The sequence below is a fragment of the Salvelinus fontinalis genome, chromosome 7, assembly GCF_029448725.1.
Source record: "Salvelinus fontinalis isolate EN_2023a chromosome 7, ASM2944872v1, whole genome shotgun sequence".
Lineage (NCBI taxonomy): Eukaryota > Metazoa > Chordata > Actinopteri > Salmoniformes > Salmonidae > Salvelinus > Salvelinus fontinalis.
The window spans coordinates 57,728,099-57,857,049 of record NC_074671.1 but is presented as its reverse complement, the minus strand read 5'-3'; the positions used below and the strand labels follow the sequence as shown (position 1 = coordinate 57,857,049).

The 128,951-nt window shown below is 44.2% G+C and overlaps 4 protein-coding genes across 4 annotated transcripts; 3 read left to right on the top strand and 1 right to left on the bottom strand.

Moving 5' to 3' along the window:
- Nucleotides 1–40,867: 40,867 nt before the first annotated feature.
- LOC129859845 (uncharacterized) lies at nt 40,868–45,966 on the bottom strand. Its single transcript, XM_055930017.1, has 5 exons — nt 45,658–45,966; nt 44,278–44,574; nt 43,343–43,594; nt 43,043–43,147; nt 40,868–42,796 (listed from the first exon to the last, which is right to left on the bottom strand). Exons 1-5 carry the CDS (start codon nt 45,740–45,742, stop codon nt 41,676–41,678), a joined length of 1,860 nt encoding a protein of 619 aa, XP_055785992.1. The 5' UTR covers nt 45,743–45,966; the 3' UTR covers nt 40,868–41,675.
- Nucleotides 45,967–46,731: 765 nt separating this feature from the next.
- LOC129859846 (T-cell surface antigen CD2-like) lies at nt 46,732–50,210 on the top strand. Its single transcript, XM_055930018.1, has 5 exons — nt 46,732–46,914; nt 48,169–48,447; nt 48,532–48,777; nt 48,999–49,157; nt 49,282–50,210. Exons 1-5 carry the CDS (start codon nt 46,851–46,853, stop codon nt 49,578–49,580), a joined length of 1,047 nt encoding a protein of 348 aa, XP_055785993.1. The 5' UTR covers nt 46,732–46,850; the 3' UTR covers nt 49,581–50,210.
- A 5,226-nt stretch (nt 50,211–55,436) lies between these two features.
- LOC129859844 (prostaglandin F2 receptor negative regulator-like) lies at nt 55,437–107,607 on the top strand. Its single transcript, XM_055930016.1, has 11 exons — nt 55,437–55,814; nt 63,260–63,628; nt 66,258–66,668; nt 67,898–68,257; nt 76,139–76,458; nt 76,555–76,675; nt 79,404–79,623; nt 79,739–79,923; nt 81,535–81,642; nt 104,648–104,953; nt 105,052–107,607. Exons 1-11 carry the CDS (start codon nt 55,775–55,777, stop codon nt 105,213–105,215), a joined length of 2,604 nt encoding a protein of 867 aa, XP_055785991.1. The 5' UTR covers nt 55,437–55,774; the 3' UTR covers nt 105,216–107,607.
- A 12,314-nt stretch (nt 107,608–119,921) lies between these two features.
- Nucleotides 119,922–123,918, top strand: LOC129859843 (sodium/myo-inositol cotransporter-like). Its single transcript, XM_055930015.1, has one exon. The coding sequence runs from the start codon at nt 120,149–120,151 to the stop codon at nt 122,264–122,266; it is 2,118 nt and encodes a 705-aa protein (XP_055785990.1). The 5' UTR covers nt 119,922–120,148; the 3' UTR covers nt 122,267–123,918.
- Nucleotides 123,919–128,951: the final 5,033 nt, after the last annotated feature.

The following is a 128,951-nucleotide window of genomic DNA, read 5'->3' as shown; positions in this document are numbered from 1 at the left end:
CACAAGATAAAATATTTTCCTAAAAACATAAAATACATGTTTGCCATCTTACTGTATGGATCAATATTTCATTATAATTCACAATATATATTGAACAAAAATATAAACTTACATGCAACTATTTCAGCGATTTTACAGAGTTACAGTTCATATATGTAAGCGGTGCTTAACTGGCTGCAGGGAAGTCAGGCGCAGGAGAGCAGAAATGGGTAACAGCCGAAGCCCTTTAATGATGCAAAACAAACTGCACCCCGAACAGCAAAATAGCCAACCAGTCCGAAATGCACAAAACACTTACAACAAACAATTCCACACACAGACATGGGGGGGAACAGAGGGTTATATACACATCAAATAATGAGGGAATGTAAACCAGGTGTGCGGGAAAACAAGACAAAACAAATGGAAAATGAAAGGTGGATCGGCGATGGCTAGAAGACCGGTGACGTCGACCGCCGAACGAACAAGGAGAGGAACTGACTTTGGCGGAAGCATTGACGCGCGGCTCCTCCATGGAACGAGGGGTTAATACGTTAATCGGGTGGAGCTGTAACCTGTAACACACCTCGTTCAGTCTCCTCAGGACTTTGAACGGCCCCATAAACCGCGGACCCAGCTTCCGGTAGGGCAGGCGGAGGGGCAGGTTTCGGGTCGCGAGCCAGACCCGGTCTCCCGGTGCGAACACCGGGGCCTCACTGCGGTGACGGTCTGCGCTGGCTTTCTGGCGCAGCACGGTGCGCTGAAGGTGAACATGGGCGGCCTCCCATGTCTCCTCCGCGCGCCGGAACCAGTCGTCCACCGCAGGAGCCTCGGTCTGACTCTGATGCCAAGAAGCCAGAACCGGCTGATACCCCAGTACGCACTGGAAGGGGGAGAGGTTAGTGGAGGAGTGGCGATGCGAGTTCTGGGCCATCTCTGCCCAGGGCACGAACGCCGGCCACTCCCCCGGCCGGTCCTGGCAATAAGACCGCAGAAACCTACCCACATCCTGGTTCACTCTCTCCACCTGCCCGTTACTCTCGGGGTGAAAACCTGAGGTAAGGCTGATCGAGACCCCCAGACACTCCATGAACGCTCTCCAGACCTTCGACCTGAACTGGGGACCTCGGTCAGACACTATATCCTCAGGCACCCCGTATTGCTGGAAGACGTGAATGAACAAGGCCTCCGCAGTCTGTAGGGCCGTTGGGAGACCGGGCAGAGGAAGGAGACGGCAGGACTTGGAGAAACGGTACACAACGACCAGGATCATGGTGTTACCCTGTGAGGGGGGAGATCTGTGAGAAAATCTATCGACAGGTGAGACCATGGCCGTTGTGGAACGGGTAAGGGGTGTAACTTACCTCTGGGCAGGTGCCTAGGAGCCTTACACTGGGCGTACACCGAGCAGGAGGAAACATAAACCCTCACATCCTTGGCCAAGGTGTGCCACCAGTACCTCCCACTCAAACAGCGCACTGTCCGACCGATACCTGGATTACCAGAGGAGGGTGACGTATGAGCCCAATAGATCAGCCGGTCATGGACAGCAGACGGAACGTACAGACGCCTAGCGGGACACTGGAGGGGAGCGGGCTCTGCGCGTAACGCCTGCTCAATGTCCGCGTCCAGCTCCCATACTACCGGCGCCACCAGGCAGGAGGCCGGGAGTATGGGAGTGTGATCCATGGGCCGCTCCTCTGTGTCATACAGCCGGGACAGTGCGCCTGCCTGACATTCTGGGAACCTGTTCTGTACGAAAGGGTGAAAACAAAACGTGTGAAAAACATGGCCCACCTTGCCTGGCGAGGATTCAGTCTCCTCGCTGCCCGGATGTACTCCAGATTGCGTTGGTCAGTCCAGATGAGAAAAGGGTGTTTAGCCCCCTCAAGCCAATGTCTCCATGCCTTCAAAGTCTTGACGACAGCCAACAGCTCCCGGTCCCCCAGTTCTGGAGGACTGCTAGCTTTCCAAGGTTAAGGTACGTAGGGTAACCTGGGAAAGAAGCCTGGTTGCCCCCTGGGAATGGGCCTGGGTGGCTCCATGGGCTGCTGCAGACCTGAAAAACTGGACGTGAGTTAGGATCGTGGATTGGAGGGAAGAGGTCCCTGAAGTAATACCAGTTGGTTGTAGTCACTAATGTCATATTGGGTGGAAGCTACTGAAGTTTTAAGGAAGTATTTTTAATGTAAAGTACATTTAAATTTATAGAAAAAATAGCCGGTGTCAAAATTTAAGGAATTGCCGTAGATCGTACAGACATGGCCTCTCAATCAATAGCAGTTGATTATATTCATGCAAGTGATATGGGGTGGACGCTATTGAAGTTTTAAGCAAGTATTTTTTTTACATATAATAAAATTCATTTAAAATAGCCAAAGTAAAAACATTTTTAAAAAGTAATTGCAGTAGTTGGGAGGGAAGAGGTCCCTAAACCAATAACAATTGGTTGTTTTCATGCGAGTGATATGGCGTGGAAGCTATTAAAGTTGAAAGCAAGTATGTTTGACACGTAATTAAATAAATGTCATTTAAAATAGCCAAAGTCTAAACACACAAAAGTAATTGTCGTAGATTGTACAGACGAGGTCCCTGAACCAATAACAGTTGGTTGTTTTCATGCAAGTGATGTACGGTGGAAGCTATTGCTGTTTTAAGGAAGTATATTTGGCATATTATGATATTAAATTAATTGAAAATAGCCAAAGTTCAAAAATACAAATGTAATTTCCATAGATTGTACAGACCAGGTCCCTGAATCGATAACAGTTGGTTGTATTCATGCAAGTGATATGGGGTTGAAGCTATTTATGTTTTAAGGAAGTATTTTTTATACATATTAAAACATTTTATTAATTGGAAACAGCCAAAGTAAAAAAATAAGATAAGTATTTGTAATATTTCTAAATCATGTGGTTAGAAATCTATTGAAGTTATTATCCCGATAATCGGGATAAGTGTCATCAACAACCGCTGAATAGCATAGCGCTACATTCAATAAATATTACTACAAATATTTATATTCATGAAATCACAAGTGCATAATAGGAAAACACAGCTTAGCCTTTTGTTAATCCACCTGTCGTGTCAGATTTTGAAATTATACTTTTCAGCGAAAGCAATCCAAGCGTTTGTGTAAGTTTATCGATCGCACGACAAAACATTAAGTACACTTAGCATCAGGAAGCTTGGTCACGAAAATCAGAAAAGCAATCAAATTAATCATTTACCTTTGATGATATAAACAATATTATTATTATTAAAATATATATATTTTTTACGTATAATGATATTAAATTAATTGGATGGGAGAGTAGAGGTCCCTGAATGTATTTCAGTTGGGTTGAGTTTTCTTTCATGTGGTTACAAAGCTATTTAAGTTTCAGTTAACACTACATTTTAATTGCACTTTAAGCAGTGGCGTGTATTCATGGGGGAGCCAGGCTTCCCCAAAAACTTGACCAAACATTTTCTTTTTTCTTTTACAATGGCAATAACATCTGCTAAATATGTGTATGTGACCAACGTTTTTTGATTTGATTTACATACAATATGCTTTGTGGACTTCACTGGACAGAGGTTGCTATCTGGTTTTGTGAATGAAAAAAAAAGTGTGGTTGAATTTATTCTGTCACTCTCTTATTCTCTCGGCCTTTAGATCACGGTCGCAAGGAAGATCAATTAACAGGTTATAGAGAAAACAAGCAATTATCACAACACAGGTTGTGCTTTTTTTGCGGGGAGGGGGGTTTATCCACGCACTACTACTGCTGTAACAGTCCTGACCTATTTATGTTAGTTTTTATGTGTTTATGGTCAGGGCATGTGTTTTGGGTGGGCAGTCTATGTTATCTGTTTCTATGTTGGTTTCGGTTTGCCTGGTATGGCTCTTGATTAGAGGCAGGTGGTTTGCATTTTCCTCTAATCAAGAGTCATATTTAGGTAGGGCATTTCTCACTGTTTGTTTGTGGGTGATTGTCTCCTGTGATGTCTTCGTTTGTGTTCGATATATTCACTTTTGGAGCTGTTTGGCTGTTCGTATGTTTCGATGTCCGTTCCTGTTCGTGAGTTTACGTTTGTCTATGTAAGTTTATGTTCAGGTTCCGTTGTACGTCGTTTTGTTATTTTGTAGTTTTGAAAGTGTTTTGTTTTGTTACGTGACCATCGTATTTATAATAAAGATGGCATATTTCCCTGACTCCGCATTTTGGTCCGAAGATCCTTCTCTCCTCACCTCATCTGAGGATGAGGAAAGCGACAGCTATTACAGAATCACCCACCAAAATACAGAGACCAAGCGGTATGGGAATGCTCGACGGAGCAACAAGGACTTTTGGACTTGGGAGGAGATTTTGGACGGTAGAGGACCTTGGGCTCAACCAGGGGAATATCGCCGTCCAAAAGAGGAATTGGAAGCAGCGAAGGCGGAGCGGCGCTGGTATGAGGAGGCAGCTAGGAGACGTGGATGGAAGCCGGAGATTCAAGCTCGTAACCGGAATTATGAGGGGACACGTCTTGCACGGAAGCCCGAAAAGCCCGTGAGTAACTCCCAAAAATTTCTTGGGGGGGGGCTAAAGGGTAGTGGGCCAAGGGCAGGTAGGAGACCTGCGCCCACTTCCCAGGCTAACCGTGGAGAGCGGGAGTACGGGCAGACACCGTGTTACGCAGTAGAGCGCACGGTGTCTCCTGTACGTGTGCATAGGCCGGTGCGGGTTATTCCACCTCCCCGCACTGGTAGGGCGAGATTGGGCATTGAGCCAGGTGTCATGAGGCCGGCTCAACGCGTCTGGTCTCCAGTGCGTCTCCTCGGGCCGGCATACATGGCACCTGCCTTACGCAGGGTTTCCCCGGTTCGCCTACACAGCCCGGTGCGGGTTATTCCACCTCCCCGTACTGGGCGGGCGACCGGGAGCATTCAACCAGGTAAGGTTGGGCAGGCTCAATGCTCAAGAGAGCCAGTACGCCTGCACGGTCCGGTATTTCCGGTGCCACCTCCCCGCCCCAGCCTAGTACCTACAGTGCCTATATTACGCACTAGGCTACCAGTGCATTTCCAGAGCCCTGTTCCTCCTCCACGCACTCTCCCTATAGTGCGTGTATCCAGTTCGGTGCCTCCAGTTCCGGCCCCACGCACTAAGCCACCTGTGCGTCTCCCAAGTCCTGTACACACTGTCACTTCTCCCCGTACTAGTCCTGAGGTGCGTGCCCTCAGCCAGGTGCCACCAGTGCCGGTACCACGCACCAGGTATAGAGTACGCTTTGAGAGTTCAGTGTGCCCTGTCTCTGCTCCACGCACTAGTAGGAAGGTGCTTATCATTAGCACGGTGCCTCCAGTTCCGGCACCACGCACCAGGTCTACAGTGCGCCATATCCGGCCAGAGCCATCCGTCTCCCCAGCGCCATCTGAGCCATCCGTCTCCCCAGCGCCATCTGAGCCATCCGTCTCCCCAGCGCCATCTGAGCCATCCGTCTCCCCAGCGCCATCTGAGCCATCCGTCTCCCCAGCGCCATCTGAGCCATCCGTCTGCCAGGAGCCTGCAAAGCCGCCCGTCTGCCATGAGCCTGCAAAGCCGCCCGTCTGCCATGAGCCTACAGAGCCGTCAGCCAGACAGGAGCCGCTAGAGCCGTCAGCCAGACAGGAGCCGCTAGAGCCGTCAGCCAGACAGGAGCCGCTAGAGCCGTCAGCCAGACAGGATCCGCCAGAGCCGCCAACCAGACAGGATCTGCCAGAGCCGCCAACCAGACAGGATCTGCCAGAGCCGCCAACCAGACAGGATCTGCCAGAGCCCCCAACCAGACAGGATCTGCCAGAGCCGCCAGAGAGCCATGAGCAGCCAGAGCCGTCAGAGAGCCATGAGCAGCCAGGGCCGTCAGCGAGCCATGAGCAGCCAGGGCCGTCAGAGCTCCATGAGCAGCCAGAGCCGTCAGAGCGCCATGAGCGTCGAGAGCCGTCAGAGCGCCATGAGCGTCGAGAGCCGTCAGCCTGCCATGAGCGTCGAGAGCCGTCAGCCTGCCATGAGCGTCGAGAGCCGTCAGCCTGCCATGAGCGTCGAGAGCCGTCAGCCTGCCATGAGCGTCGAGAGCCGTCAGCCTGCCATGAGCGTCGAGAGCCGTCAGCCTGCCATGAGCGTCGAGAGCCGTCAGCCTGCCATGAGCGTCGAGAGCCGTCAGCCTGCCATGAGCGTCGAGAGCCGTCAGCCTGCCATGAGCGTCGAGAGCCGTCAGCCTGCCATGAGCATCGAGAGCCGTCAGCCAGCCATGAGCATCGAGAGTCGTCAGTCAGCCATGAGCTGCCCTTCAGCCTGAAAAGGCTGGATACCCAGAACTGCCCATCAGTCCAGAGCTGTCTCTCTGTCCGGAGCTGCCTTTCAGTCCGGAGTTGCCCCTCTATCCTAATCTCCCTCTCTATCTTCATCTATCTCTATAGTCTTATCTATCCCTCTATCTTGATTTCTCTCTCTGTCCCGGTGTTATCCTTATTAAATATATTATTAAGAGAATTGTGTGGGGGAAAAAAGAGGGTGGACATTCTTTGTGGGAGGAAGTTAGGATGGATTATGGTGGGGTGGGAACCGCGCCCGGAGCCTGAGCCACCACCGTGGTCAACTGCCCACCCGGACCCTCCCCTGGACTTTGTGCTGGTGCGCCCGGCGTTCGCACCTTGGGGGGGGGGTACTGTAACAGTCCTGACCTATTTATGTTAGTTTTTATGTGTTTATGGTCAGGGCATGTGTTTTGGGTGGGCAGTCTATGTTATCTGTTTCTATGTTGGTTTCGGTTTGCCTGGTATGGCTCTTGATTAGAGGCAGGTGGTTTGCATTTTCCTCTAATCAAGAGTCATATTTAGGTAGGGCATTTCTCACTGTTTGTTTGTGGGTGATTGTCTCCTGTGATGTCTTCGTTTGTGTTCGATATATTCACTTTTGGAGCTGTTTGGCTGTTCGTATGTTTCGATGTCCGTTCCTGTTCGTGAGTTTACGTTTGTCTATGTAAGTTTATGTTCAGGTTCCGTTGTACGTCGTTTTGTTATTTTGTAGTTTTGAAAGTGTTTTGTTTTGTTACGTGACCATCGTATTTATAATAAAGATGGCATATTTCCCTGACTCCGCATTTTGGTCCGAAGATCCTTCTCTCCTCACCTCATCTGAGGATGAGGAAAGCGACAGCTATTACAGAATCACCCACCAAAATACAGAGACCAAGCGGTATGGGAATGCTCGACGGAGCAACAAGGACTTTTGGACTTGGGAGGAGATTTTGGACGGTAGAGGACCTTGGGCTCAACCAGGGGAATATCGCCGTCCAAAAGAGGAATTGGAAGCAGCGAAGGCGGAGCGGCGCTGGTATGAGGAGGCAGCTAGGAGACGTGGATGGAAGCCGGAGATTCAAGCTCGTAACCGGAATTATGAGGGGACACGTCTTGCACGGAAGCCCGAAAAGCCCGTGAGTAACTCCCAAAAATTTCTTGGGGGGGGGCTAAAGGGTAGTGGGCCAAGGGCAGGTAGGAGACCTGCGCCCACTTCCCAGGCTAACCGTGGAGAGCGGGAGTACGGGCAGACACCGTGTTACGCAGTAGAGCGCACGGTGTCTCCTGTACGTGTGCATAGGCCGGTGCGGGTTATTCCACCTCCCCGCACTGGTAGGGCGAGATTGGGCATTGAGCCAGGTGTCATGAGGCCGGCTCAACGCGTCTGGTCTCCAGTGCGTCTCCTCGGGCCGGCATACATGGCACCTGCCTTACGCAGGGTTTCCCCGGTTCGCCTACACAGCCCGGTGCGGGTTATTCCACCTCCCCGTACTGGGCGGGCGACCGGGAGCATTCAACCAGGTAAGGTTGGGCAGGCTCAATGCTCAAGAGAGCCAGTACGCCTGCACGGTCCGGTATTTCCGGTGCCACCTCCCCGCCCCAGCCTAGTACCTACAGTGCCTATATTACGCACTAGGCTACCAGTGCATTTCCAGAGCCCTGTTCCTCCTCCACGCACTCTCCCTATAGTGCGTGTATCCAGTTCGGTGCCTCCAGTTCCGGCCCCACGCACTAAGCCACCTGTGCGTCTCCCAAGTCCTGTACACACTGTCACTTCTCCCCGTACTAGTCCTGAGGTGCGTGCCCTCAGCCAGGTGCCACCAGTGCCGGTACCACGCACCAGGTATAGAGTACGCTTTGAGAGTTCAGTGTGCCCTGTCTCTGCTCCACGCACTAGTAGGAAGGTGCTTATCATTAGCACGGTGCCTCCAGTTCCGGCACCACGCACCAGGTCTACAGTGCGCCATATCCGGCCAGAGCCATCCGTCTCCCCAGCGCCATCTGAGCCATCCGTCTCCCCAGCGCCATCTGAGCCATCCGTCTCCCCAGCGCCATCTGAGCCATCCGTCTCCCCAGCGCCATCTGAGCCATCCGTCTCCCCAGCGCCATCTGAGCCATCCGTCTGCCAGGAGCCTGCAAAGCCGCCCGTCTGCCATGAGCCTGCAAAGCCGCCCGTCTGCCATGAGCCTACAGAGCCGTCAGCCAGACAGGAGCCGCTAGAGCCGTCAGCCAGACAGGAGCCGCTAGAGCCGTCAGCCAGACAGGAGCCGCTAGAGCCGTCAGCCAGACAGGATCCGCCAGAGCCGCCAACCAGACAGGATCTGCCAGAGCCGCCAACCAGACAGGATCTGCCAGAGCCGCCAACCAGACAGGATCTGCCAGAGCCCCCAACCAGACAGGATCTGCCAGAGCCGCCAGAGAGCCATGAGCAGCCAGAGCCGTCAGAGAGCCATGAGCAGCCAGGGCCGTCAGCGAGCCATGAGCAGCCAGGGCCGTCAGAGCTCCATGAGCAGCCAGAGCCGTCAGAGCGCCATGAGCGTCGAGAGCCGTCAGAGCGCCATGAGCGTCGAGAGCCGTCAGCCTGCCATGAGCGTCGAGAGCCGTCAGCCTGCCATGAGCGTCGAGAGCCGTCAGCCTGCCATGAGCGTCGAGAGCCGTCAGCCTGCCATGAGCGTCGAGAGCCGTCAGCCTGCCATGAGCGTCGAGAGCCGTCAGCCTGCCATGAGCGTCGAGAGCCGTCAGCCTGCCATGAGCGTCGAGAGCCGTCAGCCTGCCATGAGCGTCGAGAGCCGTCAGCCTGCCATGAGCGTCGAGAGCCGTCAGCCTGCCATGAGCATCGAGAGCCGTCAGCCAGCCATGAGCATCGAGAGTCGTCAGTCAGCCATGAGCTGCCCTTCAGCCTGAAAAGGCTGGATACCCAGAACTGCCCATCAGTCCAGAGCTGTCTCTCTGTCCGGAGCTGCCTTTCAGTCCGGAGTTGCCCCTCTATCCTAATCTCCCTCTCTATCTTCATCTATCTCTATAGTCTTATCTATCCCTCTATCTTGATTTCTCTCTCTGTCCCGGTGTTATCCTTATTAAATATATTATTAAGAGAATTGTGTGGGGGAAAAAAGAGGGTGGACATTCTTTGTGGGAGGAAGTTAGGATGGATTATGGTGGGGTGGGAACCGCGCCCGGAGCCTGAGCCACCACCGTGGTCAACTGCCCACCCGGACCCTCCCCTGGACTTTGTGCTGGTGCGCCCGGCGTTCGCACCTTGGGGGGGGGGTACTGTAACAGTCCTGACCTATTTATGTTAGTTTTTATGTGTTTATGGTCAGGGCATGTGTTTTGGGTGGGCAGTCTATGTTATCTGTTTCTATGTTGGTTTCGGTTTGCCTGGTATGGCTCTTGATTAGAGGCAGGTGGTTTGCATTTTCCTCTAATCAAGAGTCATATTTAGGTAGGGCATTTCTCACTGTTTGTTTGTGGGTGATTGTCTCCTGTGATGTCTTCGTTTGTGTTCGATATATTCACTTTTGGAGCTGTTTGGCTGTTCGTATGTTTCGATGTCCGTTCCTGTTCGTGAGTTTACGTTTGTCTATGTAAGTTTATGTTCAGGTTCCGTTGTACGTCGTTTTGTTATTTTGTAGTTTTGAAAGTGTTTTGTTTTGTTACGTGACCATCGTATTTATAATAAAGATGGCATATTTCCCTGACTCCGCATTTTGGTCCGAAGATCCTTCTCTCCTCACCTCATCTGAGGATGAGGAAAGCGACAGCTATTACAACTGCTTTTAAGACGGTCCCTTAGCTGCGACTACATGGATAATCAGCCATAGAAATGTACGTAAAATATTTTTGGGGAAACAGAACGGAACAGCGAAAACAAGGTGTGCAACTTGTTCGCCATCGTCAGCTGATATGACATTTATATCCTGCCATGTTCTGTTGAGCTTTTGAGGAGAAGTCGGAATCTAAAGCTAAATTCACCGCATTCTAGTAGTGATCCTAAATTCAGTTGGAGAATACTAAATCAATTTTTATAAAAAAAAAACAAATGGAATAGTAAGCAAAAGTTCCGGAGTGTAGAATTAGGCTAACAGTAACCAATGCCACATTATATTGCAAGGACAAACCGATTTTTCTAGGACAGGAGATCAGCGGTCAGCCATCGAACGCAAGTGCGATCTATTTGAAAGTGAAATTATTATTTTTTATTTTGAGGACTATTATGGGTGTGTCGTGTGTTTGTTCATGCTCACATCCAATGTAGTCGACCACGATTACCTTCTTACGGTTTGAAGTCATCCGAATACCGGTGTGATAACTCGATCTGGCAGAATAAGACGATACGAGCGCTTATTTCAGAGAGCGCTCCGTAAGCCACGCCCCAGTGGGCAGAGCTAGGCATGTTGGACCGGGACATGTTTTAATACGTGAAAAGCCTCTCATTTTACTGTGGGTCCGCCATGGTTCTGTGTAGCCTAATTATGCTAATATGTTTGAGATCAGTGTATTGCAGTTAATTTCGTCTTTGACTTAATAAGCAAAATATCTTTGAGTAGTAAACAGGGAAACAACAACGATCAAGTCCCAGACATTTCGCAATATAACATACAATCGTTTACTACCTTAATTATTGGGATCATCTAGTTACCACCAGTGTTTGGAATATGATGAGCTCTTTGACAAAACAAACCATGGGAGATTTATTTTGAGAAATGTCCGCGGTTGGTCTGTGTAAACTATGCGGTTATATTGGAGAAGGGTTTATAGCAGCGAATGTCATCTATTCATTTACTGTTATGGTATTTATAAGTAGCAGCCATGTAACAGCCAGGGGAACTAATTGTACTCACTTTATGATAGAACATGTCGATTTTTCTGCCTGTGGCGTTCTTTACCTGAATTATTAGGATGTCCTGGTGATCACAACTACTACTTATTTTGCTCAAATAGATTAAATGGTGTTTTCTTTGAAGAGATGAGTCTGGCCAGAACATTCAGTTCTGCCTTCTAGGTATTCACTCTGCATTGCTTTATTTGACTGGTTTTAAGGCAAGGTACAGTATCTTGAAAGTATTTTGTGACAACTGCTGATGTAAAAAAGTATTTTAAAACATACATTTGAATAGAAAGGATTGACTTAGCGATTTGGCCTCCATATCCACCAGAGACATGTCCACCTGTACATTAAATGCTGTAAGTGTTATTTTCACCCAGTTAAACGCCATTTTTGTTTAAGTGATTAGCAAATGTAATGCCATATAAAAGGTGTTGAATCAATGGCTCATTCGTTTTGGGAAAAAAACAAACAGTAAAAGTGTCAGAACCAGTCAGTTGGGGACCACTTGGCAGCTGGGGTGCTTTTAATTTGAAGCATAGGAAACATAGCAAAGTCCCCCTCTGACCTGACCGTTCAAGTACATGACATTGCTAAGTGAGACTTACTGGTATAGGAGTGTTTAAAAATACGTATTTTCCCCTGGCAGTAAGGACATTGAGGTACCTTAAGAGAAGATGCATACAAGACGTGAGAAAATGTTAATGTGACATTAGTCAAGCCTCCACATTCTCTGTAAGGGCACATTAAATGTAAAAAATGCACTTCATATTCCATGAATAACAATTAAAAAGCAGAGTTTCAGTGGTCATAGTAGTGGGAGTAACACCAGTCTGCAGACATCCCTGGACAGTAAATTCTGTCCCCAATGGCCATTTAGGTCCACAAATATACAATTCACCTCCACAGGTATTCTGATCACTTTGGCTAGGTGTGGAGAGTCTTAGACCCAGGTGAACTTATAATGCAGTTCACCATCTGTTGAAATTAGACATTTCATAAGTTCCCTTAACACCCGAGGGTAATTTTCACACAAAGTATGTTTATGGATATTATTGAGCATAGGGATGCAATTAATCTTACCCTTCATCTCAAAGGTTTAATTTCTCTGTGTAATGACAAACCGTTCCGTTTTAGTTGCATTGTCCGGGTATCTGCCGTGGACTTTAAAGTCCATAATTAACCTATACAGCTCTGGATCCATTGCCTTACCTACTATTGCAACAGCTTGTGTCAATTATTTGCCCTTTTATAGAATACCCTTTTTTTAATTTTAACTAATGACTCAAAGGTGTGTGACCATTAACATCGGCTGCATATCGATTGTCCTTCTACCAAAGTGTGGACTTGCACATTTCTTCTGGTCTCAGGGTTTTAACAATGTTGTAAAGTAGCTCAAGCCAATGCTTACACCTATCTAATGCTTGGATATCCACGAGGAGAGGGATGGATAATTGGTATGCAGCCATTGATTTCAGGTGGCTTCATCAATTTTATTTTATTGAACCTTTAACTAGGCAAGTCAGTTAAGAACAAATTCTTATTTACAATGACGGAAGACCCCGGCAAAACCCAATCAACAGAGGCAATGTGTTCTAAATTTTGACCAGGGCCCATAGGTTCTGTGACTATAATTAATGTAGTAAATTCATTTTCCTGTCAATAACTTTATTTGATAAACTCCCTTTATTATGTAGGTGTGTGTCGCTTTTGAAGTTTAATAAAACATTAATTCAGCCAAGAAATCGATATTTTCATTGATGGAATATTCAATAGACTGAACATTCATGTGCTAATGAGATTAATTAGTTGCATTGCAGTTATGTATGGTGTTGTTACCATTCAGCCTTGGTATGGAATAACTGATAACTGACAAAATACCTCAGCCTTAGGAAATTATTAGGGAAAGAAGACACCTTTCCAGTTTTCACTAATCTTTATTTAACTTGCTGTAATAGATATCAATCAATCAAATGTATTTATAAAGCCCTTTTTAAATCAGCCGATGTTAAAGTACTATACAAAAACCCAGGCTAAAACACTAAAAACTCCCAAGAAAGGCAGGAACCTAGGAAGAAACCTAAAGAGGAACCAGGCTCTGGGGGGTGGCCAGTCCTCTTCTGGCTGTGCTGGGTGGAGATTATAAGAGTACATGGCCATTAAGGCCAGATTCTTCTTCAAGATGTTCAAACGTTCATAGATGACCAGCAGGGTCAAATAATAATCACAGTGGTTGTAGACGGTACAACAGGTCAGTACCTCAGTAGTAAATGTCAGTCGAGACAGCAGGCGTGGTAGAGAGAGAGTCGAAAACAGCAGGTCCGGGACATGGTACCGCGTCTGAACAGGTCAGGGTTCCATAGCCGCAGGAGAATTACACCAGATATAACAGACTTACCCTAGCCCCCCTGCACATAGACTATTGCAGCATAGATACTGGAGGCTGAGACGGGGGGATCGGGGGATACTGTGGCCCCGTCCAACGATACCTCCGGGCAGGATATAACCCCACCCACTTTGCCAAAGCACAGCCCCCACACCACTAGTGGGATATCAACAGACCACCAACTTACTACTACTACTAAGGCTGAGTATAGCCCACAAAGATCTCCTCCACCGCACGAGCCTGAAATACAGACCGTATTAAATAATATCATCTCTAACCATGTCTTCATTTTGTCTTAATTGAAAATGAAAGCATTGTCTTCCTTTATTCACCATTTCAATAAGAAAATGGCAATAGCAGTTTTCATAGCCAGCAGGCTCTGACAAGATCCAGAAACTTTTAAACAAGACAAGACCCTGTGGTCAGATGGCTTTTCATAAAGAAGTCATGGTAAATAATGGAATCCAAGTATCTGGGTTTGTGGGGAGGGGCCAGTGACTTGACGAGAAGACAAAAACAGTGGAGGCAGTTAGAGGGGTCCAGGTGGCATTGGGTCAGGCAGGTCCAGGTGTCAGGTAGGTGTCCTCAGTCGCGGTCCTAGAGCCTCAGGTCCTCCCGAAGGGGAGACAAAGACAAAAGTTGAGGGTTAGTGAGAGCATGGCTAAAACCATAGTACACCGCATGCACTGGGGGTAGAGAACAATCAATAGTGTTTCTGTGGACACTGGATAATCTGACTAACACACACACACGTTTGACCTTGCTGTGATACTGTAGGATATTTATGTTACTTTTCTGAGTCAATTCGGGTAGCATTCAATATCCTGCATGCCTTTTTGTTAACCATGGCAACCAGCATTGCACATAAAGAGATGTGCAGAAATACAATCATCCTCTGTGTCTGTAGATCATTTCCCCTTAATGTATTTGTCATGTCAGCCAGGCCAATCTTTTCAAAGTAATAATATCTAGTTGAGTAAAATAAGGAGTCTATGGCTTCATTCCTTGTTTTTCGTTTTTACTTGTTACCTGGTAAATAACCAACAACCATCATGAGGAAACCGTCCATGTAAGGTGAGGAAACAGTCCACCATGTCAGCCTAGTGCATCTTTTTAAATAAACACCATTTATTTAAATCTCTAGTTGAGTAAAAAAATACGTTTTGTTCTGGTTAAAAGACAATACAGAAAATTGCAGTTAACAGCACCACGCTCAGGCAGAAAACTCAATGTTCCATTCTATTGTCACGTTCTGACCATAGTTCCTTTGTTATTTTCTTTGTTATAGTGTGGTCAGGGTGTGAGCTGGGTGGGTAATCTATGTTTTCTATTTCTGTGTTGGTTTTCTGTGTTTGGCCTGATATGGTTCTCAATCAGAGGCAGCTGTCAATTGTTGTCCCTGATTGGGAACCATATTTAGGTAGCCTGTTTTGTCTTTTGGTTTGTGGGTGTTTGTCGCCACACGGTACTGGTTTGTTCTCGTCATTTATTGTTTTGTTTAGTGTTCTGAGTTTAATTAAACATCATCATGAACACTTACCACGCTGCGCTTTGGTCCTCCTCTCTTTCTCCCGAAGACGATCGTTACATCTATATCTGTTTGAGCCCAATAAGTAGTTTTGTTGTGATCACCAGGAAATTCTAATAATTCAGGCAAACAACGCCACAATGAGGCAGAAAAAACAGCATGTTCTATCAAAGTGAGTACAATTAGTTTCCCTGGCTGTTATATGGATGATACTTTGAAATACTATAACAGTAAATTAATAGGTGACATTCAACGCTATAAGCATTTCTCCAATAGAATCGCATAGTTTACACAGACCCACCACGGGCCTTTGACAAATACATCTTCGTGTAAAAAGTCCCCCCCATGTCTGTTTTGTCAACGAGCTCATCGTATAACCAGGTAACTAGACGACCCCAATAATTAAGGTAATAAACAATGACATGTTCTATTGCGAACTGTCTGGGACTCATTGTTGTTTCCCTGTTTACTACTGAAATATATTTTACTTATTAAGTCAAACGAAATTAACTAAGATACATGGGTCTAAAATATATTAGCAACACAGAACCATGGCGGACCGACTGTAAAATTATAGGCTTTTTTTGTAGTAAAATTCGTACCAGTCCAACATGCCTGGCTCTGCCCACTGGGGCGTGGTTTACGAAGCGCTCGCTGAAATAAGCGTTCGTATCGTCGTATTCCACCGGATCGAGTTCTCATCACACCCGCAAGGTGTAAATTCTCTTAGCTTATTTTAAGATATGACATCTCTGCACTGCTGAGGGAGTAGATACATACAGGACCTGCTGGTTGGATAATTTCCTCTTCTGAGACAAACACAGGAAAGAGTCTGACTACTAAACTGAAACCTGTACATTTTTCTCACAGTACATGTAGTAACTACACAATGGCCTGTACATTATCACTGGCATTCCTTGTCCTTCATGGATTTCTCTCTCTTTCAGCAGCAGGTAAGACTCTCTCCCTCTAACCCCCCCCTCCCTCTAACCCCCCCACATGTTGAGGATGTTTTGTTTAGTCTGTGCTTTTTTTTACAGTAAAAAAGATGAGTAATTGTTGGATCGGTTATTTGAGAAGAGGACGTCTATTGATTTTAAATAGCATGCTTTTCATTTAAATGATCATCAAATAGGGTCAATCTGGTAAATAAATAACTCTTACCTATTGATGGTCACATTCATGGATTGCTATTGAACCTTTACATTTGATCTCAATTGATTTGAGCAATGTTAGGGAGAAAATGAACAACGACGTGGGCATGAAAAATGACATTAAATGTCTCTTCTGTGGTGCCTCTATTACGTGTTATCTTGTAAATGTAACAATGTCCATTTTTTATTTTACATTTATTTAACTAGGCAAGTCAGTTAAGAACAACTTCTTATTTTCAATGACGGCCTAGGAACAGTGGGTTAACTGCCTTGTTCAGGGGCAGAAAGACAGATTTTTACCTTGTCAGCTTGGGGATTCGATCTTTGATATCGCAATTTTATCTCATTATTAGAGTGATTTGTATGGATGTTGTAAATACAATTTAGATATTTTAAGATCATTATGTGGTACAATACTTATTTCCTTACTTAAGTGTTTTTTTCCATGCCAATGTAATTTATTTGATTTCAATTACCATTGATATATAAATGTATAAGATATCGGTCATTTGACCAAGATTAACATCCTATTTACTCAAGGAGAAGGCTTAATCTGACCATCTGTCTATGAGATTGTCCCCAGATAGACCATTTGATTTGAAGAGGTCCTGTTGTTTTAGTATCTGTGGCCTTTCAGAAAGTTGTGGCTTTAGACATGTTCTGTTTCAAACACCCAGTACACAAGAACAGGAAGCTGTAATAGAATCATCTGGGTTAATGTGGCTGACCCAACCAGTTGAACATGTCTTTTCATACAGTAGCATTATTTGAATTTGATCCAAGTTAGAAACACTTGGTTTTTTGTGACACTTTATTTTACAGGCCTGTTTTAGAGCATATTTTCCTGGTAGTTGGCCTAACTGACAAATGATGAGGAATTAACAATGAACAATTGTACTTGAAAATAACTTATTTTACTTTGAAATGTAGCATACATAAATGGTCATTTATACTGTAGATAAATGCTTGACCAAAAATGTCAATAATAAGATTTGAATTAGATCACATTTTCTAACTCTTTATTGACCCCAAAATGTAATAAAAGTATGCTACCGTCAGCAACAACAGAGAATTATTCTGATCTCTTTTCTTCTCTTCTATCACAGATCAATGCGATTATTATCTCCAACCTGGAACTGACTTCTCCATCCCTCTGAAATACAATGACTTGAGTTCGAAAGAAATAACCTGGAAACACAATGGCAACGTTATATTTAAAAGAAAGAATGGAAAGTTCAAACCAGGCAAGGCTGAGGACATCTTAGATGATGGGTCTCTCCAGCTCAAAGGCCTGGCGTTGGCAAATGAAGGTACTTACAAAGCAGAGGTGTTCAACAGCAACGGGCGACGCATCAAAGAACAGTCCTTCAGGGCGCACGTGATGCCGCGGAGCTGAGCAGACGTTGACAAACCGGGCTCTTCAAAGTTATTCTATTATTACCTAAATAACAACGTTGAAACAATATTCTAACATCGGCTGATAAATTGTCAAGTACTTACCTTCCCAAATAGCCATGGACCGCCGAAAGAGAGGCAAGAAGGACGACCAAAACGTCGTTGACTCCCAAGATAACGATAACGCTAGCAAGATTAGCATTAGCCCTCATAACTCAAACGACAGTTCCAGACTGTTGCTCTCGGCCTCTTGCGAGCCTGCCGACATGCTGGCTACTCTCCTCCGGGAAATTCAGGATGGTAACAAAGGTCTTTCTATGAAAATCGATAAGAGAACGGCCGAACTCCATTCTTCCATTGACGACCTGAAATCCTCCATGAATGATCTCCTTTTGAGAACGACTGAGGCAGAGTTGCGCATTAGCACAGTTGAAGACACCATCGCTCGACATGACCAGGTCTTGATACAACTGCAAAAGGACAATGCCTACCTCAAAAACAAGGTAGATCAGATGGAGAACCAGAGCAGACGTAGTAATATCCGTGTCGTGGGATTGAAAGAGGACAGCGAGGGCCGTGACCCGGTCCGTTTCTTCACTCAATGGATCCCGGATGTCCTAGGCACAATCAACTTCACCAAGCCACTGGAAATCGAACGCGCCCACAGAACATCAGCGCCGAAACCCCGGCCAGATGAGCCCCCACGGGCCGTCCTGGTCAGGTTTCTCCGTTTCCAAGACAGAGAGAAGGTACTGCAACTCGCAAGAGCCAAAGGGGACATAGCCATTGATGGCAAGAGGGTCAGCCTTTTCCCGGATATGAGCGCGGATCTCGCAAGACGTCGCAAGCAGTTCAGACCTGCCGCCAAGGCACTGAAGGAGAAGAACATCATCGGCTACCTCATCCACCCTGCGCGGATGAAAGTTCAGTACAACGGTCGAAGCCATCTCTTCAACACGCCGGGAGAAGTGTACACTTTTCTCAAAGAACTGAGCAACGTCTGAGCCAGAACGGTCTCTTTGGGGGATAAGATGCAGTTTGTTTGTTTTCTCTTTTCCGGACTGAACCGCTGATATCCTCCTGGTCGCTATAATTGGTTTGTACATTTTCAACTAACCGTATCTTTCCGGGGTGAGTTCTATTACATTTACAGGAGAGTATATTTTGGTTTAGTACATATCACTGGGCGAAGCAAATAAGTGGGTTTTGGCCCACTGCTTTCCCCCTCATTTATGTTAATCTTTCGAAAAGAGACTCAAGCAGCCCTTACCGTGGGCAGTAAATATTCAGCCATAAATGTCTATTCACAACGTTTGTTTTCAATTTAGAGAGCTCGCAGGTTTTAGTTTACGCCAAGGTTTAGCTAGTAAGAGCAAGATGGAAAGCGAGCAGCAATGTTTCTCTACAAGTGTATTCATGTTTGATTGTTGGGATTGTGGTTTTAGCCTAACAATCGGGGTGGGTGGGATTCTTTATTTTTTTCCCCTTTTTTCTATGTTTATTGTTTCCTTCCTAAAGAGACACATAGGTCACTTCTGTGTTCAAACCAATGTTGAAACATTTCCTAACTATCTACATATGATAGATTTCCATTCAGTTACATATTTGAAACCCTACTATGCTTAATCCACTAAAATATGTCACATTCAATGTAAAAGGTCTTAACAGCCCGATTAAAAGGAAGAGAGTCTATACATACCTTAAGAAATTAAAGGCTGACATCGTGTTTTTACAAGAAACACATCTTACAGCCAGTGAACACAAGAAATTGAAGAGGGAATGGGTAGGACAAGTTTTTGCGTCCTCTTTTAACTCCAAAGCAAGAGGAACTGCAATTTTGATAAGTAGACACATCCCCTTCTGCGTTAGCAACACCATCTCTGATCCCTCTGGCAGGTTTGTTTTGGTGCAGGGGCATATGTTTTCAGAGTCTTGGACCCTATTGAATATTTATGCTCCTAACTTCGATGACCATATGTTTATTTAGAATGTCTTTCTTCAGGTCGCTCAAGCACCACCAGGATGGTTACTGGTTGGAGGAGATTTTAATTTTTGTTTAGATACAGTTCTTGATAGGTCCTCTGATAAACCCTCACTTCTTACCAAAGCAAGCAAGCTCACCATGTCATTCATGAAAGATCTCAATTTACTAGACATCTGGAGACAGTTGCACCCACAGGATAGGGACTACTCTTTTTACTCACACAAGACACACACACGCATAGATAACTTTTTACTGTCGACACAACTGTTTCATAGAGTGTTAGATGTCGAGTATCTCCCCAGATTGCTTAGTGACCATTCTCCCCTGGTATTATCAATCTCCATTCCTACCAAGGTAAATGGAGCATATAGATGGAGACTAAATTCTACACTCCTAAAGCAACCTGAATTTTGTGCATTCATCAAAGAGCAGATCAATATTTTCACATTGACAAACAAACCCTCTGCTCCTGACAGTTTCATTCTTTGGGACACATTGAAGGCCTATCTGAGGGGACAGATCATTTCCTATACTAAAGGGCTGAAGAGAAAACACTGTGCGGAAATGAGTGCCCTTGAATCTGAAATCTCAGAGCTAGAGAAAACCTACCAAAGAGGCCCAACTAAAGATCTATACAGGCTTTTGGTAAATAAAAAACTGAAATATAATATTCTGAACACATATCAAGCTGAGAGGGCCATCACTAAATCAAAACAGCGTTATTACGAGCTTGGAGAGAAAGCACACAAAGTATTGGCATGGCAACTGAAAGCAGAGGAAAGCAAGAGGACAATTAATGCTATAGAAACTCTCACTAATGAGATATCTTTCGACCCTACTGAAATTAATAATACTTTTAAGAAATACTATGAAGACCTCTACACTTCCCAATCAAGCGATGATCTATCAGAGATCGACTCCTTTCTCTCCTCTCTCAACCTCCCATGCCTGTCAGGGGAAGACAGCGAGCGCCTGAGTGAACACTTCTCAGTTCCTGAATTGTTGGAGGCCATTAAATCCTTACCTTCTAATAAATCTCCTGGGGAGGATGGCTTCCCTCCAGAGTTCTATAAAGAATTTAGGGAGCTGTTGGTCCCCTACCTTATGGAGGTACTTAAAAAAGCCAGGGAAGACAACTGCTTTCCAGAGTCTTTCTCTCAAGCAGTGATTACTGTAATCCACAAGAAAGGGAAAAATCCACTGAAGTGCGCCTCATATAGACCAATCTCTCTCCTTAACACAGATTGTAAACTGGTCACCAGGATGCTATCTAAGAGACTGGAGTTATGTCTTCCCCTGTTGGTCAACCCAGACCAGACTGGCTTCATAATTAATAGATTGTCCTCCAACAATCTCAGAAGGTTCTTTGATATAATTCACCTTGCTAACAAAAACAAAATACCTAGTGTCGCAGTCTCCCTCGACGCTGAAAAGGCCTTTGATAGGGTTGAATGGCCATACCTCTTTCGCGTCTTGGAAAAGTTTGGTTTAGGTACCGGGTTTGTAAATTTGATAAAATCACTCTACAAATCTCCTAAAGCTAGGATTGCTACCAACGGGATTACTTCCTCCTCTTTCCCTCTCTATAGGGGGAACAGACAAGGTTGCCCAATTAGCCCCCACCTCTTTGCCCTCGCCATCGAACCGTTGGCTGAGGCTATTAGAACGTGCCCTGACATACATGGCTTTGAGGTGGGCCCCCATACCCATAAATTATCACTCTTTGCGGACGACCTTATCTTATTTCTAACAAACCCAGAACACTCCCTCTCTCACTTGCAGATCCTACTACAGTGTTATAGTTCTTTCTCTGGATATAAGGTCAATTTAGATAAAAGCGAAATCTTACCGTTGTCTGTCTTTGACCATCATACCATCAAGCACAAGTTTCCTTTTAGATGGTCGCCTATGGGCTTCACTTATTTGGGCATAATGGTGGATGGTAACCTGAACAACCTCTATAAACTCAATCTGGCCAATTTGTTGCAAAAGGTGGAGGGTGACCTTTGTAAATGGATGGACTTACCTCTCACTCTACTGGGTAGAATCAATGTAATTAAAATGAATGTCCTGCCCAGATTTCTATATATGTTTCAATCTCTCCCTATCCCTGTTCCCGCAGCATTCTTTTCCTCTCTCGACAAGATGACCAGACGGTTTATCTGGCACGGCAAAACCCCTAGGGTTGGCCTGGATAAACTGACCCTTGATTACAGTCAAGGGGGCTTAAACCTCCCCAACTTTAGAATGTACTACTGGGCAGCACAGTCTAGGTTTCTGGCTCAGAGGTTTGACAAGGGTCCCTCTCCCTCATGGTTGAACATTGAAAAGCTTGAGGTAAATGATGACACTGGGGCAGAATTGTTTTACAAATGGGACAGAAAATCTATAAAAACCATCACAGACAACCCTTTAATCATACATTCTGTCCTGGCATGGGGCAAACTACATGAGCTGTTCGGACGAGGGGGATTCCTTTCCCCTAAAACCCCTTTATGGAACAATAGATTGATTCCTATGTTTTTCCAGAATAGTAACTTTAGACCATGGTCTGATAGGGGGATCACCCTTCTGGAGCATTGTTACGAGGAGGGAGTTCTTATGTCTTTTGATCAGCTGAAACAGAAATACCACTTGCCTACAAGGGACTTCTTTAGCTACCTACAACTACGAAACTTTATTAGGGTGTCTCTCAAGGGACAATGGAACCTACCTAAGATGTCACCTATTGAACAACTCTGCCACGCAGACCAACCACTGTTCAAGACCATTTCCCGTGTTTACGATGCTCTTATGTCAGGACTAACACTGCCTGGGCTAGATAAACCCCGACTTAGATGGGAAAAAGATCTGGGTATTGATCTCGATGAGGGTCTATGGAGTGACCTATGCAGGGATGGTGTTACATCCACATTGAACTCCAGATACAGACTGATTCAGTTTAATTTCCTCCATCAGCTTTATATCACCCCATCTAGACTGCACAAGTTCAACCCTGATATCTCCTCCCTATGTTTTAGATGTGGCTCAGATGAAGGAACATTCCTCCATTCCACTTGGCAGTGTTCAAAACTACACAGTTTCTGGCAGGGGGTATGCGATACCATATCCTCAATTCATGGGGTTGCATTCCCTCTAGACCCGGAGGTCTGTCTACTGGGCAACTTTACTAACACCAATCTTAGGCAAAGCCATACTATAAAGCTAACAGAAATATTGTTAGCGATTGCCAAGAAATGTATCGCCTTGAAATGGAAATTGGATTCCCCCCTGCCAGTTGCAATGTGGCTATCAGAAGTTAATAGTTGTATCCCACTGGAGAAAATTACTTACCGCTTGAGGAATAAGTTAAATACATTTTACAGAACTTGGCAACCTTTTATTGACTATATGGAGAATCTCCCCCCACATCACATTGAATGAACCTCTAGATTATCCTTATATAATGTTTCACACGTAACGTATAATATGTAGCCTACGGCAGGTGACCTTATGATCCAATGTCTCATTATTATTTTTATTTTTTATTGTATGTCTGTATATATAATTATAATTTGTTTTATTTTTTCTTTCTTTGTTACGCTCATCTGTTATTGTCACTTTGTCCTATTGTTGTCTAATATCTTGTCATGTTTGTCTTGAATGTTGTTAATTGGAAAATGCAAAAATAAAATACTTAAAAAAATAAAAAAAATAAAAGAACAGTCCTTCAGGCTGTGTATGAAGGGTAAGCCTCTTTCTCTTTTTCTTTCCAACCATACAAGTACCGTATCCTCTCCTTTAGAGACACTGACATTTTGTTTCTCTCCAGAAAAGGTCTCCAAGCCCTCAGTGAAATTCACCTGTTCTGCTAAGGACGTCACCTTAACCTGTACCTTGACCAACACTGAGGGAGTGACTTTCAAGTGGAGCCGGAACAAACTGCCTTTAAATGGGGAAACAAAAACAACCTTTATCATCGATCTGAAAGACCTGAAAGAGCGGGACACCTTCACCTGCTCTGCAGTCAATGAGGTCAGCATGGAGAAAAGTGACACCATCAAACCAACATGCAAAGGTACAGTATGTTTTGAAGGGCTCAATTGCAATTCTCTTTGTGTATCTCTCTGTCTTTCTCTTTCTCTCTCTTCTTCTGTCTCTCTCTTTTTCTTCTGTTTTCAGGAAAAAAGTGACCAATATTTAAGATTGGAGGAGCACCTCATAAAAAAGACAAAAAGACAGTAAAACAACTAATTTGTCTCTCCTCTGCTCCACCCCTCACCCCCACCATCCTCTCAGCTGTCTCAAAATCGGGTGATCCTCAGTTACTGTTTGGTTTTGATTTCTGGACCATGGTGGGCATCCTGGCCGGGGGAGGGGGCTTGGTACTCCTCCTCATCATCATCACCTTAGTGTGCTGTTGCCTCAGCCGACGTAAGAGCTAGATGCGCTTTGAAGGTAATCGCTTCAGACCAAAGCTCAAATGTCAATGGCTATTGTCTTGGTGTTCTGTGCACAGAAACATTTATGGTATCTACAGTATCTTTCTTTTGTTCCCTCCCTCATTTAATCTGTTCATTCTCCTTCACAGAGGAAAGAGTTGAGACTAGCCCCCCTGACCAAGACCCAGCATCCTTGTTTATTTTTTTATTTAAGGGGTGGATCAGCTTAACCCTTTCATGCGTGAGTTCCAAATATTTCTAACGGTCGCCCCAGCGTGAGTTTTTTTATGCACGTGATGTTAGAACGTTCTCTCCATTCCAGAATGTGATTGTTATGTAACAGTACATTTAACCTGCGCTGCCCTCAAACCAAAGCACGCAGCCTGTTTTATTTGTCAATTTTAAATTATTTTCTAACAAGTTTTTTATTTTCTAATAACAGTTTGAAATGATGTGTGTTCCGCTTTATTCATTCACATAAAAGTAGTAATTTATACTTTTGCGGACCAATTAATTTTTGGGACATTTCTGACCCGGACAAAATTCCCCAAACACTTCTCAATTGTTTGTGCAGGACATTTACTCATCTGCCGTCCTGCATACACGTGTTCATATTTTCCACCTGTCGCCTGCATCGAAATCAAAGTTGTTTTCGTTACCAATAATACCTTTGGTAATGTGTGCGTTTCTATCAAAGTGCCTTAATACGTTATAATAGTTTCTGCATGTCGTGTTATGTCGTTTCTACTGTAACGTTGTTGATAATTCGTTTTACTTGAGACAGGAGACCAAGTGGAGACATAGGACGAGGTGGATAATTTTATAATAAGGCAGGTTTATTCAAGTGTAAAAATATTATGCAAAGCGTGCAGCACGGCTCTTTCTATCTGATCCGTATGGGGTCGTCAGGAAAAGAGAGAGTTTCCAGAATTGTTCAGTACTATACAGACAACAAGCAAAGTAGGTAGATCTGCGAGTCCGGCCTTCCGATTGGTCGATCTGGGTCTTGGGTAGTCCTGATCAGGCCTGGTGTCCACGTTCCATTGGTTCCTGAGAGTTCTTTGTCCTGAGGTCCAACCATGGGTTGGGTGTGACTGTGGTTATTATGGGGGAGGGGAATTATGTGTGTCTATAGTTGGTGTCTTAAGTCCAGCATATGTCCAAGAGAAATGAGGAGTATGTGTGTTTTTGTATAATATATGGCTTATGTTGAAGTGTAGTTATTGCTAGTTTCCAGTCTCTATTTCAATTTCTTACAACGTCATGTTTTTTTGTACATTCCTTATAACCGCGGACACGCGATGTAACGTTACTCATTTCATAACATTTATGGTGTTATACTCAACGCTTAGGTATCTAGCTACATTCTCCTATTAGCTCTGGAAAACAATGCTAATTTCGTCAGGGAAGTATTAGCATGTGTTGTATTTCGAAGCTACCCTGGCCTTATGACTCCCAAGTGGCACAGCGTCTCAGCGCTAGAAGCGTCACTACAGAGACCCATCTTCAAATCAAGACTGCGTTTCTATCAAAGTAAGTGCCTAATTACGTTATAATAGTTTCTGTGTCGTGTTATACCGTTTCTACCGTAGCTCACTGTGTGTATGGAGCATAATATATTTGTGTATATTCCTTATAACCGCGGACACGCTAGGTAACGTTACTCATGTTACTCACCTTTTATGGTGTTATATTCAATCGTGCTTATGTAGCTAGTTACATTATTCTATTAGTTCTGTAAAACAATGCTAAATGCGTCAGAAGTATTGGCATGTTGTATTTTGACGCTACCCTGGAGAAATATCTTATACCACTTGGTCGTTTTCTGAGTGCATTCCACAAAGCTGTTTATCATGTCAGCCTTATCCACTGCCCCCATTTTGAGGTAATAGTCAAGCACGCAGTCTGGTTTGATGGTTCTCTGTCTGGTTTGTTTCTCTCTCCCGTCAGGTGGTCCACCTTCCCTGTGGCCGACATGGTTGCTGTATGGACAGTGGAGAGGACATGGACGTCTCGTTTGTCATGCCACTTTACTGCCAGCTGTTAACATTTCTTATTTTGTATAACGGGTCATTTAGGATGGTAGTAGCGTTGATGAAATGCAGTCATAGCAGCAGAACTAGAAAGCAGTCTTTACTGTCACCAGGAATGTATACATTTCACAAATTGTGGTTGTCCCCCACTCCTGGCTCTCTCTTATCCTGTAGCTCCAAGGCATAGTGATTGGTCTCTACTATGTCTCCCACCAGCTCCTCTGTCAGAAACAACTTGAAGCACTCTGCCTCAGATGGAAATGGCAAGGGGCGTTGCACTCCAGACTGGGACTCATCAACACAATCAGCAGGGCCAGGAGGGGTGAAATGGCTGGTGGCCTTCCAGCTACCACAGAACTCCTGTACTTCATCCACTGTCAGTCTGCCTCCATCACCACCAGCATCTTCAAAGGGACCTGGGACTTCGTCAGTGGACAAGGGAAATTCAGATTCAGGGTTCTCAGTGGCTACAAGGTTGGGGGGCAGCTCCTCACTCAGTCAGAATCTGATTCCTGACTTTCATACTCTGACTCATTGTCAGAATTTAAAATAAATCTCCAGAATTTCCACATTTGTTTGTCTCCTTTTGAAAGACATTGCTAATGCTTCAGCTTAGCTCACTAGCTACATACATAAACAACAACACTGAATGGTTTACAGTGAGAGGGTACGTGTTTGACTGCCGGCACGCGCCACTTGTATCAATAAATCACTATCAGAAAATGTTTTGTGTGGCAATTATTTGTGTATTTACGGTTTTATTCACATGTTTTCAAATCTAGGTGACAAATCATGCATTCCGATTCTTGCACAGATTGTAATGGGCACATATTATGTGTGTAAAAAACTTTTTTGAAGGTTATACTGATTATGATGAGCTAAGCTAATTCCTGCTGTGTAGTCATGTTTGTTGACATACAATGCATTCTGGGTTCACGTAATCGTCTGTTTGACCAAAGATGTTATTACAAAATGAGGTGAGTAAGAGTTCACTCATTTTTTGAGGACTTCCGGAAATGAATGGTGGGATGTGAACGATGGTAGATGACACACCCCTTCAACATGCATACTATAAACAGACCAATCTCGTCTTCTCTTATTGTCTTCGATTTCTGTGAGGAAAAAATGCATGGGTGCGTGCTGAAACTAATCGTCGGATTACTTTCGATTTCTAAAAAGTGCTTTACCTAATTATTTCGATCAATGGTGAGCTCACCCGTGATGTGATTAATTATACATAGTAATTGCTATTAGCTAATTCATATTGTAGTTTGTCAGCCGAGAGTTAGAAAATATGACTGCGTGTGTTGGGTCAATCTTTCCTCAGTTAGCGCTAGGACAAATGTAGCCTACATTTTTCAGGTTAGGGTGATTGTGTTATGCTATATATACTTCTGTGAATATCTGAACATTGAATCCAAAAATAAACTGCTCACATGCTGGACATAACTTTGTAAGGACTGTGTTTGTGTAAATAATTTCTGAAAAAAGTGTGGCCAACTCAAACGCTGATTGTTGCGTCATTCGAAACTGGCCGTTCTAAATGAGTGTTCTAATCACACGGGTGTGATCGTACGCTTCAGGGACCACTGTAGAACGATCACACCCGTGTGATGGTACGTGTGAAAGGGTTAATATTGCGGAAAGAATGTTGCTTCCAATGTAATTGTCTGCATCATTTCCAATCCCCCATATTTTTGGGGTAAATATATATATATCCATACATGCATGCATACATATACACATATATACATACACATACCTATATAGACATACATACTTTTTTAAAGAATATACCTTTATTATTATTCCCCGCAAACCCTACCACCGATCCCCCAATTGGAGTAAACTAATAAACACTTCTGCTTTTACCTTCAATTTATACATCTTATACACATTTTACAGACACAGTCTACTTTATAATAGTTCTCTCTTGTTTGTTCTTAGTCCTTCCTCTATTTGTAACTATGCTATTTCACAAGTTCCGAACCTATACACATTTTACAGATCCCATATGCTTTACATTGTTTATCTTGTTATTAGTCCAACCCTTCAGCTCCATTCAACCCCTCCCATCTATCTCAACATCATCCATTTCGGATTTTTATTTGCCATATATTTTTCAACTGTGCTGTGATGCTTCACAAAATAATTGAACCTTCCTATTCTCATAGCTTCTACAGATCGTAAATTAAAAATAAACATTTTTGCTAAAATAATTATTATATTATTGATTGACTATGGCTTTTCACATCACCCAGTATTGCTATCTGTAGTGTTAATTCTAGGCAAATGTTGCAATTCTTCAGCCATTCCTGGACCTGTGACCAAAAACAAGCTACATATGGACAATACTAAAATAAATGATCTAATGACTCTGCCTCCTCACAGCAGAATCTGCAGAGCTGGGAAGATCGCATCCCCCATATAAATAACATTCTATTGGTTGCAATAATTTTGTATAGTAATTTAAATTGAAAAATTTGAAGTTGAATCCGGCATTGTTTTGCGTATCAATTCATAAACCATGTGCCATGGAATGGGTACATCGCAAATCTCTTCCCAACTATTTTGCAATTTATATGGCACAGCTGTCTGTTTTTTGGTCCTTAAATTAAATTGGTATATGTTTTTATTTATCACACTTCTTTAACCATTTATGTTCTTTAATACAGGGCCGACATACAAGTTCCTTACTTTTTCCCCTTCTACTTGCCTCTTCCATTTTTGTGGTAATGCTGCAATTAATTGGTTGTAATTTTGGGTAGAGCAGACATTTCCATATGTCTGTTAGCTGCATGTGTGACATAACTCCACCAGTCCTATTTATGATATCATTCACAAATTATACCTTTTCTAAACATTTCTTTGATAAATACAGTTTTATTTATCAATTAGTATATTTGAATTTAACCACAATATTTGTTGTACTATTTGTTCCGTCCTTTCAGGTGGATTAAACTGAAATGGCAACCAACATTCTAAGGCTTGTTTAAAAAATAAAGATATTTTGGAGATTATTTCCTTTTCAAACAACTGAAAGTGAGCAGGTGTCATCTGAATAAAGGGGAAAAGGCCCTTCTTGAATATAGGATGAGACATTTATACCAATTGACTAGAGAACCAGTTTGGATTTAAGTATGACTGATGCCTTTAGTGAGAGGTCTAATGCTTTAATATTTAATATTTTCTGCCCTCCGAATTCATATTCGTTATATAAATAGGCCCTTTTAATTTTATCTGGCTTGCCGTTCCAAATAAAATTGAATATTTTTTGTTCATATAATTTAAAAAGCAGGTCATTAGGTGTAAGCAAAACCATAAGCAAATAGGTAAACTGTGATATAATTAAAGAGTTAATCAGGGTCATTTTTCCACAAATAGACAGGTATTTTCCTTTCCATGGTAGCAAGATTTTATCTATTTTTGCTAACTTTCTATAAACATTTATTGGAGTGAGAATTTCTTTCTTTTGGGATTTGTATACCGAGTATGTCCACATATCCGTCAGACCATTTAATTGGTAAACTACATGGTAATGTAAAATGATAATTTTTTTTGTGATCCAATACGTAATATGGTACATTTATCATAATTTGGTTTTAATCCAGAGAGGATAGCAAAAGTATCTAGATCCTCTAAGAGGCCGTGGAGAGACTCTAATTGTGGTTTAAAAAAAAACATGAATCATCAGCGTACAATGACACCTTAGTTTTTAAGCCAGGGATTTCTAATCCCTTAATATTATTGTTTGATCTAATCTGAACAGCTAACATTTCGATGGCAATAATAAATAGATATGCCGATAGTGGACAACCTTGTTTTACTCCTCTAGATAGTTTAACAATTTCTGAGATGTAGCCATTATTTACTATTTTACACCTAGGGTTACTATACATAACTTAAACCCATTTTATAAGAGATTCCCCAAAATTGAAATATTCTAGGCATTTATATATAAACTCCAGTCGTACTTTATCAAAAGCCTTTTCAAAATCAGCTATGAAAACCAGGCCTGGTGTCACCGATATTTCATTGCGTTCTATTGTTTCCAGTACTTGTCTTAAATTATCTCCAATGTATCGTCCATGTAAAAAAATCCTGTCTGATTAGGATGAATAATATCTGACAATAGTTTTTTAATTCTATGCGCCAAGCATTTTGCTAGGATTTTTGCATCACAACTGTCACGTTCCTGACCTTATTTCCCTTGTTTTGTATTTATTTAGTATGGTCAGGGTGTGTTGGGTGGGCAGTCTATGTTATTTGTTTCTATGTTTAGGTTTATTCGTTTGGCCTAATATGGTTCTCAATCAGAGACAGGTGTTTGTCATTGTCTCTGATTGGGAGACATATTAAGGTAGGCTGTTCTCACTCTTTGTTTGTGGGTGATTGTTGCTGTGTCTGTGTTTGTTCGCCACGCGGTACTGTTTCGTGCGTTCATGTTTTTTGTTCTCAAGTTCAGGTCTGTTCACGTTATTTTGTCAGTGTTCTGTTTTGTTGGATATCATTAAAATTTGACATCATGAACATTCACCACGCTGCGTCTTGGTCCTCCTCTCTTCCACCTAAAGACGAGCGTTACAACAACACTGAAGTGTAAGAGGTCTCCAATTGTTTAAATGGACTGGGTCTTTATATATACCACTTGGGTCCTGTTTCAGTAATGATATCAGACCTTGTTGCATGTCTGATAATCTACCATTTATATAGGAGTGGTTAAAACAAGCTAATAATGGTCCTTTGAGTATATAAAAAAATGTTTTGTATACTTCCACTGGTATGCCATCCAGCCCTGGAGTTTTCCCATCCTTAAAGGCCCCAATTGCATCAAGCAGTTCCTCCTCTCTAATTTGGCCTTCACACGAGTCTTTCTGTACAAATGTTAATTTTACATTATTATTAGGGAATAAATCCATACAATAAGTTTCAGTTAGTGGAGATGGAGGAGCCTGAAACGAAAACATATTCTTAAAGTACTTTACTTCCTCTTTAAAAATATAATTTGGTCAATCATGCGTGACTCCATCTGTCACGCCCTGGCCTTAGTATTCTTTGTTTAATTTATTATTTTAGTTAGGTCAGGGTGTGACATGGGGAAGGTATGTGTTTTTTGTATTGTCTAGGGTGGTTGTATGGTTTAGGGGGTTAAGTAGAGTAGATGGGTTAATGTTCAGTGTAGGTGTCTAGGAAAGTCTATGGTTGCCTGAATTGGTTCTCAATCAGAGACAGCTGGTTATTGTTGTCTCTGATTGGGAGCCATATTTAAGGCAGCCATGGGCTTTAGCTGTTTGTGGGTAATTGTCTATGTTGAACGTTTGTTGCTTGTCTGTGCACTTACGTTATTTAGCTTCACGGTTGTTTGTTGTTTTGTTAGTTTGTGTATAGTGTTCGTTTCGTGTTTCGTCATCTTTAAAGAAAGATGTATTTCTCACACGCTGCGCCTTGGTCCTCTCTCTCTCCCATAGACGGTCGTGACACCATCATTTGTAACAAGTTATAATAAAAAAAAATTGGTAGCATTTCTATATTGAGGATTGAAAAAGAATTTGGTGCATTTTTTCTCCATATTCCATCCAGTTCGCTTTATTTTTATAATATATTACACTGGATCTTTCTTGAATAAGTTCCTCCATTTCTTTTTGTTTTTCGTCTAACTTATTCTGTGCCTCTATGGTACCGTTTTTATTGCTATCTAACTGTACTGTTAGTCCTTCAATTTCCTTTGTTAATATGGGCTCTTATCTAAATTGAGTAGTGAATTGCATTGCCTCTAAAGGCACATCCCATACAATAAGGGGATCTGCTGTACCTATGTTATGTTGTAAACTCTTCTGTCCTAGTTCTAAACAATTTATCATCTAGTAGGCTCTGATGAAATTTCCAATATCCTCGCCCACGTGGAAATTCTGTAAGAGTAATATATATGCTAATTATGTGATGATCCGGCCGCATTCTGTCCACTATCAACACTTTTTAAACTTTTGGTGCCAGAGCGAATGACATAAGAAAGTAATCAAGATGACTAGCTTGATTAAGCCTCCGCCATGTATATCTCACTAGGTCAGGGTATTTAAGTCTCCATATATCCACTAATTGCAATATATCCATGACATTCATGATTTGCTTAAGTGCCTGAGGGTGATAGTTTGTAGTGTGATTTCTTTTCCGGTCTATAGAGGTATTTAAGACCGTATTAAAATATCCCACCATAATCTTAGAGTCTAGTGTTGCTTGTAGAGTTGATACATTCTTATATATATATTCAAAGAAGCTTGGATCATCATTATTCGGACCGTATGGGTTAATAAGCCATATATGTCTATTGTCCAATAACATATTTAAAATAATCCATCTAACTTGAGGATCTGTTTGGACAATTTGCACATTTGGATCAAAATTATTGTTAATTAAAACCATCACCCCTTTTGAATTTCTTTGCCCATGGGAGAAATATATTTGGCCCCCCCCAGTTCTTTTTCCACAAAACTTCATTTAAAACTGTTGAATGGGTTTCCTGTAAACAATAGATATTATATTCCTTCTCTTTTAGCCAGGTAAATACTGATTGTCTTTTTTTTTACCATTGTCACATCCTAGATGATGGAGGTCAAATGTACACCTTTTCCCTGAAACACCCACAATACGGTCACCCGTATTGACCATATTCCCAAGCATCTCCATGCAGTCCGACTTTGATTTTGTGCCACTAGGGTCACAATAATATACCCCCTCTCTGAATGTCCGAGTTCTCATTAGCAGCTTGGAGAATTTCTTTGTGTAGTATGCTCTCCCTTTAGGGGGCTTTGGCTTTGCATGACCAACCCTGCCAAGCAGGTTCAGAATCTTGAGGGGGCAGTGCTGCTCTTGGTCTCTGACCTCATTTGGCTGCATACAGACCGCTGACAGCAAGCACATAAAACAGTTAGGGACTTCTCCTTAGTATCTGGGTCATTCAGGTGGGTGACTAGGGTATAGGGTCATGGACTGTACCATTAAAATAGGATCATAAATAATTAGATAATTTGTTTTAAAAATGTAGTTCCCCATGGTAGGACAATAATAAATCAAATGTATCATTTATTTTAAAACTGTTCCACCATGATAGGGCAATAAATAAATAAGACGTATAATTCATTATAAAAGTATATCCATCATCTGAACAACATTGAAAGCCCTCTCATACCCCGGCTCACAACAATACATTGGCTCTGGGATATGCAACCATTTCATTACTCACTCACTCAACTTTCCAAACATAACAAATAAAATAAAAAATAAACACACACCACACCATCCACACATACTGTGCCTTCTGTTTACTTAGTTTTTATCTTCACTATGTTGAATTAGTGCTTGTGTGTTCAATTAGTTATATGTTAAGATATATAGAAAATGTTTATTTTTAATTTACAATCCGTGGAAGCTATGAGAATAGGAAGATTCAAATCTTTTGTGAAGCATCACAGCACAGTTGAAAAATATATGGCAAATAAAAATCCGAAATGGATGATGTTGGAAAATAGATGGGAAAGGTTGAGTGGAGCTGAAGGGTGGGACTAATAACAAGATAAACAATGTAGGGCATACGGGATCTGTGAAATGTGTATAGGTGTGGAGCTATTGTGAAATAGCACAGTTACAAGTGGAAATCAAACTGGATGGACAACAGAAATAAAGGAAGGACTAAGAACAAACAAGTGAAAACTATTATAAAGTAGACTGTGTCTGTAAAATGTGTATAAGATGTATAAATTGAAGGTAAAAACAGAAATGTTTATCAGTTTACTCCAATTGGGGGATCGGTGGTAGGGTTTGCAGGGAATTATAATAAAGGTATACTCTTTAAAAAAGTATGTATGTCTATGTAGGTATGTGTATGTATATATGTGTATATGTATGCATACGTGAATGGATATATATATTTACCCCAAAAAATATGGGGGATTGGAAATGATGCAGACAATTACATTGGAAGCAACATTCTTTCCGCAATATTAAGCTGATCCACCCCCCAAGAAAAAAAATTTAAAAAAAAGAAAGAAAAAAAAGATATATAGAAAATCTATATTTTTTATTGTATTGTTACAATCCATAGCCGGGATTGACCCAGCATCCTTACCACCCAGAGGGCCAGACAAAGCATCCTTCTCAGAGGGCCAGAAGCAAAGGCAGAGACCCCCCGATGGGGCCCCACCTGGTTCCACTGGCCCCAGGCCTACGGCCAGAGCCTCCAGCCAGGCTGCGCCCCAACCCAGAGCCCAGGCTCGAGGGAGGCCTCCACAGACACCAATGGATGATGATGAGGAGCAGCCCCCACCACTACCCCAGCCCAGGAAGAAAGGCCCTCACCCCCCCAGGCAATGAGTCTGGAAACAGGTTTAGCCTATATACTTTCTGATCCAAGGAAAGGAGTTCCAGCAGCTCACATGTTGAAAATGTTGTTATCTAAAGAATAGAAAAGGAAGGAAAAAACACCCACACAGTGTTCTATTGTACAAATGAATGTAGATTATTTTTACACTTGTTTTTATATAAATTAAATGTTTTTCTTCCAATGCCTTTTCAAAATTCTGTTTCATTGTTTTTATGTTGAGTTGAGTGTTTATCAAAATCATCCATAGGTTGTAGCCTACCTATCTATCCACCTCCTCTTGAAGTAGTGATCTTAACTTGATGTCTGTGTGGTTGTCAATAAAAAGTAAAGAATTACAGGCACATACTGTAGTCATTAATAGAATTATATTATTGCAGACCACAAAGGTAATGATGTGTTTTGAGGCAATGTATGGCATCTTTTGATGATTAATAGCTGACAGACCTGGGTTCACTTGAAATACTATTTAGGGTAATTCAATTACTTCCAAATACATTTTGAAGTTAGTGTATGGATAATTTTATTTGAAAAGTAGTTGAATATTGGAATGCATTTGGAAATACACTTAAATTACTGGTATGTATTGGAACATACTCAAATACACAGACACATGTATTTTCAAATACAAATATTGAAATACTCCCATGCATTTGAACCCGGGTCTGCTTGGTATTTGAATTAATGTTTTATGAAATAAATATTTGAAAAGTTTAAAATAGTATTCTATTCAAAGAAATAATTTCAAATACTTCCAATGGAAGTAGTTGATTCGGTCAACATTATTTGAAAATACTCAAATACATAGGAAATAGGTATTTGAAATACAAATTATTAAAATACACATATATTTGAACCAAGATCTGATAGCTAACAATTGCAACATGATAACAATAGTTCTGAAAATGTTTCTGTTCTGTTTCAATTCTGCATTCTGCTCTTTTTCTTCCCTCGGTCTCTTTCCGGACTCCCAACACCAAACCTGATTCTGGTTGTTCAGTTTGTGAAGGAGAACACCTCACTAAATAGCATCTGTATCAGTGGATCCTGCATTCCTGCCTTGTCCAGTAATGGCTTCTTCTCTCCCTCACCCTCTCCAGTTTTGCTGGTCTGGTTGATCCGATTGGAAAGTATCAGCTGTGGTGTCACCAAGGGAGATGACATTAGAGGTCGACCGATTATGATTTTTCAACGCCGACACTGATTATTGGAGGACTAAAAAAAGCCGATACCGATTAAACTTGGCCGATTTTTATATATTTGCAATAATGACAATTACAACAATGCTGAATTAACACTTATTTTAACTTTATATAATACATCAATAAAATCAATTTAGTCTCAAATAAATAATGAAACATGTTCAATTTGGTTTAAATAATGCAAAAACAAAGTGTTGGAGAAAGTAAAAATGCAATATGTGCCATGTAAAAAAGCTAACGTTTAAGTTCCTTGCTCAGAACATATGAAAGCTGGCGGTTCCTTTAAACATGAGTGCTCAATATTCCCAGTTAAGAAGTTTTATGTTGTAGTTATAGGAATTATAGGACTATTTCATATACCTTTGACTATTGGATGTTCTTATAGGCACTATAGTATTGCCAGTGTAACAGTATAGCTTCCGTCCCTCTCCTCGCCCCTACCTGGGCTCGAATCAGGGATACATCGACAACAGCCACCCTCGAAGCATCGTTACCTATCGCTCCACAAAAGCCGCGGCCCTTGCAGAGCAAGAGGAACAACTACTTCAATGTCTCAGAGTGAGTGACGTCACCAATTGAAACGCTATTATCGCGCACCCCACTAACTAGCTAGCCATTTCACATCGGTTACACCAGCCTAATCTCGGGAGTTGATAGGCTTGAAGTCATAAACAGCACAATGCTTGAAGCACAGTGAAAAGCTGCTGGCAAAACGCATGAAAGTGCTGTTTGAATGAATGCTTACAAGCCTGCTGCTGCTTACCACCGCTCAGTCAGGCTGCTCTATCAAATATCAAATCATAGACTTAACTATAACATAACAACACACAGAAATACGAGCCGTAGGTCATTAATATGGTTAATTCTGGAAACTATCATTTCGAAAACAAAACGTTTATTCCTTCAGTGAAATACGGAACCGTTCCGTATTTTATCTAACGGGTGGCATTCCTAAGTCTAAATATTGCTGTTACATTGCACAATCTTTAATGTTATGTCATAATTATGTACAATTCTGTCAAATTAATTACGGTCTTTGTTAGGAATAAATGGTCTTCACACAGTTCGCAACGTTCCAGGCGGCCCAAACTGCTGCATATAGCCTGACTCTGCTTACACTGAACGCAAGAGAAGTAACACAATTTCTCTAGTTAAAATAAATTAATGTTAGCAGGCAATATTAACTAAATATGCAGGTTTAAAAATATATATTTGTGTATTGATTTTAAGATAGGCATTGATGTTTATGGTTAGGTACACATTGGTGCAACGGCAGTGCTTTTTTCACAAATGCGCTTGTTATAAATCATCACTCGTTTGGCGAAGTAGGCTGTGATTCGATAAGAAATGAACAGGCACCGCATCGATTATATGCAACGCAAGACAAGCTAGATAAACTAGTAATATCATCAACCATGTGTAGTTAACTAGTGGTTATGTTAAGATTGATTGTTTTTTATAAGATAAGTTTAATGCTAGCTAGCAACTTACCTTGGCTTCTTGTGCACTCGAGTAACAGGTAGTCAGCCTGCCACGCAGTCTCCTCGTAGAGTGCAATGTAATCGGCCACATTATGTGTCCAAAAATGTTGATTATCGATTGTAATGAAAACTTGAAATCGGCCCTAATTAATCTGCCATTCCGATTAATCGGTCGACCTCTAGCTGACAGATCTTGATTGATCCACGGAATTTGCATGGCCTTGGTTACAAAAACAAGGGAGAGAAAAGAAGGGAAGTCAGTGGGTATGCAGGTATGGAGCGACTAGAGGGATTAGAAAGAAAGGGAAATGCAAGTTCAGACAAAGTGACAGACTTTCTTCAGATGATTATGAGTCTAAACCGAACACAATGAATCAACACATTGTCAATACAACTTCAAGGAGATTCATAATAAAGAACCCTGTTATTTGATATTACTGTCCTTAATTAAAGATATGGACTTACCTTTGGAACGCTTCTTGATGAGCCAGACCACAACAGCAACCAACAAGACACCTGCACCAATACCAGTGTAGATGTAGATCTCAGGATTACCTGACACACACACATACAGACAGATGCACACAGGTCAGGTCACATGGTCAGTGGAAACTGAACAAAGGAATTTCTATTTCTTTATCAACAGCATTAAAATACTTGGACATGAATAAACCTTGACTGAGTACACCAACAGAATGGTATTTGCTTTTCAAAATCCAAGCCCTCTATATCTCGCCTATCTCTCTTTACCTGTGGCCAGGCAGTCGTTGCTGTTGTATGTCTGTGTCTTCTCACTGACTGGGTTCCCGGCCTCTAGGAGAGAGCTGAACAAAGGTTGTTTATAAGAAAAGTAAAAAGATATCTGGGGATTTTTTTTTTTTAAGTGTGTTCTAACCAAGGTTCTTTTTCAGCACTTCAAAAGCACATGACATAGTCGTTGGGAACCTTTTTGTGTTTGAACCTTTTACATTTTTAACCTTTACAAAATGTGTTACATCCCCGTCTTTAGCTGGTACCTAAAAATAGGTCCCGATCCATCATTGGATCACAAGTCCCGACCTTCCATTTAAGAAACAATGACTTCCACTCTCTGCTGAAAGGTCTGTATTTCTCCACCAATCATACCCTCTGCCTCATACACCCGCTGAGCTGCTTGGTCCGCTGTCTGATTGTGATTTCTCCTGTTGTGGTGTTCAAGGATGTCCTTCCTTTAAAATCCCCAAATTCTTGTATCCCGTCGGGATGTTCCATTCCACCTCCTTGTTTACACCATGTTTCCAGTGGATATCCTGTAGAACTCCACCACGGATCCCAGGATCGATGATGACATTCCTGTTTGTGATGACATAACGTGTTGGTGAAGCTGCAGCTGCAATGGGAAAAGAGCAGAGTTACACCCTTAGAAATAGAATCATAATTCCGGTAGGTCTACTTAAATTCTATTTCTATGGTTGCATCATCACTCTTAACATGTCATAGCCTTTAGTGGAGTGTTAACATCTTGTCCTACCCAGTAATAACAGCCCAGTATACATTCAGCTGTGAAGTAGGCCTACCTTTCACCTTTAAAATACACAATGGCACAGTCTATATAGTTCACATGTTCTTTTAATGCACACCCTTAAAACTTCTTATGGCTGCAGGGGCAGTATTGAGTAGCTTGGATAAAAGGTGCCCAGAGGTGCCCAGAGTCCTCAGTCCCAGTTGCTAATAAATGCATATTATTATTAGTATTGGATAGAAAACACTCAAGTTTCTTAAACTTGTTGAATGATGTCTGTGTGTATAACAGAACTCATATCGCAGGCAAAAACCTGAGAATAAATCCAAACAGGAAGTGAGAAATCTGAGGTTGGTCGATTTTCAACCCAGCCCCTATTGAACACACAGTGGGATATGGATCTGTTTGCACTTCCTATGGCTTGCACTAGATGTCAACAGTCTGCAGAACCTTGAATGAGGCTTCCACTGTAATGTGGAGCCGGATGGGAGCTGTTTGAGTCAGTTGTCTGGCAGAGAGCCAGGTCATGGTCACGCGCATTTCACATGATAGCGACCTGCGTTCCATTGCTTCTCTACAGACAAAGGAATTCTCCGGTTGGAACGTTATTGAACATTTATGATAATAAAATCCTAAAGATTGATTCTCTACTTAGTTTGACAAGTTTCTTTGACCTGTAGTATAACTTTTTGAAGTTTTCGTCCGCCGTTCGGCTGGACCTGCATGAGCGTTTTGATATGTGTACTAAACGCGCTAACAAAAGTAGCTACTTGGACATAAATAATGGACAATATCGAACAAAACAAACAGTTATTGTGGAACTAGGATTCCTGGGAGTGCATTCTGATGAAGATCAAATGTAAGGGAATATTTATAATGTTATTTTTGATTTCTGTTGAATCCAACATGGCGGATAAAAAATAAAAAATCTGAGCCCCGTCTCAGATTGCCTGGTTTGCTTTTTCTGTAAAGTTTTTGAAATCTGACACAGCAGTTGCATGAAGAACAAGTGTATCTTTAATTCTATGTAAACATGTATCTTTCATCAAAGTTTATGAGTATTTATGTTATTTGATGTGGTTCTGTAACGATTGTCGTACTCCTCCTCCGACGAGGAGAGGAGAGAGGGATCGGAAGACCAATGTGCAGCGAGGTATGATGACATAATTAATTAATTTAAAGACGAAGACGAAAAAACACTTGGAAAATTACAAAAACAACAAAACGACGTAGACTGACCTAAAACATGAGAACTTACAAATACACTAAGAACCTACGAAACAGGTACAGACTACAAACCAACGCTACAGTCCCGTGTGGTACTAACATACATACAGACACGGAAGACAATCACCCACAAACAGTGAGAACAACCTACCTTTATATGACTCTCAATCAGAGGAAACGCCAAACACCTGCCTCTAATTGAGAGCCATACCAGGCAACCCATTAACCCAACATAGAAACACAACACATAGAAATGCCCACCCAGCTCACGTCCTGACCAACAAAACAAAGGATTTACACAATAACTAGGGTCAGAACGTGACAGGTTCTCTGCAATTTCTCCGGATATTTTGGAGGCATTTCTGAACATGGCGCCAATGTAAACTGTTTTTTGGATATAAATATTAACTTTATCGAACAAAACATATGTATTGTTTAACATGAAGTCCTATGAGTGTCATCTGATGAAGATCAAAGGTTAGTGATTCATTTTATCTCTATTTGTGCTTTTTGTGACTCCTCTCTTTGGCGCGAAAAATGGCTGAATTTTTCTGTGACTTGGTGGTGACCAAACATAATCGTTTGTGGTGCTTTCGCTGTAAAGCCTATTTGAAATCGGACACTTTGGTGGGATTAACAACAAGATTCCCTTAAAAATGGTATAAGATACATGTATGTTTGAGGAATTTTAATTATGAGATTTCTGTTGTTTGAATTTGGCGCCCTGCACTTTCACTGGCTGTTGTCATATCATCCCGTTAACGGGAATGCAGTCATAAGAAGTTCTAGGCTCAATAGTCTGCACTCTAACAAACATTAATGAAAAAAGATTAAACTGGCGCCCGCTGGATGGCTGTTTCAAAACACTTGTCAGTTTACACTCGACTGAAATCTCCTGTTTCACTTGAGTGCGTCTAGACTATAATGATGAATACCTGCGGGAAATATATTCACTTACCGTTCATTAATTATCTGCCACAAATGCAACAGAAGATGGTGACTAATACTATTACAGTTAGAATTGATCGTCCTCGGTCAGCCAAGTGAGATGCATGAAGTCAAAGTGATAAGGTTATTTCTTCATTTTTATACGGGCCTACTCCTCAGGCATTATTGAAACTCGGGACAAAATAAACTTTTTCTCACATCTTTTTTTTTATATTAACATTTGAAATATGTCTTGTTTTTATATAGCAAAGTATCAGCCCTCACACCATGTAAAGGATCAAGTAAGCTCTTAATGAAATGTTTTTCTTTATAAAATGCACCTAAAAATACAAAATGTATGTTGGTATAAAAAATGTACTGTATACTGTACCAACACAATACATTATGTTGATGTGCTATAATACAGTGGTGAAAAAGTACCCAAAAGTCATACTTGACTAAAAGTAAAGATACTTTAATTGAAAATGACTAAAGTAAAAGTCGAAAGGAATTTGGTTTTAAATACACTTGAAAAGAATTGTCTAAATATAAGAGAAACAAAACATCCCCGTACAGAGCCTAACATTTTTGTTAAAAAAGAATATTTCAACAAGTGCTTTTCAACTGGTTTCTCCTGGTACAGAGGCTGTAGCTTTACTGGTCTCTGTTGGTACATTTTCCTCTGTAGTAGACAGAGTATCTGAGCTACTCTCTATTGCTGTACATGTATCTGAAATGGTATCTACTGCTCCGCAGGGTGCACCTAGAATGTCCTTTCCTGGATTGGATAGAGTACCAATGCCCACCTTTGGACTAAATTCTGTGGCTATAGAAACAGCTGACAATCCTGGACTGTTTCTATCAGGAGTGTCTGTACTGTCTGACACTGAGCTTGTGGGTCTCCTCAGACCTGGTAGGTCAGGTCTTCCTCTCTCTCTGTCTGTGTGACTACCAATCCTCTGGGTTTCCATTGTCTTCACTACACTTCCTTGTTCTACACCCATCTGGTTGCCATGTCTTATAGATGATGGTTTTGGGGCGAGAGGTGGTCGGGTGACTTTGCAGGGGAGTGGTTGTTTGGGAGAAGTTGGGCTCTTTCCTTCCTCTCCCTTCTCTCCTTTCTTCTCCCTCTCCTTTCATCTGCTCTTCTTCATTATTTTCCATCTCTCTCTCCTGTCCCTTTTTTTCTCCTCCATCACCTCTTCTATCTGTCTCTTCTTGTCCCTCTCCCTCCACTCTCACTAAATCATCTCCTACTACCTTCTCTTTCTCAACGTGCTCTCCCTCCACTCTCACTAAATCATCTTCTACTACCTTCTCTTTCTCAACGTGCTCTCCCTCCACTCTCACTGAATCATCTCCTACTACCTTCTCTTTCTCAACGTGCTCTCCCTCCACTCTCACTAAATCATCTTCTACTACCTTCTCTTTCTCAACGTGCTCTTCCTCCTCTCTTGTCCCCGCCTCCTTTCCTCCGCTCTCCTTCCCTGTGTCTAAGGTTTTTTGGGACATAAGCTGTCCATCTCCCTCTCCATCTCTCTCTGTGCCATTATCACTCATGCTTTGGTCAGGTCCTCTCCCATGATGCTCTCTGCTGTGCTGTGTCTCCAGGATCTGTGGGTACGGTAAATTATAGTTAAGGCTGCTCCGAGGTGGCTTCGGAGGAGCAGTTTGGCCGGTATCCCCTGGTACACTCCCCAAGGTAAAGTTCATGTTCTGTTTGGATTCTGCGTTCTGCTCTTTTTCTTCCCTCCGTTTCTTTCCGGACTCCCCACCCCACACCTGATTCTGGTTGTTCAGTTTGAACGGGATATTACTCACAATAACATCTGTATCAGTGGATCCTGTCTTGTCTAGTAATGGTTTCTTCTCTCCCTCACCATCTCCAGTTTTCACAGCCTCACTGTTCTGGTTGATCTGATTGACCCTATCCTTTACACTTGTGTTCTGAGTGAGTTCTTCATCTAGTAATAGCTTTTTCTCCTCTTCCACAATCTCTGCCTGGCTGATTGCCACCGCCTTCTCTCGATCCTCTTCAGGATGGCTGGCATTCCCTGTGCTCCGCAAATCTAGAGGAACAAAAACAAAGGAGAGAAAAGAAGGGAAGTCAGTGGGTATGCAGGTATGAAGATACTAGAGGGCTTAGAAAGAAAGGGAAATGCACCTTCAGACAAAGTGACAGATTTTCTTCAGTTGATTTTGGGTCTAAACCGAACACAATGAATCAACACAATGTCACTACATCTTCAAGGAGATTCATAATAAAGAACCCTGTTATAAGGTATTACTGTCCTTAATTAAAGATATGGACTTACCTTTGGAACGCTTCTTGATGAGCCAGACCACAACAGCAACCACAACAGCAACCAACAACAAGACACCTGCACCAATACCAGTGTAGATGTAGATCTCAGGATTACCTGACACACACACATACAGACAGATGCACACAGGTCAGGTCACATGGTCAATGGAAACTGAACAAAGGAATTTCTATTTCTTTATCAACAGCATTAAAATACTTGGACATGAATAAACCTTGACTGAGTACACCAACAGAATGGTATTTGCTTTACAAAACCCAAGCCCTCTACATCTCGCCTATCTCTCTTTACCTGTGGCCAGGCAGTCGTTGCTGTTGTATGTCTGTGTCTTCTCACTGACTGGGTTCCTGGCCTCACAGGTGTAGCTGACTGACTTTGGGGATTTGATGTTGTAGTGCTGTCCAGTCTGCTCCTGGCTCCACATCTCCCCCTGGTGGTCAGACCAAGACCAGCGAAACTCCACCAGTGGACCCTCAGCACTGCAGTGAATTGTTGCCATGGTACCGTTCAATTCACAGGTGACTTCAGGTTGTGATACTGGGTCTGTGGATGGAAATGGAGGAGTATGTTATGCAAAAGTGGAGGGAAAGTAAGGAATATTTCACACACATACTCTTATTCTTTAAAATGTGTTTGTGTTGTAAAATGTTCTCTCTGTTAGTTTAGTAACGACTGTTGGCTGGCTGGTGATACTAAATGTCAATCATAGAAGTTTGAACGTTGACGTTATGTCATTAATGGAGGAGTACATCAGACAGAGGGCACTTGGTGACACACACACACACTAGACACACATTGAACACAGCGCACACACATTACACACAGTACACACTCTGCGCACACTCTGCGCACACACTCTGCGCACACACACTGCGCACACACACTGTACACACACACACTGCACACAGCTCCTTCTCTTTACAATGTGCTTGTGTTACCAGGTTTATTGCTGTTAGCTTAGTAACAACTGTTGGACTGAAATCTTGCTCAATCATGGAAATGTTGACATTATTCCCCCACAGACTGGAATGGCTGGTTCTAGGCCAGGGCATCTGATGTGATATCTATCTCTGGAATTCTTATCATGGGGACTTTTGGAGAGCACGGCATAGGTTTAATTTATGGTTGAGTACTTATCATATTACAACAAGCCAGTGGTTGCCAACCAAGTGACTTTATGACCCAAACGTCGGTCCTGATTCATCCTTTAGGAAACCCTGACTCACCAATGACTTCCACTCTCTGCTGAAAGGTCTGTATTTCCACACCAATCATACACTCTGCCTCATACACCCCGCTGAGCTGCTTGGTCAGCTGTCTGATTGTGATTTCTCCAGTCGTGGTGTTCAAGGATGTCCTCCCTTTAAAATCACGAAATTCCTGTATCCCGGCAGTGTCCCATTCCACCGCCTTATTTACACCTTGTTTCCAGAGGATCTCCTGTAGAACTCCACCACGGATCCCAGGGTTGATAATGACATTGCCATTTGTGATGACATAACGGGTGGTGGACGGTCCAGCTGCTATGGGATGAGAACAGAGTTACACCACAGTTAACATGACATAGTCACATTGCCCTCATATGGTATAAATGGGCTGAGTTATTGTAAGGAACAATGTTGTTACCCTGAAATACAACAGTCTTCCCCCTAGTTTATTTTCTAGACAGTGTAGAAAGGCCCCAAAAGCAACACCTGGCACAAAATGCAGTAACTGAAACCCAAAATATTTTAGGGCGGGGAAACAGAAGGTGTGGGGAATAGATGGTGGGTAAACTCTAGCTAGGCTAGTAATTAGCCTAAATTCAGTTGTAGTATTTTTCAGTGGCATAAAGTACTTAAGTAAAACTACTTAAATGTACTGCTTAAGTAATTTTTGGGGGTATCTGTACTTTACTATTTATATTTTGACAACTTTTACTCAACTACATTCCTAAAGAAAATAATGTAAAAATTACACCATACTTTTCCCTGACACCCAAAAGTACTTGTTACATTTTGGAAGCTTAGCAGACAGGAAAATTGTCCTTTTCAAACACATCAAGAGAACATCCCTGGTCATCCCTACTGCCTCTGATCTGGCTCAATAAACACACATGCCTCCTTTGTAAATTATGTCGGAGTGTTGAAGTGTGCTCCCGGCCAAAAATAAATGCTTCCTTAATATAAGGAATGTGAAATGATTTATACTTTAACTTTTGATACTTAAGTATATTTAAAACCAAATACTTTTAGACTTTTACTCGAGTAGTATTTTACTGGGTGACTTTCACTTTTACTTGTGGAATTTTCTACTAAGGTATCTTTACTTTTACTCAAGTATGACAATGATGTACTTTTTCCACCACTGGTATTCTAAATAACATTTATGTCAATAAAATAAAATACATTCGTAAGCAAAAGCAATAGAAAAAGGCTAACAATACCAAATGTATTCCTAGGACAATCCATCAAGGGATTTTTCTAGGACAGGAGAGTAGTGAAGGAGCGTCGATCATGGATCAGCGCGTCCAAACACGTGGTCTCACTAGACTGACAACTAAGCTTTCTTTAATTGTGTCTCGAATTATAAATAGTCTACTAGTACGGAGAAATACATTCACTTACCATTGACGAATTGTCCGCCATAAATGCAACAGAATATAGTGACTATGCCTATTATACTGGGAGTTGATATTCCTTGGTCAGCCATCGCCCGCAGGTGCGATCCATATGAAAGTGAAAGTGTTGTTCTTTCTCTTGAGGACTATTATGGTTTTGTCGTGTGTGTGGATGTTCTCTTGAGGACTATTATGGTTTTGTCGTGTGTGTGGATGTTCTCTTGAGGACTATTATGGTTTTGTCGTGTGTGTGGATGTTCTCTTGAGGACTATTATGGTTTTGTCGTGTGTGTGGATGCTCACATGGAATGTAGTCGACCACGGTGACCTACTGAAGTCATCCGAGGTCAAGGAAAGGACATGTGGATGTAAATTCTCTCTTTGACTGGCTAAAATTAGAAAAACGTACAACAATTCGCAGTTTGAGTTGAAGGCAATTGGAATTTCCCAAGTGCAGGTGATGCAACTAACTTTATTGAACACTAGATGTCAGCATAGTTCTACAATCCATGAAAACTGTTGTTCACTGGCTTGCTCCATTCAAATTCAAGACGAATCACCTACACCTGGGTACTTCTGGTAGATTGAGGAAAAGAAAGGTATCAACACATCCTGCCATGTTGCTTTCACTTGTCCAATCCTTTCAGATGTGCTCCCCATTAGGTATATAGGGCTCAGTTTGGAATTGGTAAGTGATTACAGTGTATGAGCTTGCCACTCCTAAGTACAGACCCAGGGTTAGTTTTGAACGATGACCTAGCGTTAGGTTCAGAAAGGAAAAGCTGATCTGAAACCAGTATCATAAGTCAACGTTATATGACTAATGTAAATAAAAAAAGAAGTACATTTGTTGAAATCGTCATCATTTATGAGAATCTCCTAATATGGAGTTGTGTGGCATTTAATGCCACACAATGAATACATTTTTTTTTTTTAAACGTTTTGTTAAAAAAGGTTGTGTTTAGGACGTGGCTGAGAAAATGCCTGTGTTGATACTGATGAGAAGAGGAAGAGTTTGTTTGAAGCTTATTTTAAGATATGACATCTCTGCACTGCTGAGGGAGTAGATACATACAGGGCCTGCTGATTGGATCATTTCCTCTTCTGAGACACACACACACACAGTGAGACCCAGGAAAGAGGTTGACTACTAAACTGAAACCTGTACATTTTTCTCACAGTACATGTAGTAACTACACAATGGCCTGTACATTACCACTGGCATTCCTTGTCCTTCATGGATTTCTCTCTCTTTCATCAGCAGGTAAGACTCTCATTCTAACCCCCCCCCCCCCCCCCCCCCCCTCCCTCTAACTGTTGGATCAGTTATTTGAGAAGAGGACGTCTATTGATTTTAAATAGCATGCTTTTCATTTAAATTATCATCAAATAGGGTCGATCTGGTAAATAAATAACTCTTACCTATTGATGGTCACATTCATGGATTGCTATTGAACCTTTACATTTGATCACAATTGATTTGAGCAATGTTAGGGAGAAAATGAACAACGACGTGTGCATGAAAAATGACATTAAATGTCTCTTCTGTGGTGCCTCTATTACGTGTTATCTTGTAAATGTAACAATGTCCATTATTTATTTTACCTTTATTTAACTAGGCAAGTCAGTTAAGAACAACTTCTTATTTACAATGACGGCCTAGGAACAGTGGGTTAACTGCCTTGTTCAGGGGCAGAACGACAGATTTTTACCTTGTCAGCTTGGGGATTCGATCTTTGATATCGCAATTTTATCTCATTATTAGAGTGATTTGTATGGATGTTGTAAATACAATTTAGATATTTTAAGATCATTATGTGGTACAATACTTATTTCCTTACTTAAGTGTTTTTTTCCATGCCAATGTAATTTATTTGATTTCAATTACCATTGATATATAAATGTATAAGATATCGGTCATTTGACCAAGATTAACATCCTATTTACTCAAGGAGAAGGCTTAATCTGACCATCTGTCTATGAGATTGTCCCCAGATAGGCCATTTGATTTGAAGAGGTCCTGTTGTTTTAGTATCTGTGGCCTTTCAGAAAGTTGTGGTTTTAGACATGTTCTGTTTCAAACACCCAGTACACAAGAACAGGAAGCTGTAATAGAATCATCTGGGTTAATGTGGCTGACCCAACCAGTTGAACATGTCTTTTCATACAGTAGCATTATTTGAATTTGATCCAAGTTAGAAACACTTGGTTTTATGTGACACTTTATTTTACAGGCCTGTTTTAGAGCATATTTTCCTGGCAGTTGGCCTAACTGACAAATGATGAGGAATTAACAATGAACAATTGTACTTGAAATTAACTTATTTTACTTTGAAATGTAGCATACATAAATGGTCATTTATACTGTAGATAAATGCTTGACCAAAAATGTCAATAATAAGATTTGAATTAGATCACATTTTCTAACTCTTTATTGACCCCAACATGTAATAAAAGTATGTTACCGTCAGCAACAACAGAGAATTATTCTGATCTCTTTTCTTCTCTTCTATCACAGATCAATGCGATTCTTATTTCCAACCTGGAACTGACTTCACCATCCCTCTTAATTACAATGACTTGAGTTCGAAAGAAATAACCTGGAAACACAATGGCAACGTTATATTTAAAAGAAAGAATGGAATGTTCAAACCAGGCAAGACTGAGGACATCTTAGATGATGGGTCTCTCCAGCTCAAAGGCCTGGCGTTGGCAAACGAAGGTACTTACAAAGCAGATGTGTTCGACAGCGACGGGAGAAGCATCAAAGAACAGTCCTTCAGGCTGTGTATGAAGGGTAAGCCTCTTTCTCTTTTTCTTTCCAACCATACAAGTACCGTATCCTCTCCTTTAGAGACACTGACATTTTGTTTCTCTCCAGAAAAGGTCTCCAAGCCCTCAGTGAAATTCACCTGTTCTGCTAAGGACGTCACCTTAACCTGTACCTTGACCAACACTGAGGGAGTGACTTTCAAGTGGAGCAAGAACAAACTGCCTTTAAATGGGGAAACAAAAACAACCTTTATCATCGATCTGAAAGACCTGAAAGAGCTGGACACCTTCACCTGCTCTGCAGTCAATGAGGTCAGCATGGAGAAAAGTGACACCATCAAACCAACATGCAAAGGTACAGTATGTTTTGAAGGGCTCAATTGCAATTCTCTTTGTGTATCTCTCTGTCTTTCTCTTTCTCTCTTTTCTTCTGTCTCTCTCTTTTTCTTCTGTTTTCAGGAAAAAAGTGACCAATATTTAAGATTGGAGAAGCACCACATAAAAAAGACAAAAAGACAGTAAAACAACTAATTTGTCTCTCCTCTGCTCCACCCCTCACCCCCACCATCCTCTCAGCTGTCTCAAAATCGGGTGATCCTCAGTTACTGTTGGGATTTGATTTCCTGACCATGGTGGCCATCCTGGCCGGGGGAGGGGGCTTGGTACTCCTCCTCATCATCATCACCTCGGTGTGCTGTTGCCTCAGCCGACGCAAGAGCCAGATGCGCTTTGAAGGTAATCGCTTCAGACCAAAGCTCAAATGTCTATGGCTATTGTGTTGGTGTTCTGTGCACAGAAACATTTATGGTATCTTTCTTTTGTTCCCTCCCTCATTTCATCTGTTCCTTCTCCTTCACAGAGGAAAGAGAGTTGAGACTAGCCCCCCTGACCAAGACCCAGCATCCTTACCACCCAGAGGGCCAGACAAAGCATCCTTCTCAACCAGAGGGCCAGAAGCAAAGGCAGAGACCCCCCGGGGGGGCCCCACCTGGTTCCACCGGCCCCAGGCCCACGGCCAGAGCCTCTGGCCAGGCAGAGCCCCAACCCAGAGCCCAGGCTCGAGGGAGGCCTCCACAGACACCAATGGATGATGATGAGGAGCAGCCCCCACCACTACCCCAGCCCAGGAAGAAAGGCCCTCACCCCCCCAGGCAATGAGTCTGGAAACAGGTTTAGCCTATATACTTTCTGATCCAAGGAAAGGAGTTCCAGCAGCTCACATGTTGAAAATGTTGTTATCTAAAGAATAGAAAAGGAAGGAAAAAACACCCACACAGTGTTCTATTGTACAAATGAATGTAGATTATTTTTACACTTGTTTTTATATAAATTAAATGTTTTTCTTCCAATGCCTTTTCAAAATTCTGTTTCATTGTTTTTATGTTGAGTTGAGTGTTTATCAAAATCATCCATAGGTTGTAGCCTACCTATCTATCCACCTCCTCTTGAAGTAGTGATCTTAACTTGATGTCTGTGTGGTTGTCAATAAAAAGTTAAGAATTACAGGCACATAGTCATTGACTGAATTATGTGATTGCCAACCACAAAGCTAATAATGAGCTGTGCTTTGAGGCAATGTATGGCATCTTTCAATGATTAATAGCTGACAGACCTGGGTTCACTTCAAATACTATTTAGAGTATTGCAATTACTTTCAAATACATTTTGAATTTAGTATATGGATATTTTTCTATGAAAGTACAAGTACACTAAACAAAAAATATTAAGGCAACATGTAAAGTGTTGGTCCCATGTTTCATGAGCTGAAATAAAAGATCCCAGAAATTGTCCTTTCGCAAAAAAATCTTTTCTCTCTCAAATATTGTGCACAAATCTGTTTAAATCCCTGTTAATGATCATTTCCCCTATGCCAAGAGAATCCATCCACCAGACAGATGTGGCATATCAACAAGATGATTAAACAGCATGATCTTTACACAGGTGCACCTTGTGCTGGGGACAATAAAATGTCACTCTAAAATGTGCAGTTTTGTCACACAACACAATGCCACCGATGTCTCATGTTTTGAGGGACTGTGCAATTGGCATGCTGACTGCGGGAATGTCTACCAGAGCTGTTACCAGAGAATTTCATGTTAATTTCTCTACCATAAGCCACCTCCAACGTAGTTGAATTTGGCAGTACGTCCAACCGGTCTCACAACCGCAAACGTTGTGAACAGAGTGCCCCATGGTGGGGTTATGGTATGGGCAGGCATAAGCTACAGACAACGAACACAACTGCATTTTACTGATGGCAATTTGAATGCAGAGAGATACCGAGATGAGATCCTGAGGCCCATTGTCTTGTCATTCATCCGCCTCCACCTCATCTTTCAGCATGATAATGCACAGCCCCATGTCGCAAGGATCTGTACACAACTCCTGGAAGCTGAAAATGTCCCAGTTCTTCCATGACCTGCATACTCACCAGACATGTCACCCACTGAACATGTTGGGATGCTCTGGATCGACATGTACGACAGCTTGTATTTGAAAATAGTTTAAAATAGTATTCTATTTATAGAAATACTTTCAAAATATCTTGTTGATTCGGGCAGCATTATTTGAAAATACTTAAATACACAGGAAATAAGTATTTCAAATACAAAATAATTACAATGCAAATGTATTTGAACCCAGGTCTGATAGCTAACAATTGCAAGATGATAACAATAGTTCTGAAAATGTTTCCATTCACATCATTGTTCATTTGAGTCATTCTCTGTAATCACACCTCTGAGTAAAGCGCTCATGTAATCTCTTGTTTTCCTGTTACATCGCTGAGGCCTCTTGGCTGTGGTTTTCGCACGGCACCTACCAATAGCATGCAGGGAGCAAAGATGCTGAAAGCAACACTTATCTGAAGCCCTCGCTTCCACACATCTTACCTCCTTTTCCTGTGTGTGTGGGAGGGATGTGACGCTGTGTGTGTGTGTGTGTGCGCATTTGTGTATGCTGAACTGCACGACTGTTAACACAGGTTTTTGCACCCATTTTTTTTACAAGCATTTCACTACACTTGTATTCACATCTGCAACCATGTGTATGTGACCAATAACATTTGATTTGAAAAAACCTCTCCATCACACGCCTGTTCACTGTATAAACCCTAGATGGTGCTTTGCTTCCGTGTTCATTTAATCTGCTTGCATGACTATTCAACAGTAATAGAGGAAGTGGGTGGGCCAGGGACCTACTTGTGAACCAATAACGTTTTCCTTTGGGTCACATTTAAACTAGTTAGTTGACAGAAATCTGAATATGTTCCTGAAAGACTACGGCTGGGTCACGGACAGCCAGTAAACATTTGGGAACCAGTTTGATGACAGACCGGCAGGAGTCACAATAAAGTTAACCGAACGTAGCAGGCGTAAGAGAAATGCCTGAACGGAGTTCCCACATTCAGGTTTACAGCGGAAAAGGAAGCTAGGTTGAAAATAGCTGTATCCCTGATACACGTTGAGGCTATAGTAAACTCAGGTTTATCACTCAGAGCCATGTTCGACAGTCTGAACTCTGACCCCTAAACTAATCACTTCCCGTCTCTGGGTTAAATCAATGTGCCCTTAGGCACAGATCTAAGATCAACCTACCCTCCCCAAATTCTATAGCCATAATCGTAAGTGAGAAAACACAAAACTGACCTAAGATCAGGTTTGAGAGGCAACTTAGACCTACTGCCTAAAACAAAGTGAGAAGACTGTGGTTGGACCTTCCGTTTCATGTCTGTGTTGTTAATATTGTACAGTCAGTCACTTTCAGTTAGTCACACTGAGGTACTAAGGCTTCAGCCTTAACACAGAGACGATATTCACATGCATTCAATGTTAAAAATCGGTAAGGAGAAAATGGGTCAGAAAGATAAGAGCAACAGTCACTCTGTTGTATGGCCCAGTATAAATAGAGGTCTGGGTGACGGTGATCCGATACATCCACTGTTTGGCTTTGGGCACCTGTCCCCAATACACACACTTAGACCCACATACACACCCTAACGCTTCATAAACAACAGGTGTAGACTTTCATTTTTTTAAACTAGGTAAGTCAGTTAAGAGCAATTTCTTATTTTCAATGACAGCCTAGAAACAGTAGGTTATTTGCAGAAGAACAGATGTTTACCTTGTCAGCTCAGGGATTTGATCTTGCAACCTTTTGCTTATTGATCCAATCTAACCACTAGGCTACCTGCCAACTAACATTGAAATGCTTACTTACACCCACATGTGCGCACGCACGCACACACACACACACACACACACACACACACACACACACACACACACACACACACACACACACACACACACACACACACACACACACACACACACACACACACACACAGAGAGAGTCTTGTACAGCTAACCAACAATTCAGTCCCATTCAAAATCCTATTTTCCCTAACCCTAAACCTATCCTGTACTCTTCCGCACTAATTCTGACCTTAACCCTAACCCCCTAGAAATAGCATTTGACCTTGTGGGGACCAACAAAATGCCCCCAGTTGGTAAATTTGTTTGTTTGTTTACTATTCTTGTTAGTTAAACACGTCCATACACACGCACACGCACGCACACACACACACACACACACACACACACACACACACACACACACACACACACACACACACACACACACACACACACACACACACACACACACACACACACACACACACACAGGTAAAAATAAATGCATCATAATGCAGCCTCTTGCACCCATGTCCCATTCAACCACTGACACCCCATTTAACCCAAGTCCCCAGGGGTCATGAACCCTGACCTTTCACCTGCCCTTCTGTCCACCCACTCTCTTTCCTGATACTCATTGATGTGTGTGTGTGTGTGTGTGTGTGTGTGTGTGTGTGTGTGTGTGTGTGTGTGTGTGTGTGTGTGTGTGTGTGTGTGTGTGTGTGTGTGTGTGTGTGTGTGTGTGTGTGTGTGTGTGACAGCCGTGAACTTTAACCCCTGCCCTCCCACACACAGCATGACTTTGTAAACTATATCTACAGCAAATACAGTGGCCAGTCTTCAGAGGTGTCAGGTTCTTCTGCAACCCAGTCCCAAATCAACCCCCAGCACCAATCCCTATTCATTCACTCACACACACAACATAAAAAAAAAATATGTATTTAACTAGGCAAGTGAGTTAAGAACAAATTCTTATTTACAATGATGGCCTTCCCCGGCCAAAACAACACTGGGCCAATTGTCGGACTCCAGATCACAGCCGGTTGTGATGCAGCCTGGAATCAAACCAGGGTCTCTAGCTCTAAGATGCAGTGCCTTAGACCACTGCACCACTCTGGAGCCCAAAACATGCACACACATTTACACTGACTCTACACACACACACTGACATACAATCATCATATACGTTGCTGCTACTCTGTTTATCATATATCCTGATGCCTAGTCACCTTACCCTATACATATCTACATCTATCATTCCAGTATCCCTGCACATTGTAAATATGGTATTGGAACTGACCCTGTATACTGTATAGCTTGCTTACTTCTCGTGTTCTTATTTCACATGCGTTTTTGGTATACCTTATGTTATTTTTAATACTAAATTGATATTGACTACAGCATTTTGTGGTTTAGAGCTTGCAAGAAAAGCATTTCACTGTACTTGTGCATATGACATTAAAGGGGAATTTCACAAAAAAATTATCTTCTGGTATTTTTTTCATTAGTCCACTGTTGATGCGGTCCCAAAATGTTTTGCATGTCAGCAGGCAAGTTTTCAAGATATTGGACTTAAGAAGAAAAGTGTCTCCAGCCACATTGTCATCCCACTTCTGATATATGTTTTGGGGCAGCAGGTAGCCTAGTGGTTAGAGTGTTGGGCCAGTAACCGAAAGGTTGCTAGATCAAATCCCCGAGCTGACAAGGTAAAAATCTGTTGTTCTACCCCTGAACAAGGCAGTTAACCCACTGTTCCCCGGTAGGCCGTCATTGTAATTAAGAATTTGTTCTTAACTGACTTGCCTAGATAAATAAAGGTAAAAATCATGAGACATGCCAATATTTCATCCAAACATCAGCTTTGAGGGCATTATGACTTTTATACAACGTATTCTAATAATGATTTACATATTTTACAACAAAAAAATATTTTGATTAATTTATTCATACTATTTCATCTTTCCATCCACAAGATATAGTCCCGACATAAATCCAGGGTTGCTACCCAAGCCGGCTGGTCGTTCGTTTTATTGGTTTGGTTGCCAGAGACGTGACCCAGCCGTTAAGTCTGTTAGTTCTGTACCTATGGACGTGACCCAGTCGATAGAAATATACATAAAAATTATGCTGATTCATGATTTCGACTGGCTGAAAAAAGGTGCCTGCCTGTCTGTCTCATCCCAACATGTTCATTACTATGCGACAGCTGGAGATCGAATTTCAACATTGAAACAATTTTGCAAATGGCAGACAGGAGGGTAAATACAAATCTCAGCTGTTGATAACTAAATGTTAGTCTAAAAGAAATGTGAGATAATATCTAGATGTTTGTTATAGTGGAGATCATGTTTATAAATTGCCTGGCTGGGCTGACGAGACAGTGGATTGCGCAGTAAGATGGAACAGGGTAAATAGGCACTTTAACATCGTAGATGTAGCTTGTGGTAACTTGTGGAATAGACACCGGCTGGAATGCGGTTTTAACCAATCAGCATTCAGGATTAGACCCACCCTTGTATAATATCTTGACAACTTGACTGCTGACATGCCAGGCATTTTAGGACTGTATCAACAGTGGACTAATGAAAATATCGTTTTTGAGTTAAATTCCCCTTTAAAACTACAAACTATACACACCTCTTAGTGGCCCCTTGTAGATGTGAAATGATCTGAGAGCAACATTTCAATAGGCTAACGTTACACATACTGTATCGATGATGATGATGATATTCTGTAGGCCTATTATTCAGCTCTAAATAGCCACTAGTGAGACCACATGAGATGAGACTTGGGCCAGAGCTACCTGTGAAAATCCCGACGCTACTCCCGTCCTCCAAAAACTGACTTCCGGACACGGCAACGTTGTTCCCTCCCTCTCCCGTTCCAAAACCACACACTGATTAACGACACTCAGTATGAATTATGCGAGCGTACAAGGTCGCTACCAGTGGACTTTCACTGCACGCACGTCCATTTAACGGATATCCGAACGTCTACTCGCCAGTATCGGTTCTCGTGGACAGCATTTTGGGGATTTCTGAGAGGTCGCCGGTGGTTGGGTTTTTGAACTGAAGGTCCGAGAGGACTCCTTTCACCCGTGGCGGATTTTAATGACAAAGGAACAAACTGGGAGTTAAAAAGACGCGAATTTGCAGGATGGAACATCTCTCTCTTCTACTCTTGTTTTTATCGATGGGTAAGTTATATTTGAAAAAGGGTTGTCAAACGGTCTGATAATATCGTCATAATAACGCGTGTGCTGTCGTTTAGTGGGAAATATTAGATTGACATGCACACGCGGGCACGTTTTCACTTAACCTGATAAGAATCTTCATTGACAAAGCAATTAGTCAAATTAATTTAAAGGCAACATTATCAACGGATTTTTACTGATCATGCTGTTTCTCCTAAATGAATTACACATAACAGTGAGTTTTACTAAAACGAACCGTTTTTAAATATGTGAATAGATTTTCCCACGCCCAACTTCATCGTTACATGTAGGCTACGGTGGTTGGTCACAGGTGAGGGAGGGTGTGTGGCAATTTTCCATTTCAGCTCCTCAAATCCCGGTCGAAACTTTTAATTTTTCAATCAAAGGAAAACGAGCGAGGTAATTGATGTCATTTAAAAGTTAAGTTGACAAGCCTTGACAATGGTCCAGTTACAAGGAGGCACCATAACACGCGATGGGTAGCCGTCCAATTCGCATAGAGCCCCTTGATAAATTGAACTGATGTAGTTGAATTTGGAATGGAGCACTGTCCACCACTGATGGACATCCCTGTTATTATAGTCATTGGTTATCATATCTCAGTGATCAAGGAAGAAATATCCTTTTCGTTAAGTTGATCGGACCCATTTTATATCACAACGGTGTGTCAGATTGTGTAGGATGGGGAGTGTGTGTCTGTCAACGTATACTCTGCGTCGCTCAGGGCTTTCCCGTGCCAGTGTGTTTGTGTGAGCGGCTGAGTTTTTAAAATTGGTGTGGTACTATGAGATTATCAAATGTCTCCAGTTAACTTGTTTCCAGCATTCCTGGAGCAGGGGATGTGTGTGCCCTTCCGCCCTTCCCGATGGCTTGAAAGGCGTCCGCATGGTTCCCAGCCGAAACCGTTCGGAAGAGTTAGTGCATATATTATAACGATTCTTTTTTTTCGGTTGTTCGGGCACACGTTATTTTCTTGAGGCAAGCCGGAGTCTACGCACTTTCTTCAGTGACTGGTCAACAGTAGGGATTCTGCAGGAAAGTCTGTCATTTAACGAGATGACTCGTATTCATACACTTTATTTTAATTGAAATACTGCACCAAACAGCTTAGTTAGATTAGTTGTACACTGAACAAAAATGTAAACGCGACATGTAAAGTGTTGGACCCATGTTTCATGAGCAGAAATAAAAGATCACAGAAATTTTTCATATCAGCTTTTCTCCCAAATTTGGTGCACAAATTTGTTTACATCCCTGTTAGTGATGTTTCTCCTTTGCCAAGATGATCCATCCACCTGACAGATGTGGTATATCAAGAAGCTGATAAAACGGCATGATCATTACACAGGTGCGCCTTGTGCTAGAGACAATAAAAGGCCACTTTAAAATGTGCCGTTCTGTCACACAACATAGGGCCACATATGTTGACGGAGCGTGCAATTGTCATACTGACTGCAGGAATGTCCACCAGAGCTGTTGCCAGATAATTTAATGTTCATTTCTCTACCAAAAGAGCCAATTTCGGCTTAATCTGAAAATGTGATCGGCGCCACCGTATGGATGGTGTGCCTCAATTATGAAGCCTCTGTAGGCACACAGAGGTCAAACTGAGCTCCGTACCAGATCGCTGTGCACCTTTCAAGTTTTGTAAGAATGTGGAGGGCTCCGTATTGACGTGAATGTTTGATGGTAGGGAGGTCCTGTATGAACACAAACTGACTTCCACGACGACGTCCTTCACAACAGCTCTGCGCTGTTCGGCAAACCGCGTGACTTCTGCAGAGTAAATACTGTATATACTGTAAATACTGTATATACTGTAAATACTGTATATACTGTAAATACTGTATATACTGTAAATACTGCACAGCCAATGCAGACGGCCGATTGAACATGCCTCGCCGTTTAGCCGCCTCCATTGTCCTCCATCAGGTCTCACCACAGACCACTTTGTATTAGAGGTCGACCGACTATGATTTTTCAATACCGATTTATTGGCGGACAAAAAAAGGCGATGCCGATTAATCCGCCTTTATGCAAGGAGGAGCAGGTGTAGCGCTTCTAGAGCCCTGCAAAATGACCTCCAGCAGGCCACAAATGTGCATGTGTCTGCTCAAACGGTCAGAAACAGACTCCATGAGGGTGGTATGAGGGCCCGACGTCCACAGGTGGGGGTTGTGCTTACAGCCCAACACCGTGCAGGACGTTTGGCATTTGCCAGAGAACACCAAGATTGGCAAGTTCGCCACTGGCGCCCTGTGCTCTTCACATATGAAAGCAGGTTCACACTGAGCACATGTGACAGACGTGACAAAGTCTGGAGATGCCGTGGAGAAAGTTCTGCTGCCTGCAACATCCTCCAGCATGACCAGTTTGGCGGTGGGTCAGTCATGGTGTGGGGTGGCATTTCTTTGTGGGGCCGCACAGCCCGAGGTAGCCTGACTGCCATTAGGTACCGAGATGAGATCCTCAGACCCCTTGTGAGACCATATGCTGACACATGCACATTTGTGGCCTGCTGGAGGTCATTTTGCAGGGCTCTAGCAGTGCTCCTCCTGCTCCTCCTTGCATAAAGGCGGAGGTAGCGGTCCTGCTGCTTGGTTGTTGCCCTCCTACGGCCTCCTCCACGTCTCCTGATGTACTGGCCTGTCTCCTGGTAGCGCCTCCATGCTCTGGACACTACGCTGACAGACACAGCAAACCTTCTTGCCACAGCTCGCATTGATGTGCCACCCTGGATGAGATGCACTACCTGAGCCACTTGTGTGGGTTGTAGACTCCGTCTCATGCTACCACTAGAGTGAAAGCACCGCCAGCATTCAAAAGTGACCAAAACATCAGCCAGAAAGCATAGGAACTGAGAATTGGTCTGTGGTCACCACCCGCAGAACCACTCCTTTATTGGGGGTGTCTTGCTAATTGCCTATAATTTCCAACTGTTGTCTATTCCATTTGCACAACAGCATGTGAAATTTATTGTCAATCAGTGTTGCTTCCTAAGTGGACAGTTTGATTTCACAGAAGTGTGATTGACTTGGAGTTACATTGTGTTGTTTAAGTGTTCCCTTTATTTTTTTGAGCAGTGTATATATATATATACAGTATATATATATATACAGTATATATATATCATACACACACATTTTTGTAATAATGACAATTGCAACAATACTGAATGAACAATGAACACTTATTTTAACTTAATATAATACACACACACACACACACACACACACACACACACACACACACACACAGCTCTGAAGTGACAATGATACTGAAGAGTCTGCTTAGGAGACAAATACTCTCAACTGTTTGAATAAAAATAGAGTTTAAGTTACCTGTGATGAATGTTGAAAACAAAAACTGTCATTTCTATATGCAGGAAATCCTATTTTAATAATGGGCATAGTAAGAATTGACGACCAAAGTGTGAGTCATAATTCCCATGACACCTAGCAAAATCTGAAAAGCGGTTCCTTCATTTATTCCATAGGATATTTTTAGATTCACTTAAAATAAGGTCTGTGTTTCGTGTAGGCTTCCACCACCTTGCCAATTTTATAACTGTGTAGATATCCATAGGACAAGGTAACCCTGATCAATATTGGCTAAATATAAGCAAAGATAATTCTTTTTGTAGAGTGGATTTATGAAAATATGTTGACAAACGTTAACTTATCCTAGTGAGATTTACACGGGTATCAAAACGTCGAGGCGGTCTAAGCCTGCACGAAACACAGACCTTATTTGAAGTAGATCAAGACATTCTCTATGGAAGACATGAACGGTAAAATAACGAAGGAACCCCTGTCAAGTTCAGCCGCAAGTTATTACAGGAATTATAACGCGTCGACTATTTCTCTCTAAACCATATACCTTTGACTAATCCGGAAACTATCACCTCGAAAACAAAACGTTTATTCCGTTACGTATTTTATCTAACGGGTGGCATCCATGAGTCTAAATATTCCTGTTACATTGCACAACCTTCAATGCTGTGATAATTACGTAAAATTATGGCAAATTAGTTCGCAAAGAGCCAGGTGGCCCAAACTGTTGTATATACCCTGACTCTGCGTGCAATGAACGCAAGAGAAATGACACAATTTCACCTGATTAATATTGCCTGCTAACCTGGATTTCTTTTAGCTAAATATGCAGGTTTAAAAATATATACTTGTGTATTGATTTTAAGAAAGGCATTGATGTTTATGGTTAAGTACATATTGGAGCAATGACAGTCATTGATTGATTGTTTTTTATAAGTTTAATGCCAGCTAGCAATTTACCTTAGCTTACTGCATTCGCGGCACAGGCAGGCTCCTCGTGGAGTGCAATGTAATCAGTGTTAGAGCATTGGACTAGTTAACTGTAAGGTTGCAAGATTGGGTCCCCCTAGCTGACAAGGTTAAAAATCTGACGTTCTGCCTCCTAGGCCGTCATTGAAAATAAGAATGTGTTCTTAACTGACTTGCCTAGTTAAATAAAGGTGTAAAAAAAAATATATATATATAAATATTTTTAAATCGGCGCCCAAAAATACCAATTTCCGATTTATGAAAACTTGAAATCGGCCCCGATTTATCGGCCATTCCGATTAATCGGTCGACCTCTACTTTGTATGGCATCGTGTGGGTGAGTGGTTTGCTGATGTCAATGTTGTGAAGAGTGCCTTGTGGTGGTGGGGTTATGGTGTGGGCAGGCATAAGCTACGGACAATGAACACAATTGCATTTTATCGATGGTAATTTGAATGCACAGATACCGTGACGAGATCCAGAGGCCCATTGTCGTGCCATTCATCCGCTGCCATCACCTCATGTTTCAACATTATAATGCACAGCTTCATGTCGCAAGGATCTGTACATAATTCCTGGAAGCTGAAAATGTCCAAGTTCTTCCATGGCCTGCATACTCAACAGACGTGTCACCCATTAAGCATGTTTGGGATGTTCTGGATCGACATGTACGACAGCGTGTTCCAGTCCCCACCAATATCCAGCAACTTCGCACAGCCATTTGAAGAGGAGTGGGACAACATTCCACAGGCCACAATCAACAGCCTGATCAAGTCAATGTGAAGGAGATGTTGCACTGCATGTGTTAAATGGTGGTCGCACCAGATACTGTCTGGTTTTCTGATCCATGACAACAGATGCAGATCTGTATTCCCAGTCATGTGAAATCCATATTTTAGGTTCTAATTCATTTATTTAAATTGACTGATTTCCTTATAAACTGTAACTCAGTAAATCATTTTAAATTGTTGCATTCATATTTTTCTTTAGTATAAAATTGCGCGACTACGATCTCGGGAAAAACGTCAATTAATGACAGATCGTTTGTGAAGTGAAGGTCTTTTTAAGGGAGTATAGGAGCACACATTTGATTTTCCTAACAGCTTGGCGCCAGTCGATATGACTCATGCTGATGGTTTTTAGACCTATAGCCTAAACCTGGGGTGTCAAATATACTGCACACAGGTGGTTTAATTAAATTGATTTAATATACAAACTTAATATACTTTATTACTAAAACCAAATTGAAACTGTAGAAATGATAATGGACCTACATTAATTTATTTGCTGTCCAGCTCGCAGAAAATCACAAATGAAAGCTAGACAGTCAGAGCATCAAATTACAAAAACAATGGACACAGGAATATTTTTAGCAAATTTGACGGCGAGGAAATATAACCACTTTTCAGTGCGGCCCACCGGACCTTGTTGAAGACCGAATGCGGCCCACGGGGCAAAATGAGTTTGACAACCCTGGCCTGAACAATAAATACATGCACACCTCCCCAAACATGGTTGATGACGTACTACTGCCCTAGCTCTCCAAAACCCTTATCTGTATTTATGGTTTTCAGCAGTTACATTTGCCTCCATGTTAACTACAATTCCAACGGTGTTTTAACAATTTTGGCAACATATGCCCCTTTCACATTGGCAAGAAAGAATTTTCTGAGTAAAAAAATATGCACTTCCTGTAGCAGTTTTGCACAGACCAACAAGCTGTGTGTGCCTCCAGTTGACAAACGACACTTCCTCAGATTACAAACAGGTGTTCGGGGACGCTAGACTGCTAATTGCACAGGTGGCCACTTATGTCTTCCCTAAACAAGTGATATGGCCATGTGGGAACACTAACTGGGCTGTCTCATATTGCCTGTTTACTCTGTGGCCCTCCGGCTGTTTGTTTGGATAAGAGTGGCTTAAGAGTTGCGTGGTAATATTAGTCACACTCCTAAGTGGTGTCCGACCAGTATAATATCCCTTCTCTTATGACGTAGGGTAAATCAAAGAGATGACATCCCCAGAACCAGACTGTTCCAGCAATGTTTGAGGGAACGTGGTCCATAAAACGTCTATTTTTCCAGTTCCTTGAGTGTCCCAAAACGCTAGGACAGGAAAAGGGGTTAAGTATACTGTATGTCAACAAGGCGTTTTGAATTGAAATGTTAATCACTAAGGATCCCAACAAACGTCCAACCAAGGCAATGGTGTAGGATCATATTGGAATGCTGCCAACGTTACCATTAGAAGTAGAGCGTTATGAAAATGTTCCCAGAAGGCTTTGCTCTTTGGTTGTTCCAGTTGGGATGTAACAGGGACTATTTCTGGGCTGTGGGGTTGTTCTTTTGAAAGCTGCTGGTGCATCGTCACTTTGTTCTTGCCAAATGAGCTGACCTCTCGTTTTTCCTGCTACTGTTCTTTGGTGTGTGGGTGGGGGAGCATGTGTTGCTCCATGTTGGCCATGGCATGTACACGCTCTTCCCCTCAGCCTGTTCAGACAAGCCTGGTGTGTGTGTGTGTGCATGTTTGCTGCTCTTTCCCCTATGCCCATCCAAACAAGCCTGTACTTTATATAGGTGTTCTCTCTCTAGCTAGAGTAAGTGGTCTAGGCTGTTCCCCTCTCTAGTAAGACTGTCTCTCTATGGGTGTGTCTAAATAGTCTCTAGTGGCTTCCTTTCCTCAACTCCTTTCCTTCTTCTACTCCAGTCTAAGAAGGTTACCATAGGCTTTGCTTTCACCTGTTACTATATGTCAGTGGGAATAAAGGCAAGGAGAGGAACCACTTCAGATTATTGATTCACCTGTTGAGTGCAGCGACGCTAGGGTTCAGGTGTCAATATGTGGGCCTTTTTTATAGAACACACACACACCCACACACACACCATACACTACACTGTGGGTTTGGAATCACAGAGGAATCAAACCAAAGGTAGTATCTAAGTGTATATTTAGCCTGCCCTGTGCTAAATATATCCATGTATCAACTGTATGCGTATTGTTAAGCAGAGATGCTTTCAGGAGGTTAGCGAAGGAAGTCTGATGTGGTAGGAACGCTGTCATTGTGTGGGGGGTTCTGTGGATTTTATGTATGCGTATCTGTCAATGACGTGTGTGTGTTCTCTCTAGGTGTATCCCATGCCAGGGTGGTGTCTGTGTCCCCTGTCCCTCTGCTCCGTGTGGAGGGCCAACCTGTCTCACTGCGCTGTGATGTCACTGACTACGAAGGGCCCAGGGAGCAGGATTTTGATTGGACCATGCAGCAGGGAGGGGCGGGGTCTATCCAAGTAATCTCCACCTTCGACCCAAAGTACTCGGACGTTTCGCTAAGCGACCGGGTGGCCAGTGGTGACCTGAGCGTGGTGCGGCTGGGGGACAGCGTGGTGGAGCTGAGGATACAGGAAGTGAGGTCTTCAGACAGTGCCACGTACCTCTGCAGTACACCCAGTACGGACTCTGTCATCAGCGGGAACTACGACGCAGTGGTGACACTCAAAGGTGGGTCAGACACGAGTATGAGAGGGACTTATAGACTGAGTGTGTCTTAACCATCAGAGAGAGTGGAATCACCGTATATCCGTTTAGGAGAACTGTTTTAACTTCAAACTAGATTAGTCAGACCTCCATTATGACTTCTAGTTTACATACTGAGGTTGGCTGGGAATGGAAGACCCATCCAGCGCGTGTGTTTGTTCATGTTCTTTGGTTGTGGTTTGTGTGCTCTATTGAACACGGCTCATCCCTTGCTTACACATAACTCGCTCTCTTAAGCTGGTGTGTTTGTCAGACCACACACACGTGTGCACTTATATACTGTATACACTACAGTACACTTACATGGACACAGCTGCACTTTCCTTAGATGGACTGGTTCAGGATCAGTGATGTAATTTTGAACCCCAATTATGCTAATCTGCTTTGGGGAGGGAAAACCTGTTCCTAGATCTGCTGCTTTGGGGAAACACTAGTGAGAGGTGATCAAGTGGTGATTTCACTCGTGTTCACACATGTTCAGTCTTCCAACACACACACACACACTTGGAGAGCAGATGCCAGATGGGTGTATTTATCTCATGTCAAATGTGGGTTGTTACTTCTGTTGAGCTGACTGTTGCCCTGTTCTGAACAGTCTGTCTGAATGAGCTGAGGGAGAGAAAAAGAGAGGTTTAATGGTGAATTGAGCTGATGAGGAGAGCTAGAACAAGTAGAGGGGTGAGATTATATTGTGAAATCTAAGTGCTCTTGAACTAGTAGGTGATTTTTAGTGCTGCTTTTAGCCGTGCTGTTAAACAATGTTTCATGGTGTAGTTGAACTAGTAGACAGTTGTATACACAGTACAGTGAGATCCATTGACGTAACACCATGTAGTGTAAATTAGTTTACTCTGGTATGAAGAGTCACCTGTGTAGGTGAGGCAGTGTACGGACATCTCCTATGGGTGTGTCGACGCAAACAGCATCCTCCACCAACACTCAGTTTTGTGTTTGCTTGGCTCACTTGTCTGTCTAATTAATTTTTTTCTTCTGACTAAAGTGACCTTGACATGTATACGGTGCATTCGAAAAGTATTCAGACCCCTATACTTCTACATTTTGTTACGTTACAGCCTTATTCTAAAATTGATTAAATATATATTTTTCCTCAATCTACAAACTACCCCATAATGACAAAGCAAAAACAGGTTTTTACATTTTTTTTATGTGTGTGTGTGTGTGTGTATACAGTTGAAGTCGGAAGTTTACGAACACCTTAGCCAAATACATTTAAACTCAGTTTTTCACAATTCTTGACATTTAATAGAAGGTTAAGATTCCTTGTCTTAGGTCAGTTAGGATCACCACTTTATTTTAAGAATGTGAATTGTCAGAATAATAGGGATTTATTTCAGCTTTTATTTCTTTCATCACATTCCCAGTGGGCCAGAAGTTTACATATACTCAATTAGTATTTGGTAGCATTGCCTTTAAATTGTTTAACTTGTGTCAAACATTTCGGGTAGCCTTCCACAAGCTTCCCACAATAAGTTGGGTGAATTTTGGCCCATTCCTCATGACAGAGCTGGTGTAACTGAGTCAGGTTTGTAGGCCTCCTTGCTTGCACACGCTTTTTCAGTTCTGCCCACAAATTTTCTATAGGATTGAGGTCACGGCTTTAAGATGGCAACTCCAATACCTTGACTTTGTTGTCCTTAAGCCATTTTGCCACAACTTTGGGAATATGCTTGGGGTCATTGTCCATTTGGGAGACCCAACTATTTTTTTCCTGACAATTTCTTTGCTCCTGCCCTGAACAGACCGAATGCTGCTTCTGCTATGACAACTATTCATGATCCACTGAATGGCTTTCAGCACGTTCAACATTAATGATGGCGCTCTGTTGTGAGATGTTCATTTTCTCCGTACCCGAACACATAGACAGGAATATGTTTAGCTAGTTGGGGGAAAGGGAGATTTTTAACTGATGAGTGTGACAGTGATTTGACAACTAAGTCTAAAACCAAAGACTTGGTAGAATGGCAGCTTACTGAGCTTAGAGTAAGAAGGTTCATCAGAATATGAACACTTCAAAGCACAGTGTATTATTCTTGTTTAGAGGCTGCGGGAGTGAGGAAGAGCGTAAGAGAGGGAGTGCGATGAACAGACATTGCGAGAGAGCGACAGACATGCATTGCCTTTCTCTCGCTCTCTTCCCCCCCTCTCTTATTTCTCTTCTGTTTATTCAGCTGTGACGGTCAGAGTAAACGGGGCTTCTCTCTCTGATGTGATTATCAAATCTAAACCATCCTTACACATACTGTTGACAGCAGCACCCCCCACCCCCCTCACTGACAGCCTAAACCGTGTGTTTGGGGGGGGGTTAGGAAAGGGGCCGATAAGGAAGATGCGCATGTGTAAACTTGACATTGGTATTAATAGATTTTTCATGGATTATAAAAGCAGTAATAACTCTTGGCAATGAAGAAGAACGAACATGATGACATTTTGAGATGTTGGCTTACGGCAACATCTGTTAGCGTTCTCTGTCACTATGACATGTAACATGCAGTGAAGAACCATGTCGCTGTAGTGAAGCAGCAAATGAACGACGCTAGCCATGTGTGTGTAACTGTCTGTCCTTTCCCTACAGTCATTGCTAACACCCTGAAGGTGGCCCCGGAGGCCCCAGAGCCCGTGGTCCCCGAGGGTGGCGACATCACCCTCTCCTCCAACGTCACCCGCCACTTCACTGATCCCACCTACCTGTCCGTCACCTGGTCGCTACGGAGACCAGGCATCCCAATGGTGGATATCCTGACCGTTGGCCCAGATGGGGATGTGGTCACAGGAAGTGGCTCCTCCCAGCGCTATGCTGACGGAGGGCTCCGATTGGCTATTCGCAGAGATGGGGCGTTTGGATTGGTTGTTGCCGGGGTGACGCAGGCTGATGCAGGGATGTACGTGTGCACGGGGAGGGAGTGGATTCACGAGGAAGGGGGTCAGTGGAAGAACATTGTGGAGAAGACTGTGGAGATGGGAGCTGTGGCAGTCACACCTACAGGTAAAGGGGATGGGGTGTGTTTTGTATGTACTTAGGCGTGTGAAACATTCAGCCGATCCTAAATCACTCCCCTTTGACCTTAACCCTGAGATATTTGCAGATCTGTACGGTCTGGATTGGTATAAGCGGTGCGATGGAGCTTCCACCTTACCCTTCGATATTTTTACGTCTGTTAGGACCAGCTGAGAGAGAGGGATCTGGGGGATGGTGGAGTCGTTTCTATGGCCCCTACTTTATTTTAGCCTAGCAACATTTCTTTGTGTTGGAGAGGCTCTTGACCCAGAGATCTATCTCAGCCCCTCCCCCTGTCAGGCCTTTATCCCTGGGTGTGTGAGGAACCCCCCCCCCCCCCCCCCCCACACACACACACACACACAGTGGTTGCCTGGGACACCATATCCCCCGAACCCTCTCCTGCATGGTGAGGGATTCAAATGGGGTGAGAGACAGTGAGACTAGCTCAGCAGGAAGACAACATGGAGGGACTGGGCCTTCCTTTACATGCTGTATCTAAGTACAGACTAGTGTAGCCATGCAGCCACTATTGACTGTCTACTGAGATGCTAAAGTAAAGAGGATTGGAGAAGTCTAACAGGGGCCTTTGTCTGGGCTCTCTTGTCTAAACATACATAGTGAGCTATAGTGAAGTCATCTCACCTACCAGATATCCCAGTCTCCTATAGTAGCAGTATCCAGGATTTAATTTGAGAAATATAAACCCCCTCAAAAGGGTTGAGCTTCAGTTCAGTCTCTGGAGTCATAAGTCGTATCATGTTTTAATGTGATTTTCCTTGACTTTTCTTTCCGTAGCTTTGAAACTCTGTTAACATTCCGCCTAAATCGTTCTCGGCGTATATTCATTTTTAATTGTTACCCATTTATACTTGACATTTTGTGGGTTCTAGAGCTTTTGAAATTGGCTTTTTAATAAATGGTTATCCTTGATCTTCTATATGTGGGTCTTTCAACTTCTCACTGTTGGTTCTTTTGATCTGGATGGTTTTAATCAAGTTTTCCATTTTGAATCCCTTCTACTCCGTCTTCTCCACGTGTAGAGTACTTGTATCTCCATATCCAACTGTGCTAGAGGGTTCTATATTTTCACCATATTGCTGCTACTTATCCAACCGGTCCAGTTCTACAGGTGTCTAGCAGTTAGGACCTGGGGGTTGTTTCTTTGTTTATTGGTTCTAACGGCAGCCATTTTGTCTTCTCCCTCCGCCTTCCAGCTCGTTCCCTGTCTGTCGTGGCCAAGTCCAACACCACGCTCAACATGGACGACACCCTGACCCTCACCTGCCTGGTCTCCGCCGGCAACTTGGCCTCCCTGGCCCTGGAGGTCACCTGGCTTGTGGACGGACGCACAGCGGTCAGCCTGGGCCGTGACGGGGTGGTCTCAAACGGGTCCCCCTCGGTGGGGCTGGAGCGGACGGGGCCAGGGGAGTTTAGGCTGGTGGTGAGGGGGGTAAGGGGGTCTGACAAGGGGATGTACTCCTGTAGGGTCCAGGCCTGGGTCGGAGGAGGAGGAAGATGGTACCAGGCTGCAGAGAAGACCTCCAACCCAGTACAAGTTCTAGTCACACAGATCAGTGAGTGAAAGTGCTGTTAAAATATCTACTGTATGTTTTTCAGGTCTTGAAATGCAGTCCAACCAAGATTACCATATCTAACATACTATTAATAGCATTGGCCTCTCACTAGGCTTACTTTGAACACACATGCTTCACCATGGCAGTACATCAGTGATGCCTTGTACTACACAGGAACGAACACACTCACACTCACACTCACACTCACATCACACAGGCACCCGCAGAGTGAGCCTATCCATTAGTCAAGCCTTTTTTCTGACATACCTGCCCCCACAGTGAAAAATATTGATTATTCATGCCTGTTAAGGCCTAGCTAACTCGTTTCTCTGGTTTTACACCCTGTTTCGCTCGCTCCCTCTCTATTTAACCAGGCAAGTCAGTTAAGTACAAATTCTTATTTACAATGACAGCATGGTCGCTCTGGGACCTAAGCGGTGGTGTAGAGTGTAACTGTATATGACCTGACAAGTTCAAGGTGCCGTGGTGTCACTCATGCCATCCTTCAGAGTGTGTGGGTGGTCGTGTAGGGATTCATTAGTGACCACCGTAGCAAAACATTTTGCAATGGATAAGTTAATGTCGTCCCTCCCAGTTTGGTATATATTTTCATGACCTTTTAGGCCAGTGGTTCTCAACTGGTTTTTCCTCGGGATCCAAATTGAACCAGGCTGTCTCAGTCCCGACCCAATATTCTCATCGCGGAAAGAATTGGCAAAATACAATCTGGGGTTTTTAAATGTTTATATAGATAGTAAATGTAGCAATTATATGACAAGGGAACAACATTCCAACCTCTTGTCATTAATTCAACCCTGCCCATATTCTTGATGAAGAATGCTAATGATAGGTTTGCATTTCTGAACTTTAAATGTTATAAATCATTAGTTGTAATAGAGGCCTGAGGGGCTACACCAGAAGTTGGTTAAGCTTGGAATGTACTGAGTGTAGGGACAATGATCACGTGGCAGGCATTGATAAGGGGAGAGAGCCATGGATTAGTGATGAAAGGGGTCCAGGTCAGGTCATGTTAAGGGAGAAAGAAAAGTTTATGGCCTGTATCACTTAGGTTCCTGCCTAGCAAGGAAGATACAATGTTTGTTCAGATGTGTAGGAGGAGACTCGGCATAGGAGAAAGGGTTAAAAATCAGTGCGTGTGTGAATGTCTTTGTCTAATACAGCTGTATTGACCCTCTGGGAAGAATAAACTTGGTTTGAGCTTTCATAGTGTCTTGAGTTTTTACACTGATAATTAGTAATAAACTCACTGGTTTGAGGCTTCCAGAATCAACCAAAATAGCAGTACTAATAGCGTTTCATATTGAAAATACTCTGAAGAAACCTCCTGTGATGCGAATTTGCGTCAGGATCCAGCAGTTGAGAATCGCTGCTTTAGGCTACGTGTTGTATTTCTTTGCGAGGAAGTGCCATAAAGTCCATTGGGTTAGCATTAGCATGATAATAAGCAACCCCACTGCTCCTAGTGTATGAAACCATCTTAGAATTCAGATCTTGAATGTTCCACACAGTAGCTGTTTGTGCTGCAGTAGCTGTGGGGTTAAATCTGCTCTGGAACTAGGTCTGCCTGGTGCTGGTTCTCTAGAGTCCCAAACATGACGCTCCTCTGACACACACACACACACACACACACACACACACACACACACACCAAACGCTGTGCAGTGAAAACGGTCATGGAGGTAAGGAATGTGTAGCCAGAGGCCAGAGTGTAGGAGTTCCCTCTAGTACCATAGAGCCCTACACCAACACAGACTCACCAACCGTATGTATGTGTTGGTGGTTACTAGATGTCTGTTTTCTGTCTGCCATTGTGCATGTTGAGAGAAGTGCCCTGGGTTAAGCCTAGTGGGAGAGGGTCGTAGGCAAGGCCAGACATCAATGGAAGAGGAACTCTGCCTACGTCTGGAAGACAGACACACACATTCACACTCACACCCAAATCCCATGAAATTCAGACCTACTACGCTGAGGAAATGGTAGTATACAGTGCCTTCGGAAAGTATTCAGACCCCTTGACTTTTTCCACATTTTGTTACGCAACAGCTTTATTCTAAAATTTATTAAATAAAAAGACATCCTCAGCAATCTACACACAATACCCATGACAAAGCAAAAACAGGTTTTAGAAATGTTTGCACATTTATTTAACACTAGAAATACCTTATTTACATAAGTATTCAGACCCTTTGCTGTGAGACAAATTGAGCTCAGGTGCGTCTTGTTTCCATTGATCATCCTTGAGCTGTTTCTACAACTTGATTTACCAAGAACCCAATTGTCACTCTGACAGAGTTCCTTTGTGGAGATGGGAGAACCTTCCAGAAGGACAACCATCTCTGCAGCACTCCACCCATCAGGCCTTTATGGTTGAGTGGCCAGATGGAAGCCACTCCTCAGCAAAAGGAACATGACAGCCCGCTTGGAGTTTGCCAAAAGGCACCTAAAGACACTCAGACCATGAGAAAAAAGATTCTCTGGTCTGTTGAAACCAAGATTAAACTCTTTGGCCTGAATGCCAAGCGTCTCGTCTGGAGGAAACCTGGCACCATCCCTACAGTGATGCATGGTGGTGGCAGAATCAGACTAGGTTGAAGGTTCACCTTCCATCTGGACAATGACCCTAAGCAAACAGCCAAGACAACACAGGACAAACCAGGAGTGTAGGGACAAGTCTCAATGTCCTTGAGTGGCCCAGCCAGAGCCTGGACTTAAACCTGATCGAACATCAATGGAGAGACCTGAAAATAGCTGTGCATCAACACCCCCCCCATCCAACCTGACAGAGCTTGAAAGGATATTCAGAGAAGAATGGGAGAAACTCCCAAAGTACAGGTGTGCCAAGCTTGTAGCGTCATACCCAAGAAGAATCGAGGCTGCCAAAGGTGCTTTAACAAAGTACTGAATAAAGGAACTGAATACTTATGTAAATGTCATATTTACGTATTTTTTGTTTTTTTGATAAATTATAATCTAAATAGCAAAATACCCCATAATGCTTGTCATTATGGGGTATTGTGTGTTGATTGAGGGCGGGGGGACTATTTAATACAATTTAGAGTAAGGCTATAACCCAACAAAATGGTGGAACAAGTCAAGGGGTCTGAGTACTTTCTGAATCCACTGTATGTAGTAACGCGCGCGCACACACACACTCTATCCAGGATACCTCCAACCACCATAAACCTCTGTCCAACAGTAGAGGTGTAGTATAAAGAGTTGGAAGTCACTGTGTCCTTGTAATCCCCTATGGAGCTACAGAGGGGGCTACCCTGGTGAGTCTTTCCTTGACTGATTGGTACTATTCTTTGACTCTACATCTGCAGTCCATCACAACAATAGGTACTGTATGTCACAATGATGACGGAAGCATGACACACACACACACACACCACAGGCGGCACCTTAGTTGTGGAGGACGGGCTCATAGTAATCACTGGAACGGAATCAACGGAATGGGAACATAAACATTGTTTCCAAGTGTTTATCATTCCATTTACTCCATTCCAGCCATTATTATGAGCCGTGCTCCCCTCGGCAGCCTCCTGTGGTTACACACGCACACACACTTAATGAGCCATTCTTAAAGGTGCAATTTGCAGAAATCCTGTTTGCTAATATTCTAATAGTTCGCCTAATTTCAGTTTGTGACAAAACAAGCAGTCATTCTATAGATAATCACACTGTACCACCTAAATGTTAAGTTCATGTTTTAAGTATCCCTATATTTCTGTTATTACGGGGCTATCACTCAGTCAAGAGTGCGCATGCGCAGGAAGTCTGGTTGTTGTTGGACCTAGCCTGGAGTGTAATGGCTACCTTGTAGTGTGTTCACATTGTAGAGTAAACTTTGTTAAACTGGAACCTTGTCGTTGTGTCATTTCGAGTTAACACTAAACTGCTGTGAAATACCTGTTCAATAGCCCAAAATCTTGTTTCTAGTTGTTTGAGGCTGTTGCACAAAACCGAAAGTAAAAGATGCCAAAACTTTCAATGAGGATGACAGATCTGTAACTCACATTTCTATGTGAATTTGGTTGGGTCGCCCAAAAAGTGACATATTACAACTTTAAGCTGCAGTTATTCTTCCTCCATCCTACAAACCCCCCCCTGTGGTGTTAGTGCTGTGTCACCTCTCCCATACAATCATACAGTCACCATGGAGTTCAATGGGTTCTCTCCAGTAGAGGCTCCACAGAGGGGGAGGACCATCCTCTGTGAATTTCATCAAAATAAACCGTTGAACATGAATGTTACACTTTTTAGATAAAACAATACAAAATATATTCATCAAATCATTGATTTAAACACACTGTTTTGCAATGAAGGTCTACAGTAGCCTCAACAGCACTCTGTGGGGTAGCACCATGGTGTACTAATGATTTACACCCTAGATCAGCTAGATGCAGGCAAGGGTGTGGAAGGTGATATTGAATGTGTCACTGTCTCTCACCTTGATTACAAAAAATTACCTTGACTTGTGCACCTATGTTGACTTTCAGTCATAGGCTAGGTTGTAGCAACCTCATGATTGGTATAGGGAAGATTTGCGTATCATGTAGTAGCCTAAACCTGACAATGTTACATTGAGCTGTGGGTGAATCCAATATGCTGGAACAGACAATAAGGCTCTTGTGATCATAAAATAAATGATCATTCTCCCTCATCACTGGTTTTCTCTCCATATCACCTTCATGTCTGAGTCAGGCTTCAGGATGCTCAGTGTCTGCTGAGGAAGTAAGGAAAAGTGATGATGGAGGGTGGAGACTGGGTGGAGACTGGGTGGAGGAATGCACTCTGGGTCAAATCTGGTTCAACACAGACACACACACACCACATGCTCAAACACCCCAGTGAAACCAGAGACCCTCCGATGAAGGCCGGAGCTTTTTGGCAGTGGAGAGGGTCCTTTGAAAACATTCCTTGGAACATGCTTAGTCCCTTTCTCTCTCGCTCTCCTTTTCTCTCGCCTCGCTCATCCATCTGTCTCTGTCTTCACTCCAGATAGAACACCTGCTTGCTCGGTCCTAATAATTAAATCTCCCCTTGGCGTTTTAGTTTGTTGCCCATCGTGTGTGTGTGTGTGTGACACACTAACTATATTAGGTGTGTGTGTGCAGACACGTACGCTTGGGTATGTTTATTATTTATCGGCACCAATGTTTAACTATTTTCATGAAGTATACAGAATTTCATTTAGTTACGTCTGATTTGTGTGGTAGTCAGTATGAACAGGTGAACTCTAGTACGTTAGTAAACGTCTCTAGAGTTGAGATGGTCAGGTAGTTCCTGTCTGTTATAAACAGATGTTAACACACCAAAACGGACCAGAACTCCACACTCAAACGTCACACACTGTGTCGCACTCTTAGCTCCCAGGGAAACATGGTGGCTGAAGTATATTGTTCCCTTACTGTACGAGGTCAAAGTACAACACATTTTATGTTCTTACCTGAACTTCGTGCTGACGTAAGATTGGATGACCTATTTCAAACACAGGCCAGGCTGTGTTTACCGTTGAAACTCCAGACCTGTATTAGCAGTGAGTCACTCACACACGCACCCCCCCCCCCCCAGAGATACCTGGCAGTTAACACTGCGTCAGCTTGCCCCTGCTGACACAACCCTAAGACAGGTCTGTTCCAAATCAATTGAAACACAAACTGTTTTTTTCAGAGCTTTTAATCAACTGAAATGTCCTCCGAAGTGTTTGTCTGTTTAGCGAACGTGTGTGTGCTTGTAGTTTTTTATAGGTCACACTCTTAAGGCAAGCACATAATCCTGCATGTGGTTAGTTTGTAGATCAGTGGTTGTCAACCCCTATGCTGTGCTAGGCTATACCCAAACCATGTCTGTTTTTCAATATGACCTTTCAAGTTAACAGAACTGTGATTCTAGCTAGAGTGCATGGCACACCAGTCTTTAGCCACAACCCAGCAGTAGGTCCATATAATTACATGCAAATATGTATGAAGAACATTTCATGTATTCTACATCTCTATGGTCCATACCAACCAGTTGGGAACCACAGCCAGGCTAATGGAAACCTAGTTGTGTTGTTCGGATTCAAAATGTGCATTAGTCTTGTTTTGTTGAGGGCCATTACCTTCTTCATCAGAGCAGAGTAGTGTTCTTCACTGCCTGGTATCAGCTCTCTACTGGGTGGACTAGATATCAGCTTTCTATTCCCTTAACAAATGGCCCTGGAACAGCTCTTGTCCTGTGCATAAGGCCTCGGTTTATCCGGTCTTGGGTAAGTAGGGGTGGGTGGGTGTGCACCTGTGTACTTGTGTGGGCACGTGAGTGTTTATAATGCATGTTTCGTTCCATTTGTAGGCCAGTAGCAGGAAATGTGTTTGAGTCGTTCTGCAGTGTGAGTCTTCCTTTGGTCTATTAATGGAGCTACGGTGTGTGTGTGTGTGTGTGTGTGTGTGTGTGAGTGAGAGAGGGATGAGGGGGATGAGAGCGGAGGAATGTGCACATGGGTAATTGGCGGGGATTCTCTCCTCACAAAGGATGATTTTCGCAGATGAGCTTGTGATGATCCTCACAGCAGTGTAGCAGATGGTGACAGTGCATGATTCAGCCCCTGTGACGTCCAAATGACACAACGTGGAAAACCCATGACCACACACACACACACTAATCGAGAGCAAGGAATATGTGTGTTCCCTGTTCATTGGAGCATAAAGGGACAATCTGTAGACTAGAGGTCTGACTGAGATACCAGCCGCTGACACTTAACATTGATACACTGTGTGTGTAAGCCTTGGTTGTTTCATACTGATACACTGTGTGTGTAAGCCTTGGTTGTTTCATACTGATACACTGTGTTTGAGAAGTCTGATTGCCCCTTTTGCGTGCGCACACACACTAGGAATGGGGTTTAGAAATAATTTCACTATTTGAATAATATCAATCATTTTTGTCAGATATCCGGATATTCGTAATACTTTTTGTATGTTATAAATTGCTTAAGTTTTTAACCTGAACACTGCTGTGGGAAGGAGAGAGGCTGGGGCTCTGCTGAGGGGCCAGTGAGATGGGAGCTAGCGAGACGAGTACCCAAGGCAACGCGACTACAGCCAAGACAAGCTAACGTGTAGAAGCAATTTATCATCCCATATATCAATACCTGTCTGGATTGTAGGAGCCTAGAAGCTAGCTAGCCAGCTATAGCTAGCTAGGCTAATTGAGGCCATATGCTGTGCTTTCTCCCCAACCCTGTTCAGATAAAACAGCCTACCTGTTGGTTATTTTTGTTCTATTTTGCACTGCATTAGTGAACTCTCATTTCACTTGCTACACATTGAGCCTCTTTGCCGCTTTGATTGGCCAACATAAACAACAAGCTACACACGTGAAGGCTACCGGTTGGCTACCAGTCTTTCATGGGGAGCATGTCATGAATTACATTAAAGTTTGTTTTTATTAAATTCATAATTTGAAAGGTCATGGTATAACAATGTCACATGGATATTTTACCTTGGAAAAATACTTTTAAAACACTTTTTTCTCTCACAAAAAATGAATACTCACAATTATTTGAATACTAACGCAAGTTCAGATATTCAAATAACCGTGCACATCCCTAACGCACACACACACACACCACCCATTGGATTCATGGCTACAGACAGGGAAGAGCTCTGATCACCACTACTTTAGTGGATGTGAAGTGGCTTCCAGATTATTCTGATCTGGTTCTGTATGCAGCAGGAGTCAACATGTTACACTACCCTGAATGCCCTAAGGTGGATGTTATTTCACCATGTCCCTTTACTGACATTTATAGTCTGTTTATTAATGTTTCTCTCTTCTCCCCCCCCCCCCCCCCCCCCATCTTTCTATCCCTCCCTCCAGAGCCTAATTTCGCAGTGACCCTTACCCCCTCGTCGACCCCGCAGGTCACAGGTGACCCCACAGAGCTGGCGTGTCATGTGACCAACATCACCCACTTCCTTGCAGGGGGCCGACTGGGCGTGGCCTGGGAGTACACACCACTTCCTGGTCCACCCGGTGACCGCCTAACAACCACACAGACCACACTCCCTATTGGTTCCCTGGATGCCCACGGCAACCTGAAGTCTGGGACGCTGTACCGTGATAGGTTGGAGTCTGGTGCCATCGTTCTGACCCGAGTAGAGCCGGATACATTCAAGCTCCGCTTCCTACGCACACAGGTAGGTGTGTGTGTGTGTACCTCAAGCACCATAATTTGTTAGACACATACGTTTGTATTAAAGCAAGAGGCGCTAACAAGGTGTGTGTACCATCAGGAGGTGGACATGGGGGCGTATGCGTGCAGTGTGATAGCGTGGACTCCCTCTAGGCAGGGTGGAATGGAGGAGGCAGCAGAGTTCCTCACCCCCCCTCTGACCGTCCGATGGGAACCCAAACGTAAGTAGTGATGACTCTCTCATTTCTTCTCTCTTGCTCTTCTCATCCCTCCTTTTTTATTTCTCTTTTGATGAAACCACCTGAATATAGCAATGTTGTTATTAAATACATTTGTCATTCTGCTATGCTCATTTGTTTTCTATGTGATGTGTTTGAGGTAATAAGGGACGTGTGCTCTGTATGGCAGTCCAAGCTAGAGGATGCAGAACATTACCATGTAACCTTGGCTTGTTTCATGTTGGCTGCTCAACAAACATGGCAGAGCATGTAGAGGCGTCAATGTATGTCTGACAACAGGAAAGCCTGTACCATGGCACACCACAAGCCTAGGACACACACACACACACACACACACACAGACGGATGCATCCGTCTCTAACATACCAGAGATGGTGTCAGTCAGTTTGGCGTGTGAGTATTTGTATTTATTATGGATCCCCATTAGTTCCTGCCAAGGCAGCAGCTACTCTTCCTGGGGTCTGTCAAAATGAAGGCAGTTATACAATTTTAAAAACATACAATACATTCACAGAATTCACAACACACGGTGTGCCCTCAGGCCTCTACTCCACCACTACCACATCTACATTACAAAATCCATGAGTGTGTATAGTGCGTGTGTATGCATGTGTCTGTGCCTATGATTGTGTTGCTTCACAGTCCCCCCTGTTCCATTTTTCTGTTTTTTAAATTTACTGCTTGCATGGGTGGTATTTTATTAGGATCCCCATTAGCTGTTGCAAAAGCAGCAGCTACTCTTCCTGGGGTCCACACAGAACATGAAACATGACATAATACAGAACGTTAATAGACAAGAACAGCTCAAGGACAGAACTATATACAATAGGGAGGCTGGTCTACTTGATGTGGAATGGAGTTCCATGTAGTCATGGCTCTATGTAGTACTGTGCGCCTCCCGTTGTCTGTTCTGGACTTGGGGACTGTGAAGAGACCTCTGGTGGCATGTCTTGTGGGGTATGCATGAGTGTCTGAGCTGTGTGCTAGTAGTTTAAAACAGACAGCTCGGTGCGTTCAGCTTGTCAACAAAAACAAGTAGTAATGAAGTCAATCTCTCCTCCACTTTCAGCCAGGAGAGATTGACTTGCATATTAATAATGTTAGTTCTCTGTGTACATCCAAAGGACAGCTGTGCTGCCCTGTTCTGAGCCAATTGCAGAAGTCCCTTATTGTGGCTCCTGACCACACAACTAAACAGTAGTCTAGGTGCAACATAACTAGGGCCTGTAGGACCTGCCTTGTTGATAGTGTTGTTAAGAAGGCAGAACAGCGCTTTATTATGGACAGACTTCTCATCTTAGCTACTGTTGTATCAATATGTTTGACCATGACAGTTTACAATCCATGGTTACTCCAAGCAGTATAGTCACCTCAACTTGCTCAATTTCCAAATGATTTCTTACAAGATTTAGTTGAGGTTTAGGGTTTAGTGAATGATTTGTCCCAAATACAATGCTTTTAGTTTTAGAAATATTTTGGACTAACTTATTCCTTGCCACCCACTCAAATCAAATTTTATTTGTCACATACACATGGTTAGCAGATGTTAATGCGAGTGTAGCGAAATGCTTGTGCTTCTAGTTCCGACAATGCAGTAATAACCAACAAGTAATCTAACCTAACAATTCCACAACTACTACCTTATACACACAAGTGTAAAGGGATAAAGAATATGTACATAAAGATATATGAATGAGTGGTGGTACAGAACGGCATAGGCAAGATGCAGTAGATGGTATAGAGTACAGTCTATACATATGAGATGAGTAATGTAGGGTATGTAAACATAGTGGCATAGTTTAAAGTGGCTAGTGATACATGTATTACATAAAGATGGCCACCCACTCTGAAACTAACTGCAGCTTTTTGTTAAGCGTTGCAGTCATTTCAGTCGCTGTAGTAGCTGCTGACGTGTGTAGTGTTGAGTCATTTAGTCAAAGCAGGTGGCATGACATTAGTAAAGATTGAATAAAGTAAGGGACCTAGACAGCTGCCCTGAGTGACAGCTATGAGTCCTAGTTTCCACTGCTGATTTGAGTCTATATAGTTGCCCTTCGGCTTCCACATTCTCACACACACTCACACTCACACAAACTGAACTCTGGGAACCCCATAAGGCTGGTTAGATGATGGCGATCTAGTGTAATAGCTACTGAATAGCGATAAGATGAGGATATACAGTAGGGAGTTTTTATTTTTCTCTCTCCTAGTTCTGACTGTCTTCCTCTGTTTCCTCCCAGCAACTCTGGGATTCCCCTTCTCTCTCTCAATCTCTCCATCCCTCTTTGTCTCACTCTCTCTGTCCATCTCTCTCTGCAGAGCTCAGTCAGTGTCTTTGTCCATTCATGAAGTCCGGACTTTCCTACTGATGGTCTGTCCACTCAGTCCCTGTGGTTACTACTGACAGCTGGTTAAGTTACAGTAGCTGTGGTTGCAGAGCGTCTGACTGTATACTGTCTGTCTGTCTGTCTGTCCTGGTTACTCCCTACCACTCTACTAGCCTCAGGTTCTAGCTTGATTGATTGCACTGCTTCCCTTGCCATTACCTCGGTACCCGGCTCACACTATCGCACAAATCCCAGTTGCTCTCATGGTCCTTGATTTAGGTTGCACTCCAGGCAGCTTTCTAAGTCATAAGGATGAACATTTTGGTGATTGACTGACTCACTGATTGATGTATTAATTAATTGATTGATCTGTCTACCTCTAGGTCCGTCTCTAACCGCCGTGGCGCAGCGTGTGCGTGAGGCAGTGGCCGGCGGATCCACCTTTGAGATGAGCTGTACCATGTCCCATGTGCACTTGCAGGACCCGGGCTACTCTGTGCTGGTGCAGACTCAGGAGAGCGTAGACTCTGCCACCAGAACCGTCATCTCTCTCAGTCCTGACTCTGTACTACAACATGGAGGGGCTACAGACCCTAACCGCAGGTAAACACACACACACACACACACAGTACTGAGCAGTATGTATCATAAGATGAATGAAGTTGTGGTGTTATTACTAGTGAGCTATGTTGAAACTAAACTGGGTTCTGGCTTCCAGGGACAGCCTGGTTCTGACTAAGACGGGTCCGGCTGAGTTCCGCTTCCGTCTGGCCGGAGTGCAGCAGGCTGACAGGGGCTTCTACTGGTGTGACATCACCGCCTGGACCAAACAACCAGGCCAGGCCTGGACCAAAGCTGTCAGCGCCAAGTCCAACAAGGTCCAGATCAACTTCCAGGAGACTGGTACGAGGATAGAACACACACCCACCACCACTGAGTTACATAGTAATATCTTCTGTGTCCTACTGAGTCTATACCCACTAGACTTTTACTGAAGCTCACACATGAACCCTAAATATACTCTCACACACATGAACCCTAAATATACTCTCACACACATGAACCCTAAATATACTCTCACACACGAACCCTAAATATACTCTCACACACATGAACCCTAAATATACTCTCACACACATGAACCCTAAATATACTCTCGCACACGAACTCTAAATATACTCTCGCACACGAACTCTAAATATACTCTCGCACACGAACTCTAAATATACTCTCTCGCACACGAACTCTAAATATACTCTCTCGCACACGAACTCTAAATATACTCTCTCGCACACGAACTCTAAATATACTCTCTCGCACACGAACTCTAAATATACTCTCTCGCACACGAACTCTAAATATACTCTCTCGCACACGAACCCTAAATATACTCTCTCGCACACGAACCCTAAATATACTCTCTCGCACGAACCCTAAATATACTCTCTCGCACACGAACCCTAAATATACTCTCTCGCACACGAACTCTAAATATAGTCTCGCGCACGCGAACTCTAAATATAGTCTCGCGCACGCGAACCCTAAATATAGTCTCGCGCACGCGAACCCTAAATATAGTCTCGCGCACGCGAACCCTAAATATAGTCTCGCGCACGCGAACCCTAAATATAGTCTCGCGCACGCGAACCCTAAATATAGTCTCGCGCACGCGAACCCTAAATATAGTCTCGCGCACGCGAACCCTAAATATAGTCTCGCGCACGCGAACCCTAAATATAGTCTCGCGCACGCGAACCCTAAATATAGTCTCGCGCACGCGAACCCTAAATATAGTCTCGCGCACCCTAAATATAGTCTCGCGCACCCTAAATATAGTCTCGCGCACCCTAAATATAGTCTCGCGCACCCTAAATATAGTCTCGCGCACCCTAAATATAGTCTCGCGCACCCTAAATATAGTCTCGCGCACCCTAAATATAGTCTCGCGCACCCTAAATATAGTCTCGCGCACGCGAACCCTAAATATGCTCTTGCGCATTCCCTGCATCGGCCTAGTTGGCTGTGTTTGATGTTAGTGGGAGAGAGGTGTAACAGAGCGTCTAATACAGAGCGTCTTAGAGGATCAAATACAGTGATGTGCCTTGCTCAAGGGCACATCAGCAGATGTTTCACCTAGTCGGCTCGAGGATTCGAACCAGCAACCATTTGGTAACAGGTCCAACGCTCCTAACCGCTAGGCTACATGCAGCCCTTCTTCCTCTCTGTGGGGTGGAAGCTTCAAAGCGGCACCCCATAACCAACCTCTTCTGGACAACTCAGTTAGAAGCCGCAATGATCCGTATCACTGGCTCTCTTTCTCGTGTGTGTTGAACATGTGTTAGAGGAGACACCATACTGTGTCCCTCTGTAGGTGCTTATACACACACACACAATCTGACTGGCTCAGTGAGCTGAGAGGAGCTGTTTGGATGAGCACCTTTGAAAGACCTGGCGAAGGACCAGTGTTAGGGGTGTAACACAGTGAATCTAACCTCTGTGTGTTCCTTCCTGTAGGCCCCTCGTTCGCCGTGGCCATCCGCTCTGACACCACCACTCTGTATCCCTGGGAGACCGCCAAGATGGTGTGTGCCCTCAGCGTCTCTGGAGCATCCCCCAAGTCAGGTAGGAGACGACACACACACACTCATCAGGTGATAGCTGTATCCATAAGACACAACCTTCCAGTGTTGAGACGGACTGAGTTAATTAGTTTCTTATCAGCTCTCCTGTTCACATCTCTCCATCCTCTCCTCCCTTCCTCCTGTCCTCTTCCTGCCTCTCTTGTCACTGTTCTCCCAGCTCAGGGAGGAGTGCAGTGTGATCTCTTATTGGAAGTCATTCTGTCTCATTCTGTCGTATCAACTCTCTCTCTCTCACTTTGTCTTCCTCTCCCTCCCTCAGCCATTAGATTACATAACTCTGTCTCTGTCTGTCGGTCTCCTTTTCCCTCTGTCTCTTTCATATTGTTATCTTTCTATATTCTTCAGTCCAGTCTAACACGAGACCGGTCAGAGATCAGAACAGAGAGTTCTGCTCATAGCAGCTATGTGTGTTTGTCTGAATGTGATTGTGTGATTATGCAAGGGGGGGGGGGGTCATTTTTCAGAACCCCAGCTGTCGGTGTGTGTGTGTGTGTGTGTGTGTGTGTGTGTGTGTATGTATTCACATGCATACACACATAAGCCTTCCTGTTATTCACATGCATATCAGAGAACGTAATGGAATGTCGTAATCTTATGGGCAGTTGCAGCTTCTTTTCCTGATGGTGGAACATAGCAATTAGTTACCTACAGGGAGACAGCTCTGAGGCTTCAGGGGAATGGTATTACTGAACTACACAGTTAGTTAGTTACCTACAGGGAGACAGCTCTGAGGCTGCAGGGGAATGGTATTACTGAACTACACTGTTAGTTAGTTACCTACAGGGAGACAGCTCTGAGGCTGCAGGGGAATGGTATTACTGAACTACACTGTTAGTCTGTTAGTTACCTACAGGGAGACAGCTGGAAGGCTGCAGGGGAATGGTATTACTGAACTACACTGTTAGTCTGTTAGTTAGTTACCTACAGGGAGACAGCTGGAAGGCTGCAGGGGAATGGTATTACTGAACTACACTGTTAGTCTGTTAGTTAGTTACCTACAGGGAGACAGCTGGAAGGCTGCAGGGGAATGGTATTACTGAACTACACTGTTAGTCTGTTAGTTACCTACAGGGAGACAGCTGGAAGGCTGCAGGGGAATGGTATTACTGAACTACACTGTTAGTCTGTTAGTTACCTACAGGGAGACCGCTGGAAGGCTGCAGGGGGATGGTATTACTGAACTACACTGTTAGTCTGTTAGTTACCTACAGGGAGACAGCTGGAAGGCTGCAGGGGAATGGTATTACTGAACTACACTGTTAGTCTGTTAGTTACCTACAGGGAGACAGCTGGATGGCTGCAGGGGAATGGTATTACTGAACTACACTGTTAGTCTGTTAGTTAGTTACCTACAGGGAGACAGCTGGAAGGCTGCAGGGGAATGGTATTACTGAACTACACTGTTAGTCTGTTAGTTAGTTACCTACAGGGAGACAGCTGGAAGGCTGCAGGGGAATGGTATTACTGAACTACACTGTTAGTCTGTTAGTTACCTACAGGGAGACAGCTGGAAGGCTGCAGGGGAATGGTATTACTGAACTACACTGTTAGTCTGTTAGTTAGTTACCTACAGGGAGACAGCTGGAAGGCTGCAGGGGAATGGTATTACTGAACTACACTGTTAGTCTGTTAGTTAGTTACCTACAGGGAGACAGCTGGAAGGCTGCAGGGGAATGGTATTACTGAACTACACTGTTAGTCTGTTAGTTACCTACAGGGAGACAGCTGGAAGGCTGCAGGGGAATGGTATTACTGAACTACACTGTTAGTCTGTTAGTTAGTTACCTACAGGGAGACAGCTGGAAGGCTGCAGGGGAATGGTATTACTGAACTACACTGTTAGTCTGTTAGTTACCTACAGGGAGACCGCTGGATGGCTGCAGGGGAATGGTATTACTGAACTACACTGTTAGTCTGTTAGTTACCTACAGGGAGACAGCTGGATGGCTGCAGGGGAATGGTATTACTGAACTACACTGTTAGTCTGTTAGTTAGTTACCTACAGGGAGACCGCTGGGAGGCTGCAGGGGAATGGTATTACTGAACTACACTGTTAGTCTGTTAGTTAGTTACCTACAGGGAGACCGCTGGGAGGCTGCAGGGGAATGGTATTACTGAACTACACTGTTAGTCTGTTAGTTAGTTACCTACAGGGAGACAGCTGGAAGGCTGCAGGGGAATGGTATTACTGAACTACACTGTTAGTCTGTTAGTTACCTACAGGGAGACCGCTGGCAGGCTTCAGGGGAATGGTATTACTGAACTACACTGTTAGTCTGTTAGTTACCTACAGGGAGACCGCTGGGAGGCTGCAGGGGAATGGTATTACTGAACTACACTGTTAGTTAGTTACCTACGGGGAGACAGCTGGAAGGCTGCAGGGGAATTGTATTACTGAACTACACTGTTAGTCTGTTAGTTAGTTACCTACAGGGAGACAGCTGGAAGGCTGCAGGGGAATGGTATTACTGAACTACAATGTTAGTCTGTTAGTTACCTACAGGGAGACAGCTGGAAGGCTGCAGGGGAATGGTATTACTGAACTACACTGTTAGTCTGTTAGTTACCTACAGGGAGACAGCTGGAAGGCTGCAGGGGAATGGTATTACTGAACTACACTGTTAGTCTGTTAGTTACCTACAGGGAGACAGCTGGAAGGCTGCAGGGGAATTGTATTACTGAACTACACTGTTAGTCTGTTAGTTGCCTACAGGGAGACAGCTGGAAGGCTGCAGGGGAATGGTATTACTGAACTACACTGTTAGTCTGTTAGTTACCTACAGGGAGACAGCTGGAAGGCTGCAGGGGAATTGTATTACTGAACTACACTGTTAGTCTGTTAGTTAGTTACCTACAGGGAGACAGCTGGAAGGCTGCAGGGGAATGGTATTACTGAACTACACTGTTAGTCTGTTAGTTACCTACAGGGAGACAGCTGGGAGGCTGCAGGGGAATGGTATTACTGAACTACAATGTTAGTCTGTTAGTTACCTACAGGGAGACCGCTGGGAGGCTGCAGGGGAATGGTATTACTGAACTACACTGTTAGTCTGTTAGTTAGTTACCTACAGGGAGACCGCTGGGAGGCTGCAGGGGAATGGTATTACTGAACTACACTGTTAGTCTGTTAGTTAGTTACCTACAGGGAGACAGCTGGAAGGCTGCAGGGGAATGGTATTACTGAACTACACTGTTAGTCTGTTAGTTACCTACAGGGAGACCGCTGGGAGGCTTCAGGGGAATGGTATTACTGAACTACACTGTTAGTCTGTTAGTTACCTACAGGGAGACCGCTGGGAGGCTGCAGGGGAATGGTATTACTGAACTACACTGTTAGTCTGTTAGTTAGTTACCTACAGGGAGAAAGCTGGAAGGCTGCAGGGGAATGGTATTACTGAACTACACTGTTAGTCTGTTAGTTAGTTACCTACAGGGAGACAGCTGGAAGGCTGCAGGGGAATGGTATTACTGAACTACACTGTTAGTCTGTTAGTTACCTACAGGGAGACAGCTGGAAGGCTGCAGGGGAATGGTATTACTGAACTACACTGTTAGTCTGTTAGTTAGTTACCTACAGGGAGAAAGCTGGAAGGCTGCAGGGGAATGGTATTACTGAACTACACTGTTAGTCTGTTAGTTAGTTACCTACAGGGAGACAGCTGGAAGGCTGCAGGGGAATGGTATTACTGAACTACACTGTTAGTCTGTTAGTTACCTACAGGGAGACAGCTGGAAGGCTGCAGGGGAATGGTATTACTGAACTACACTGTTAGTCTGTTAGTTAGTTACCTACAGGGAGACAGCTGGAAGGCTGCAGGGGAATGGTATTACTGAACTACACTGTTAGTCTGTTAGTTACCTACAGGGAGACAGCTGGAAGGCTGCAGGGGAATTGTATTACTGAACTACACTGTTAGTCTGTTAGTTACCTACAGGGAGACAGCTGGAAGGCTGCAGGGGAATTGTATTACTGAACTACACTGTTAGTCTGTTAGTTAGTTACCTACAGGGAGACAGCTGGAAGGCTGCAGGGGAATGGTATTACTGAACTACACTGTTAGTCTGTTAGTTAGTTACCTACAGGGAGACAGCTGGAAGGCTGCAGGGGAATGGTATTACTGAACTACACTGTTAGTCTGTTAGTTACCTACAGGGAGACAGCTGGAAGGCTGCAGGGGAATTGTATTACTGAACTACACTGTTAGTCTGTTAGTTACCTACAGGGAGACAGCTGGAAGGCTGCAGGGGAATTGTATTACTGAACTACACTGTTAGTCTGTTAGTTAGTTACCTACAGGGAGACAGCTGGAAGGCTGCAGGGGAATGGTATTACTGAACTACACTGTTAGTCTGTTAGTTACCTACAGGGAGACAGCTGGAAGGCTGCAGGGGAATGGTATTACTGAACTACACTGTTAGTCTGTTAGTTACCTACAGGGAGACAGCTGGAAGGCTGCAGGGGAATGGTATTACTGAACTACACTGTTAGTCTGTTAGTTAGTTACCTACAGGGAGACAGCTGGAAGGCTGCAGGGGAATGGTATTACTGAACTACACTGTTAGTCTGTTAGTTAGTTACCTACAGGGAGACAGCTGGAAGGCTGCAGGGGAATGGTATTACTGAACTGCACTGTTAGTTAGTTAGTTACCTACAGGGAGACAGCTGGAAGGCTGCAGGGGAATGGTATTACTGAACTGCACTGTTAGTTAGTTAGTTACCTACAGGGAGACAGCTGGAAGGCTGCAGGGGAATGGTATTACTGAACTACAATGTTAGTCTGTTAGTTAGTTACCTACAGGGAGACAGCTGGAAGGCTGCAGGGGAATGGTATTACTGAACTACACTGTTAGTCTGTTAGTTAGTTACCTACAGGGAGAAAGCTGGAAGGCTGCAGGGGAATGGTATTACTGAACTACACTGTTAGTCTGTTAGTTAGTTACCTACAGGGAGACAGCTGGAAGGCTGCAGGGGAATGGTATTACTGAACTACTCTGTTAGTCTGTTAGTTAGTTACCTACAGGGAGACAGCTGGAAGGCTGCAGGGGAATGGTATTACTGAACTACACTGTTAGTCTGTTAGTTAGTTACCTACAGGGAGACCGCTGGAAGGCTGCAGGGGAATGGTATTACTGAACTACACTGTTAGTCTGTTAGTTAGTTACCTACAGGGAGACAGCTGGAAGGCTGCAGGGGAATGGTATTACTGAACTACACTGTTAGTCTGTTAGTTAGTTACCTACAGGGAGACAGCTGGAAGGCTGCAGGGGAATGGTATTACTGAACTACACTGTTAGTCTGTTAGTTACCTACAGGGAGACAGCTGGAAGGCTGCAGGGGAATGGTATTACTGAACTACACTGTTAGTCTGTTAGTTAGTTACCTACAGGGAGACCGCTGGGAGGCTTCAGGGGAATGGTATTACTGAACTACACTGTTAGTCTGTTAGTTACCTACAGGGAGACCGCTGGGAGGCTGCAGGGGAATGGTATTACTGAACTACACTGTTAGTTAGTTACCTACAGGGAGACAGCTGGAAGGCTGCAGGGGAATGGTATTACTGAACTACACTGTTAGTTAGTTACCTACAGGGAGACAGCTGGAAGGCTGCAGGGGAATGGTATTACTGAACTACACTGTTAGTTAGTTACCTACAGGGAGACAGCTGGAAGGCTGCAGGGGAATGGTATTACTGAACTACACTGTTAGTCTGTTAGTTACCTACAGGGAGACAGCTGGAAGGCTGCAGGGGAATGGTATTACTGAACTACACTGTTAGTCTGTTAGTTACCTACAGGGAGACAGCTGGAAGGCTGCAGGGGAATGGTATTACTGAACTACACTGTTAGTCTGTTAGTTAGTTACCTACAGGGAGACAGCTGGAAGGCTGCAGGGGAATGGTATTACTGAACTGCACTGTTAGTTAGTTAGTTACCTACAGGGAGACCGCTGGGAGGCTGCAGGGGAATGGTATTACTGAACTACACTGTTAGTTAGTTACCTACAGGGAGACAGCTGGAAGGCTGCAGGGGAATGGTATTACTGAACTACACTGTTAGTTAGTTACCTACAGGGAGACAGCTGGAAGGCTGCAGGGGAATGGTATTACTGAACTACACTGTTAGTCTGTTAGTTACCTACAGGGAGACAGCTGGAAGGCTGCAGGGGAATGGTATTACTGAACTACACTGTTAGTCTGTTAGTTACCTACAGGGAGACAGCTGGAAGGCTGCAGGGGAATGGTATTACTGAACTACACTGTTAGTCTGTTAGTTAGTTACCTACAGGGAGACAGCTGGAAGGCTGCAGGGGAATGGTATTACTGAACTACACTGTTAGTCTGTTAGTTAGTTACCTACAGGGAGACAGCTGGAAGGCTGCAGGGGAATGGTATTACTGAACTGCACTGTTAGTTAGTTAGTTACCTACAGGGAGACAGCTGGAAGGCTGCAGGGGAATGGTATTACTGAACTGCACTGTTAGTTAGTTAGTTACCTACAGGGAGACAGCTGGAAGGCTGCAGGGGAATGGTATTACTGAACTACTCTGTTAGTCTGTTAGTTAGTTACCTACAGGGAGACCGCTGGAAGGCTGCAGGGGAATGGTATTACTGAACTACACTGTTAGTCTGTTAGTTAGTTACCTACAGGGAGACAGCTGGAAGGCTGCAGGGGAATGGTATTACTGAACTACACTGTTAGTCTGTTAGTTAGTTACCTACAGGGAGACAGCTGGAAGGCTGCAGGGGAATGGTATTACTGAACTACACTGTTAGTCTGTTAGTTACCTACAGGGAGACAGCTGGAAGGCTGCAGGGGAATGGTATTACTGAACTACACTGTTAGTCTGTTAGTTAGTTACCTACAGGGAGACCGCTGGGAGGCTTCAGGGGAATGGTATTACTGAACTACACTGTTAGTCTGTTAGTTACCTACAGGGAGACCGCTGGGAGGCTGCAGGGGAATGGTATTACTGAACTACACTGTTAGTCTGTTAGTTACCTACAGGGAGACAGCTGGAAGGCTGCAGGGGAATGGTATTACTGAACTACACTGTTAGTTAGTTACCTACAGGGAGACAGCTGGAAGGCTGCAGGGGAATGGTATTACTGAACTACACTGTTAGTCTGTTAGTTACCTACAGGGAGACAGCTGGAAGGCTGCAGGGGAATGGTATTATTGAACTACACTGTTAGTCTGTTAGTTAGTTACCTACAGGGAGACCGCTGGGAGGCTTCAGGGGAATGGTATTACTGAACTACACTGTTAGTCTGTTAGTTACCTACAGGGAGACCGCTGGGAGGCTGCAGGGGAATGGTATTACTGAACTACACTGTTAGTCTGTTAGTTACCTACAGGGAGACAGCTGGAAGGCTGCAGGGGAATGGTATTACTGAACTACACTGTTAGTTAGTTACCTACAGGGAGACAGCTGGAAGGCTGCAGGGGAATGGTATTACTGAACTACACTGTTAGTCTGTTAGTTACCTACAGGGAGACAGCTGGAAGGCTGCAGGGGAATGGTATTACTGAACTACACTTAGTTTGTTAGGTGGCTCATGGTTTATTTGGTTAGAATGGCATTTTGTCTTCTCAATGGACAGCAGAATTTTCTCCAACCGTGGTGAGAGCTTTCGGGTGTAGCCTCGGCTTTTGTTCCATCCCAGCACTGACATACCCAATTCAACCAATCAGCTGATTATCAAGACCTCAGATTTAGTTGAATCAGGTGTTAATTAATTAGAGCTAAGCTGGAGTAAAAGCCAGCAGACCCTGACCTGTAGCTATAAGAATTCCATGTCTCATCTGTGAGCCAGACTTACCTTCTTATTGTCTTGGTCATGATGCCTCACAATAGGTATTGTGACGCACTATTCAAGACAAATTGTTCCAACTAATCCTACTGATACTAAAACAGATACATCCCGTTTCCTTCAAGTGTGGCAGTGGTTTGTTTAGTTTAGTCATGTGCCGACTGATACGGTATTGCCCAACCATGCCGTCTGCGGTGTCCTAAACTGACGTGGGTAGGTGTGTGTGTGTGTGTGCTGTCGTTAAGTCATGCACCGGATGGTGTTACCCAACCTTTGTTGTCTTAGCGCGCGCACACACACTATTTATTCCTTCTTCTATTACAGAGGTGGGGAATATTTAATCCCCATATTAATGCTATTGATGTAGATTATGTGAGGTGCTGTACAACTGTCAACAATACCACATGAAACCAAATGGCAGAGAGACTTGGGAACAGATGTCTAGGAGAGGAACTGGATAGTAGCTGACGTGACTGATGGTTTGGTGTAAATGTTGAGTAATCCACAGTGATACCCTATATAGCAGGTATTCCCAAACTGGGGCAATGTTGTCTGTGGTATGTATAATAAAAACGTGATTCACATTTCAAACAAATATATACACTACCGTTCAAAAGTTTGAGGTCACTTAGAAATGTCCTTGTTTTTGAAAGAAAAGCAATTTTTTTTTGTCTGTTTTTAAAATGACATCAAATTGATCAGAAATACTGTGTAGACATTGTTAATGTTGTAAATGTAGCTGGAAACGGCTGATTTTTAATGGCATATCTACAAAGGCGTACAGAGGCCCATTATCAGCAACCATCACTCCTGTGTTCCAATGGCACGTTGTGTTAGCTCATCCAAGTTTATAATTTTAAAAGGCTAATTGATCATTAGAAAACTAACTAACTAACTAACTACCGGGTCAAAGTTTCAGAACCTCTACTTGTTCAAGGATTTTTCTTTATTTTTACTATTTTCTACATTGTAAAAAATTAGCAAAATGATTGATTATTATTATTTGTGCCCTGGTTCTAAAAGAGCTCTTTGTCACTTCCCATGAGCCGGGTTGTGACAAACTCACACTCATTCTTATGTTTAATAAATGTATCGTATAGTGTGTGTGTGTGTGGCACGCTTCCAATGATGGCAAAAAACAGTGCGCTGACCCTGGAGCAAGAGGGGGTACACAGCTGGAGGTTGAATGTTTGAAGGGGTGCTGGACTATAAAAAGTTTGGGAACCACTGCTATATAGAAAGGAGAGGGACTGGATAGTACCTGACAGGACTGATGGTTTGGTGTAAGTGTTGAGTAATCGACAGTGATACTCTATATACAACATTTACAGTGCAGGATCAAGCCTGAGCAGGAGAATCACATTCCTATGCAGCACTGGAATTGGCCTACCTACAAGACCTAGCGTCACAGAGAGACCGCAAGATGACACAAACAGCCACCTTTCCTTGTTTCCTTTCCTAGCTGATATAAATGGACAGATGGATACAAAAAAATATTGGTCTATCATCATGTCCTTTCAGATTAGTGGACGTCAAGGAAATACATATATATATATATATATTAGATCATTAGGACGCAGCCGGTGTGGTGATTGTGTGAGACCGACAGACTGCACGTGTGTTGGTGGGAATGTTGCACGTGTGAACTGATGCAGTTAAGGAAGCTAGCTAGCTGTTGGCCTGGCGAGTTGATGCCTGCTGACCAAGACTAACGGGAGACGTCAGTTGTTCACAATGTAAGAAATGCACAGCAAATGTATAGAATGCCCAGGAAATGTATAGAAGTGTGCGAGTGGCTGGGACACAAGGATGTTGTCATCAAAGAGCAGAGCTATCGGTTTGTTTGTTTGGCATCAGTTGAAGCTGACAAGCAACAGCTATTTTTCTCAGATGCTGTCGTGTCTCTGTACCGTCTCTGTACTCTCTACCCAGACTCTGTACTCAGAGTACGGAGTCTGTTTCCTTAGGGGAGAAACTGAAGACTTTGTCCCTGCTTGTGCCAGTTGCTGCCGTGAGAGGACATAACATAAAAAGGACAACAGGAGGTTAAATTAAGATCAAGAGAAAGATGGAACATAAAATTGTTTATTGGTTTTAATTTTCTTTGAATGGAGTGGAATATGGACTCGGCCCAGTACCGCATCACATCCGGACGAGATTGGTAGTCCCATAGAGCGGCGCACAATTGCCCCAGCGTTGGCCGGGGTAGGCCGTCATTGTAAATAAGAATTTGCCTAGTTAAATATAAAAAATGTAAACCCACTAAAGAAGCATGTAAACGTTTGACTAGGATTGAACCATCCTTTACGACTAGAGTAGTTCACTGAGTCTGTCTAGTCTCCTCTCCTAGCCTGCCCCACAGAATCAAACTAGCCTGCTAACCCTGTCCTCTCCTAGCCTGCCCCACAGAATCAAACTAGCCTGCTAACCCTGTCCTCTCCTAGCCTGCCCCACAGAATCAAACTAGCCTGCTAACCCTGTTCTCTCCTAGCCTGCCCCACAGAATCAAACTAGCCTGCTAACCCTGTTCTCTCCTAGCCTGCCCCACAGAATCAAACTAGCCTGCTAACCCTGTTCTCTCCTAGCCTGCCCCACAGAATCAAACTAGCCTGCTAACCCTGTTCTCTCCTAGCCTGCCCCACAGAATCAAACTAGCCTGCTAACCCTGTTCTCTCCCAGCCTGCCCCACAGAATCAAACTAGCCTGCTAACCCTGTTCTCTCCTAGCCTGCCCCACAGAATCAAACTAGCCTGCTAACCCTGTTCTCTCCTAGCATGCCCCACAGAATCAAACTAGCCTGCTAACCCTGTTCTCTCCCAGCCTGCCCCACAGAATCAAACTAGCCTGCTAACCCTGTTCTCTCCTAGCCTGCCCCACAGAATCAAACTAGCCTGCTAACCCTGTTCTCTCCTAGCCTGCACCACAGAATCAAACTAGCCTGCTAACCCTGTTCTCTCCTAGCCTGCCCCACAGAATCAAACTAGCCTGCTAACCCTGTTCTCTCCTAGCCTGCCCCACAGAATCAAACTAGCCTGCTAACCCTGTTCTCTCCTAGCCTGCACCACAGAATCAAACTAGCCTGCTAACCCTGTTCTCTCCTAGCCTGCCTCACAGAATCAAACTAGCCTGCTAACCCTGTTCTCTCCTAGCCTGCACCACAGAATCAAACTAGCCTGCTAACCCTGTCCTCTCCTAGCCTGCCCCACAGAATCAAACTAGCCTGCTAACCCTGTTCTCTCCTAGCCTGCCCCACAGAATCAAACTAGCCTGCTAACCCTGTCCTCTCCTAGCCTGTCCCACAGAATCAAACTAGCCTGCTAACCATGTTCTCTTCTCCTCTCCACCCAGTAATTAATAGTTCTATTCCATGGTCCATTACCCCCTCACAGGGAGAAGAGGAGACTGGAGAGATCTCCTAAAGGAGTGGTGAGGAGGGAACGGTCTAACTCACTGGTGTGGGGAAAGAGAGACTCTCACTCAGCCCATTAAGTCCTTCTGGTAATAAAGGGGAGGACTGCTTGAGCATAGAAATAGAAGGGGTAACACAACTGAACAGACATGAGTTATGTGTCAAATGGCACCTTACTGCACGATATGTCTCTTTAGTTCAGCCCATAACTCTAAGAAATACTACATTTTTCACGTTCCACCCAAATATTGGCGACACAATAGAATTTACGCGACGTCGTGACTTGTTAGTGTCAATTCCAAATGAGACACCCAAAATGGCCGCCGCCCGTCGGTCATGGCCCGTTGCTCGTAATTGGAATGGCCGTTCTGCTCATTGTGATTCTACGAGGTCCATGCAGTGTTTAGTATTCCTGTGTGCTGTGTTGTAGCAGCGCTTTATGGCCCACATGTAATAGACTTTGTTCTATCAGACATCAGTGGCAGTATCCCTGTTGAGTTCTGTGTTCTGGATGCCTGTAGTGTCTCTAACACTATTGGTCTTTACCTTCTGCTGCTGTTGGCAAAACTAACTCCCCCTCTGGGGATCAATACATGGAATGAACCAATCACATGTATTTTATTCACTTCATTTCGATGTGAAGACAATCTAGTTTTATTTCTCCTTAGTGGTTCCTGGTGTTGATGAGATGGAGGATAGAGGAAGTGGGGAGAGGATGGTGGAGGGGAGGATAGAGGAGGTGGAGGGGAGGATTAAAGGGCCAGTGGGAGGAATCTTACAGCATATTGTTGTGTTGTGGTGGGGATCAACCTTGTTAATGGGAACACTGGTGATGATAATGTATTTGTTTTGCCGTCTTGGTTATTGTTGCTACGCGTGTAGTTCAAAGAGCAGTATATTCAAGGAATTACAGTCCACTGAAACAGCTGCGACCAATGTGACGATGTGTGTGTGTGTGCGCGCAGGCGTATGTGCGTGAGAGAATGTTATCTCCAGTGCCTGGTACAGGGGGTCTTGGCAGGAACCTCTTATTTTTGTTTCTCTAAGGTGTGGTGGTTCACCTTAATTCCTCTTTAGATATCTTCTATTTGGATAGTGTAATGGATCTTCATATAACTCCAGGGATGTGTTGTTTCAATATCTTCATGTTCTCTCTTCCTGTCCTTTGTGTTATAATTGTATTCTATGTCAGAGGCAAACGGTGGCTTTATGAAGCTTTATAACTTAGTTCCTATCTGAAAGGATCTCCTGAGTGGCTTCATAGAAACACTCTCTACTTTCTATTCGACATAAAAGGCCCAGCTACCAAACTATTAACCCTTTACACTCACAGCCCCTGTCATCCCATATACTGGTTGAAAATGGCAGATTTGGTCATTAATGAGTACCTCAATTGGAATGCAGGGGCTGTACAGTAACATGTTGTATATGACGTCAGAGCTCAAGCTGTCTGCTTTACAGCGTTGTATGAGTTTCAACTGGCAGACGTTCTAAACGTGTTTATACAACGGGTGGTTTAGAGTTCCCATTGTTAGAGCCTCTCCTGCTCATGATATGAGACAACATACACATGGTCCCGTTCATATAAAGTGGCATTGTTTACATTGTTACCTAGCAACGCACTACCACTACTACTTTTACAACTACTAGTCTCAGCACTTATAACTCGTCGTGAATGATTTTGGCTGCTTTAATAATTTAATTTGTAATCTGAGGGGAATGCTGTAAATCTAGAGGAGTCCATGTGTTCTGAAAGATGAGACGTTGAGGATTATAATACCGGTTTGATGTCATAATGTGTACTTCACATTTCAATATTTAAAAATGCAATTTATTTACAGTATCAACGTTTATATTAGCTATTTTTGGTGTAAAATTACAAGATTACATGTTATACCCTGGATAACTAGTAATGTTGGCAATATAACAGGCTTTCAAACGATGTACACCTGAACCACGTTGAGCTTTATAATGGGCCGTTTTTGGATTGTTTTTAGCTTGTTCCAAACAAACTTCAAGTGTGCTTGCTTCCGAGTGGCTCCCGAGTGGCGCAGCGGTCTAAGGCACTACGTCTCAGTGCTAGAGGCGTCACTACAGACCCTAGTTGGATTCCAGGCTGTATCACTACCAGCCGTGATTGGGAGTCCCATAGGGCGGCGCACAATTGGCCCAGCGTCGTCCAGGTTGATGTTTGGCCAGGGTAGGCCGTCATTGTAAAACAATAATTTGTTCTTAACTGACTTGCCTAGTTAAATAAAATAATATATAATAGCACCTTTTATATTTGAAGACTTTTTCCTTGAGTCATAAAAGTGCATTGAAATGACTAATGGATCTGTGCATAGTTTGGAGAGGTGTGGCCACTTAGACACACCAGGTAGACCTCTCACTCAAACGCTTGTTATAATTTTTTTTTGCTAGGTTGAACCTAACACAATGTTCAAGAATATTTGGTATTTATTAGGATCCTATTAGCCGCTGCAAAAGAAGCAGCTTCTATTCCTGGGGTCCACATGAAACATGACATAATACATAGTACAGGACATTATTAGTCAAGGACTGAAATGCATAAATACAAAATGTCACACACAGCGTACATATCAGTACATACAATATCTAGGTCTAATACATAGTACAATGCAAGTTACAATACAAGCTATATAAAATGGCTGTCTCTCTTCAGTCCCCTTTGTGCAGTAAGGTGTCCTATCTGTTTTTTTTACCTGGGGTGGCAGAGTTCCATGTAGTCATGGCTCTATTTAATACTGTGTTTCCCAGCCTCTGTTCTGGACCTGGGGACTGTGAAGAGACCTCTGTTTGCATGTCTAGTGTTGTACCGGTTAGTGTCCGAACTGGTTGAACAGACAGTTTGGTACCTTCAACATCAATATCTCGTACAAAGACCAATAGTGATGCAGTCAATCTTTCCTCAACTTTGAGCCAGTTTGACAGTTTCCCTCGACTGTGATGTCAAGAAGGCAGTGCAACACCTTATCATGGACCTCTTCCCATTTAAGCAACCATTTTCTATGTTACTGAATGTATCCAGAGTATTTTTAGATTTGTGTTATTGAGAAATGCTGCAAAAAGTACTGTAAATGTAAAATTAAGTGTATAATGTTTTGGATTCCGTCTTGTCTGGTGAACTGTTGTGTTCTCACCTTCGGTCAGATAATTTCCCCTTAATCTCCTAACTGTTGCTTTATCATTGGTTATGCATATTATTTTTCATATATTTCTTCTGTTAAAAACATTTCGATTTGGCCCTATCCATACAGTCCAAATTCTAGGAGTGAAAAGAGTTAAGACTGACAACAGCCCAGCTACCAAACTATCCCTTTAAGACTAACGTCCACTGACCAGTCCTCAATTAGGTCTGGAGGAATCGGCCTGATTGGTCCGTTAGTCCAGCGGTCCTCTACGTTTATGCTCGTGTCACATCCAGTCACCTCTTGAATCCGGACACCGAGGTTGTGGAAACGAGTGGTCGCTGTGCCCTCCGTTCTATCTCTATAAATATAGATGTGTCCCTTCCTGCCTTTCCCCATCTTATTCACCATCATCTTCATATTTTTCACAAAGTAGGCCTTGTATTAGCATTCTTAATGGACAAATCTTCAGTTAGTCACACATTGAGGTCAATGGGATACGAAGTGAAAATGTTACTTAAAGTTAGGATTCACCCCATAGTACCTATTTATTTATTTTTACTTCCAACTCTCCAGTGGAGAGAACTCTGTATTGGTGGTTAAGATGTTCAGTAATTAGAGGCTGCTGGACAGGATATCAAATCTGACTGAACAAGTCATACCACATTCTGGGTCACTGGCACTGCCCTCTCTCTCGTTTTTTCGCTCTCTGCTCGCTCTCTGCTCGCTCTCTGCTCGCTCTCTGCTCGCTCTCTGCTCGCTCTCTGCTCGCTCTCTGCTCGCTCTCTGCTCGCTCTCTGCTCGCTCTCTGCTCGCTCTCTGCTCGCTCTCTGCTCGCTCTCTGCTCGCTCTCTGCTCGCTCGCTGCTCGCTCGCTGCTCGCTCGCTGCTCTCTCGCTCGCTGCTCTCTCGCTCGCTGCTCTCTCGCTCGCTGCTCTCTCGCTCGCTGCTCTCTCGCTCGCTGCTCTCTCGCTCGCTGCTCTCTCGCTCGCTGCTCTCTCGCTCGCTGCTCTCTCGCTCGCTGCTCTCTCGCTCGCTGCTCTCTCGCTCGCTCGCTGCTCTCTCGCTCGCTCGCTGCTCTCTCGCTCGCTCGCTGCTCTCTCGCTCGCTCGCTGCTCTCTCGCTCGCTGCTCTAGCTCTCGCTCGCTGCTCTCGCTCGCTGCTCTCGCTCTCGCTCGCTCGCTGCTCTCGCTCTCGCTCGCTCGCTGCTCTCGCTCTCTCGCTCGCTCTCTCTCTCGCTCTCTCTCTCGCTGCTCTCGCTCTCTCTCTCGCTGCTCTCGCTCTCTCTCTCGCTGCTCTCGCTCTCTCTCTCGCTGCTCTCTCTCTCGCTGCTCTCTCGCTCGCTGCTCTCGCTCGCTGCTCTCTCGCTCGCTGCTCTCTCGCTCGCTGCTCTCTCGCTCGCTGCTCTCTCGCTCGCTGCTCTCTCGCTCGCTGCTCTCTCGCTCGCTGCTCTCTCGCTCGCTGCTCTCTCGCTCGCTGCTCTCTCTCGCTCGCTGCTCTCTCTCGCTCGCTGCTCTCTCGCTCGCTGCTCTCTCTCGCTCGCTGCTCTCTCTCGCTCGCTGCTCTCTCTCGCTCGCTGCTCTCTCTCGCTCGCTGCTCTCTCTCGCTCGCTGCTCTCTCTCGCTCGCTGCTCTCTCTCGCTCGCTGCTCTCTCTCGCTCGCTGCTCTCTCTCGCTCGCTGCTCTCTCTCGCTCGCTGCTCTCTCTCGCTCGCTGCTCTCTCTCGCTCGCTGCTCTCTCTCGCTCGCTGCTCTCTCTCGCTCGTTGCTCTCTCTCGCTGCTCTCGCTCGTTGCTCTCTCTCGCTCGTTGCTCTCTCTCGCTCGCTGCTCTCGCTCGCTCGCTGCTCTCGCTCGTTGCTCTCTCTCGCTCGCTGCTCTCGCTCGCTCGCTGCTCTCGCTCGCTGCTCTCTCTCGCTGCTCTCTCTCGCTCGCTGCTCTCTCTCGCTCGTTGCTCTCTCTCTCTCGTTGCTCCCGCTCTCTCTCTCTCTCTCTCTCGTTTCTCTCTCTCTCTCGTTTCTCTCTCTCTCTCGTTTCTCTCTCTCTCTCGTTTCTCTCTCTCTCTCGTTTCTCTCTCTCTCTCGTTTCTCTCTCTCTCTCGTTTCTCTCTCTCTCTCGTTTCTCTCTCTCTCTCGTTTCTCTCTCTCTCTCGTTTCTCTCTCTCTCTCGTTTCTCTCTCTCTCTCGTTTCTCTCTCTCTCTCGTTTCTCTCTCTCTCTCGTTTCTCTCTCTCTCTCTGTTGCTCTCTCTCTCTCTCGTTGCTCTCTCTCTCTCGTTGCTCTCTCTCTCTCGTTGCGCTCTCTCTCTCGTTGCGCTCTCTCTCTCGTTGCGCTCTCTCTCTCGTTGCGCTCTCTCTCTCGTTGCGCTCTCTCTCTCGTTGCGCGCTCTCTCTCGTTGCGCGCTCTCTCTCTCTCGCTCTCGTTTCTCTCTCTCTCATTGCTCTCTCTCTCTCTCTCTCTCTCATTGCTCTCTCTCTCTCTCTCATTGCTCTCTCTCTCTCTCTCTCTCTCTCTCTCATTGCGCTCTCTCTCTCTCTCTCTCTCTCATTGCGCTCTCTCTCTCTCTCTCTCTCGTTGCTCTCTCTCTCTCTCTCTCTCTCTCTCGTTGCGCTCTCTCTCTCTCTCTCTCTCTCGTTGCGCTCTCTCTCTCTCTCTCGTTGCGCTCTCTCTCTCTCTCTCTCGTTGCGCTCTCTCTCTCTCGTTGCGCTCTCTGTCTCTCTCTCTCTCTCGTTGCGCTCTCTCTCTCTCTCTCTCTCGTTGCGCTCTCTCTCTCGTTGCGCTCTCTCTCTCGTTGCGCTCTCTCTCTCGTTGCGCGCTCTCTCTCTCTCGCTCTCTCTCATTGCTCTCGTTGCGCTCTCTCTCTCTCTCTCTCGTTTCTCTCTCTCTCATTGCTCTCTCTCTCTCTCTCTCTCTCATTGCTCTCTCTCTCTCTCTCTCTCTCTCTCTCTCTCTCTCTCATAGCGCTCTCTCTCTCTCTCTCTCTCTCATTGCGCTCTCTCTCTCTCTCTCTCTCGTTGCGCTCTCTCTCTCTCTCTCTCTCGTTGCGCTCTCTCTCTCTCTCTCTCTCGTTGCGCTCTCTCTCTCTCTCTCTCTCGTTGCGCTCTCTCTCTCTCTCTCTCTCGTTGCGCTCTCTCTCTCTCTCTCTCTCGTTGCGCTCTCTCTCTCTCGTTGCGCTCTCTCTCTCTCTCTCTCGTTGCGCTCTCTCTCTCTCTCTCTCTCGTTGCGCTCTCTCTCTCGTTGCGCTCTCTCTCTCGTTGTTCTCGTTGCTCTCTCTCTCTCTCCTCTCTCTCGTTTCTCTCTCTCGTTGCTCTCTCTCTCTCGTTGCGCTCTCTCTCTCTTTCGTTGCGCTCTCTCTCTCTCTCGTTGCGCTCTCTCTCTCGTTGCGCTCTCTCTCATTGCTCTCGTTGCGCTCTCTCTCTCTCTCGTTTCTCTCTCTCTCATTGCTCTCTCTCTCTCTCTCTCTCATTGCTCTCTCTCTCTCTCTCTCTCTCTCTCTCATTTCGCTCTCTCTCTCTCTCTCTCTCTCTCTCTCATTGCGCTCTCTCTCTCTCTCTCATTGCTCTCTCTCTCTCTCCTCTCTCTCGTTTCTCTCTCTCGTTGCTCTCTCTCTCTCGTTGCGCTCTCTCTCTCTTTCGTTGCGCTCTCTCTCTCTCTCGTTGCGCTCTCTCTCTCTCTCGTTGCGCTCTCTCTCATTGCTCTCGTTGCGCTCTCTCTCTCTCTCGTTGCGCTCTCTCTCATTGCTCTCTCTCTCTCTCCTCTCTCTCGTTTCTCTCTCTCGTTGCTCTCTCTCTCTCGTTGCGCTCTCTCTCTCTTTCGTTGCGCTCTCTCTCTCTCTCGTTGCGCTCTCTCTCTCTCTCGTTGCGCTCTCTCTCATTGCTCTCGTTGCGCTCTCTCTCTCTCTCGTTGCGCTCTCTCTCATTGCTCTCGTTGCGCTCTCTCTCTCTCTCGTTTCTCTCTCTCTCATTGCTCTCTCTCTCTCTCTCTCTCATTGCTCTCTCTCTCTCTCTCTCTCTCTCTCTCATTGCGCTCTCTCTCTCTCTCTCTCTCTCATTGCGCTCTCTCTCTCTCTCTCATTGCGCTCTCTCTCTCTCTCTCTCGTTGCGCTCTCTCTCTCTCTCTCTCTCTCTCTCTCGTTGCTCTCTCTCTCTCTCTCTCGTTGCGCTCTCTCTCTCTCTCTCGTTGCGCTCTCTCTCTCTCTCTCGTTGCGCTCTCTCTCTCTCTCTCGTTGCGCTCTCTCTCGCTCTCTCTCGTTGCGCTCTCTCTCTCTCGTTGCGCTCTCTCTCTCTCTCTCTCTCTCTCGTTGCGCTCTCTCTCTCTCTCTCTCGTTGCGCTCTCTCTCTCTCTCTCTCTCGTTGCGCTCTCTCTCTCGTTGCTCTCGTTGCTCTCGTTGCTCTCGTTGCTCTCTCTCTCTCTCCTCTCTCTCGTTTCTCTCTCTCGTTGCTCTCTCTCTCTCGTTGCGTTCTCTCTCTCTTTCGTTGCGCTCTCTCTCTCTCTCGTTGCGCTCTCTCTCTCTCTCGTTGCGCTCTCTCTCTCTCTCTCTCTCTTTGCGCTCTCTCTCTCTCTCTCTCTCGTTGCGCTCTCTCTCTCTCTCTCTCTCTCGTTGCGCTCTCTCTCTCTCTCTCTCTCTCTCGTTGCGCTCTCTCTCTCTCTCTCTCTCTCGTTGCGCTCTCTCTCTCTCTCTCTCTCTCGTTGCGCTCTCTCTCTCTCTCTCTCTCTCTCTCTCGTTGCGCTCTCTCTCTCTCTCTCTCTCTCTCTCTCGTTGCGCTCTCTCTCTCTCTCTCTCTCTCTCTCTCGCTGCGCTCTCTCTCTCTCCCTCTCTCTCTCTCGTTGCGCTCTCTCTCTCTCTCTCTCTCTCTCTCTCTCTCGTTGCGCTCTCTCTCTCTCTCTCTCTCGTTGCGCTCTCTCTCTCTCTCTCTCTCTCTCTCTCGTTGCGCTCTCTCTCTCTCTCTCTCTCTCTCTCTCTCTCTCTCGTTGCGCTCTCTCGTTGCGCTCTCTCTCTCTCGTTGCGCTCTCTCTCTCTCTCTCTCTCTCTCTCTCTCTCTCTCTCGTTGCGCTCTCTCGTTGCGCTCTCTCTCTCTCGTTGCGCTCTCTCTCTCTCTCTCTCTCTCTCTCTCGTTGCGCTCTCTCTCTCTCTCTCTCTCTCGTTGCGCTCTCTCTCTCTCTCTCTCTCGTTGCGCTCTCTCTCTCTCTCTCGTTGCGCTCTCTCTCTCTCTCTCTCTCGTTGCGCTCTCTCTCGTTGCGCTCTCTCTCTCTCTCGTTGCGCTCTCTCTCTCTCTCTCTCTCGTTGCGCTCTCTCTCTCTCTCTCTCTCGTTGCGCTCTCTCTCTCTCTCTCTCGTTGCGCTCTCTCTCTCTCGTTGCGCTCTCTCTCTCTCTCTCTCTCTCGTTGCGCTCTCTCTCTCTCTCTCTCTCGTTGCGCTCTCTCTCTCGTTGCGCTCTCTCTCTCGTTGCGCTCTCTCTCTCGTTGCTCTCGTTGCTCTCTCTCTCTCTCTCCTCTCTCTCGTTTCTCTCTCTCGTTGCTCTCTCTCTCTCGTTGCTCTCTCTCTCTCGTTGCTCTCTCTCTCTCGTTGCTCTCTCTCTCTCTCTCGTTGCGCTCTCTCTCTCTCTCGTTGCGCTCTCGCTCTCTCTCTCTCTCTCTCTCGTTGCGCTCTCTCTCTCTCTCGTTGCGCGCTCTCTCTCTCTCTCTCTCATTGCGCTCTCTCTCTCTCATTGCGCTCTCTCTCTCTCGTTGCGCTCTCTCTCTCTCGTTGCGCTCTCTCTCTCTCTCTCTCTTTGCGCTCTCTCTCTCTCTCTTTCTCTCTCTCTCTCTCTCGTTGCGCTCTCTCTCTCTCTCTCTCGTTGCGCTCTCTCTCTCTCTCTCTCTCGTTGCGCTCTCTCTCTCTCTCTCTCTCGTTGCGCTCTCTCTCTCTCTCTCTCGTTGCGCTCTCTCTCTCTCTCTCTCGTTGCGCTCTCTCTCTCTCTCTCTCGTTGCGCTCTCTCTCTCTCTCTCTCGTTGCGCTCTCTCTCTCTCTCGTTGCGCTCTCTCTCTCTCTCTCTCTCTCGTTGCGCTCTCTCTCTCTCTCTCTCTCTCTCGTTGCGCTCTCTCTCTCTCTCTCTCTCGTTGCGCTCTCTCTCTCTCTCTCTCTCGTTGCGCTCTCTCTCTCTCTCTCTCTCTCGTTGCGCTCTCTCTCTCTCGTTGCGCTCTCTCTCTCTCTCTCTCTCTCGTTGCGCTCTCTCTCTCTCTCTCTCTCGTTGCGCTCTCTCTCTCTCTCTCTCTCGTTGCGCTCTCTCTCTCTCTCTCTCTCTCGTTGCGCTCTCTCTCTCTCGTTGCGCTCTCTCTCTCTCTCTCGTTGCGCTCTCTCTCTCTCTCTCGTTGCGCTCTCTCTCTCTCTCGTTGCGCTCTCTCTCTCTCTCGTTGCGCTCTCTCTCTCTCTCGTTGCGCTCTCTCTCTCTCTCTCTCGTTGCGCTCTCTCTCTCTCTCTCGTTGCGCTCTCTCTCTCGTTGCGCTCTCTCTCTCTCTCTCTCGTTGCGCTCTCTCTCTCTCTCTCTCGTTGCGCTCTCTCTCTCTCTCTCTCGTTGCGCTCTCTCTCTCTCTCTCTCTCTCTCTCTCGTTGCGCTCTCTCTCTCTCTCTCTCTCGTTGCGCTCTCTCTCTCTCTCTCTCGTTGCGCTCTCTCGTTGCGCTCTCTCGCTTTCTCTCTCTCTCTCTCGTTGCGCTCTCTCGCTCTCTCTCTCTCTCTCTCTCTCTCTCTCTCTCTCGTTGCGCTCTCTCTCTCTCTCTCTCGTTGCGCTCTCTCTCTCTCTCTCTCGTTGCGCTCTCTCTCTCTCTCTCTCTCTCTCTCTCGTTGCGCTCTCTCTCTCTCTCTCTCTCGTTGCGCTCTCTCTCTCTCTCTCTCGTTGCGCTCTCTCGTTGCGCTCTCTCGCTCTCTCTCTCTCTCTCGTTGCGCTCTCTCGCTCTCTCTCTCTCTCTCTCTCTCTCTCTCTCTCTCTCTCGTTGCGCTCTCTCTCTCTCTCTCTCTCTCTCTCTCTCTCTCTCTCGTTGCGCTCTCTCTCTCTCTCTCTCTCGTTGCGCTCTCTCTCTCTCTCTCTCGTTGCGCTCTCTCTCTCTCTCTCTCGTTGCGCTCTCTCTCTCTCTCGTTGCGCTCTCTCGTTGCGCTCTCTCGCTCTCTCTCTCTCTCTCGTTGCGCTCTCTCGCTCTCTCTCTCTCTCTCGTTGCGCTCTCTCGCTCTCTCTCTCTCTCGTTGCGCTCTCTCGCTCTCTCTCTCTCTCTCTCGTTGCTCTCTCTCTCTCTCGTTGCTCTCTCTCTCGCGCGTTGCTCTCTCTCTCCCTCGCGCGTTGCTCGCTCTCTCGCGCGTTGCTCTCTCTCTCCTTTTCTTGTTCTCTTTTTTCTTCATCTTCTTTAGAACATCTTGTTCTTTATTTTCCTCTTGTTCCTCCCCTCTTTGTCTCTTTCTGTGAGATGTTCTCTAAAGGTGGCTGTAGACACACACATAGTATTGATGTGTAATCTGTGTGTGGGTGGGACAGTAATGATAGTCCCTTTTAGACACATTAATGACCGGTTAAAGCTGCTCCTCTCTCTGCTAAGAGCCCCTAGCACCGAAACACAGATATATGAATACATGGATAGAGAAATAGATGTATCCATATGGAAGATGTATACTGTGTTCTATGTTCTCTCAGTGATAACTCTACATGTGAATAGACATGCTTTCTTCAGATCCATGAATTCCCATCACAGATTAACATTGGCAACACCAGACACTAACTGTAGGTTCAGCGATAGACTGATGAAACCTTTGGCCCCAACCACATGAAGAGAATTTCTATGAAATACAGAGACTTTACATTTTCTCCTCCCCTATCCACTTCTGTGTCTCTATCCAGTCCCTTCCCCCTCTCTTCTGTCTCTCCGTCCCAGTCCCCTCCCCCTCTATTCTCTCTCTCTATCCAGTCTCCCCTCCATGTCTCTCCCTGTCGCTCTATCCAGTCCCTTCCCCCTCTCTTCTGTCTCTCCGTCCCAGTCCCCTCCCCCTCTCTTCTCTCTCTCTATCCAGTCTCCCCTCCATGTCTCTCCCTGTCGCTCTATCCAGTCCCCTCCCCCTCTCTTCTGTCTCTCCGTCCCAGTCCCCTCCCCCTCTCTTCACTCTCTATCCAGTCTCCCCTCCATGTCTCTCCCTGTCGCTCTATCCAGTCCCCTCCCCCTCTCTTCTGTCTCTCCGTCCCAGTCCCCTCCCCCTCTCTTCACTCTCTATCCAGTCTCCCCTCCATGTCTCTTCCTGTCGCTCTATCCAGTCTCCCCTCCATGTCTCTCCCTGTCGCTCTATCCAGTCCCCTCCCCCTCTCTTCTGTCTCTCTGTCCCATTCCCTTCCCACTCTCTTCACTCTCTAGCCAGTCTCCCCTCCATGTCTCTCCCTGTCGCTCTATCCAGTCCCCTCCCCCTCTCTTCTGTCTCTCCATCCCATTCCCTTCCCCCTCTCTTCACTCTCTAGCCAGTCTCCCTTCCATGTCTCTCCCTGTCGCTCTATCCAGTCTCCCCTCTCCCTGTCCCTACATCCAGAGTTTCAATCTGCTGATGTTAGCTCTATTACATAAACCCAATGAAGTGGTTTTAATAGAATTCTCTCCTCTTCCTCCCTCTGCTCAGATGACCTGTCCTACGAGGTACGTTGGTACCTCACGCGGCTGAGAGGGGGGAACAAAGGCACCCTACTGGCCAGCGTGGACCGCTTCGGTCTGGTCAAGAAGGAGGCGCGCAACGCCAGCAGTGACGTGTCCCTGGAGCGCACAGACACACACGCCTACGCCCTGAACATCCACGCCACCCAGGACAGTGACAGCGGGGAGTACCACTGCCAGGCCACGCCCTGGTACCTGTCTGCCTCCACAGGGGCCTGGACACACGGGGCAGAACTCACCTCTACCAGGGTGTTCCTCACTGTACGATTCCCCAGTGAGTAAGGATGGGGGAGTACTGTGTGTGTGTGTGTGTGTACAGTAACTAACACTTTCTCTCTCTCTCGGTCTGTCTGTCTCTCTGTCTCCCTCCAGTGTGGGACTCTCTGAAGCTGCCTCTGCTGTACGGTTCTGTAGCCTCTGTGTCCGTGGGGCTCTTCTCTCTCCTCCTGGGTTTCATCTGTGCCCACTGCTGCTGCCGCAACACCACACACACCCCCCGCTCATGCAGCAAACTCATGGACCTGGAGATGGATTGACTAGCACAGGCCCGCTGGAGCGACCACCGCTTCTCCAGCTGATGAACTACGAGCACGCGCACGTTACCGCGCCGGCACATTACCACGGCAACGGCAGACAATTGACCAATCACAGCCATTCGGGTGCCCTCCGTGGAGCTTTTAAGCGCACCAACGGGAGAGGAGGAGAGACAATAGGACATTTACTGTGGAGCTGTAGAGGGGGAAAAACACTGAACTGAACAAACTGCTAAAGAAGAGTGCAGGATATCTAGTCTGCCTATGTGAACGTATTGATGTTAGGTATTGCACAAAACAGCACTGGAGTATTCCTACCTTAGTGGACTTTGTCTACGTTTGTCCTCAACACTAGTTTTTGAAATTAGACTGTTTTTAAAGCTTTTAAATGGAGATGTGTGTGAGTGTATACTATATTTGTGTGGTTTGCCACACCTGAGGCTGGGAAAGAGAGCCGCTTTGCCCGTTTTGTCCTCCCCTGTTCCTGGTGTGATGTCATCCTGGTGTGATGTCATTTCAGTGACTCAACAGCAACTAGCCAGGTTCCCTGGTGCACGTTGATGACCTCAGAGGTTCTCCTCTAGAGAGAGTGAATGACACTAAGGACCCAGACCTCACCTGCTGTAACCCCCTACACTGACACGGGTGCTACCCCCACTGTGAATGACATTGATGTTATGTTGGGCCTAGGGTTTATATGGGGCAGGTTGAAGAGCAAGGTGGCCATTAAGGGAGAATGGACTAATGGTTGTGACTGAGAGGTGATATGATATGATATGGACTAACAGTCAGAGGGAGAGATCGTTTATTTAGGTAGCATACTGGATTAATGCGTGGAACCAGCTGGAACCTGCTGTCCTCCACACACTATCCCAGCCAATGCCTGGCTCTAGCTGAAGGAGTCCCAAAGTGGCTTCCTCGTCTCCTCTCCTTCATCTGCACTGATCAATAAACACAGGACGGATCTAAGCAATATAATGGTTGAAGCCTACCCGTTTCATTCACATCAGTGCAGATGAAGTGAAGAAGACGGGACGAGGAAGCCAGAGCATGGAGATACACCCGTGGAATGCAATGGAGAAGGATTAGAGAGAGAACTGTTAACAAACCCATTCCTGAAAGGAACCTCCATGTCACCTCCCAGTTTAGTAGGGCCCAGTCTTTAGGGAGTCTTCTTCCCCTGTCTCTGGTACAGTACAATAGCTGAGTGTCCATAGAAAGGACTATGTTGTGTTTGTATGGGGCTGGGGCTCTCAGGGCTGTTGTGTTCCTGGGGTTAGTGGTTGGCCCAGCAGTAATCTTCCCAGCGACAAAGACCAGCCCTACCCTCTACTAATTACCCCAACCTAGACCCAAAAGGTATTTTTCGAATGGTCCTGTACCCGATGTCAACTACCACCCCTGAAATGCTACCCTGTCTATACACACACTCCATATACTGCCAACACTCAACATGCTACCCTGTCTATACACACACTCCATATACCACACTCAACATACTGACATGCACACCAACAGTTAAACACACACTGCTTGATCGAGCACTCTTCTTCCCCAATGCCATGTATCCCAACATCTAAAAATAAAATCACACTCCTCGTGCACACACACAAACAACCCTACACACACACTGTCCTGTATACACACTGCCAATGTAACCCTGTGTGAATGCACATCTTGTGAGGCACCAGCTGTATCTAGGTTCTGGCCAGGTACCAACTGGGTCTTTGGCTCTGGGATCTGACTAGGTTTAACTCACTAGCGCCACCGACGGGAGAAGAGCTGCTGTGTGCCGATCAATAAACCAGGGCCCTGTTAAAATACTTAGAAATTGCATCCTTCCTAATCTGACATGACTGGATTGGTGAAAGAGGTGTAGTGGAACCCTGGTTTACAGCTGCCATACATCTGTATGAGATCAGACATGTACTTGAAGGAAAGAGTTGTATTTTATAGTATTGGTATCAGCCCTCGAGCTGTCCCACTGTGTGGGTGAAAGGTGTCCCTAAGCACTGACCCAAGGTCTGTTCTGTGTGCAACCTCGTAATTATTTAGTTCAGGTTTGGACTTGGGGAAGCTGATCCGAGATCTATTCGAAGAACCTCCCTAAAGTCTAGAACCACAGACAGATAGGACAACCGCCAACACAAAACACTGCACGTTCTTTTTAAAGATCCTTACTGTCATTTTATTTTTTGTAATTTGAAATAGATTTCTAAGTCTTTTTGTAAATGATTGTAAAGCCCAATATGGATTTTTATCTGACATGAATATCTTATTCTGTGCCGATGTTTCTCTGGGTGACGATCAATCAGGGTTTTTATGATTCGCCTCTGCTTCCAGGCCTCTGAAAAACTTCAAATATTTCTGCCAGAATAAATGTTTTATAACAGTACCACGACTGAAGCTGGTTTGTTGTATCCCTCCTTCCCTCCATCTCTTGTCGTTCTTCAGGGAATAGCTTGTGTCCTCTCTCGCTCTCTCTTAATTACAAATGCAGATGAGTGTTATGTTTAGAACTGTCAGCCTCCAGTGAGTTTTTTTTCTCACCTTCACTATCACATTCTCTCTCTTCTTCCTCTCTATCTTTTTCACACCGGTTTTTCTTCATCCCTGGCTCTCCTTTAGTCCCTAAATGTCTCTTTCTCTCGCTCTCTTTCTCTCCCTCCATCTTCCTCTCGCTTTCAAAAAATGGACCCAGATTTTGGTGCTGTATACTCCATTCCCCCTCTGGTGATGTGTGTGTGTTTCATCTGGACACCGATCGTTTAAGGCCTTGTTTGATCCTCAATGGTGGTTCCTGTATTAGACATATCATCTCTGGGATCTGTTGGTTGGGCCTGATGGCTCAGAACAACAGTTTACAACAACTCTAGACCTGGGTGGCCTTTTGTTTCACATCTGTCCTCCAAATGGACTCCTAGCCCCTCGGATAACTCAGTAAACACTTCTGTAGGTCTGAATGCATCGTCTAGAATGAAGCAATATGGCCAATTGTGTGATATGCTTAAGCCTAATCAAATCCTGCTTCTTAAACCATGTACATCCCTTGTCAAACTCATTCCATGGCGGGACTGAGTGTCTGCGGGTTTTTTCTCCTCCAATGTACTTGATTGATGAAAATAAGGTCACTAATTAGTAAGGAACTCTCCTCACCTTGTCTGGCTTAATTAAAAGGAACTAAACCTGCAGACACTAGGCCCTCCATGGAATGAGTTTGACACCCGTGACGTACAGGCAGATGAATGCGGTATGTTGGTGGTTCTAGCTCCGCAGCAGCAGGAGGTTACTGTAGGGAGGGGACTGCATGAGTACACACAACAGTACACCGCATAGAGTAAATGTTCAACTTGAGAGGAGGAGAGTGTCCAGGGTGGGAGAGCCATGCCCCGGAATGTGGCGATGACTCGTCAACGCCTCGCCATGGCAACTGTCTACAGACGGAGGGTGTGTGGTTCGGGGGGAGATGGAGGAGAGAGAGGAAAGAACAAGTTGGGGGTGTGATATCTGATCTGCCTCCACCACCTCCAAACGCTCTTTCTCACACACACACGTAACCTACATCTGTTTAGTTCCCCCCTATCCTACAGTTTATATTCTGTCAATACTATACACACATAATACTTGCGCACACACGCCTCCAGTAGTGTCATACTCTGGGAGTTGGTTGGAGCATGCCTTGTCCTTGTAAGGCTGTGTGTGTTCTCCAGAGCGACCGTCCCCCTGTGCCAACTTCCTTTGTGTCCTCACCCATCACTGTCACAGCACTGTCACTAGAAATGAAATCAATAAAACAAACACCACCCATAGATGTGAAATTTGATTGAATTTCAGTCACATGGCCATTTGGTTCAATATATCCCTCCCATAATCCATATACATCTTCACTGATCAATGTTATCTTGCAGTTATTTAACCTCTGCCACTACGGCTGCTGGTGTGCTTCTACGGCTGTTCATAGATCCGTTCATACGGCTGTCATAACCTGTTATGTATGCTCTATGAATGCTCACAGCCTGCGGGAAGCTACATTGAAGCCCTTTTAGTTATTCTGTCTGTTGTATCATTCTAGAGGGGACTGAAACCTGACCCTTTCTAACCACCAACATGCTTCTAATCACTAAGTAGCCCTGACCCCTGACCTCTAACCCTTAATGAAGAACACATATCCCATCAGCTCTGACTGCATCACCATATTTGTCCATCCATGCTGGCACGTCCATCTTTCTGAGTGACTAACATTGTAATGCCTATTAGTTTTGCTCATGTTGATTTAGCACAGCCATACAGACACTATAATAAACACAGGACGGAGCCACAGAGACTTCTGCCAACGCGGAGCAGACTTTATTAGCCTTCAATCAGCCTAGAATTAAGGCCATGCCTGCGGTCATCTAATCTAGGAATTCCAAAACTCGGTCCTGGGGCCTCCCAGCTTGATGAGTTGGTTATTTGAATCAGCTGTGTAGTGCTACGTCAAAAAACTAAACGTGGGCCCCAGAACCGAGTTTGGGTAACCCTGATCTAGTCCATTGTTATGCATGCTAGCCCCATGGGGGTATTTAGGTCAGGTCCCCTCGCATTGCCATACAGCTGCTGGCATTGTGGTGTTGCATCTCCTAGATGCTCAGGATGTCTCAGTGAAGAAAGTCTGAATATTGAATTAACCCCATACCCATACATCCTACACACACAGCAGGGCCTCTGTGGTCGTATTCCATTCCACTGTCATAGATACCTTGGCTTTTCTCCTTTCCTCAACAACCACTGATCTGACGGTGTGACAGATGAGAGCCTAAAGGCTGCATCTCAATAGCCTAAAGTGGCTTCCTCTCGTCTCCTCTGCTCTCCCTCGTGTTCTGGTCTGAAAACACAGGGTGATTGAAAGCAATATGGTGGATGGATGCCTACCAGGAATTTGCTTTCAATAATTCAGTGCTGTAATCTAATGGCTGTTTTTGTTTGTTGACCTAAAGGGTAAAGAACTTCCATCGGGATATATATATAACTCATGTAATCCCTTTCTCTCTCTCTCTATCCCTCGATCTCTCTCTGGTTACGGCAGTCTCTTTCTCTCTGTTAAAACAGCTGAGTCTAAGCTTTCTGTTCCTTAGGTCAGTGAACAGATCAGATGTCTCCAGACAATAAGACGCCCTCAGTCCCGCCTCTGTTACACACACAGCTACTCCGCCTGACTCAATCCCCCCACCATTTTTAGAACTACTCTGCCTGGCTTAAGGGACAGAGTGAGGGAGGACAAAGATCTTTCCAACCTCATCAGTCTCCTGTTTCACCACATGCATTAGGAATGCTTATCCTGGAGAATGTTATAGTATAGCGCTGCCATCGTGAAGAGGGATTTAGGATGTTAGTATTGAGTAGGGGTTTCAGGCTCCTTATTTAAATAAACGGATGTTAAGTCCCTCTGGATAACACAAGTCAAATGAATGGCTAAAATGCCCAGCTAATTGTACATTTTAGAACGTTGTCCTTAAGAGTACTGTACTGTATGCGCTGTAGGCTGTGTGTCTTTTAAAAATCAATCAGTTATCAGAATCAACTAGTCTGTGACACAAACGAGGCTAAAGATTCCTAACGGTGTAGGAAATTACTTCTGGACTGGCTTCATTCAGGTCAAAGCCTTTGTCTCTTCCTCTCCCAGACTGAGAATCAATATAGTCCATGTTGAATCAACTTTTCTCTTTTCTTTCCTTCTTCTCTTCCTTCACTTTTCCCATAGGCCTCCTCGTTCCTCTTCCTGTTATTGAGGGCAAAGGTCGGGGTAGAATGTAAATATTCTTATCTCCATGGTTACAATTGGGCACTTTAGAGCTCTGTGACCTTTTGGTTGATCTTTTTCTTTGCCTGTCAGAGTTTGGAAAACATATGTAGCAATTAGAATCACTCTATTCTAGCCATAATCGTCTACCATTCTAGAAGATCATAGGTATTCTATTTCTATTGTCTGCAGTGGAGACGTGACCTGTTACCTTGACAATAGCCTTGAAATGAACAGCTCTGATCTGGAATCAGTTAGCGCTGGAGAGTGACTGGAGCATAGAGATCCTATTAAATTACTAGAGGGGCTATGTCATAAAAGTTTCAGAATGGGGTTAAAATTGCAGCCATATTGGTCAGGGAGAAAAACAAACCAGTCTAATTGGAATGAATGGCAGTAGAGGCATAATCCTGATTTGACTTATGCAGGAAAATAAAAGTAAGGCATGTGACGTATCAGAAATTGTGTAATAGAATTGTCAACCTAAAATATTGTTATATAATTAGAAATACATTTTATAGGGGTTTTATACACATTTTATGTATAAATAGTCTCTAAAATATATCTAAACAGGTGTGTTTTTTTGGAAAGCTGTGAGTTCTATTATATGATGCAATATCAGTACTTGTTGCATTTACAACTTTTCTAAGTCCAATCATCAACTGATTATAGACAGTGTATGGCTGTGGATTGACTGCGCTGTTTGAATGGAATGTAGGCATATTGGCAGTTCATTTTAAGTATTTATGGAATCATTCATCTAAAATTGGCTGGCTAGCTAGCTAATAAACATACAGTGCAGATAAATTATTCTAATTCATTATTTTACACAATATCTTATCACAGCACTGGCAAACCATGGTTGACCAACTCCCTGACCAACATGGCTGACCTTTGGACCATCATAAGAAGGTTGATGTACATTCTAGTATTCTAATTCTATGGACTGGAGCACCTTTAACACCTGGCTCCTATTCTTCACCTTAGAGACAGATCTCTATCGATTCCACAGACATTTAGCTTCCTTAACCGAATAACCGTGTTAAGTTAAAAATAGTATCTTCCTGTTTGTGGTTTGTGCTTACAGTGACATTCAAGGTTTGACATCAGTATTTTATACTGTTAGAAATGCAACATTGCCACCTAGTGTCTATCTAGACACTACATCAGACCTTCATTACATAGATTAACTCATAACCATGGTTAGGGTTGCTATCTGCAATTTAGAATAGAATGTTGCAAAATCACCTTATGGCAAAAATCACCAAGACTGATGAGAAAACTGTAAGATAAATCAAATACAATGTTTGACAGACATAAAGCTCAAAGAAAGAAGATTTCCAAAGAGATCAGGGTTTTATTTGTCAATGCATTTGCAGATTATAATGCCCTTGGGTGCAATGTAAAGCCTGTCTTTACACATTACAACTGTAGCAATTGAGAGCGAAGAGCCAGAGTGGGATTTGATTGAACCAGAGACCCTGCAGGTAGCCAACAGGACTCTGCCTCCAGTGCAATAAAGGTCCAGACCACGTGACAGAGGATACACAACTAAATTGGCTCGTACTTTGTAGCTGCTATTAATATCGAAGCAAAAGTGCATTATTTTGATGAGGTAATCTCACACACATCAATTCCATGAATGACAGTTTGATCAAATTCAGTTTATTGCATGGATCTCTGCGATGTACACACACAGCTCCAGGGAAAATGGCTGTCTTGGTCAAAGCCAGCAATGATCAGAGTCTGTGCTATCGGGATCCATGGAACGGCCCTACCCCATTGAAGTTTACATTTTAAATGTAAATGTAAATGGTTAAGTTAAGGGTTACGGTAGGGGTTAAGGTTTAGCCTAAGGACGTCTCAAGGATGCCAGATAACAGGGAGGAAAAGTACAAAATTGTCATACTTGAGTAAAAGTAAAGATACCTTAATAGAAAATGACTCAAGTGAACGTCACCCAGTATCTGGTTATAAGTATCTGGCAGGTAGGGGTAGCCTAGTGGTTAAGAGTGTTAGACTAGTAACTGAAAGGTTACTGGTTCAAATCCCTGAGATGAGTGGGTGAAAAATCTGTTGATGTGCCCTTGAACAGTAATTGCTCTGAATAAGAACTTCTGCTATAACGTAAAATAAATGTAGCCTACTTAAGTACAGTGGTGGAAAAAGTAGTTGATTGTCAAACTTGAGTAAAAGCTATACTTCAAAGTATTTTTTAATTAAGTAGCCTTCTTAATACCACTAGCAGTGATTTAAGGGATGAAAAATGCACATTCATGGTGTCTTTGCAGAAAACAACTGCCATATCCCTGGTCCACATCAGGGTAATGGGCAGCCTAATAATATATTTACATGCCTGTCACTCAGGGAGTGAGTGCTTCTGGGGGTTTCATAGGTGACAGTCCACGTGTGTGTTATGTGTCCACGCCATTTTTGGACAGTATCCAGTCCTCAGTGTGTTATTCAGACAATCCTGAGCCAACTAGCTGAACAATCTGTCAATGTGCCCTTGAGCAAGGCACTTAACCCTAATTGCTCCTATAAGTCGTTCTGGATAAGAGCGTCGGCTAAATGACTAAAACGTTATTAAAAGGATGTTTGGTTTAGTGATTAAGCCCTTCTTTGAGGGAATTCCACAATAACTTTTAACTAATAGAGCAACAACATGGGCTGGTTTGTCATCGCTGGCTGCAGGTAGGGCTATTATGAAACATCAAGTAGGATGTAATGTGCAGGACTAACTGAAGAATGATGAGTCTACCCCTGAAAGTGTTTTAATGTCATGCATCTTTGGAAGTATCGATTGCCAAAGGTGTTGCACCCCTGTAGTGTGCACATGACCTCCAGAGCACAAACACACTTCCAAGTCATATAGACGTATAAGGAAGTGCTTGCAGAACTTTTCATCAAATCAACGTTAAGTCGAGTAGACGGTTTAGAATATGTTATAGCGGGTGCAGCGAAATGCTTATGTTAGCTCCTGACCTTGCAGTAAATGATCTAACGAGTACACACACGTAAAAGGAATCAAGAAATGTCGGAATGAGTTGTTGGCTAGCGCACACGTCCCAATACAAGTGGGCACATTCGCTACATAATGCAACATGTTTAGGTTCAAAACCATCAGTGGAGTTGAAAATGCAATGGAAAACTATTTAACTTTCTTTTTTTTTCTTCCGGAAATGGGAATTTAACTGCGAAAGTTATTTGCGTGCACGTCACTCACAGACTTTACAGAAACAAGTACATTTGATGGAAACATCTGATGGGGAAATACCAATTGGATGGAAACCGACTAATAATCCCGTCACAAATTATGCGAAAATTTGAGGCTAGAGTGTGCATCTACGCCATAGGCAAAGGGGAGGTGTCCATAGAAATGGCACTATGCTGTCAAACAAAAATAGGTATGCAACCTGTGAAAAAAGTTGCACCTAATCTACCTGCCTCAGAGGAAGGAGCGTGATTGATGCGTCGAGTCCGGGGTTGGAGAGGTTAGTCAGAGAAGGGCTGCTGGAAATGGTAAGTACAAGCGTTACAAAACAATGTCATAATTAAATGTATGGAGTCAGACTTATAAAAATCCTAAACAGTGGTGCGTTTGTCACGTGGAAAATGACAGGTTATACGTCTTAGTTGAGCAGGCAGCGTGAAGTAAGAGGCAGACAAAAGTGACTAACAATTATTTGTAAGGCATGCTTTTCTATCAGTTTCAGCACATTCTCAGTACCGGCGCATTCTCAGTTTGGTTTCACAATTCAGTTATGTTCATTTCGATGTCGTTACCGTTACTTTAAAATCAGACGCAAACAAAGGGGGACAGCAAGCCCATCAGGCTGGTGTCCATCATCTAGATTTAGTCAGTGTTGCAAACCTCGCAGCACAGTCTCAATTTGTACTCTCGCCAAACATATCAGCCTGTCATAATAAGCTTTCAGCGAACAATGATTTACCATGCCTCGGGTCAGCATCACTTCCTGTGGGCAGCTGAGTAGAAAAAAGAGTTTTAAATAGTGTAACAACCCTGGGTTTATAAGCGCGGAAATCGACTTTGCCACACGAGCATGCTTTTGCGGCACATTCGATAGCGCGCCGGACCTCGGGCTAGAAGGTCAAGGGTTCGAGACCTGCTCCCTGCTGTTTCATTACACTGGTCTCAGAAGTGATCGGACCGTGCATCCACGACAGTGCGTGTGCTTGGCCGGTGAGCGCGTTCCTGTAAGACGTAGAGTCGCAAGCTAGCGCGAGGACGAGCTCTTTGAAAGTTACAATACTATCATTTAGCTCATGACCAGGCAATTAACCAATAGAAAATGCTACTCAGGTTAAACATGCCAATAAGTCACAGGTGACATTTTCACCCACTTAAAATTAGCGTTTCCTTGCACTTGATAGTGAAACTCTGCAAAAGTACATATGCAATAATAGGTTTTACACACTGGTTAGAAAAGGCAAATATTTCACACACAAATTGCACTCAAAGATAAACTGCCTGAAACTCTAACTATACAACAAAGTCCCCATGGAAAAATAGACCTCCAATACCTGCTAGCAACTCTACCACATGGTGTCCTGAGGCAGCCAGGGCTCCCATAGCGTTGTTGACCTGCCCTATTGCTGGCACATTGCCCTCAGCTCACCAGGCCACACACCTCCAACCAGTTCCTTAGAGCCATTTAGCCTTCACCCACAAGGCACCTTAACATGCCCCAGGCCAGTTAGTGTCTCTCGGACCAGCAGGGAGAGACTGGCTTCCTCACCTGCGCCCAGAACCACCCATGGTTGAGACGGCAAAACCTAGGAGGGCACAAACACCAGACCATGAAACTAAAATGGTCTCTGCTCTACAACTGCCCACTCAGTGGCCCAGAGCCAGCTGATGCTACACCAAATGTCACAAGGTGGAAAGTGACACATTCACCTGAAAAATGAGTTGAAACCTGTTAGTTCACCTTAAACCTGTTAGTCTAGTGACCACTTCTGGATTGCGCGCTAGTGCACCTCACTTTACGCACGGAATTTCCTCCGCTCCAATGGAGTGTTCCAGTGTCTAGGGACCTTGGTGCACTTCAATCATACATTAGGTTACTCTCCAGTTTTTAGAGAAACATTATGAATACTGTATCATAATGTTGGAGTCACCAGATAAAGCAAGAGAGAAAGATGAGCCTTATTGACACTTGTGCAAAGTTTGGATCAGAATTGATTGTTCAAACATTTCCTTAACTTATTCATCTTTACTGTCTGTCACTTATGGTTATCCTGCAATTAAACATGGTAAGGCAAGGTTTTCAGTCAGTTTCAGCAAATGATCAGTTCCGGCACATTCTCAATGTGGTTTCACTATAGAACCCCACAGTGGAGGTGTCATAATACCCATAAAACCTAGTGATCAAACAGGAAAATGGTTCCAATTGTTTTTCCACCATTCATTTTTCTCATTAGGACATTTTTAGGAACACTTAAAATGTGTTTCGTTGGAAAAGTGAATGGTGGAAAAACGATTGGAACCATTTTCTTGTTTGACCGCTAGGTTTTATGGGTATTATGACTCACTGTGGTACTCTGTTCAGTTAAATTGTATATGGAAATGAACATTCTTTCTCGTTAACTTTTCTTTAAAAACCATGCTACTTAAAATCAGACACATCCAAGCCAAACAAAAAGGGGCACAGGAAGCGACGCAGCCCAGCAGACAGGTGTCCATCTTCAGCGCTAAGACATAGGTCAAGTTTGTGCTGTAATTGAGTAAGGGTGCGTTCCTCTGTCCAGGCGTTGCTGACGCATACCAGATCTTACATAAAATACCTGTCCAGGCGTTGTATCAGCTAACCACATATGTTATAGCAATCTGTCAGTTGATCACGTGGCACGCAACCATTGGTTGGTGGATGCAACGTCTGAGCGGGGGAACACAACCATGTGGTTAGCTGATACTTTAAAAAATCTATCCAAGCATTATAAGATCTGGCATGCGTCAGCAACGCCTGGGCAGAGGAACGCGCCCTTAGTCAATTATAGCACAAACTCTGTATACCATGTGCTCTCCAATCGTATCAGCCTGCCATAATAGGCTTTCAGCAAACAGTGATCCAACATGCCTCTGGACTGGATCACTTCCTGTCGGCGGCTGCACACAGGGCTTGTTAAACATTGCAGGTGACTGCCGACTGACTGATCGATAAAAAGAACCACTCATAAATAACTACTTCATATTATTTGTAGATCAGTCAGTCCCAATTTATCCATGAAACAGTGGCTTGTGAAAGTATTCACCCCCCCTTGACATTTTTCCTATTTTGTTGCCTTACAACCTGGAATTAAAATTGATAATTTTTTAGGGTTTGTATCATTTGATTTACATAACATGCATACCACTTTGAAGATGCAAAATATTTTTTGTGGTGAAACAAACAAGAAATAAGACAAAAAAACAGAGAACTTGAGCGTGCAAAGCTATACACTCCCCCAAAGTCAATACTTTGTAGAGCCACCTTTGCAGCAATTACAGCTGCAAGTCTCTTGGGGTATGTCTCTATAATTTTTGCCCACTCTTCAAGGCAAAACTGCTCCAGCTCCATCAAGTTGGATGGGTTCCGCTGGTGGTCAGCAATCTTTAAGTCATACCACAGATTCGCAATTGGATTGAGGTCTGGGCTTTGACTAGGCCATTCCAAGACATTGACATGTTTCCCCTTAAACCACTCGAGTGTTGCTTTAGCAGTATGCTTAGGGTCATTGTCCTGCTGGAAGGTGATCCTCCGTCCCAGTCTCAAATCTCTGGAAGACTGAAACAGGTTTCCCCTCAAGAATTTCCTTGTATTTAGTGCCATTCATCATTCCTTCAATTCTGACCAGTTTCCCAGTCCCTGCCTATGAAAAACATCCCCACAGCATGATGCTGCCACCACCATGCTTCACTGTGGGGATGATGTTCTCAGGGTGTTGGGTTTGCACAAGATAGTGTTTTCCTTGATGGCCAAAAAGCTACATTTTAGTTTCATCTGACCAGAGTACCTTCTTCCATATGTTTGCGGAGTCTCTCACAGGCCTTTTGGCAAACACCAAAGGTGTTTGCTTATTTTTTTGAAAGCAATGTATTTTTTCTGGAGTCCGACGTTTACAGAATGTGTAATTTAGCCTATTGTTAGGTTCTAAATTAACCTAGTAAAACTTACGGACGATTAGTAAAGCTTAAACCAAGTTTATTCACCCATTGGGTCATACAGCTGCATAAGACAAAGACATGGTTCCACCAGTGGTAGTATATATATACCCCAATTTGGGTGACGTCCTCCCGCTCTCCAAACATTACATCTTTGTTGCTAGGCAGGAAATTAAGTGATGTGGGCAATAAACTGTTCCTTCTCCCTTAATTAATGTGATCTGAACTGACCTCGGCCCCCTTCCTCACTAATCTCACCACCCTTATCAGTGCCTGCCACATGTGATTACCCTTCCCTTACTCAGTACATTCCAAGCTTAATTGCCTCCACCATATACATTTCTCCTACAGATAACCATTAACTTCGGGTGTAGACCCTAGACTATAGCACTCAATATTTCAATAGGATACCTGATAATTAACACTATTCCAAGTTTAGGAGTCAGAACCCAGAATCCATCACTATTAAACACTTAAACTATGTTTCAAGTGAGAATTAGGCAGGTCTGATGCAGAAAAAGAAAGAATATTCTTGCCTACTTCACCCATTTAAAAAGTAGTGTAGTTTCAGTAGTTAGCTACACCGTTACATGGCACAAAAGTAATTAACTACTGAAAACCCTACCAACATTTGAATTAAATTCAACTACCACTACCCTCCTGCAAAATGTAGTTAAATTACTATATAGTAAATGTAGTTAAATTACTATATAGTAAATGTAGTTAAATTACTAGTAGAACTACGTGTAGTTCACTACTCCTCAACACTGCTAATCAATCATATCTTCTGTCTATCATAATTCTGGAATCACCAGATAAAGCCAGAGAGAAAGATTAACCTTAATGACACTTTTGTAAAGTTTGGATCAGAATTAGTGATTGTTAAAAAATGTCCTTAACTTATTCATCTTTACTGTCTGTCAAGTCTTTTGCTTAGGGTTATCCTCCAATTTAATGTGATGTGGTAGCCCTGCGAGGCTTTGCCTGGAAACATTTAGAATGAATGTAAGTAACAGACACATCCCTATGTCCATAGCACTGTAAGGCTTTGACTGTCCCACAAACCCTTTATTAGAATCACAAACACCAGAGCTATTGATTGTGGAAGGAGCACACATTTGGGCGTACAATAACTCAGACACATCCATCCCTTTGTGCCATGAATCTCTTCAAAATAACCCAGATGAACAAACGACACCCTATGGAACTATTTGACATAAATCTGAGTCAAACCTGACGACCACAAATATGTATACCCATCTGAAACAAGAAGATCTAGCTACTGCATGTTAAAATTGGATGAATGTTTACACAGCTATAAGGGGAGTAGTCGTCAGTTAAACTGAGAAATAAAGAGTGAGGGTGGGACTGGTAGGGGTAAGTATGCATGCACCCATTGAACTGTGCAAAACTCATACAAGACTAGTACTACTATACTGTTAGCTATGTGTTATAGATCAGTGGTTCCCAAATGCCTTTTTCACTGTGACCCTTTTATAGCTTTTGAGGTTTTTTAGTGGCCAACCAAGTCAGCGAAACCAATGTTCCTGGCCAGGACCCAGCCACGACTTAATTAAAATACTTTTGCCACAACTCAAAACCAGTTTATCTTGACCCGTTATTTCTTTGGGGAAACAAGGTTTTAGATGTACTGTATATCTTCTTATATATTCAACCTCCATTTATTTAAGAAAGGTTTTTCCAACCCTGATCTGTTGTGTGTTTTTGTGCTCTATTGTAGGAGTGTCGATACAGATGAGCTGCTACCTCCAACTTACAGTATTCCCCGTCAACCCTTAGGGTGCATTTCTATGGGAATACCTCACCAAGACCTGAACTGGACCTGACTCGCCTGCAACATCCAAGCATTCAGTGTCTTAGAATCTCTCATAATCAACTGAAAGACTGGTACTTAAATTGAAAGGGTACTGATCACTAAAGCAACCATATCACGTAACTCCTCAATAACTGTCTTTAGAAGTATTATCCAAGATGGCTCCCACCACCATGGAGGCGGCGGACATCGTTGTAGTGGTGCTGTACTTCATCCTGGTCCTTGCCATTGGCTTCTTCGCCATGATGAAAGCCAATCGGAGCACTGTGAGCGGTTACTTCCTAGCCGGCCGATCAATGAACTGGGCTATGATTGGTGCCTCTCTGTTCGTCAGCAACATTGGCAGCGAGCATTTCATTGGCCTTGCAGGGTCCGGGGCGGCCAGCGGGTTCGGAGTCGCCGCATGGGAGTTCAATGCCCTCCTGCTCCTCCAGCTCCTGGGCTGGGTGTTCATCCCTGTTTACATCCACTCTGGGGTCTACACAATGCCTGAGTACCTGGCCAAGCGCTTTGGCGGCCGACGGCTCAAGGTCTACTTCGCTGCTCTGTCTCTGCTGCTCTACATCTTCACCAAGCTCTCTGTGGACCTGTACTCCGGAGCGCTCTTCATCCAGGAGTCACTGGGATGGAACCTCTATCTGTCCATCATCCTCCTCATCACCGTGACCGCGCTGCTGACCGTCACAGGGGGCCTGGTTGCGGTCATCTACACCGACACCCTCCAGGCGTTCCTGATGATTGGTGGCGCGCTATGCCTAACCGCCATTAGCCTGGTAAAAGTGGGTGGCCTGGAAGGGGTGCGGACCAAGTACATGGAAGCCAGACCGAACATCACAGCGATATTAGCATCCTCCAACTTCACCTACATCCCCTCCTGCCACGTGGAGCCCAAGCCCGACTCCCTGCGCATCCTAAGGGGCCCGCTGGACAAGGACCTCCCCTGGCCGGGCTTCCTCCTGGGCCAGACCCCGGCCTCCATCTGGTACTGGTGTGCCGACCAAGTCATCGTCCAGCGGGTGCTGGCCGCACGAAGCATCTCCCACGCTAAAGGCTCCACACTGATGGCCGGCTTCCTCAAGATCCTGCCCATGTTCATCATCGTCATTCCCGGGATGATCTCCCGCATCCTGTTTGCAGATGAGCTGGCGTGTATCAGCCCAGAACACTGCATGGAGGTGTGTGGATCCAGGGCTGGGTGTTCTAACGTAGCCTACCCCCGCCTGGTGATGTCCATCATGCCGGTGGGTCTGCGTGGCCTGATGATGGCGGTGATGATTGCAGCGCTCATGAGTGACCTGGACTCCATCTTCAACTCCGCCAGCACCATCTTCACCTTGGACATTTACAAAATGGCGCGGGAGCGGGCGTCTTCGAGGGAGCTGATGGTGGTGGGGCGTGTGTTTGTGGTGTTCATGGTGGTTATCAGCATTGCCTGGGTTCCTGTCATCATCGAGATGCAGGGAGGCCAGATGTTCTACTACATCCAGGAAGTGTCTGACTACCTGACCCCGCCCATCGCTGCCCTATTTCTGCTGGGCGTCCTATGGCGGCGCTGCAACGAGACTGGTGCATTCTGGGGTGGCATAGTGGGGTTCGCGTTGGGCGCCACGAGACTGATGCTTGCGTTCTTCTACAGAGAGCCCCACTGCGACGAGCCGGACGAGCGGCCGTCTTTTGTCAAGGACGTCCATTTCATGTACGTGGCATCCGGGCTGTTCTGGATCTCAGTACTGGTGGCTGTGGTGGTTAGCCTCTGCACCCCTCCACCGAGCATAGAGCAGGTCCGCACCACTACCTTCTGGGGGCTACGCCAAAGAAACACAACCCTAAACATAGAGAGAGATGAGGAGGAGATGAGCAAGCTGAACCCCCAAACTAAGACCCATGTCAATGGGAACGGCTGCATGGACAACGAGACGCCCAAAGACCTCCATAATGGTGTCAATGGGGTGGAGGCTTTATCCTATATGGAGTCTCCATCTAATCTCCAAAATGGCGGGCACCCGACCTTTTCAAGCACCGGAATGGCGGTAGACCAAGAAAAGCCTTGGGTGGTCTGCTGTGGAGGGGAGAAGGGGAGGTGTGTGAGGGTTCTAGAGTGGTTCTGTGGGTTTAAGGAGGAGCAGGCTAAGACCCGGCCCAGATCACCCGAGGAGGAAGAGAGGCTTTTGCAGGAGATGCTCCAGGAGACCCCCAGAACCAGACTCATCCTCAACATGGGCCTGGTGCTGGTCTGCTCTGTGGGGGTGTTCCTCTTCATCTACTTCTCTCTGTAGGAGGGGATCTCAACCTGTGACATACACAATATAGTTTATATGTAATATGTCTACATGTGACATCTAAAGAAGTGTTTCTTAACTTGTGTTTCCTACGCCACCCCAAAAGTTCAAGCCCAGTGAATCAGGTGTGCTTGAGCTGGGCTAGAACAAAAATGTCCAACCTTGGTGGTACTCCAATACGGACTCAGGGGTAGATGTAACATAGGAAACGTAAATCTAGTATGTAATGTTACATTTCGTATGGTACAGTGCCTTAAAGTATTCACACCGCTTAACTTTTTCAAAATGTTGTTACAAAGTGGGATTAAAATAGGTGTAAATTGTCATTTTTTGTCAACGATTTACACTACATACTCATGTCAAAGTGGAAAAAAATTCACAACAAATTAAATGGAAAATAAAACACTGTCATGATGTTGCCCTCTTTGGGTACAGCGAGCACCATCCCCCTCTCTCTGTCTCCTACACTCAGGCTGATGCGACCTCAGGTCGTAAATTCCTGGAGGAGATTATCTCCTCATGGCCACAGTATAGAGAGAGAGCGAGATAGAGAGAACAAAGGAATTTCTTCCACCTCACAGAACTTGAGGTCCGAACAACATTTATGTTCTGGAGAAGGTATAAAATATCGGTGAAGAATCACCGATCACCGACGATTCCGTTTGGTACAATTTTGTGAAACTCATGGGAGACTATACGGCCACATTACCATAACGCTGTTTATACAATAGCCTCAGATATGAGGCTTACATCTAATTGTTGTATAAGATGAATGAGTGAGGATGATACTGTTTGTGAAATTGTGTAATGTGATTTTGGACTGTTTAATGAAGGAAACTCCAATTCCCTTTGGAGTTTAACTAAATCAGAGGACCGCCCATGAGCACAGTTATGGTATTGCGTCCTGTGACAGGCCCTTTTCTGCTCTTCCGAATAAAAAAACCCTGCCGGGTTTTCTATCACCGGACCAACTTACCTCGATAACGAGAGGGCCAAGGTTTGAGTAGATGGCTGAATCTTTTAACCATACCACGTGGTTAAACTCTTAGACTATCGATACCGACAGAATAAGAACAAGTCTTTGATATTAATTACTAGTCTGCAGCTAGGAATTTGGTATCATTAAACGCGAAGACCGACAACTGCCGAAACATCTATTCTATAATGACATGAATGAATGTCACTCTGGACTATCCATTCTAACCACGACAGAGAGAGAAAGAGGGCGGACAAACTTTTCAACAGAGATCCCGACGACACACTGAGAGTAAATATATACACTGCTCAAAAAAATAAAGGGAACACTTAAACAACACAATGTAACTCCAAGTCAATCACACTTCTGTGAAATCAAACTGTCCACTTAGGAAGCAACACTGATTGACAATAAATTTCACATGCTGTTGTGCAAATGGAATAGACAAAAGGTGGAAATTATAGGCAATTAGCAAGACACCCCCAAAAAAGGAGTGATTCTGCAGGTGGTGACCACAGACCACTTCTCAGTTCCTATGCTTCCTGGCTGATGTTTTGGTCACTTTTGAATGCTGGCGGTGCTCTCTCTCTAGTGGTAGCATGAGACGGAGTCTACAACCCACACAAGTGGCTCAGGTAGTGCAGTTCATCCAGGATGGCACATCAATGCGAGCTATGGCAAAAAGGTTTGTTGTGTCTGTCAGCGTAGTGTCCAGAGCATGGAGGCGCTACCTGGAGACAGGCCAGTACATCAGGAGACGTGGAGGAGGCCGTAGGAGGGCAACAACCCAGCAGCAGGACCGCTACCTCCACCTTTGTGCAAGGAGGTTCACTGCCAGCGCCCTGCAAAATGACCTCCAGCAGGCCACAAATGTGCATGTGTCTGCTCAAACAGTCAGAAACAGACTCCATGAGGGTGGTATGAGGGCCCGACGTCCACAGGTGGGTGTTGTGCTTACAGCCCAACACCGTGCAGGACGTTTGGCATTTGCCAGAGAACACCAAGATTGGCAAATTCGCCACTGGCGCCCTGTGCTCTTCACAGATGAAAGCAGGTTCACACTGAGCACATGAGCACATGTGACAGACGTGACAGAGTCTGGAGACGCCGTGGAGAACGTTCTGCTGCCTGTAACATCCTCCAGCATGACTGGTTTGGCGATGGGTCAGTCATAGTGTGGGGTGGCATTTCTTTGTGGGGCCGCACAGCCCTCCATGTGCTCGCCAGAGGTAGCCGGACTGCCATTAGGTACCGAGATGAGATCCTCAGACCCCTTGTGAGACCATATGCTGACACATGCACATTTGTGGCCTGCTGGAGGTCATTTTGCAGGGCGCTGGCAGTGCACCTCCTTGCATAAAGGCGGAGGTAGCGGTCCTGCTGCTGGGTTGTTGCCCTCCTACGGCCTCCTCCACGTCTCCTGATGTACTGGCCTGTCTCCTGGTAGCGCCTCCATGCTCTGGACACTACGCTGACAGACACAGCAAACCTTTTTGCCACAGCTCGCATTGCTGTGCCATCCTGGATGAACTGCACTACCTGAGCCACTTGTGTGGTTTGTAGACTCCGTCTCATGCTACCACTAGAGTGAGAGCACCGCCAGCATTCAAAAGTGACCAAAACATCAGCCAGGAAGCATAGGAACTGAGAAGTGGTCTGTGGTCACCACCTGCAGAATCACTCCTTTTTTGGGGGTGTCTTGCTAATTGCCTATAATTTCCACCTTTTGTCTATTCCATTTGCACAACAGCATGTGAAATTTATTGTCAATCAGTGTTGCTTCCTAAGTGGACAGTTTGATTTCACAGAAGTGTGATTGACTTGGAGTTACATTGTGTTGTTTAAGTGTTCCCTTTATTTTTTTGAGCAGTGTATATTGATTGCAATTGTTCCCGAATGAGTGAGCGTTCATGTGCAAAGGATTAGCATTTCAATTGTTATAATTATCACTCTGTCTAACAAGCCGCCATACCGGTTTAGCCCACTAGGGCACATCCCCCTATCATTTCTTTGTAAACATATCTATTTTGTTTGTTTGTGTGATGCATTTCTGTGAATTACTTAGTTAGTAAATAAATGATTTTAAGACAATTGATGTATGGATGACTCATAGTGAAGACTGGGTTCGTGCAGATAACCAACAATTTACGACGTTTGGAATGAGACTAATGTGAGGTAAATAATAATTCATTAATCAGAACACTAATTGATCAGATATTAAGATATCTGAAAGTTATATTAGGAAAATTATAACTGTAATCTGAATATTTTCCTTGGTGCCCCGACTTCCTAGTTAATTACAGTAACATGATTAATCAGTTTAATCGCGTAATGATAATTACAGAGAGTTATTTGATAAATGAGTCTTAAGTTTAATCATGCCAAAGACACGACAACACTAATATAGTGCATTAGATAAGTATTCAACCCCCTGAGTCAATATATGTTAGAATCACCTTTTGGTGATTATAGCTTTCTGGGTAAGTCTCGAAGAGCTTAGCAAACCTGGATTGTATAATATTTGCCCATTATTCTTTGAAAAATTCTTCAAGCTCTGTCAAGTTGGTTGGTGATCATTGCTAAACAGCCATTTTAAAGTCAATTTTTAAGTCAAAACTGTAACTAGACCACTCAAACATTCAATATCGTCTTGATAAGTAACTCCAGTGTATATTTGGCCTTGCGTTTTAGGCTATTTTTTTATTTATTTTTTTATTTTTTTATTTAACCTTTATTTAACCAGGTAGGCAAATTGAGAACACGTTCTCATTTACAATTGCGACCTGGCCAAGATAAAGCAAAGCAGTTCGACACATACAACAACACATAGTTACACATGGAGTAAAAACAAACATATAGTCAATAATACAGTGAAAAAAAATAAGTCTATATACAATGTGAGCAAGTGAGGTGAGATAAGGGAGGTGAAGGCAAACAGATATATGTATAAATAAATAAAATATAAAAAGGCCATGGAGGCGAAGTGAGTACAACACAGCAAGTAAAATAAAAACTAAAAAACACTGGAATGGTTGGTTTGCATTGGAAGAAAGTGCAAAGTAGAGACAGAAATAATGGGGTGCAAAGGAGCAAAATAAATTAATAAATAAATACAGTAGGTAAAGAGGTAGTTGTTTGGGCTAAATTGTAGATGGGTTATGTACAGGTGCAGTAATCTATGAGCTGCTCTGACAGCTGGTGCTTAAAGCTAGTGAGGGAGATAGGTGTTTCCAGTTTCAGAGATTTTTCTAGTTCGTTCCAGTCATTGGCAGCAGAGAACTGGAAGGAGAGGTGTCCAAAGGAAGAATTGGTTTTGGGGGTGACTAGAGAGATATACCTGCTGGAGCGCGTGCTACAGGTAGGTGCTGCTATGGTGACCAGCGAGCTGAGATAAAGGGGGACTTTACCTAGCAGGGTCTTGTAGATGACCTGGAACCAGTGGGTTTGGCGACGAGTATGAAGCGAGGGCCAGCCAACGAGAGTGTACAGGTCGCAGTGGTGGGTAGTATATGGGGCTTTGGTGACAAAACGGATGGCACTGTGATAGACTGCATCCAATTTATTGAGTAGGGTTTTGGAGGCTATTTTGTAAATGACATCACCGAAGTCGAGGATTGGTAGGATGGTCAGTTTTACAAGGGTATGTTTGGCAGCATGAGTAAAGGATGCTTTGTTGCGGAATAGGAAGCCAATTCTAGATTTGACTTTGGATTGGAGATGTTTGATGTGGGTCTGGAAGGAGAGTTTACAGTCTAACCAGACACCTAGGTATTTGTAGTTGTCCACATATTCTAAGTCAGAGCCGTCCAAAGTAGTGATGTTGGACAGGCGGGCAGGAGCAGGCAGCGATCGGTTGAAGAGCATGCATTTGGTTTTACTTGTATTTAAGAGCAGTTGGAGGCCACGGAAGGAGAGTTGTATGGCATTGAAGCTCGCCTGGAGGGTTGTTAACACAGTGTCAAAAGAAGGGCCAGAAGTATATTGTCCTGATGAAAAGTGGATTTGTGTCTGTTGGAAAGCAGACTGAACCAGGTTTTCCTTTAGGACTATGCCTGTGCTTAACTCTATTCCCTTTCTTTTAATCCCAAATAAAACTCCCAAGTCCTTGCCGATGACAAACACACATTCATTCATTCATTTAGCAGACAATTGTATCACACTATAGTGCTATCAGACTTCTGATACCAATGCAGGGTGAAAAAGGGGCCACAAAATGTGAACCGTATCAAAAATGGTATAGAAACGTATTTTGTCAATCCAAATTACAGTATTTTGAAAACACAAAATACATTGGATTGTAGTTCAGCCCAGTGTAAGTCAAATTACAAAATACTCAGAATTCAAATAAGTATTTCAAATACATCTAACAGAAACTGTCCATCTTTGCATGTGGTTTCAGGCTGCCAGCTACGCTACTCTCTACCTGACCTAGATATAGAATACATAGAAACCCCCTTATCTAAAGGAACACTATTAAAAGAAGTCCCCCCTGTAATGGAATAGTACTGCCTGAATTGGTACTACTTTCTGTGGTAGAGTCAAAAAAGGTGCAAATGAATGTTACAGTATTAGCCCAAGCACGTTCCTGTTGTCAGACTATTTGCATAATACAAGTAAGGGAGTTAATGGTGGTATTGCAGGAAAATAAGTCCTGTGTGTATTCATCCCCCTCAGCCCACAGTGTCCTGGTGTGCATGAGGTCAGAAATAGCCCAGTGGGTAACCGGTGTCCTGAAAAGACCCAAGATGGACGCCATGGTCTGGTCTGTAGGGAGCCACTGATGTGTGTAAACCAGTACAGGAGCACCTGGTTAAACAGCAGTATGGGACTGGTGTGGGAGTGAGCACTACTTTGCTGCTGGCCTAGTCCTCATTGTCACTAATAGCCCACCACTCTCAAATAGTTTTAATTCATCTAAGGTTCAGTGCCACATAGGCTGCGTTTACACAGGCAGCCCAATTCTGATCCCCCCCCCCCACTAATTGGTCTTTTGAACAATCACATCAGATCTTTTTCAGAGCTGATCTGATTGGTCAAAAGACAGATTAGTGGAAAAAATAACAGAATTGGGCTGCCTGTGTAAACACAGCCAACATAGTATGCTCTTGATCTTTTGCAACATGAAGGTAAAATGAGTGAAAGAGCATCCAGAAAGCAAGGATTATAACCAGCTAACTGACAGTGATTCCGAAACCACCAAACAAGAAAACAGGCAGTGGAGAAACATCAGTAAAACGACTCGTCCCCTTTTGACTGTTTACTGTTTAGAAGTCTGTGGTTAGTTTAACCACATTCCACGACATGTTTCCACAACTTTGACTGTGTTGTGTAGACTACTAGTTATATTGGCCTATTTAGCGTCACATACTGGAATCCATAGCAGACGGACCGGAACCAATGACCAACCAAAGATGATTAACTACCCAAATAAAGTGAGACTGACTCGGCTTAGCTCTGATGTTAGTGTTTGATATTAGCCTCTCAGATCCGTTTGAGGAAGTGGAGAGCGGAAAAGCGTTTGTGTACTCAAGGTGGAGCGTCGTGGTGGCATTTCCTAGCAACCGTGACATTTCGTGGTTTGTCCTTCCATGTTTGAATTATCCAGGATTATCATGCGTTTAATTGTTGAATGAGAATGCAGGCAGTTTGAGCAAAGACACTGGTAACTTTTATGGTTTGAGTGTGCATTGGTTGAGAGTAGTCTAC

Coding starts and splice junctions, on each gene's coding strand:
- LOC129859846 (XM_055930018.1), top strand. CDS start 46,851: ATGGCCTGTACATTACCACTGGCATTCCTTGTCCTTCATGGATTTCTC. Junction 46,915..48,168: donor TCTCTCTCTTTCATCAGCAG/GTAAGACTCTCA, acceptor CTTCTATCACAG/ATCAATGCGATTCTTATTTC. Junction 48,448..48,531: donor CTTCAGGCTGTGTATGAAGG/GTAAGCCTCTTT, acceptor GTTTCTCTCCAG/AAAAGGTCTCCAAGCCCTCA.
- LOC129859843 (XM_055930015.1), top strand. CDS start 120,149: ATGGCTCCCACCACCATGGAGGCGGCGGACATCGTTGTAGTGGTGCTG.
- LOC129859844 (XM_055930016.1), top strand. CDS start 55,775: ATGGAACATCTCTCTCTTCTACTCTTGTTTTTATCGATGG. Junction 79,924..81,534: donor GATCAACTTCCAGGAGACTG/GTACGAGGATAG, acceptor TCCTTCCTGTAG/GCCCCTCGTTCGCCGTGGCC. Junction 81,643..104,647: donor TGGAGCATCCCCCAAGTCAG/GTAGGAGACGAC, acceptor CCCTCTGCTCAG/ATGACCTGTCCTACGAGGTA.
- LOC129859845 (XM_055930017.1), bottom strand. CDS start 45,742: ATGGCTGACCAAGGAATATCAACTCCCAGTATAATAGGCATAGTCACT. Junction 44,575..45,657: donor TGGCGGACAATTCGTCAATG/GTAAGTGAATGT, acceptor CTCATCCCATAG/CAGCTGGACCGTCCACCACC. Junction 43,595..44,277: donor GCAGAGAGTGGAAGTCATTG/GTGAGTCAGGGT, acceptor TTCCATCCACAG/ACCCAGTATCACAACCTGAA.